The sequence below is a fragment of the Narcine bancroftii genome, chromosome 8 (assembly GCF_036971445.1).
Source record: "Narcine bancroftii isolate sNarBan1 chromosome 8, sNarBan1.hap1, whole genome shotgun sequence".
Lineage (NCBI taxonomy): Eukaryota > Metazoa > Chordata > Chondrichthyes > Torpediniformes > Narcinidae > Narcine > Narcine bancroftii.
This window is the reverse complement of record NC_091476.1, coordinates 65,952,904-66,097,082: the sequence shown is the minus strand read 5'-3', so window position 1 is coordinate 66,097,082 and position 144,179 is coordinate 65,952,904. Positions and strand designations below refer to the sequence as shown.

At 49.0% G+C, this 144,179-nt stretch overlaps 3 protein-coding genes across 5 annotated transcripts; 2 read left to right on the top strand and 1 right to left on the bottom strand.

Moving 5' to 3' along the window:
• Window positions 1-24,245: 24,245 nt before the first annotated feature.
• On the bottom strand, window positions 24,246-69,062 carry prdx5 (peroxiredoxin 5). 2 transcript variants are annotated; one of them, XM_069893900.1, is made up of 6 exons: window positions 69,039-69,062; window positions 31,086-31,220; window positions 27,574-27,705; window positions 26,177-26,215; window positions 25,260-25,324; window positions 24,246-24,440 (listed from the first exon to the last, which is right to left on the bottom strand). In XM_069893900.1, exons 1-6 carry the CDS (start codon window positions 69,045-69,047, stop codon window positions 24,335-24,337), a joined length of 486 nt encoding a protein of 161 aa, XP_069750001.1. In that variant the 5' UTR covers window positions 69,048-69,062; the 3' UTR covers window positions 24,246-24,334. The 2 variants fall into 2 exon arrangements, with proteins under 2 accessions (XP_069750001.1, XP_069750000.1); XM_069893899.1 differs by lacking the exon at window positions 69,039-69,062 and adding an exon at window positions 57,989-58,195.
• Window positions 69,063-70,289: 1,227 nt separating this feature from the next.
• trmt112 (tRNA methyltransferase activator subunit 11-2) lies at window positions 70,290-82,885 on the top strand. 2 transcript variants are annotated; one of them, XM_069893902.1, is made up of 4 exons: window positions 70,290-70,472; window positions 72,051-72,152; window positions 78,473-78,565; window positions 82,661-82,885. In XM_069893902.1, exons 1-4 carry the CDS (start codon window positions 70,398-70,400, stop codon window positions 82,706-82,708), a joined length of 318 nt encoding a protein of 105 aa, XP_069750003.1. In that variant the 5' UTR covers window positions 70,290-70,397; the 3' UTR covers window positions 82,709-82,885. The 2 variants fall into 2 exon arrangements, with proteins under 2 accessions (XP_069750003.1, XP_069750002.1); XM_069893901.1 differs by lacking the exon at window positions 82,661-82,885 and adding an exon at window positions 79,344-79,739 and having other exon boundaries at window positions 70,307-70,472.
• A 5,743-nt stretch (window positions 82,886-88,628) lies between these two features.
• Window positions 88,629-109,422, top strand: LOC138740796 (transforming growth factor beta-2 proprotein-like). Its single transcript, XM_069893898.1, has 7 exons — window positions 88,629-90,106; window positions 98,824-98,987; window positions 104,664-104,796; window positions 104,982-105,092; window positions 105,687-105,852; window positions 106,325-106,478; window positions 108,066-109,422. The coding sequence occupies exons 1-7, from the start codon at window positions 89,770-89,772 to the stop codon at window positions 108,222-108,224; spliced, it is 1,224 nt and encodes a 407-aa protein (XP_069749999.1). The 5' UTR covers window positions 88,629-89,769; the 3' UTR covers window positions 108,225-109,422.
• Window positions 109,423-144,179: the final 34,757 nt, after the last annotated feature.

Below are 144,179 nucleotides of genomic sequence, written 5' to 3'. Positions count from 1 at the left end.
AGCCAAGCCAAAGAGATATACTTTCCAAGTACTAGCTACACATTTTCGTGCTACAGATAATGCTAAACGTACAAATGCAATTTAAAATTTATCTAACCCCAATCCCTTCAATGAAACCATGTATCCCAACAAAAAAATCAATGGGTGTAGTGGTACTTTAATCTTAAATAATTTTTCCAAGACCAATCTAATTCCTTCCCAAAATGGTTGTAATTTAACACAAGACCAAACAGCATGTAAAAAAGTTCCAGTATATAGTCCACATCAAAAACAAAGTCCAAATTGCTAAACCCATATTTTTTCAATTTCTCTGGAGTCAAATATAACTGATGTAAAAAATTATAAATAACCATTCCATATCTTACATTCGTCAATTTAGTTACACTGTCGTGACACATAACCTCCCAATTGTCTTCAGGAAAAAAAGTTAAATCACTTTCCCATTTAAGCCTAGATTTCTCCCATTCCGATTTATCCATACTATCATGTGTACTGACAATAACCACACCAGCAGTGCGAGTATAAGACACCTTTAATAAACTAATATGTACACTAAGAGGTCTTCTCTCTCTACAAGACAAACCTGGAAGGCTAGACTGAAGCTCTGGACTGCTTTATATACAAGGTCACCAGGTTGACCTCTGGTGACCTAGTGGTGTAATTACATATCACATCTTGTAACAATTGATATATATATCCGAAATATAACTTTTCTTTGGTATAGAGGAAATCAAAGACTCAAATTTCATCAACACAGGTAAATTCATATCTTTACCATAATTATCTTTTATCAAAGCTCTGAATTGATAGTACACAAATAAAGAATTTATCAAATTTCTCCTTCAGTCGGTTGAAGGAGAGAAACTGGCCTTCTTCAAAACAGTCCTGACCTATCTTAATACCCTTAAAATTCCATCTCCTTAAATGATTATTAAACATTGAAAAGGGAATAAGCTGATTATGTTATAATGGAGTTTGAATTGATAAGTTTACCCTTCGATCCAAAAACCATATTTCTTTTAACCTATATCTTTAACAAGTGTTTTAATACCGGCATATTACATTTCTGCAAAAAATTCATATTCCATTTAAATATAGACAGATATACTTCAACTTCAGAAATACAAGCCATTTCCACCTTCGCCCAACTCGGGGGTTGGTCCATATCCATCAATCTACTCACAAATTTCAACTGAGCTGCTTCATAATAATTTTGAAAATGAGATAATTGAAGACCACCCAATGCATATTTCCATGTAAGTTTATGTAAAGCTACTCGTGCTAATTTCCCCTTCCATAAAAATTCCTGTATCGCTCTATTCAAATCCTGAAAGAAACTCTTTGAAAGTAAACAAGGTATCGACTGAAACAAATATTGGATTTGAGGAAAAATATTCATTTTACTCGATCAATTAATGTTAACAGAAGTTCTTTCCATTTAATCAAATCCATTTTAATCCTTTTTAATAAAGGAACATAATTTAATTTATATAAAGATTGGTCATCTCCATTTACTATTACTCTTAGAGATTTAATTCTATCTGACCATTTTAATTATATAATATTTTTATATTCTGAATAATCTCCTTCCCCGACTGGTAATATTTCACTCTTATCCCAATTTACCTTGTATCCAGATAACTCCCCAAATTTCAGCAAGCAATCTTGCAAATATTTCAAAGACTGCTCCGGTTCTGTCAAATAGACCAACACATCATCTGCAAATAAATTAATCTTATATTCATCATCTGCAATTCTCATCCCTTTAATCTTATCATTCTGTCGTATTGTCTGAGTTAACAGTTCAATAGCCAATGCAAACAAGGCTGGTGATAATGGACAACCTTGCCGAGTCAACCACGTTAATTTAAATGGTAAAGAAGTTTGACCATTTGTCACCCTAGCAATTGGGTTTTTATATAAAGCTTTAACTCAACCAATAAAATAAGGGTCAAAATTAAACTTCTCTAACACCTTAAATAAAAAATTCCATTCAACCCTATCAAAAGCTTTCCACATTCAGTGCAACCACCATTGAGTTGTTGGGTTGCTGTCTAGATGCATTGACCAATGTGATCAATCTAAGAATGTTATCAGACGGATTTGTATTCTTAATAAAACCTGTTTGATCTACATATATCAACTGAGGTAAATATTTAACAAGTCTATTCGTTAATACTTTCGCCATAATTTTATAATCTACATTTAGTAAAGAAATAGGCCTATATGAAGATACTTTCAATGGATCCCTATCTTTCTTTAAAATCACAGTAATTATTGCATTTGAACAAGATTCCGGTAACACCTAATCCTCAGTTATTTGCTGTAGAACATCTCCAAATTCAGAGGATAAATCTTTAGTGAATTCAGCTGAAAATCCATCATTCCTCTGTGACTTTCCATTCGGCATCTCTTGTATAGCTTCTTTAATCTCAAAATCTGTAAATGGAGCTTCTAATTCCCTAACCTCCTCCTCCCCTAAAACAGGTAAATTTAATTTAGATAAATAAGAATCAATAGAACCAGCTTCCTGCTTTCCCTCAGAATTGTTGATAAAATAAATAAAACTGGTCATTAGTTTTCTGAGGTTTATAGGTAACTCTTTTTTTCTTTGGCTTGGCTTCGTGGACGAAGATTTATGGAGGGGGTAAATGTCCATGTCAGCTGCAGGCTCGTTTGTGGCTGACAAGTCCGACACGGTGGCAGCGGTTGCAGGGTAAAATTGGTTGGTTGGGGTTGGGCTCTGTGGTCTTCTTCAAAGGAGATTGCTGCCCGCCGAACTGTGAGGCGCCAAGATGCACGGTTTGAGGCGATATCAGCCCACTGGCGGTGGTCAATGTGGCAGGCACCAAGAGATTTCTTTAGGCAGTCCTTGTACCTCTTCTTTGGTGCACCTCTGTCATGGTAACTATTGAATTCTTTTTAACACCATTAATAATTTGCAATGTCTATTCTGTAGTTTACTGAGGAGAAGTTTATTTTTTATTTTTTGCTTTTGTGGTATTTTTATGTAGGGGAGGGTTTAGAATATTTAGGGAATTAGAAAGGGGAGTAATATTTTATAGTAGAGTTTTTACTGAAATGTCTAATTTGAACTTTGCAACTTTTAATGTCTAGGGATTGAATAATTCTATTAAGCATAAACGGGTATTGGCTTTTATTAAAAAAATGAAAGTCGATATTGCTTTTTTGCAAGGGACACATTTGACTGAAAAAGAACAAATGAAATTGAAGAGAGATTGGGTTGGTCGTGTATTTTCTTATTCTTTTAATTCCAAGGTGAGAGGTGCAGCGATCTTAATTCATAAGAAATTACTGTTTGAATTAGAATCCTTTGAGGGTAATGCAGGGAGGGTTTTTGAGGTTGAATTATAAAATTATTGCTGAATCATGGACTTTGTTAAATATCTATGGATCTAATGTGGATGATGAAAGGTTTATGTCAGAGGCTTTTTTCTTGTTAAATCAGGGCAAGGAAAATATTTTGGTTGGGGAGATTTTAATTGTGTTTTAGATCCTTTGTTGGATAGGTCTCCGAAAAGTATAGGAAAATCAAAGACGGCAATACAAATAGGGGCCTTGATGAAAGATTTAAATTTAATTGATATTTGGAGGAGAGTAAATCCTACAAAGATTTCTCTTTTCATTCATTTAGGCATGGTTCATTTTCTAGAATAGATTTTTTTTGGTATTGGCACATTTACAAGGTAGAGTACACCAAGCCGAATATAAAAGCCAGTCATATCGGATCATTCTATGTTGTTTTTCTCTTGTGCAAGTCCGGAAGTGGTGCAATTGTCTTATAGATGGCAGCTTAATACAGAATTTGTTACTTTTGTTAAGGAACAGATTGCTTTATTATTGGCTGAGAATATTAATACAGTAAGTAGTACTTTTGTATTATGGGACGCTTTGAAAGCATATTTGCGTGGGCAAATTATTAGTTATACTACAAAAGTTTTAAAAAACCAATACATGGCGGAAAGCTTAACATTGGAGAAATAAATTACTGAGTTGGAAAAGGAATTTCAGAAAGGTGTCACAGAAGATAAAAAGGCAGTTTTAGTGAAGCTGAAACTACGTTATAAAACACGACAAACCTAACGTTATTATGAATTAGGTGAGAGGGCGCATAAGGTGTTAGATGGCAAACTGATCATTGTTAATGCCCATCCGATCGGCGTGTCCAGACAGAACAAGAGATGTTTTTCTGAAACGTTTATTTCATTTGACATAAGCATTGAAACCTGGACATCAATGTTCTTGTTCCGAACACTGAAGATTAATACATAGTGATTTTAAAAAGTTTTTGTCGCCAATAGAAAGAAAAGAGAACATCTGGATATTATTTAAGCAAAAACTTACTTGAAACCTAACCTATCTTCATTTTAGGAGTCGGACGATTCTGGTTGGGCAATTACAACCTAATTCCTGCAGTTTGAAAACACGGTTCCCAAATCTTTTGAAATATTGTACATTTATTCCGTAAGTTGTATGTCATCTTCTCAAGTGGTTTACAATGACCTATTTCCCAATGGCCCAGGTCTGGCTTCCACGTGACTGCCACACATTCTCCAGCTACCGCTAGGGCAATTTCAATTCTACGTCAAAAATACTTCCTGGTAAATAAATTCTTTTTGATTTTTATTAAATTTCAATTCTATGTCAAAAATACTTCCTGGTAAATAAATTCTTTTTGATTTTTATTAAATTTCAATTCTGCGTCAAAGAATATTTCCAGGTAAATAAATATTTGGGTCCTGGGGAAACGTAACTTTTGTAACTCTTTCCAAAAATAAACCCAGCTCCGTCCAAAAGGGGGTCTTAACTTTAAACGTCCCCATGTAAAAAAGGTGCCCATCCTTTTATCCCAAAATGGGATGTGTTCCCGAAACCCAGCAGCAGTAGAAATTCACCAAGACAAACAAAAGTTGTTTTCAGTGATCTTTGAATATGAAAGGCCCGAGGGATTGTGGTTTTGAGGGGCAACAGGTGGAAGAACTCGGACGATGAGGTGCAGAGCCGGGCCCGTTCGGCTTGAGCAGTATTTGAAATTAAATCTGCTTTGAAGTGTTTGTTTGTGACCTACACTAAAAAAAATCTGCCCAAAATCATATCTCTATACAATAAAAAAACATGACGTACTCTGTCACACATCTAAAACATTTATCTGAAAGATTAGAATTTAATCAAATCCAGTTAATTTCTGTGGAGTAAGATGGAGTTGATGTGAAATATTATATTGCATTAATTGTTAGTCACACTATCCTGACAAAGTTCTCCTCTGCACATAATTGAGGGACAGACCATCGGCCCCGCGACAGATTAGCCAACCGCCCCGTCCCCACCCCTCCTCCATACCCAAAGCCTTGAAACACCCTGAATTTGTTTTCGTCCACAGGGGCGGTCACCTCCCACCCCTACCACGACTGTAGGAAGGGCCCTTAAGAGGTCATCCAATGAAGGTGAAGAGGGGTGACTTTTCACCATTGACCACTTGAAATCTGGGCCTAAATTATCTCTTAAATACGCCTTTAATTGATAATGATAACAAGGTGCTGTTCCCCCCTAATGTGCGGGTGGTCTCAGGTTGGCCCATGCCAAACTTTGACGGGGGTTGTTGGGAACGAGTAAGGCAGGATATTCATCAGGGTCAACAGGAACTTTGTGGAATAGGAGGCTCGACAATGCCAGCAGGTGGCGCTGCAGGCCAACCAGTCGGCGAGGTCCAACCTGCGCTTGAACGAGCATTTTTAAAAATTTTTCACACTATAAACCACATTGATCAAGATACATACATTTTCCTTTTCAAATATATACAGTGTCGTTTTCTCCCCCCTCCCTCTTCCCATCCCACCCTCCCTACCTCCCCTCCCATTCATTTAAAGTTCAGAATCTAAGATACATTAAACCCGTCAAACAATGTTGTCACTCAATAAAAATAAACAAGAAATTCCACTGAGTCAGTTCTTTTCATTCCCTTCTCCTTCTCTCATTTTAGGTGGTAGATGTCTCCGGTAGGTTTTCTCCATTGTGTTTCATCTATGGCTCCCATATTTGTTCAAATATTTCAATATTATTTCTTAAATTATATGTTATTTTTTTCTAATGGAATACACTTATTCATTTCTATATACCATTGTTGTATTCTCAAGTTATCTTCTAATTTCCAGGCTGACATAATACATTTTTTTGCTACAGCTAGGGCTATCCTAACAAATCTTTTTTGTGCACCATCCAAATCAAGTCCAAATTCTTTGTTTTTTATGTTACTTAGGAGGAAGATCTCTGTGTTTTTTGGTATATTGCTTTTTGTGATTTTATTTAATATCTGGTTTAGATCTTCCCAAAATTTTTTCACTTTCTCACATGTCCAGATTGCATGAATTGTTGTTCCCATTTCCTTTTTACAGCGAAAACATCTGTCAGATACTGTTGGGTCCCATTTATTTAACTTTTGAGGTGTAATATATAGCCTATGTATCCAGTTATATTGTATCATACGTAACCTTGTATTTATTGTATTTCTCATAGTTCCTGAGCATAACTTCTCCCATGTTTCCTTCTTTATCGTTATGTTTAGATCTTGTCCCATTTTTGTTTAGTTTTACCATTTGTTTCCTCATTCTCATTTTCTTGCAGTTTAATATACATATTTGTTATAAATCTTTTGATTATCATTGTATCTGTAATCACATATTCAAGGTTACTTCCCTCTGGCAAACTCAAACTGCTTCCTAATTTATCCTTCAAGTAGGATCTCAATTGGTAATATGCCAGCGCTGCATTTTGAGTTATATTGTACTTATATTTCATTTGTTCAAAGGATAAGAATCTATTTCCTGAAAAACAATTTTCTATTCTTTTAATCCCTTTTTTTCCCCATTCTCTAAAGAAAAGATTATCTATTGTAAAAGGGAGTAACTTGTTTTGCATCAATATTAGTTTTGGTAATTGATAATTTGTTTTATTTCTTTCTACATGAATCTTCTTCCAAATATTGAGGAGATGATGTAATACTGGAGAACTTCTATGTTGTACCAATTTTTCATCCCATTTATATAATATGTGTTCAGGTATCTTTTCCCCTATTTTATCTAATTCTAATCTCATCCAATCTGGCTTTTCCCTTGTTTGATAAAAATCTGATAGGTATCTTAATTGTGCGGCTCTATAAAAATTTTTAAAGTTTGGCAGTTGTAAGCCTCCTTGTTTATACCATTCTGTTAATTTATCTAGTGCTATTCTCGGTTTCCACCCCTTTCCATAAAAATTTCCTTATTATTTTCTTTAAATCCTTGAAGAATTTCTCCGTCAAGTGTATTGGCAATGCCTGAAATAGGTATTGTATCATTGGGAAAATGTTCATTTTAATACAGTTTATCCTTCCTATTAGTGTTATTGGTAAGTCTTTCCAATGCTCTAAGTCGTCCTGTAATTTTTTACAGGATAATAATTGAGTTTATATAGATGGCCGAGGTTTTTATTTATTTGTATACCTAGGTATCTTATTGCTTGCATTTGCCATCTGAATGGTGATTCTTTCTTAAATTTTGAGAAATCCGCATTATTCATTGGCATTGCTTCACTTTTATTTGCGTTAATCTTGTATCCCGACACTTCTCCATATTCCTTCAATTTCTTATATAGTTCTTTTATTGATATTTCTGGTTCTGTTACGTATACTATAACGTCATCTGCAAATAAACTGATTTTATATTCCTTGTCTTTTATTTTTATCCCTTTTATTTTATTTTCTGTTCTTATCAGGTCTGCTAATGGTTCTATGGCTTATGCGAACAATAAGGGCGATAGTGGGCATCCCTGCCTTGTTAATTTGCTTAAGTTAAATTGTTTTGATATATATCCATTTACTGTCACTTTTGCCAATTGCCCCTTATATAATGCTTTAATCCAATTAATATATTTCTCTGGTAAACTGAATTTTTGTAGTACTTTGAATAAATAATTCCATTCTACTCTGTCAAAGGCCTTCTCTGTGTCTAAAGCAACTGCTACTATTGGAGCTTTATTTCCTTCTACTGCATGAATTAAGCTAATAAATTTATAAATATTGTCTGTTGTTCGTCTTTTTTTAATAAATCCATTTTGGTCTAGATTTACTATTTTTGGTACATAGTCGGCTAATCTGTTTGCTAATAGTTTAGCTATTATCTTATAATCTGTGTTAAGTAAATATATTGGTCTATATGACGCTGGTGCGAGTGGATCTTTCCCTGTCTTTGGTATTACTGTAATTATTGCTGTTTTGCATCAATCTGGTAAGCTTTGTGTTTTATCAATCTGGTTGATTACTTCCAGGAGGGGAGGAATTAATAAATCTTTAAATGTTTTATAGAATTCTATTGGGAATCCATCCTCTCCTGGTGTTTTATTATTCGGTAGTTTTTTTATTATCTCTTGTATTTCTACTATTTCAAATGGTTCTGTTAATTTATTTTGTTCCTCTATTTGTAATTTTGGTAGTTCAATTTTAGTTAAAAATTCATCTATTTTGTCTTCTTTCCCTTCGTTTTCATTTTGGTATAATTGTTTGTAGAATTCTCTGAAGTTTTCATTAATCTCCGTTGGATTATATGTGATTTGTTTGTCTTTTTTCCTTGATGCCAATACCATTTTCTTAGCTTGTTCTGTCTTAAGCTGCCATGCTAGAATTTTGTGCGCTTTTTCCCCTAGTTCATAATATTTCTGTTTTGTCTTCATTATATTCTTCTCCACCTTATATGTTTGTAGTGTTTCATATTTTATTTTTTTATCTGCCAATTCTCTTCTTTTAGTTGTGTCTTCCTTCATTGCCAATTATTTTTCTATATTTGCTATTTCCCTTTCCAACTGCTCTGTTTCCTGATTGTAGTCCTTCTTCATCTTGGTTACATAACTTATTATTTGCCCTCTGATGAACACTTTCATTGCGTCCCATAGTATAAACTTATCTTTCACTGATTCTGTATTTATTTCAAAGTACATTTTAATTTGTCTTTCAATGAATTCTCTAAAATCCTGCCTTTTAAGTAGCATGGAGTTTAATCTCCATCTATACATTCTTGGAGGGATGTCCTCTAACTCTACTGTCAATATCAGGGGTGAGTGGTCCGATAATATTCTAGCTTTATATTCTGTTTTTCTTACTCTGTCTTGCATGCGAGCTGATAACAGGAATAGGTGTATTCTTGAGTATGTTTTATGTCTACCCAAATAATATGAATATTCCTTTTCCTTTGGGTGTTGTTTCCTCCATATATCCAAAAGTTGCATTTCTTCCATCGATTTAATTATAAATTTGGTTACTTTGTTCTTTCTGTTAATTTTTTTTCCCAGTTTTATCTGTCAGAAGTACAAATTCTCACAAATGAGTCTCTTTATGATCGGTGACACGACAAGCTTTATTCTCAAGTCTGCAGAGTTGGACTCAACTGGCTTCTCGCCAAGTCAAGCCCCGATACATACAGTGCATTGATTTTTATACCTTTTTTACTTGTCCTTCCCCTCCTCTTTAACACTGTTTTAATTGGTTAGTTTTTGCAAAATCATTCTAAGTACACTTGCATTTGTAATTATCATGTTAGTTACGTACACTGCGAACTCTGCACACACTAAATTCTGTTTTTCACTCTTTTATCAATCTTTGGCACCTACATGTCTCTTTGTGACCATGAAAGATCTCTGTTTGTTATAACATTGTCCAGCTGAACTTTTATGGTAAGCTTCCTGTCTATTCTGGCTTCCCCTTTTATGATTAATCATCAGATTTTAACTTAAGCCCTTTTTAACCTAAATTCTCTATCTATAACATTATCCATGTTTGAATCCAAATTAAGGTTGTAATCCCCTCCTATTAGTATGTTCCCTTGTGTGTCTGCTATCTTCAAAAAAATATCTTGCATAAATTTTTGATCTTCTTCGTTAGGTGAATATACATTGAGTAAATTCCAAAACTCCGAATATATCTGACATTTTATCATTACATATCTCCCTGCTGGATCTATTATTTCCTCTTCTATTTTAATTGGTACATTTTTACTGATTAATATAGCTACTCCTCTAGCTTTTGAATTATATGACGCTGCTGTTACATGTCCTATCCAATCTCTCTTTAATTTCTTGTGCTCCATTTCAGTTAAGTGTGTTTCTTGCACAAATGCTATATCAATTTTTTCTTTTTTCAGTAAATTTAGCAGTTTCTTCCTTTTGATTTGGTTATGTATTCCATTAATATTTAAAGTCATATAGTTCAACATAGCCATTTCATACTTTGTTTATCTTTCCTTTCCATTTTCTCATCATCACCTTTCCTTCTTATCCATTTCTGCTTTCTTGTTTTGAACATTTTATAAGACAACATTTCTAAAACATCAAACATTTCCCTTATTCTCCTATCTAAAATTTCTTTAACCCCACTATCCCCTCCCCTTCCTGAGTTGCCCTTTATCCCTTGTCAGGCAACCATATCTCCCCTCTCCATTTGGATTTGCGAATTCACTCGCAAGCGTCAACTGATTTCGCAGTGACCGTAACTCCTCCCCACCCAGCCCCCCCAGAAAAGATTTTAATTTTCATATATAACAAAGGTCACTCTCTTAATTCCCTCCTTACTTCCTCTCTTCCCTTTCTTTCCCTCATTAATTCTTATCTATACTCTATATATTTTCTTTTAAATACGGATACACTCATGTACACACATATATACATACACACACACACACACACACACACACATATATATATATATATATATATATATATACCCATATACACACATACATATAGTTCATGGTCATTATATGTCTTCATCTCTATGTCTGTTTTGTAGTTGTTCTGCAAATTTTTGTGCTTCCTCCGGATCCGCGAATAGTCTGTTTTGCTGCCCTGGAATAACTATTTTAAGTACCGCTGGGTACTTTGGCATAAATTTATATCCTTTTTTCCATAGGATCACTTTTGCTGTATTAAACTCCTTTCTCTTCTTCAGGAGTTCAAAACTTATGTCTGGATAGAAAAGAATTTTTTGACCTTTGTATTCCAGTGGCTTTTTGTCTTCTCTTATTTTCTTCATTGCTTTGTCCAATATATTTTCTCTTGTTGTATATCTTAGGAATTTTACTAAAATGGATCTTGGTTTTTGTTGTGGTTGTGGTTTAGGGGCTAATGTTCTATGTGCCCTTTCTATTTCCATTTCTTCCTGTAATTCTGGTCTTCCTAGGACCCTGGGGATCCAATCTTTTATAAATTCTCTCATATTCTTGCCTTCTTCATCTTCCTTAAGGCCCACTATCTTTACATTATTTCTTCTATTTTAATTTTCCATTATATCTATCTTCTGAGCTAACAGCTCTTGTGTCTCTAACTTTTTTATTAGATTCTTCTAATTTCTTTTTTAAGTCCTCTACTTCCATTTCTACGGCTGTTTCTCGTTCTTCCACCTTGTCCACTCTTTTTCCTATATCTGACATGACCATCTCTAATCTATTCATTTTTTTCTTCTGTACTTTTAATTCTTCTTTTTATTTCACTAAATTCTTGTGATTGCCATTCTTTTACTGATTCCATATATTCTTTAAAAAAAAATATCCATGGGAGGAGTCGCGTGATGGAGTAGTGGCCGGACGGTGAACTCCAGCCCTCTCCAGAAAAGTCAGAAAAAACAAAGCAAAAGACAAAGGCACAGAAATAAAAATCAAAGTAAAGAGAATATAAAGGTGGAAAGAAGATGGCGACGAAAAAAGAAAAGTCGAAACCAACGGTAAGAAGAGAGGAAGAGAAGACAACGGAAGATGAAGGAAAAGGCCTTACCTGTTCGAAGAGGCCCACGGTGGAGAGAGAAACCCACTCCCTCAGGTCGGTAGACTATGGACTACAAAAATGGCTCGCTGAGCCGAGTAAAAGTGCGCGATGCGCATGAAAAAAAAACACCGACGGGAAGGGTGACCAGCTGGGGAGTCGATCTCCACAGCCGGCAACGACAGCTGCAGAACACCTGCAGCAAGAGGAGAACATAGAAGACAATGAAAACAAGAAAGAAGAGAAGAAAAGGGCAACAAAGAAACAACAGATGGCCAACCCAGAGGAAGAAGAAGAGGAAGAGGAAGAGTACAGTGAAATAGAAGAAGAAGGGAAAGGCAAGATAAAGGATATACTTTCTCTTATTAAAGAATACATGGAGTCATTTAAAGAATGGCAAGCGCAAGAATTTAATGATTTAAGAAGAAGAATAAACAATACAGAAGAGAAAATGAATAAAATAGATATGACCTTATCAGAAATGGGAAAAAGAATGGACAAGGTGCAAGAACGAGAAGCAGCAGTAGAAATGGAGGTAGAGGACTTAAAAAAGAAATTAGAGGAATCTAATAAAAAAGTTAAAGAGACACAAGAACTGTTAGCTCAGAAAATAGATATAATGGAAAATTATAACAGAAGAAATAACATAAAGATAGTGGGCCTTAAGGAAGATGAAGAAGGCAAAAATATGAGAGAGTTTATAAAAGATTGGATCCCTAGGATCCTTGGATGTCCAGAACAACAGCAAGAAATGGAAATAGAAAGGGCACATAGAGCATTGGCCTTTAAACCACAATCACAACAAAAGCCAAGATCTGTTTTAGTAAAATTCCTAAGATATACTACAAGAGAAAAGGTACTGGAGAAAACAATGGAAAAAGTAAGAGAGGACAATAAGCCACTGGAGTACAAAGGGCAAAAAATCTTCATTTATCCAGATATAAGTTTTGAACTCCTGAAGAAGAGAAAGGAGTTCAATACAGCAAAGGCAATTTTATGGAAGAAAGGGTATAAATTTATACTAAAGCATCCAGCGGTATTGAAAATATTTATTCCAGGACAACAAAACAGACTATTCTCGGATCCAGAGGAAGCACGAAAATTTGCAGAACAATTACAAAATAGACTGAGAGATGAAGACGTGTAACGAGAGTACAAAAGACTGCAAACTAAAAAGACATAAGTTTTGAACTCCTGAAGAGGAGGAGGTTCAAAACATCGAAAACGATCTTATGGGAAAAAAACTATTCTCGGATCCAGAGGAAGCAAGGAAATTTGCAGAACAACTACAACACAAACAGAGAGATGAAGACATGTCTTCTTTCTTTGGCTTGGCTTCGCGGACGAAGATTTATGGAGGGGGTAAAAAGTCCACGTCAGCTGCGGGCTCGTTTGTGGCTGACCAGTCCGATGCGGGACAGGCAGACACGATTGCAGCGGTTGCAAGGGAAAATTGGTTGGTTGGGGTTGGGTGTTGGGTTTTTCCTCCTTTGCCTTTTGTCAGTGAGGTGGGCTCTGCGGTCTTCTTCAAAGGAGGCTGCTGCCCGCCAAACTGTGAGGCGCCAAGATGCACGGTTTGAGGCGTTATCAGCCCACTGGCGGTGGTCAATGTGGCAGGCACCAAGAGATTTCTTTAGGCAGTCCTTGTACCTTTTCTTTGGTGCACCTCTGTCACGGTGGCCAGTGGAGAGCTCGCCATATAATACGATCTTGGGAAGGCGGTGGTCCTCCATTCTGGAGACGTGACCCATCCAGCGCAGCTGGATCTTCAGCAGCGTGGACTCGATGCTGTCGACCTCTGCCATCTCGAGTACCTCGACGTTAGGGGTGTGAGCGCTCCAATGGATGTTGAGGATGGAGCGGAGACAACGCTGGTGGAAGCGTTCTAGGAGCCGTAGGTGGTGCCGGTAGAGGACCCATGATTCGGAGCCGAACAGGAGTGTGGGTATGACAACGGCTCTGTATACGCTTATCTTTGTGAGGTTTTTCAGTTGGTTGTTTTTCCAGACTCTTTTGTGTAGTCTTCCAAAGGCGCTATTTGCCTTGGCGAGTCTGTTGTCTATCTCATTGTCGATCCTTGCATCTGATGAAATGGTGCAGCCGAGATAGGTAAACTGGTTGACCGTTTTGAGTTTTGTGTGTGGGTAAAGAGGTATATGTGTGTATATGTATAATGTGCATACATGAATGTATCCGTATTTAGAGGAAAATATAGATAGTATAGACAAGAATTAATAAGGGAAGGAAAAGGAATAGAGGGAATAAGGAGGGAATTAAAAGAGTGACATTTGTCACATATGAAAAGTGAAATCTTTTCTGGGGGGGGCTGGGTGGGGGGTGTTACGGTCACTGCAAAATCAGCTGATGCTTGCGAGTGAATTCGCAAATCCAAATGGAGAGAGGAGATGTGGCTGTCCGACAAGGGATAAAGGACAACTCAGGAGGGGAAGGGGGGATTTGGGCTCAAGAAGTTTTAAATAGGAGAATAAGGAAAATGTTTGATGTTTTAGGAATGTTGTCTTATAAAGGATTCAAAACAAGAAAACAGAAATGGATAAGAAAGAAAGGTAATGATGGAGAAACGGAAAGGGAAGATAAACAAAGTATAAAATGGCTACGTTGAACTATATGACTTTAAATATTAATGGAATACATAACCAAATTAAAAGGAAGAAACTGCTAAATTTACTGAAAAAAGAAAAAATTGATGTAGCATTTGTGCAAGAAACACATTTAACTGAATTGGAGCATAAGAAATTAAAGAGAGATTGGGTAGGACACGTAACAGCAGCATCGTATAATTCAAAAGCAAGAGGAGTAGCTATATTAATTAGTAAAAATGTGCCATTTAAAATAGAAGAGGAAATAATAGATCCAGCAGGGAGATATGTAATGATAAAATGTCAGATATATTCGGAGTTTTGGAATCTACTCAAAGTATATTCACCTAATGAAGAAGATCAAAAGTTTATGCAAGATATCTTTTTGAAGATAGCAGATACGCAAGGAAACATATTAATAGGAGTGGATTTCAACCTGAATTTGGATTCAAATATGGACAAAACTGGGAAAAAAATTAACAGAAAGAACAAAGTAACCAAATTTATAATTAAATCGATGCAAGAAATGCAACTTTTGGATATATGGAGGAAACAACACCCAAAGGAAAAGGAATATTCATATTACTTGGCTAGACATAAAACATACTCAAGAATAGACCTATTTTTGTTATCAGCTCATATGCAAGATAGAGTAAGAAAAACAGAATATAAAGCTAGAATACGATCGGACCATTCACCCTTAATATTGACAGTAAAGTTAGAGGACATCCCTCCAAGAATGTATAGATGGAGATTAAACCCCATGTTACTTAAAAGGTAGGATTTTAGAGAATTTATTGAAAAACAAATTAAAATGTATTTTGAAATTAATACGGAATCAGTGGAAGATAAGTTTATACTATGGGATGCAATGAAAGCATTCATTAGAGGGCAAATAATGAGTTATGTAACCAAGATGAAGAAGGACTATAATCAGGAAACAGAGCAGTTGGAAAGGGAAATAGTAAATATAGAAAAAGAATTAGTAATGAAGGAAGATATTACTAAAAGAAGAGAATTGGCAGATAAAAAAATAAAATATGAAACACTACAAATATATAAAGTGGAGAAAAATATAATGAAGACAAAACAGAAATATTATGAACTAGGGGAAAAAACGCACAAAATCCTAGCATGGCAGCTTAAGACAGAACAAGCTAAGAAAATGGTATTGGCATCAAGGAAAAAAGACAAACAAATTACATATAATCCAAAAGAAATTAAGGAAAACTTTAGAGAATTCTATGAACAATTATACCGAACTGAAAACGAAGGGAAAGAAGGGAAAATAGATGAATTTCTAACTAAAATTGAACTACCAAAACTACAAATAGAAGAACAAAATAAATTAACAGAGCCATTTGGAATAGTAGAAATACAAGAGATAATAAAAAAATTACCAACTAATAAGACACCAGGAGAGGATGGATTCCCAATAGAATTCTATAAAACATTTAAAGACTTATTAATTCCGCCCCACCTGGAAGTAATCAACCAGATTGATAAAACGCAAAGCTTACCAGATTCATGTAAAACAGCAATAATTACAGTAATACTAAAGCAAGGGAAAGATCCACTCACACCAGCGTCATATAGACCAATATCGTTACTTAACACAGATTATAAGATAATAGCTAAATTATTAGCAAACAGATTAGCAGAGTATGTACCGAAAATGGTAAATCTAGACCAAAATGGATTTATCAAAAAAAGACGCACAACAGACAATATTTGTAAATTTATTAACTTAATTCATGCAGTAGAAGGGAATAAAGCACCAACAGTATCAGTTGTGTTAGACGCAGAGAAGGCCTTTGACAGAGTAGAATGGAATTATTTGTTCAAAGTATTGCAAAAATTCAGTTTACCGGAGAAGTATATTAATTGGATTAAAGCATTATATAAGGGACCATTAGCGAAAGTGACAGTAAATGGACATGTATCAAAACAATTTAACTTAAGCAGGTCAACACGGCAGGGATGCCCACTATCACCTTTATTGTTTGCGTTAGCTATAGAACCACTAGCAGAATTGATAAGAACAGATAATAATATAAAAGGAATAAAAATAAAAGACAAGGAATATAAAATCAGTTTATTTGCGGATGATGTTATAGTGTACTTCACAGAACCAGAACTATCAATAAAAGAATTATATAAGAAATTGAAGGAATATGGAGAAGTGTCGGGTTACAAGATAAACGTAAATAAAAGTGAAGCAATGCCTATAAATAATGCGGATTTCTCAAAATTTAAGAGGGAATCTCCATTTAGATGGCAAATGCAAGCAATAAGATACCTAGGTGTACAAATAAACAAAAATCTCGGCCAACTATATAAACTCAATTATTATCCACTAATGAAAAAATTACAGGACGATTTAGAGCATTGGAAAGATTTACCACTAACACTAATAGGAAGGATAAACTGTATTAAAATGAACATTTTTTCAAGGATATTATACTTATTTCAGGCATTGCCAATACAACTGACAGAGAAATTCTTCAAGGAGTTAAAGAAAATAATAAGGAAATTTTTATGGAGAGGGGGGAAACCGAGGATAGCACTAGGTAAATTAACAGAATGGTATAAACAAGGAGGCTTACAACTTCCAAACTTTAAAAATTATTATAGAGCCGCACAATTAAGATACCTATCAGATTTTTATCAAACAAGGGAAAAGCCAGATTGGACGAGATTAGAATTAGATAAAATAGGGGAAAAGATACCTGAACACATATTATATAAATGGGATGAAAAATTGGTACAACATAGAAGTTCTCCAGTATTACATCATCTCCTCAATATTTGGAAGAAGATTCATGTAGAAAGAAATAAAACAAATTATCAATTACCAAAACTAATATTGACGCAAAACAAGTTACTCCCTTTTACAATAGATAACCTTTCCTTTAGAGAATGGGAAAAAAAGGGATTAAAAGAATAGAAAATTATTTTTCAGGAAATAGATTCTTATCCTTTGAACAAATGAAAGATAAGTACAATATAACTCAAGATCCTCTTTGGCTTGGCTTCGCGGACGAAGATTTATGGAGGGGGTAAAAAGTCCACGTCAGCTGCAGGCTCGTTTGTGGCTGACAAGTCCGATGCGGGACAGGCAGACACGATTGCAGCGGTTGCAAGGGAAAATTTGTTGGTTGGGGTTGGGTGTTGGGTTTTTCCTCCTTTGCCTTTTGTCAGTGAGGTGGTCTCTGCGGTCTTCTTCAAAGGAGGTTGCTGCCCGCCAAACTGTGAGGCGCCAAGATTCACGGTTTGAGGCGTTATCAGCCCACTGGCGGTGGTCAATGTGGCAGGCACCAAGAGATTTCTTTAGGCAGTCCTTGTACCTTTTCTTTGGTGCACCTCTGTCACGGTGGCCAGTGGAGAGCTCGCCATATAACACGATCTTGGGAAGGCGATGGTCCTCCATTCTGGAGACATGACCCATCCAGCGCAAGATACAGCGCTGGCATATTACCAATTGAGATCCTACTTGAAGGATAAATTAGGAAGCAGTTTGAGTTTGCCAGAGGGAAGTAACCTTGAATATGTGATTACAGATACAATGTTAATCAAAAGATTTATAACAAATATGTAAATTAAACTACAAGAAAAGGAGAATGAGGAAACAAATGGTAAAACTAAACAAAAATGGGAACAAGATTTAAATATAAAGATAAAAAAGGAAACATGGGAGAAGTTATGCTCCGGAACGATGAGAAATACAATAAATACGAGGTTACGTATGATACAATATAACTGGATACACAGGCTATACATTACACCTCAAAAGTTAAATAAATGGGACCCAACAGTATCTGATAGATGTTTTCGATGTAAAAAAGAAATGGGAACAACAATTCATGCATTCTGGACATGTGAGAAAGTAAATAAATTTTGGGAAGATCTAAATCAAATATTAAATAAAATAACAGAAAACAATATACCAAAGAATCCAGAGATCTTCCTCCTAAGTAACATAAAAAATAAAGAATTTGGAATTGATTTGGAGGATGCACAAAAAAGATTTGTTAAGATAGCTCTAGCCGTAGCAAAAAAATGTATTATGTCAACCTGGAAATTGGAAGATAATTTGAAAATACAACAATGGTATATAGAAATGAATAAATGTATTCCATTAGAAAAAATAACATATAGTTTAAGAAATAATATTGAAATATTTGAACAAATATGGGAGCCTTACATTAAATACAATAGCAAAAACCTACCAGGGACAATCATTACCTAAGTTAACGGAAGGAAAATGAAATGAAAAGAATGGACTCAGTAGAATTTCTGGTGTATTTTTATTGAATGACAACATTGTCTGACTGGTTTAATGTATCCTAGATTGTATACCTTAAATGGACAGGAGGGGGGAGGTAGGGAGGGTGGGATGGGAGGAGGGGGGGGGGGGGGGGAAGAAAATGTCACTGTATATGTGTGAAAAGGAAAAAGTGTGTACCATGGTTAATGTTATTTATGGTGTGAAAAATAAAAAAATTTAAAAAAGTATCCATTGTCTTGCCCTTCCCTTCTCCTTCCATTTCTCTATGTTCTTCTTCTTCTTCTTCCTCTGGGTTGGTCATCTGTTGTTTCCTTACTTTCTTTTTACTCTCTTCTTTCTTGTTCTCGTTGTTTTCTATGTTCTCTTGTTGTTGTGTTGTAGCTGTCATTCTCAGCTGTGGAGATCGACTCCTCAGTGTTTTTCTTGTCATGCACGGTTGCGCAGTTTTGCTTGGCTCCGCGAGCCATTTTTGTAGTCCCGAGCTCAGGACTTCGACTGACCTGAGGGATCGGGCTTCTCTCTCCACAGCGGGCCTCCTCGGACAGGTAAGGCCTTCACCTTCTTCTTCCGATGTCTTTTCTTCTTCTCTTCTTCCCGTTGATTTTGACTTTTCTTTCTTCGCTGCCATTTTTTTCCCACCTTTACTTTCACTTTATTTTAATTTTTGTGTTTGTGCCTTTGTGTTTTCTGTGTTTTTTAAAAACTTTTCCGGAGAGGTCTGTAGTTCCCCGACCGGCCACTACTCCATCACGTGACTCCTCCCCGCTTGAACGAGCTTGAGGCCGGTGAGTCAAGAGTGCTACCCAACCAAGTCGGCCTATTGGTGACCGGGGCATAGCTGGGCAGGGTGGTTGTGGTAAAAATGGAAGAGAACCATTTCAGCGTGGAAACGCGGGGTTCCCCTCAGCCCTTCTAGTCTGGGCCCGCTATTTTCCTGTCTCATCCTGCTGGCCTGTGCCCACACCCCTCCCTCCCGTCCCCACACCTGTCCAGATTTTTCTTAAATGTTAAAATCGAGCTCGCATTCAGCCCGGCTGTTTGTTCCCACATTCCCACCACTTTCAGTGTGAAGTTCCCCTTAAAACGTTCTCCTTTCACTGTTAACCCACATCCTCTGGTTTGTATCTTCACCTCCACTCAGTGGAAAAAGCTGACCTACGTTTACTCTCTGTCTCCCTCATAATTTTAAATACCCAACCCCATTCTTCCATGCTCCAGGGAATAAAGTCCAAACCTAACTCAGTCCCTGAAGTCTAGGCAACATCCTGGTAAATTGTCTCTGCACTCATTCCATCTCATTGATATCTTCCCTGTAGTTCGGTGCCTAAAACTGCACAGTGCTCGAAATATGGCCCGAAGATAGGTTCAGATGCAGCTCGTGAGGGTGCGGAAGAGACTCACCCAGGCATTAAATGTGGGCTCTGTTGGAGGAGCTTAGCAGACCAAGTGGTATCACTGGGAGATAAAGGATGATCGAAGATTTGGGTGGAGACCCTTCAAGCTGTTGAATGCGGTGGAAGAGTTGGGGTTCAGGGAGCGGAGGGGGGGGGTCCCATCTGGGATTGGCAAACCGGGTCCATGATGGACAGCCCCACCTCACGCCCCCTACCCCCCCAACTCTCTGTTTCCCCTCTCTACTGACTTCGAGAGAGAGTAGTGGAGAGCACCACGTTCCTTGGAGTTCACTGAACCAGTGTACTATCGTGACCATCTCCTCACTGGTCAGGAAGGCGCATCACGTCAACCTTCTACAGGAGCTCTATCCAGAGCGTCCTGGCCAGCTGCTTCAGTCACTGCAGAGAAAAGGGTCAGAGGTCCACCCACTGGACCATAAGAGTGGCAGAGAGGATCACTGGAGTCTCCCTCCCCCCTCCATTGACATGATCAACCACGATCATTGCCTGAAGAGGTCAACATTGAGGACCCCAGCTGCTCCCGTAGGTGGGTGGGGAGTCAGTCAGCAAGACCAGGCCAAGGAACAGCTCACACTGGCCCATCTGAGACTCTCGTGTACATGAAACCATATTTATTAGTGCGTACGAATACTTGTCCTGTGTATCGTTGGTCTGTACGTGTGTTGTGCATCTGCACTGAGGACTGGAGAATGCGGTTTCGTTGGGCTCTACTTGTACACCCAATTGACCCACAACTCTGGGATGCTTTGAAGGGGTTGGAGGCAATCCTCTTGGACAGCACTGATGCATACCCTGATACCGATCGCCGGCGCTCTGACAGCAACGCGTCAACCCTGACGCTGATTTGTGGCTTGCCTTCTTCAACCTCCCAGTTATGTCGGGCAAGGGGCGGCCCAGTTTGGCTTAAGGCATCACGCAATCGCGAAGCCACTGCGAGCAGCAGTTTGTCCGATTCCTGTCTCAGCCAACGTACCTCTGCGTGCCAACAAGCAGCACATGGCTCGTCAGGTGCGGTTTGGCCACACCCCCCCCACCCTGATGATAAAGGGAGGGTATTTACCTTATGCACTCCTGCAATTGTCAAATTTTTCAGGTCAAATTTAGAGGGGGGGGGTGGTTGGCTTTGACATGGGTCAACCTTTTGACCGCTCCAAGGACCCGTGCGTTCAAGGCAGTGGGAGCTCGGTATTCCATTAGAAAAAATAACATATAGTTTAAGAAATAATATTGAAATATTTGAACAAATATGGGAGCCTTATATGAAACACAATTGAGAAAACCTACCGGGGACATTCACTACCTAAATTAACGAAAGGAGAAGAAAATTAAAAGAATTGACTCAGTGGAATTTCTTGTTTATTTTTATTGAATGACAATTGTTTGACTGGTTTAATGTATTTAGATTTTGTATTTTAAATGGATGGGGGGAGGTAGGTAGGGTGGGATGGGAGGTGGGAGGGGGAGAAAATGGCACTGTATATATATCAGATACAGCAATGAGCTCTCTGAACCCTTCTCCATTAACAATGGCGTGAAGCAAGGCTGTGTTCTGGCACCAACCCTCTTTTCAATCTTCTTCAGCATGATGCTGAACCAAGCCATGAAAGACCCCAACAATGAAGATGCTGTTTACATCCGGTACCGCACGGATGGCAGTCTCTTCAATCTGAGGCGCCTGCAAGCTCACACCAAGACACAAGAGAAACTTGTCCGTGAACTACTCTTTGCAGATGATGCCGCTTTAGTTGCCCATTCAGAGCCAGCTCTTCAGCGCTTGACGTCCTGCTTTGCGGAAACTGCCAAAATGTTTGGCCTGGAAGTCAGCCTGAAGAAAACTGAGGTCCTCCATCAGCCAGCTCCCCACCATGACTACCAGCCCCCCCACATCTCCATCGGGCACACAAAACTCAAAACGGTCAACCAGTTTACCTATCTCGCCTGCACCATTTCATCAGATGCAAGGATCGACAATGAGATAGACAACAGACTCGCCAAGGCAAATAGCGCCTTTGGAAGACTACACAAAAGAGTCTGGAAAAACAACCAACTGAAAAACCTCACAAAGATAAGCGTATACAGAGCCGTTGTCATACCCACACTCCTGTTCGGCTCCGAATCATGGGTCCTCTACCGGCACCACCTACGGCTCCTAGAACGCTTCCACCAGCGTTGTCTCCGCTCCATCCTCAACATCCATTGGAGCGCTTACACCCCTAACGTCGAAGTACTCGAGATGGCAGAGGTCGACAGCATCGAGTCCACGCTTATGAAGATCCAGCTGCGCTGGATGGGTCACGTCTCCAGAATGGAGGACCATCGCCTTCCCAAGATCGTATTATATGGCGAGCTCTCCACTGGCCACCGTGACAGAGGTGCACCAAAGAAAAGGTACAAGGACTGCCTAAAGAAATCTCTTGGTGCCTGCCACATTGACCACCGCCAGTGGGCTGATAACGCCTCAAACCGTGCATCTTGGCGCCTCACAGTTTGGCGGGCAGCAACCTCCTTTGAAGAAGACCGCAGAGCCCACCTCACTGACAAAAAGGCAAAGGAGGAAAAACCCAACACCCAACCCCAACCAACCAATTTTCCCTTGCAACCGCTGCAATCGTGTCTGCCTGTCCCGCATCGGACTTGTCAGCCACAAACGAGCCTGCAGCTGACGTGGACTTTTTACCCCCTCCATAAATCTTCGTCCGCGAAGCCAAGCCAAAGATATATTTGAAAAGGAAAATGTATGTATCATGGTCAATGTGGTTTATGGTGTGAAAAATAAAAAATTTTTAAAAAAAGGCAGTGGGAGCTCGGATGACCGGTGAGCCTGGAGTTCGGGCGGGCGGGGAGAATCTGTATTTTGGGCTGCAGGGCTGGTCGAACGGCCAAGGCAAGGGTCCGTGGTCCGTGCGCCCATCCAGGCCAAAAAGAGGGTGGCTGAATTCACAAGTTTAGGGGATTGACTTCTATATTCACGTGCAGAATATGTGTGTTAATTTTAAAAACTAGTCTCCGAGACAGGCACATGGATAGTGGGTTGTAGTTTGAGGGGATGGATTGTTGGGTTTACCAAGGTCAGCACAACAATGTGGGCTGAAGAACTGTCCTGTGATATTCTATGAATACCATTTCAAACAAAAAGCCTGTGGGGCTGCAGCCAGCAAGGATTCGGCGGGAAGCATACGTCATACACTGGAGGTCGACTAATATTACAAACTCCCTTTAAGGGCTTGTACAGGCTGCAGTCAATCACAGCTGAGGAGAGACTGGGTGGCATCAACTGGTGCAGGACATTCCAAAGTCACCAGAGAGAGGAGAAAGGACAAATTGGGGTGTGGGGGGGAAAGGGAAAACACACAGGTAGCGAGAAGGAAACAGCCTTCGTTATTCATCTCATTGAACACTGAGCAGGTTGAGAACGGTCAATTCTCCCTCACAGGGAATTACTGAACCCCGCCGTGACTACTGTGACAGTCATTGCAATGGACCCACCCCTGGGTTTTTTGGAAGCATCGAGGAGGTCGTTCATTTAGTCTTCCCTGCCCAGGGAAAAGGAGACGACCGTTTGGACAAAAGGATACTTCTCTGGGAGCAACTTGGCAAGGATTCGTGAGTTTTCAGAACTCAGACTCTCCCCACCTCCTTCAATGATTTTACTCCCAGGCATCAGTTTAAATGACTGCCTTTCAACACCAGGTTTCTAACCCCGTACTTTGGAATGACTTTGCAGACCTAGAGTGTAACGCTTTGGGTATCTCGCTCTCTCTCTCTCACACACACACACACACACACACACACACACACACACACACACACACACAGTCTGTACGTTCGTCCTATGTCTGCGTGGGTTTCCTCCCACCCTTCAAAACATACCGGGATGGGGGTCGTAAGTTAATTGGGTGACACGGGCCTGTGGGGTCGAAAGGGCCCGTTAATGTGCTTTATGTCTAAATTTAAATAACCCCAGCAGTCCATCCCAACACGCATCCTTCCCTGTGCTCAATGAAAAGCTTGCCTCTCAGATCTCACTGCTCACCAAATTACTACTCAGTGCAGTGACAATGAACTTGGTCATCCCTCTGGAGGTACAGGGTGTGGGGTAGTTACCGGAGGGTGGGGGCACAGACAGGAAGCAGATTGACTTGGTCCAGTTAGAATAATTTTATTGAAGGTTCCTGCCCTGTGCAACGCCGACGTCAACCTCCTGGACTGGGAGGGGTGGGTCGATCGGCTCCTCAGATAATGTGCTTGGCGTGCTGGCCGAGGCTACAGCTCAAGCCAGTGCCGTCAGGCTCCACTTGGAGCTTCACCACCACTCCATCCTCCAACACCATCAGGAACCTGCCAGGGGGAAGAACAGAGACAGCTGCTCACCACAACCAGGATTACACCCCGACAATGCACACTTGTCAAGGGCTGTCCATCAAACTAGGGGGAGGGGTCCGACCCAGAGGGAAGCTCCCACCGCACTGTCCCATCACACACTCCCGGGGTCAGACACAGAGTGAAGCTCCCTCCACACTGTCCCCACACACACTCCTGGGGTCAGACACAGAGTGAAGCTCCCTCCGCACCGTCCCGTCACACACTCCTGGGGCATGGTTCGGAGCCTTTGGAATTTTATTTACAGCACAGTGGAAGCCGATTCAGGCCATTTAAACCCATGCCACCCAATTAATCTGCAACCCCACAGGTTTTGAAGAGTGCGAGAAAACCCATGGAGTTCTAGTCATGAGAACTAATCTTCAGCTGATAAAGACCCCAGGATCCCGTATCAGAAGCAGCTGACCCCATTGCCCAGTGGGAGTGGTGTGCCTCACTCGCAGGAGTACACAGTCAGAGGGAGTTGGAGGTTCCGTCCCAGTCCCGCGAGGCATTCAGGTCCAAGTACAGGGGGCTGAAAACCAGATTGTTCCCCACATTTGTTGCCACGGTGCCCATCTGCAAAGCCCCCCAAGGGGGCCCCAGGGTTCAGGGCAGAACGGGAGAACCAGAATGAGCAGGACGGGCTAGAGAGAGGGTGAGATGGTGGGGTCAGGCCAGAGCGGAGGGTCGGGTCGGGGGGAGAATCCGTTGAGAGTGGGAGTGCCGGTGGGGGGAGGTTGTAAGAGTGTGCAGTTGGACGACAGGCAGAGTTGGGGGGCGGGGGGCAAGACTCACCTCTTGCAACGTTTGTTCCCCAGGGCGGCGATCAGCTGCTCCTTGTCCAGCTCCAGATCTATGGCCTGCAGGGAGAGTAGAGGTCAGTGGGGGCTCAAGGGATGAGCGCATACCCAGGGTGGGGTGGGGAAGCTGAGAGATTGGATATAGATGGTGTCCGAGACAGGGAGAGGCCAGGAGGAGTGCACCACAGCCAGCACATGTTTGAAGTGCCAGGCAAATGTAAAAGTGGATTTTGCACAGATGGATGTTTTCGAGCCCACCCCCCCCCCCCCCGCGCCATCCTTCTTCCCATCTTTCCTTGTCCCCTACCGAAGTCATGGTGGGCTAGACAGAGAACAGGATGCACCCAGGAATGGAGGGGGTATAAATCAGCCGCTTTGAACTGCCCAACTGTGGGATGGCTGAGGGAGTGGGGGTCGGCAGGGTCTCAATGGGGCGGAAACCCCCCCCCTCCCCCGGTTTCCCTGCAGGATGAGCAACTGGTATGCTTGGTGGGGACTGGATGGGTAGGGGGCGGGGGGAGTGGAGGGGAAACACACACCCCCACCCCGGGGAGCAATGTGCCTGCGTCCCGGCAACTTACTTTCCCCTGGGAGCACCATCAAGGAGGTGTGGTGCAGGGGCAGGCAATCCAACCATCCACACACACACCGATCCCGTTCAAGGATCCCTGACTTCCCGTCGACACACCCCCTCCCCCCCCACGCCCCCCTCACTGAGATATAACCCTGTAACGACCTTGGGAAGTAGGAAAGGACTGGAGATGGAGGGCAAAAAAAACCACATGGGGTCACAGAGGTAACGTGCGAACTCTGCGCACAGGTGGGGACTGAACCCAGGGCTGGGGGGGGGATTGGAACTGATCGGGAAGGAGGAGCGCCTCCCCATCAGCTAGGACAGCATTCACTACTCACCCGTGTGAAGGATCCAGTGGGATCTGCCAGCATCCGGATCTGGAGACGACATTGGCAGTCATGAGCACTTAACATTAATTATCATACTAGCGAATACATTATTATATCGACTCATTTGCAAATCAAATTAGTAATCTGGGGAACAAGAGCATGGTGTGAAGTTGTGAGAGGAGGGAGGAAACCTCACCGCTCCGCGAGATGTTGACTTGTGGAGCTCCCGGCCAGAGGAAGTTGTGAGCGCAGTGATTAGTGCAATGCGGTGACAGTGCTGGTGCTGACTGTGAGGAGTTTGTTTGATCCCCCTGTGTCTGCCTGGGTTTTTTCCGGGGGCTCTGGTGTCCCCCCACCCTTCAAAATGTAGGGTGTAGGTTAACTGGGCAGCTCAGGCTCATGAGTCGACAGGCGGGAGGGGTGACGATAAAGACTTTTTGGGGGGGGGGGGTAGGTCAGCACAACATCATGGGCCAAAGGGCCTGTACAGTACTGTAATGTTCTATTTGTAAAATATGGGAGCTGGATGCAGTCCTGCTGTTTGGTGGGATGGAGGGGGCAGGAGAGAGAGTGGGAACAGGGCACTGAAATCGGACCATCTGATCGAGTGGTGGCGCAGGGTCAAAGGGCCAAATGGCCGTCTCCTGCTTTGACATCTTGATAGACATTTAGGGGGTCAAGGTGTGGAGCGGGTTGAGGAGGCATTCACTCCCTCCACATGGATGGCTTGCCCGCCTGTCGCAGATTCCCACCATTGCTGGGTTTTGTCTCAGGCGTCCGGTGGCTGCAGGTTTTTGTCACGCTTGTTCTCTGGGTGTAGGTCTGTTGGAAAGCAAAATCCTTCCCCCCAACCCCCCTCTCCCTAAGCCCCCCCCAAACCAAGAAACAGTCAGCTCAGAAAATACTTTCCCCCTTCTAACACCCTCAGCCTCATCCACTTCCTCCACCCCCACCTCTGAAATCATTTCCTCCTTTATCCTCCCCCACCTCCACTCACTGTCCTCTCTCTCCCCCTCCTCTACTTGTCTGCCTCCGCTTCCCCACTCCTTCTTCCCACCTCCCCATCACACTCCTCCTCCCCCACCCCAACCCCACCCCTCTCCACCACACCCCCTTCTCCCCACCATACTCCCTACTCCATTCCCTCTCCCCTCTACCCCTCCCCCACCCTACTACCCCCTCCCCTCCACTCCCCCTTTCCACCACTTCCCTCAAGCCCCCTTTCCACCACCCTTGCACTCCCTTCTCTCACCCCAACTCCCCACTCCTCCCTCCAACCCTCTCCTCTCATCACTTCCCCCACTTTGCTCTCTCCCACCTCTTCCCTCCACCACCAGCACCCCCCCCCCACTTCCCACCATTCCCCCATGACGCCTGCCCTTCCCCTTTGCCCCCCGCAACCTTACCTTGCCATCCACCTTGTGGTGATCTCCCCAGGCTTTCATGACAAAGGCGTCGTTCACGGCAATGAAGGCAATGATGTCGATCCCTTTCTTCTTCAGCTCCTCGTAGTTCTCCAGGTAACTGGGCAGGTGGTTCTGCCGGGGTGGGAGAAGGCAGGTCCCAATCAGCGGCTTTTGGCCCCTCCATCCACCCAACCAAAGGGTAACTGCTTCCCCCAACTCTCCGCCCCCCCCCCCCGCCCATAACAGCTCCTCCACACCCTCTCCCTTCTGAGGCCTCCTCGGAGCACAGGTAAATCCGTGGCCTGTAGAATCTCAGGCCTGTAGGTCATGTCATGCATGTACTCTGGCAATAAATCTGAACTTAAAAACATTAGAACATCAGAAATGGGAGCAGAGGTCGGCAATCCGGCTCTTCGAGCCTGCTCCGCCATTCAGTGAGATCACGGCTGATCTGATGATCGGCTCATCTCCACCCACCTGCCTTCTCCCCACATCCCTTCATTCTCCTCCAATGTAAAAAATCTATCCAACCTTGTCTTAAATCTATTTACTGAGGTCGCCTCCACAGCTTCAATGGGCAGCGAACTCCACAGATTCACCACCCTCTGGGAAAAGCAGTGAGGCTCTGTCCCCTAGTTCTGGTCCCCTCCCCTAATTCTGGTCTCCCCCACCAGTGAAAACAACCTAAGGGTAAAACACTGGTGGTTAAGTGAAAAAATACACCAATGCTAGAGAAACTCAGCAGGGTTAGGGTTAGGGTTTGTGAGCAAAGGTGAAGATACATCACCAACGTTTCGGGCTTGAGCCCTTCATCAAGGTCAATGGCAACAACCTACCGACCTCTATCTTATCAACGCCTTTCATAATTTTACACATTTCTATAAGATGCCCTCTCATTCTTCTAAATTTCAATGAGTACAGTCCCAGATGACTCGATCTCTTCTCATAGGCCAACCCCCTCATCCCAGGAATACACCTGGTGAACCCCCTCTGCACTGCCTCCAAAGCCACTCCATCTTTCCTCGAGTCAGAAGACCAGAACTGCCTGCAGTGCTCCAGATGCGGCCTCACCCAGGACCTTGTCCAGTTGCAGCAGAACCTCCTTGGTCCTAAAAATTCAGTCCTTCCAGCAATAACGGCCAACATTCCATTTCTCTTCTCAACAGCCCGCTGCCCTCGCAGACCAACCTTCTGCGGTTCATGCACAAGCCCTCCCAGGTCCTGCTGCAGTTGTTTGCTGTTTAAATAATCTTCTGATCTTCCAAAATTAGGAACAGGTTGGCCTGCATCAACTCCCTTCCACAATGGCCCTGAGCTCCATCTGGAGGGTGTAATCTAACGGGTGGCCCTTCCAGCCCACAAGCCCGCATCCCATGTGACCAATTAACCTGCTAAGTGGCGGCTGAATTTGGGACATGCGAGGAATCCAGAGTGCACGGAGGGGGCCTAGGCGTCTCCTGGGGCAGGGAATGGCAAATCCCCCCTCCTCACCAACAGTGCCACGCAACGACAGTGCCACACAACGACAGTGCCACACAACGACAGTGCCAGGCAACGACAGCGCCATGCAATGACAGCGCCACGCAACAACAGTGCCAGAAGCCCGGGTTCAAATGTACAAAGTGCCACGTGAGGCTGCCACACAAGATGGAATCACAGGAAGGATACTAGAATGGCTGATCTGGAGGGAATAGAGTGATCCTATTCTGTTTAGATACCAGTTACCAGTGGTTAAAAACACAATGCTGGAAAAACTCAGCAGGTTAGACTTTATGTAGCAAAGATGAAGATGCATCACTGACGTTTCGGGCTTGAGCCCTTCATTGAGATGTGGAAAAATGTCGGCAGGCGGTGGGGGGTGGGAGGGGAGCGCGGCCCATAGGCAAGAGGTAATGGGAGGAACGGATGGGTCCGTGAAGGGAGCGGAGAGCTTGAGGAAAGAAGGGTGGGGAAGGGAGGGAGTGGACCAGCAGAAACTGGAGAGGTCGATATCAATGCTGTCCGGCTGGAGAGCTCCCAGACGAAATATTCGGGTGTTGCCCTTCCGGATTACAGGTGTTCTCGGTGGGATAGTACATGAGGCCAAGGACAAATAGGTCAGTGCGGGAGCGGAAATGAAGGGGTCAGCTACGGGGAGATCCCTGCCACTGACAGACGTCTGGTCACCAGCGGTGTTCCACAGGGGTTGGTGTTGGGGGAATGCTCCTTCTTTCATTGTATATAAACAATTTGGATTATGGATTAGGCGGCTTTGTGGCTAGGTTTGATGATACCAAAAATAGGTGGTGGGGTGGGTGGTGCTGAAAACACAGAATAGCTGCAGAAAGACTTGAATAGATGAGGAGAACAGGCAAAGAGGTGGCAGATGGAAGACCATGTTGGAAAATGTCCAGCCACTCACTTTGGGAGAAGTAGTAGATGGGCAGGCTATTATTTAGATGGGGAGAAGATTCAAAATTCTGAGATGCAAAGGAATTTGGGAGTCCTCGTCCTCTGAAGGTTGAGTCGGTGGTGAAGAAGGGGAATTAATTTCCAGAGGAATAGCAGACGAGAGCATGGATGAGATGATGAACTCTATAAAGCACTGGTGAGTATTTGGAGTACAGTGTAAAGGTCTGGGTGCCTTACTTGAGAAAAGACTGGTGTTGGAGAGGGTTGAGCGATTTACCAGAATTATACCAGGAATGAAAGGGTTAGCATATGAGGAATGATTGTGGGCTCTAGGACTTAACTCATTGGAGTACAGAAGGATGAGGGGAGACTTCTGAGAAAGGCCTGGACAGAGTAGATGTGGCAACATTGGTAGCAGAGTCTAGGACAAGGGGCTCCAACTTCAGGATCATAGGGGGCTAATTCAAAGCAGAGACATTTCTTTAGTCAAAGGGTCGCGAGTCAGAGGAACGTTGCCACGGGCGGCTGTGGACATTAAGTCGTTGGGTTGTATACAAGGCAGAGACTGAAAGGTATGTGATTGGTCAGGACATCAAAGGTTACGGGGGAGAAAGCGGGGAGTGGGGCTGAGTGGGAGGATGGATCAGCTCATGATTAGAATTGGGGGAGGGGGCCGACTTCTGCTCCCATATCTTGTGATCTTGGTCTCTCCGTGTCTGCGTGGGTTTCCTCTGGACACTGCAGTGCCCTCCCACCCTTCAGAAACGTACGGGGTGCATTTTGGGGGGCACGGGCTGGTGGGCCAAAATGGCCTGTTACTGTACTGTACACCTGAAATTTAAATTAATTTCTTTTTTAAATTACATTTAAAGGACATGGGTGGCGTGAGGGTGGAGAATCTTCATGATGCACATTTTGTTGCAAGGCTGCAAGGGGAAGCAACAGTCACTGAACACAGTTGGACAGCCAGCTGGGACACTGGACCAGCTCAGAGAGGGAGAGGGAACCTCCACAGCTGAACTGCTGGGGTGGTTGGGGGGAAAGAGGGAAGCTCCACGTACAGACTGCATGGGGAAGAGGAAAACTCGGGGGTCAAACTGCGGGGGATAAAAGCAGCATACATTGTTACAGGCGGGCGTGAAGGCTCCTGGCACGCCAATCAGAATCCCCTTCTTCCCTTTGAAGAGCTCCACGATGTTGATGACACAATGTGGGTCCCCTTCGTGGACATCGACAGAGGGCAGCTTCTCACCGACCTGCAGTTAAGGAAGAGACAGGGTTGTTACTGGTGCGGCCCATTATCTCCGGGACCAGCATACCACAACTGGTCAGCGGGGGGACAGGGGGAGGGAAGGAAGGAAGAATGGGTTACTGCTGTCCCCTTGACCCTGAGGAGGGCGGGCGGGGGGGGGGGGGGGGTGGAGTCCAGAGATATCGAGAACAGACCAGGAAAGCTCCCAACAACCCTGGAGCCAGGGGTCATCATCTCTTCACTGTAGTGTCGTACATGGTACAGAGTGAAGAAGGTTCACACAGCGTGCAGTCTAGCAAGTCAGTTCCAACATGATCCACGCAGTAGAACCATAAACTCTACAGCACTGCACTAGTCGGACACACCAGCTGCCAATCAAGATTTGTTTCTGCCCCATTTAATTAGTGCAGATTGTAGATTACAGGCACTGGACTCTCCAGCCGACCTGTACTTGGCCTTGGACCATTGGCTGTCATAATTGGATTAACCCTTCTGAGGAAGTGGTCCCTCACTGCTAATGACCTGGGCTGCACCCTCCAGCATTATAAAAGTGCCATGTGGTCTCCGTTTCCCCCTCTTTTGCCATCTTTGAGGGACCAGCCTGCTTCACTCCAGGCTGAGGACTGGAACAGCACTGGAGAAACTTGGTGAGCGGTGAACTAAATAGGGTTGGGAGCATTGATCATTGTCTGTAAATAGCATAGAGCTGAGCCTACACAGAGTCAAGGGGTGGTAGGCATCCTATTGAGTGTGAGTATGTGTGTCTGTATTGTTTGTTCCCATGTTCGTTATTAGTTGATTACATGCGTTTAATCAATTACCACTTTTTCCCACATTCACTAATAAACTGTAGGCACCCGACTTTTCCCATGTCTCTAATAAACTTGTCCACGTTGTTCAGTCCCGACCTGACTTTCTCCACGTGGCTAATAAACTGTCCACGTTGTTCAGTCCCTACCCGACTTTTCCCAGTCGCTAATAAACTGTCCACGTTGTTTCTCTACCTTTCCCCCATGGCTGCTGTAAATTGCATGTGTGGGCGTGCACTACATTTGTTACCCTATCCCACACTTGCCTTCTGTCGGTAAAATCCTTCACAACAAAAACCTGTGTTCAGATTTATTGCCAAACAACATGGGCTGAAAGGGTCCATTACCATGTGGTATTGCGAAATTTAAAAAAATTAAACATTACGGCACAGTACAGGCCATTCAGCCCACAATGTTGTGCGGACCTTTAGAAACCTACTCAACAAACGGACGCTTGCGAACGTTACACCCATGACCCTCTATTTCATTTGAACATGTGTCTGTCTCAGGATGACAAGTGAAAAGGAGGTGCCTGGAGGCAGAGGAGGTTCGAAATGAATACTTTGCTTCAGTGTTCACCGTGCTCAATGGGAGGTCAGGTTAGAACAGGCTGATGTGCAAGAGGAATTTGAGGTTAAGAAAGAGGAAGTGCTGGATCTTCTTAAAATCATGAGACATACCCCAGGTTACCGCAGGAAGCAAAAGAAGAGATTGCTGGGGCTTTGGCAATGATCTTTGCATTCTCCCTGGCCACAAGGGAGTATTGCTGAGAAAGAATCGCAACCTTGCGTTCCCTGCCTCCACTTAAGCAATATGCAACGGACTCTTGTATGTTCTTGTAAGCAACTTATGAGTGAACCCTTAACCCTATGTGTTCAGATTTTCCTCCACAGGGAGGTACCAGAGGATTGGAGAATGGCAAATTATTCCCCTTGTTTTATAAAGGGGGAAGAATCCTGGGAATTGCGTCAGGGGTGGACAAACTAGTTGAGAGGTTCTTTGGGACAAGATTTTCGAGCATTTAGAGAAATAAAGGTTTCTCGGGAATAGACAGTGTGGCTCTGTGAGGGGCAGGTCGTGCCTCTCGAGCCTAACTGAGTTTTTTGGAAGTGAAAAAGCCCTCCAAAAGGTACCGGACACAGGCCAGGGCTCCACGGGCAAACCCACTCCGGCCAACCGGAACATCTACGGGGGGGAAAAAAACACTGCCGTCAGAGAGCAGCAGCTATCGTCGCGGATCCGCTCCACCCAGGAAAGACATCGAGGGGCCACACGACTCGCACCACCAGGGTTTAGGGACAGCGGCTACTCCTCCACCATCAGATTCCTCAATGGCAAACTCAATCAGGGTCTCATTTAAGGACTACTGATCCCCCCCTCACCCCCCCCCCATCTCTGTATTGCAGTTTGTTTACATGACTTTTTTTTTTATATACACTGCCCCATAAATGGTACACAAGAACCATCTGGCCTGTGGTAATTTTGCCATGCCCCACAAAGAAAGGGTTGTATGTGATGTCATGCATGTTCCCTGGCAATAAATCTGAAATGTCATGTATATGGATTTGAGTAAAGCTTTTGACAAGGTTTACCATAGTAGACATTCAGAAAGGCTTGATATGGGGCCCACAAAACATTGGCTGTGTGGATTCCAAATTGGCTTGTCCGAAGAAAGCAGGGGGTAGAACAGTAGTGGATGGAACACATTCTGCTTGGAAGTCAGTTATGGTTTTTAACCTGCAATGTCAAATTAACGTAATTACTGCCTGTGCAGTCGATCTCACTGGGCGCCTTTTTTTAAAAAAGATGGCATGAACCTGAGGGCAACGGGTTGGACGTCGATGACCGACATCGAATTTTTCCGGTACGATTTACACCACAGACTTCCTCCCAAAAGTTGTGGGGTAAATTGTGGGGCAGGAATTGACTCAATATTCCTGCACATTCCTTTTTAGACTGCCCGTGTGGCGGTAAAGCATGTCGTTACGTGCCTGAAGTCTAAAAACCATTAATGATGAGTGGAGATCCGTTCCAGGTCCCCTGTTCTTTGGGATTTTTATTAGTGACCTCGATTAGTGCCCCCCTAAACTCACATTCCACCTTAAATAATCCTATGCCATAAGTGCTCTGTGATTTGAAAGGGATTACTTGAGGTGGTGTGTGAGTGGGAAGGGAAGGTTGATACCACGGTTTCATTTGTCCCTCATTGACTCATTATGGGCACCATTTCAGAACTCCAAAGGAAATGGGCCAGTGACAATTTTTCTTAAGCCAAATATTTCAATTCCAGGGGATTGAGTTCAAGAGCTGTGAGGCCTATAAAACTGGTGAGAACCACAGCTGGAGTATTGTGTTCAGTCCTGGTTGCCTCCTGGATGTGGAGAGGGGGCAGAGGAGATTCACCAGGCTCTCACCTGGATCGGAGAATGTGTCTTATGAGGCAAGGTGGGCAGAGCTGGGGCTTCTCTCTTTTGAGCGAAGAAGAATGAGAGGTGACTTACTAGAAGTGTGCAAGATTGTGAGAGCCAGAGATAGGGTGAACTGGCCAGCTGTTTTTTTCTTCTTTCTTTGGCTTGGCTTCGCGGACGAAGATTTATGGAGGGGGTAAAAAGTCCACGTCAGCTGCAGGCTCGTTTGTGGCTGACCAGTCCGATGCGGGACAGGCAGACACGATTGCAGCGGTTGCAAGGGAAAATTGGTTGGTTGGGGTTGGGTGTTGGGTTTTTCCTCCTTTGCCTTTTGTCAGTGAGGTGGGCTCTGCGGTCTTCTTCAAAGGAGGCTGCTGCCCGCCAAACTGTGAGGCGCCAAGATGCACGGTTTGAGGCGTTATCAGCCCACTGGCGGTGGTCAATGTGGCAGGCACCAAGAGATTTCTTTAGGCAGTCCTTGTACCTTTTCTTTGGTGCACCTCTGTCACGGTGGCCAGTGGAGAGCTCGCCATATAATACGATCTTGGGAAGGCGATGGTCCTCCATTCTGGAGACGTGACCCATCCAGCGCAGCTGGATCTTCAGCAGCGTGGACTCGATGCTGTCGACCTCTGCCATCTCGAGTACCTCGACGTTAGGGGTGTGAGCGCTCCAATGGATGTTGAGGATGGAGCGGAGACAACGCTGGTGGAAGCGTTCTAGGAGCCGTAGGTGGTGCCGGTAGAGGACCCATGATTCGGAGCCGAACAGGAGTGTGGGTATGACAACGGCTCTGTATACGCTTATCTTTGTGAGGTTTTTCAGTTGGTTGTTTTTCCAGACTCTTTTGTGTAGTCTTCCAAAGGCGCTATTTGCCTTGGCGAGTCTGTTGTCTATCTCATTGTCGATCCTTGCATCTGATGAAATGGTGCAGCCGAGATAGGTAAACTGGTTGACCGTTTTGAGTTTTGTGTGCCCGATGGAGATGTGGGGGGGCTGGTAGTCATGGTGGGGAGCTGGCTGATGGAGGACCTCAGTTTTCTTCAGGCTGACTTCCAGGCCAAACATTTTGGCAGTTTCCGCAAAGCAGGACGTCAAGCGCTGAAGAGCTGGCTCTGAATGGGCAACTAAAGCGGCATCATCTGCAAAGAGTAGTTCACGGACAAGTTTCTCTTGTGTCTTGGTGTGAGCTTGCAGGCGCCTCAGATTGAAGAGACTGCCATCCGTGCGGTACCGGATGTAAACAGCGTCTTCATTGTTGGGGTCTTTCATGGCTTGGTTCAGCATCATGCTGAAGAAGATTGAAAAGAGGGTTGGTGCGAGAACACAGCCTTGCTTCACGCCATTGTTAATGGAGAAGGGTTCAGAGAGCTCATTGCTGTATCTGACCCGACCTTGTTGGTTTTCGTGCAGTTGGATAATCATGTTGAGGAACTTTGGGGGACATCCGATGCGCTCTAGTATTTGCCAAAGCCCTTTCCTGCTCACGGTGTCGAAGGCTTTGGTGAGGTCAACAAAGGTGATGTAGAGTCCTTTGTTTTGTTCTCTACACTTTTCTTGGAGCTGTCTGAGGGCAAAGACCATGTCAGTGGTTCCTCTGTTAGCGCGAAAGCCGCACTGTGATTCTGGGAGAATATTCTCAGCGACACTAGGTATTATTCTATTTAGTAGAATCCTAGCGAAGATTTTGCCTGCAATGGAGAGCAACGTAGACATCTGTATAAGGTGAGGGCCAGGAAAGTTTTTTTATATATATATAAAAATATTAATGGGAGAGGGAGAGGGAGATGTAACACCAGGGCATTCCAAAAGACTCTTGGACAAGTACATGGATATGGGTGTGAGGGAGCGAAGGTTTAGACCTCTGAGTAGGTCAGACCCACATCGTCGCTCATACTGTGCTGGAATGTTCTCTGCTCTAGTCCATGCTGATCTATTATCCTGTCAAGTCTAATTGACCTGCACCCAGAGTGTAGCCTTCCATCCCCCTCCCATCCAAGTACCAGTTGGGGCAGCACGATGCGTGTGGCCTTTACAGCACCAGTGATCGGAATTCAAATCCTGCATTGTCTGTAAGGGGTTTGTCCGTCCTCCCTGTAGCTGTGTGGGTTTCCTTCCACCGTTCGAAATGAGCCGGGGGTTGTAGGTTGATTTGGTGTAAATTGGGTAGCATGGACTTGTGGGCCTGTAACCGTGCTGTATGTCTACATTTTTAAAATTTACTTACCCAAATTCTTCTTAGATGTCAAAATTGAGCCCATTCACCAGCTCGTTCCACACTCCCACCACTCTGTGAAGAAGTGCCCTTCTGAATGTCCCCCTTAAACATCTCACCTTTCACCCTCAACTCACATCCTCTAGTCCTTGGAAGTAAAAGACGAAAAGTCTGCAGACCTCGTGGTTGAAGGAAATCTCAATAACAAATGGTGTACTTTGTAGAGCAAGGAGAAAGTACCAGCGATCGGGACCGGGGTCCGAATCTGGCACTGCTTGTTAAGGACTTTGTACGTTCTCGTGTCTGCGTGGGTTTTCCCCAGCGGGCTCCGGTTTCCTCCCACCGTTCGAAACGTACTGGGGGTTGTAAGTTAATTGGGCAGCATGGACCCATGGGCTGAAATGGCCTGCTACCGGGCTGTATAGAAACATAGAAAACTAAGTTGTGCCTAACAGGTCCCTGGCTTACCCATGCCCTTCTATTTTTCCATGTACCTATCCAAAAGTCTCTTAAAGGACCCTAACATATCTGCCTCCACCACTTTCTGCATTAAAAAAAAACACCCCTGATATCTCCCAGCACCTTCCCTTGGTGTCGGCAACAGCCACAGAGCCTGTTACACAACTCAGCAGATTGAGGGGAAATGAGAGTCCCAAGTACAAGGCAGAGAGGAGGAGGTTTGGTTCCAGTTAGTGCAAGCAGTGGGAATTCCTGCCGTGTTGACAGGAGCTCCCTTCTCCACCTGCTGCCGTGAAAGAACTGAGAGAAGGGATGTGGCTGATGTGACCTTGGGCAATTTCCATCGGTTGACCAACTTTTCTCACCCAGAAGCCGTGCCAGAATGTTTGCTCAGTGCAATCTCTCGACGGGCCTCCCATCTCGGCAACTTGGAAGGTCAGAATTAAACCCTTCCTTTCGCTGATTAAATATTGACTGGGAGTGAACCAGGAGAGCCAATTCATTATGCTATGGTTCAGAAATGCAATCTCCCTACCAACCCCTCAGGGAGTGCACAAACTAAAACAAAGTTTGGCCATGGTGCGCTGAGAGCATGAATTTACAGCGCCCTCCATAATATTTGGGACAAAGACACTTTTTCTCCCTTTATTTGCCCCTGCACTCCATTAAATTTGTAATCAAACAATTCACGTAATTAAAATGCGCTTTCCAGATTTCATTCAAAGGTATTTGTAAACATTTCGGTTTGACCATGTAGAAATTATGCACTTTTTATACAGCACCCCCTCTCCTCATTTCAGGGCCTCACAGAGGACCTGCACTGTCTGTAAGGAGTTTGTACATTCTCCCCATGTCTGCATGGGTTTTCTCCCACTGTTCAAAATGGTACCGGGTGGTGTAGGTTAATGGGCTGTAAATTGGGCGGCGCAGACTCACGGGCCAAAATGGCCTGTTACCGTGATGTATATCTGAACTAATAATTCGGTGAGGGTATCAAAGGTCACGGGGAGAAGGAAGGAGAATGGGATTGAGAGGAAAAATGCATTTGTCTTGATTGGATTGTTGGAGCAGACTAAATTCTGCTCCTCTAGCCTTGAGATCTTGCCTTTTCCTAGAAACACCACACCCTGAAATGTCTCCCCCTTCTCTGCGTACATAATCATGAGGGGTACAGACGGAGTAAATGCAAGCTGGCCTTTTACATGAGACATGAACCTTGGTGAAGGTTTCAAGTTCGAAACGTCGGTTATGTATCTTTTTTTCAAAAAATTAATTTAGACATATTGGGGGTTGATCTACACAAGGCATTGATGGTGTAGATGATCAGAGGCTTTTCCCCAGGGGCTGAAATGGTTGCCACAAGAGAACACTGGCTTAAGTGCTGGGAAATATCAGGGGTGTTTTTTTTAAATGCAGAAAGTGGTGGGTGCATGGAGGCGGATACGTTAGGGTCCTTTAAGACCCTATCTCACATTTGGATAGGCTCACAAGCAGAATTCTGGAAAGAAAATCATCCTGTGGGCAGATGAGACCAAAATTAATCTGCATCAGAGTGATGGTGAGAGCACAGTGCGGCGGTGTAAAGGAACTGCCCAAGATCCAAAGCATGCCACCTTTGCCAGGCAATGACGGCCAACATTCCATTTCCCTTCTCGACTGTCCTGCAAATCAACTTGCATGCACAAGCCCTCCCAGGTCCTTCCGCACGGCAGCTAGCTGCAATCGCTTGCCATTAAATAATATTCTGATCTTCCATTTTTCCTTCCAAGGTGGATAACCTCACATTTGCCAACATTGGACTCCATCTACCAGACCCTTGCCTACTCACTTAACCTATCCATATCTCTCCACAATTAGTTTTTCCACTCAATTTCAGCAAACTTAGATACGCCGTGCTCGGTTTCCCTCTGCCAGATCATTAATGCATGTCGAGAACAGTTGCAGACTTACCACCGACCCCTGAAACACCCCACTCACCAACCAGAAAAACACCCTTCCAAAGATGTGCTGGGTGTGTATTTTGGAGGCGCGGGCTAGTGGTCTGGAAGGGGTCAGTGTCTGTGCTGCATCTCAAAAATTAAATTGCCACTTTCTCTTTCAGATGCCAGAACTTGTAGCCCTCGACTCTTCTACTCACCCCCATCCACCCCTCATTCCAACACTCATCTGTCTGTATAAACACAACACTGGAGAAACTCAGCAGGTCAGACACCGTATACTTTATGTAGCAAAGATACACAACCAACGTTTCAGGCTTAAGCCCTGCATCAAGGTACGAGTAAGATGTCGGCAGCGCCCAAACCTTTAAAAAGTGTTCGGGGGTGGGGTGAGGTTGGAGTATGAGAGGGGGGTGGTGAACTTGAGATCATTGATGTCTCGGCGACAGATGGAAATAAAAAAGATCCAGAGCAGGCAGCTGGCCAGGACAAAGGCTAAAAGGGGGAGGGGGTGGAGAGTCAGTCATGGAAGTCGGCCCAGGGACAGAGATGACGGAAGAGTTTGGCATCACGGTGTGCACGGAGCTCATTGAGGTGTTACCTCCACTGAGGATGGAGTGCTGTCTTGGGGAGCGGGGGAAGGAGGTCAGAGGGGATGCTAAAGACCAAACACAGGGGTCAGAGCGTGACTTGGTATGGCGGAGGGTGCTGTGGGGGGAGATGGAGGATGGGTTAGGGAGGTCAGAGGCAAGGTGGAGGGTTGAGGTGGTTGGGGGCAGGGTTGTGGAGGTCAGAGGGGGAGGTATGGGGTATGAGAGGTCAGAGGGCAGAGATTGGGGAGGTCAGAGGGGCAAAATGGGAGGTTGGAGATGTCAGAGGTGGGGGGGGATATGGAGAGTAGGAGAGATTATATGGGGGGGGTAGAGGGGAGGCCCCAATTGGAAAGTTCCAGGCCTTCTCCACTGCCAGCGTGAGGCCCAACGTTAAACTAAAGGAACATCACCTTATATTCTACCTGGACCAGGCAATCAACAGCCCAATAGCATGCTGACCAATAATCCTTTCTCATGCCTGTCTCCCAGCCAATCACCTCTCCTGGGCTCACCCCTCCCCACCACCCTGTCCTGTCCTCTGCACTCAGCCCCTGATAATGAGCTCAGCCCCAAAACATCAAGCCATTCTTCCTTTCCTCTCTCCCCCCCCACCCCCAGATGCTACTTGGCCCACTGAGTTCCTCCAGTAGAGTATGTGTTGGCCATCAGCCTGACTTTAGAAGCCTTGGCAATGTCCGGAAAGGAAATCCAGAGGTGGACGATCCAGTGATCTTTGGGGGATATGAGGGGGAGAACATTTACGTTCTTGGGTGTCACTATAATCGGAGGATGTTTCCTGGACCCAACACACTAATGGCGTCGTGAAGAAAGCCCTTCAGCACCTCTGCTTCCTCAGGGGTTTACGGAGGTTTGGTACAACACCTGAGACCCCGGCAAATTTTTATGGTGGAAAGTATGCTGACCGGCTTCATCGCACCCCTGAGCGCAAAGCCCTGCAAAACGTAGTGTGCACAGCCCAGGACATCACTGGTAAAAACACTCCTCACTACTGAGTGCATCTAAAGAAAGCACTGCCGTCAGAGAACAGCACGAGTCTGCACCACCCAATTTACACCCCATTGACCTAGAACCTTCAGAATGTTTTAAACGGAGGGAGGAAACCCACAGGGACATGGGGAGAATGTACACAAACTCCTTGCGGATAGCACTGGTTTCAAACCCCTGTCCCAGTTGCTGCCACTGTAAAGGCGTTGCGCTAACCACAATGCCAACCGTGCCGCTCCTCCCAATCATGTTGCCCCCATGCTCTACGAATAAACGGTAACTCTGCTGCTCCCATGGGGAAAAAAAATCTGAGTTGTATGTGATGTCATGCATGTACTCATAAGAACACAAGAAATAGGAGCGGGAGTCGGTCATCCGGCCCGTCGAGTCTGCTCCGTCTTTCAATAAGACCACAGCTGATCTGATCATTGACTCAAACTCCACCGACCTGCCTTTCCCCCCATATCCTTTAATTCCTTTTTTATGTAAAAATCTATCCAACTGAACCTTAAATCTGTTTAATGAAGTTGCCTCATCTACTTCCCCGGACGGAGAATTCCACAGATTCACGACTCTCTGGGAATAAACAGTTTTTCCTCATCTCAGTCTTAAATCTGCTCCCCTAAATCTTGAGGACATGTACCCTAGTTCTGGTCTCACCTCCCAGTGAAAACAATTTTCTATCTCATCTCTTCCTTTTGTAATTTTATGTTTCTAGAAAATCTCCTCTCATTCTTCTGAATTCGAGTGACTATAATCCCGGACAATTTAGTCTCTCCTCGTAGGTCAATCCCCTCATCTCCGGGTCAACCTAGTGTACCTCCTCTGGGCGGCCAGTTCATCCTTCCTCAGGTATGGAGACCAGAACTGCACACACTGCTCCAGGAGCAGCCTTGGCAGGACCTTGTACAGTTGCAGCATGACCTCCCTGCTCTTGAATTCAATTCCTCTAGCGATGAAGGTCAACATTCCATTGGCCTTCTTAATAACCTGCAACCCAACTTTCTGCGATTCATGCACAAGCACTCCCAAGTCCTTCTGCATGATGGCTGAAACTTAAAGACCTAGTCTGTCCAACCTCTTCCTACAACTCAGTGGTTCTCAATCTTTTTCTTTCCACTCACATCCCACTTTAAGGAATCCCTATGCCATCGGTGCACTGTGATTAGTCAGGGATTCCTTCAGGTGGGATGTGAGTGGAAAGAAAAAGTGTGAAAATCATCCCTCGTGGACTTATGTGCAGGGTTTCAGAGCTCCCAAAGGAAATGGGCTGAGGATCATTTTTTTCAGGCAAAATTTTAAAAACTTTTATTTACAGTTTTGTATAGAATCATATCCAAACAATACTTCATCAAAACAGAATAAAAGTGTAAAAGAAAAAAAGGATACATGTGCAAAGCTACTGTGATAACGTACCCCACCCCCAACCTACCAAAAAAAAAGACATTAACAAACTAGTAGAATTAAACCAACATGATAAGGTTTAACCATTAAGATTAAATAAGTGGTGGTGGGCTATAGAAACGAAGACATTACATACCCAAACCCATAATATCTAAATATGGTTTCCATACTTTTGAATATGTATCATAACCATTTCTAATATTACAAGTCGCCTTTTTTTTGTGCACAATTTCTATTTATTTATTTATTTATTTATTTTTTATTTATTTTTCACACAATAAATCACATTAACCATGGTACACACTTTTTCCTTTTCACACATATACAGCGCCATTTTATCCCCCCCCTCCCTCCTCCCATCCCACCCTCCCTACCTCCCCCGTCCCATCCATTTAAGGTATAAAATCTTGGATACATTAAACCAGTCAGACAATATTGTCATTCAATAAAAATACACCAGAAATTCTACTGAGTCCATTCTTTTCATTTCCTTTTCCTTCCGTTAACTTAGGTAATGGTTGTCCCCGGTAGGTTTTCGCGATTGTATTTAATGTAAGGCTCCCATATTTGTTCAAATATTTCAATATTATTTCTTAAACTATATGTTATTTTTTCTAATGGAATACATTTATTCATTTCTATATACCATTGTTGTATTTTCAAATTATCTTCCAATTTCCAGGTTGACATAATATATTTTTTTGCTACGGCTAGAGCTATCTTAACAAATCTTTTTTGTGCATCCTCCAAATCAATTCCAAATTCTTTGTTTTTTATGTTACTTAGGAGGAAGATCTCTGGATTCTTTGGTATATTGTTTTCTGTTATTTTATTTAATATTTGATTTAGATCTTCCCAAAATTTATTTACTTTCTCACATGTCCAGAATGCATGAATTGTTGTTCCCATTTCTTTTTTTACATCGAAAACATCTATCAGATACTGTTGGGTCCCATTTATTTAACTTTTGAGGTGTAATATATAGTCTGTGTATCCAGTTATTTTGTATCATACGTAGCCTCGTATTTATTGTATTTCTCATCATTCCAGAACATAATTTCTCCCATGTTTCCTTTTTTATCTTTATATTTAAATCTTGTTCCCATTTTTGTTTAGTTTTACCATTTGTTTCCTCATTCTCCTTTTCTTGCAGTTTAATATACATATTTGTTATAAATCTTTTGATTATCATTGTATCTGTAATCACATATTCAAGGTTACTTCCCTCTGACAAACTCAAACTGCTTCCTAATTTATCCTTCAAGTAGGATCTCAATTGGTAATATGCCAGCGCTGTATCTTGAGTTATATTGTACTTATCTTTCATTTGTTCAAACGATAAGAATCTATTTCCTGAAAAACAATTTTCTATTCTTTTAATCCCTTTTTTTTCCCCCATTCTCTAAAGGAAAGGTTATCTATTGTAAAAGGGAGTAACTTGTTTTGCGTCAATATTAGTTTTGGTAATTGATAATTTGTTTTATTTCTTTCTACATGAATCTTCTTCCAAATATTGAGGAGATGATGTAATACTGGAGAACTTCTATGTTGTACCAATTTTTCATCCCATTTATATAATATGTGTTCAGGTATCTTTTCCCCTATTTTATCTAATTCTAATCTCATCCAATCTGGCTTTTCCCTTGTTTGATAAAAATCTGATAGGTATCTTAATTGTGCGGCTCTATAATAATTTTTAAAGTTTGGCAGTTGTAAGCCTCCTTGTTTATACCATTCTGTTAATTTACCTAGTGCTATCCTCGGTTTCCCCCCTATCCATAAAAATTTCCTTATTATTTTCTTTAACTCCTTGAAGAATTTCTCTGTCAGTTGTATTGGCAATGCCTGAAATAAGTATAATATCCTTGGAAAAATGTTCATTTTAATACAGTTTATCCTTCCTATTATTGTTAGTGGTAAATCTTTCCAATGCTCTAAATCGTCCTGTAATTTTTTGATTAGTGGATAATAATTGAGTTTATATAGTTGGCCGAGATTTTTGTTTATTTGTACACCTAGGTATCTTATTGCTTGCATTTGCCATCTAAATGGTGATTCCTTCTTAAATTTTGAGAAATCCGCATTATTCATAGGCATTGCTTCACTTTTATTTACGTTTATCTTGTAACCCGACACTTCTCCATATTCCTTCAATTTCTTATATAATTCTTTTATTGATAGTTCTGGTTCTGTTAAGTACACTATAACATCATCCGCAAATAAACTGATTTTATATTCCTTGTCTTTTATATTTATTCTTTTCATATTATTTTCTGTTCTTATCAATTCTGCTAGTGGTTCTATAGCTAACGCAAACAATAAAGGTGACCTGCTTAAGTTAAATTGCTTTGTTACATGTCCATTTACTGTCACTTTCGCTAACGGTCCCTTATATAATGCTTAATCCAATTAATATACTTCCCCGGTAAACTGAATTTTTGCAATACTTTGAACAAATAATTCCATTCTACTCTGTCAAAGGCCTTCTCTGCGTCTAAAGCAACTGCTACTTTTATAAACTCTCTCATATTCTTGCCTTCTTCATCTTCCTTAAGGCCCACTATCTTTATGTTATTTCTTCTGTTATAATTTTCCATTATATCTATTTTCTGAGCTAACAGTTCTTGTGTCTCTATAACTTTTTTTATTAGATTCCTCTAATTTCTTTTTTTAAGTCCTCTACCTCCATTTCTACTGCTGCTTCCCGCTCTTCCATCTTGTCCATTCTCTTTCCCATTTCTGTTAAGGTCATATCTATTTTATTCATTTTCTCTTCAGTATTGTTTATTCTTCTTCTTAAATCATTAAATTCTTGCGCTTGCCATTCTTTAAATGACTCCATGTATTCTTTAATAAGAGAAAGTATATCCTTTATCTTGCCTTTCCCTTCTTCTTCTATTTCACTGTACTCTTCCTCTTCTTCTTCCTCTGGGTTGGCCATCTGTTGTTTCTTTGTTACCCTTTTCTTCTCTTCTTTCTTGTTTTCGTTGTCTTCTCTTCCTCCGTTGTCTTCTCTTCCTCCGTTGTCTTCTCTTCCTCCGTTGTCTTCTCTTCCTCCGTTGTCTTCTCTTCCTCCGTTGTCTTCTCTTCCTCCGTTGTCTTCTCTTCCTCCGTTGTCTTCTCTTCCTCCGTTGTCTTCTCTTCCTCCGTTGTCTTCTCTTCCTCCGTTGTCTTCTCTTCCTCCGTTGTCTTCTCTTCCTCCGTTGTCTTCTCTTCCTCCGTTGTCTTCTCTTCCTCCGTTGTCTTCTCTTCCTCCGTTGTCTTCTCTTCCTCCGTTGTCTTCTCTTCCTCCGTTGTCTTCTCTTCCTCCGTTGTCTTCTCTTCCTCCGTTGTCTTCTCTTCCTCCGTTGTCTTCTCTTCCTCCGTTGTCTTCTCTTCCTCCGTTGTCTTCTCTTCCTCCGTTGTCTTCTCTTCCTCCGTTGTCTTCTCTTCCTCCGTTGTCTTCTCTTCCTCCGTTGTCTTCTCTTCCTCCGTTGTCTTCTCTTCCTCCGTTGTCTTCTCTTCCTCCGTTGTCTTCTCTTCCTCCGTTGTCTTCTCTTCCTCCGTTGTCTTCTCTTCCTCCGTTGTCTTCTCTTCCTCCGTTGTCTTCTCTTCCTCCGTTGTCTTCTCTTCCTCCGTTGTCTTCTCTTCCTCCGTTGTCTTCTCTTCCTCCGTTGTCTTCTCTTCCTCCGTTGTCTTCTCTTCCTCCGTTGTCTTCTCTTCCTCCGTTGTCTTCTCTTCCTCCGTTGTCTTCTCTTCCTCCGTTGTCTTCTCTTCCTCCGTTGTCTTCTCTTCCTCCGTTGTCTTCTCTTCCTCCGTTGTCTTCTCTTCCTCCGTTGTCTTCTCTTCCTCCGTTGTCTTCTCTTCCTCCGTTGTCTTCTCTTCCTCCGTTGTCTTCTCTTCCTCCGTTGTCTTCTCTTCCTCCGTTGTCTTCTCTTCCTCCGTTGTCTTCTCTTCCTCCGTTGTCTTCTCTTCCTCCGTTGTCTTCTCTTCCTCCGTTGTCTTCTCTTCCTCCGTTGTCTTCTCTTCCTCCGTTGTCTTCTCTTCCTCCGTTGTCTTCTCTTCCTCCGTTGTCTTCTCTTCCTCCGTTGTCTTCTCTTCCTCCGTTGTCTTCTCTTCCTCCGTTGTCTTCTCTTCCTCCGTTGTCTTCTCTTCCTCCGTTGTCTTCTCTTCCTCCGTTGTCTTCTCTTCCTCCGTTGTCTTCTCTTCCTCCGTTGTCTTCTCTTCCTCCGTTGTCTTCTCTTCCTCCGTTGTCTTCTCTTCCTCCGTTGTCTTCTCTTCCTCCGTTGTCTTCTCTTCCTCCGTTGTCTTCTCTTCCTCCGTTGTCTTCTCTTCCTCCGTTGTCTTCTCTTCCTCCGTTGTCTTCTCTTCCTCCGTTGTCTTCTCTTCCTCCGTTGTCTTCTCTTCCTCCGTTGTCTTCTCTTCCTCCGTTGTCTTCTCTTCCTCCGTTGTCTTCTCTTCCTCCGTTGTCTTCTCTTCCTCCGTTGTCTTCTCTTCCTCCGTTGTCTTCTCTTCCTCCGTTGTCTTCTCTTCCTCCGTTGTCTTCTCTTCCTCCGTTGTCTTCTCTTCCTCCGTTGTCTTCTCTTCCTCCGTTGTCTTCTCTTCCTCCGTTGTCTTCTCTTCCTCCGTTGTCTTCTCTTCCTCCGTTGTCTTCTCTTCCTCCGTTGTCTTCTCTTCCTCCGTTGTCTTCTCTTCCTCCGTTGTCTTCTCTTCCTCCGTTGTCTTCTCTTCCTCCGTTGTCTTCTCTTCCTCCGTTGTCTTCTCTTCCTCCGTTGTCTTCTCTTCCTCCGTTGTCTTCTCTTCCTCTCTTCTTACCGTCGATTTCGATTTTTCTTTTTTCGTCGCCATCTTCTTTCCACCTTTATACTCACTTTTCTTTAATTTTTATTTTTGTGCCTTTGTGTTTTCCTTTGTTTTTTCCGACTTTTCTGGAGAGGGCTGGAGTTCACCGTCCGGCCACTACTCCATCATGTGACTCCCCCTCCAAGTCGCCTTTTCTAAGGGAATACAGTTTTGCATCTCCCTCTTCCAGCAATCAGTTTTAAGACAGGATTCAGATTTCCATGTAATCGCTATACATTTCCTGGCCACCGCGACTTTAAAAAGATTTTAATTGATATTTTGACAACTTCAATTAGGATTCCCAATCATATACATTTCCCAAAATGAAAAGGCTCAGGTAAACGTATTTTTAGGATTTGTTCCAAAAACTTGTCCTCTTCTTTCCAGATTTTAAATATTATTGGACAGCCCAATTGAAATTTGTCACTTTTTTTTTTAAATAGTGGAAATATTAATGGAGAAATATAGAGCTGCATAAAGTTAGAGAAAAGGCAGCAGAAGACATGATATATAAATGGAATTCAAAAATGTTTGTTGGGAATAATAAGGCATCGTTAGTATGATTAGTATTTGGGAATTAATGGTTACAAAGGAAATTAATTATGAGTCTCGTTGAAAATGCCTCTTGCTCAGAGCAGACTTTTACCAATCCTGTATGATGATAAACATTTAGAAAATTGTTTCAATGTGGGATTAAATGTTTGCAAGCAAGGGGTATTTATGTCGTTTAATCAAATTAAAAATAAATTTGGGATTTCACAATATACGTTCTTCTACTCTCTTCCACGGAGATCATTTTTAGAGGCATGCTGGGCCCAGATTAAATTTTGCCACAGATTACTGGATTGGAGATTGCGATTCATGAGGGGATTACAAAGAAACCTCTTCTACTTCAGGAGGAATCTTTGAAACTAGATTTTAATAAATCAAAAGATGGGAACCATATTTGGGAACTGGAATTGATCCTTTTTATTGGTCTGACATTTGTTGGGACAGAAAGAGTGATGTAATTAATAGATTAGTTAATAATAAATTTATTCATTTATATTTATCAACATGCTTCGGCTGCAACCCCTTCATCAACCAGCAGATGGACCAGCCCCGGACGTAGTGAAGCAGCCTCAGTGGCCACTCAGCCCCCAACCACAATCCCAAGCAGACGGAGCTGGAGGTGGTGGGCCGTGACTCCACCACGGGCGCCTAGAAGATCACGCTCTCGCTGCTGCAGGGCTCCCTGCTCTCCACCCCCACGCCACATTGTGCTGCGCCGCCCGGACCACCTGCCCTCACCCCATGACCCATGTTTTAGATGGGGCACAGAAATTGGTATGTTTATGCATTCTACCTGGTCATACACCAAGATGACATCATTTTGGAAAGCAAAATATTTTAATAACAATTGGGTCTAGAGCAGTGATTCTCAACCTTCCCTTCCCACCCAAATCCCACCTTAAGCAATCCTTTACTAATCACAGACCCCTGATGGCAGAAGGATTACTTAAAGTGGGATGTGGGTGGAAAGAAAAGGTTGAGAACCACTATTTTAATCATCCCTCATTGACTCATTATGTGCACCGTTTCAGAACTCCCAAAGGAATTGGGCCAATGACAATTTATCACATGCAAAATATTTCAGTCACAATAGAGTCCAGAGCAGTGATTCTCAACCCTCCCTTCCCGTTCACATCCCTCCTTCAGCAACCCCTCACTAATCACAGAGCACCGATGGCAGAGGGAACACTTATGTAATGTGAGCAGAAAGAAAAAGATTGAGAACCACTGCAAGCCCTCCAGTCTCTGCAACATCCTGGTGAATCAGCAACTTAAACAGGAACGTGCTTCTTTTTTTTTTAAAAAAGCGCACAAGCAAAGGGGTTCCAATTCCAGGAACTCGGAAAGAACTTGTTACGGGAGGTTTTTTTTTTTTAATTCCTGCTTCTCCAATCACATCCCAGAGACAGTGCTCAAGAAACACCATCCCCAGGCCCATTCCCACAGCGAGAAAGTTCCTTTTGCGCGCAGCCCAGTCAGTCAAGCAGTATAGCAATCCAAAAGACAGCAGGCGCAAATTTAAAAAAAAAACCACATGCTCATTATATTCGGAGACGCAAGGGGCTGCAATTCGAAAGGGCTGGAGGAACTTGGCAGGGTGGAGCAGCATCTGTGGGGGGGGGGGGGGGGAGGGGGGGGGGAGTTGTCGAGAGACTGCCTCAGAAAGGTTGATGCTTCTTTTTGTGAGAGACCAGTAACACTGAGATCAGTAACACTGATCATTGTGTGAGATCAGTAATACTGATCTAAAAGAAAAGTGAGGATTGTGAGAGATGAGAAAAACTGACATTGCAATATGAACATGAAGAAATGAAGAAAAAGATCCGGTCACATGATGGAGTAGTGACCGGACGGTGAACTCCAGCCCTCTCCAGAAAAGTCGGGAAAAACAAGAGAAAACACAAAGGCACAGAAATAAAAGTTACAGAAAAGTGAGTATAAAGGTGGAAAGAAGATGGCGACAAAAAAAGAAAAGTCGAAAGCAACGGTAAGAAGAGAGGAAGAGAAGACAAAGGAGGAAAAAGGTGAAGGCCTTACCTGTCCGAAGAGGCCCGCTGCGGAGAGAGAAACCCGCTCCCTCAGGTCGGTAAATAATGGACTACAAAAATGGCTCGCAGAGCCGAGCAAAAGTGCGCAACCGCGCATGCGCGAAACTTCGCGCATGCGCGATGCGAATGAAAAAAAACACACCGACGGGAGGGGGGACCAGCTGGGGAGTCGATCTCCACAGCCGGCAACGACAGCTGCAGAACACCTGCAGCAAGAAGAGACCACAGAAGACAATAGAAACAAGAAAGAAGAGGAGGAAAGGGCAACAAAGAAACAACAGATGGTCAACCCAGAGGAAGAAGAAGAGGAAGAGTATGGTGAAATAGAAGAAGAAAAGATAGGCAAGGTAAAGGATATACTTGCTCTTATTAAAGGATACATGGAGTCATTTAAAGAATGGCAAACACAGGAATTTAAGGATTTAAGAAAAAGAATAAACAACACAGAAGAGAAAATAATTAAAATGGAGATGACCTTAACAGAAATGGGAAAAAAAATGGACAAGATGGAAGAGCGGGCAGTAGCAGCAGAAATGGAGGTAGAAGACTTAAAAAAGAAATTGGAGAAATCTAATAAAAAAACTAAAGAGACACAAGAACTACTAGCTCAAAAAATAGATACAATGGAAAACCATAACAGAAGAAATAACATAAAGATAGTGGGCCTTAAGGAAGATGAAGAAGGCAAGAATATGAGGGAGTTTATAAAAGAGTGGGTCCCTAAGACCCTAGGATGTCCAGAACTACAGCATGAAATGGAAATAGAACGGGCACATAGAGTATTGGCCTCTAAACCACAACCACAACAAAAACCAAGATCTATTGTAGTAAAATTCCTAAGATATACTACAAGAGAAAAGGTACTGGAGAAGACAATGGAAAAAGTAAGAGAGGGCAACAAACCACTGGAGTATAAAGGGCAAAAAATCTTCATTTATCCAGATATAAGTTTTGAACTCCTAAAGAAGAGAAAAGAGTTCAATACAGCAAAGGCGATTTTATGGAAGAAAGGGTATAAATTTATACTAAAGCATCCAGCGGTATTGAAAATATTTATTCCAGGACAACAAAACAGACTATTCTCGGATCCAGAAGAAGCACGAAAATTTGCAGAACAATTACAAAAATAGACTGAGGGAGGAAGACGGGTAATGAGAGTTAAAATGATCACGACTGATATGTATGTGGGTAAAGACAAAAATAGACTGAGGGATGAAGACGGGTAATGAGAGTAAAAATGATCACGATTGATATGTATGCAGGTAAAGAGGTATAAGAGTGAATAGAGACAATGTGCATACGTGAATGTATCTGTACTTAGAGGAAAATATAGATAGTATAGACAAGAATTAATAAGGGAAGGTAATGGAATAGAGAGAATAAGGAGGGAATTAAAAGAGGGACCTTTGTGACATATGAAAAGTGAAATCTTTTCTGGGGGAGGCGGGGTGGGGGGAAATAGCGGTCACTGCAAAATCAGTTGACGCTTGCGAGTGGATTCGCAAATCCAAATGGAGAGGGGAGATGTGGTTGTCCGACAAGGGATAAAGGACAACTCAGGAGGTGAAGGGGAGATTGGGGATAAATAAGATAGAAATAGGAGAATAAGGAAAATGTTAGATGTTGTAGGAATGTTGTCTTATAAAGAGTTGAAAATAAGAAAACAGAAATGGAAAAGGAGGAAAGGTAATGATGGAAAAACGGAAAGAGAAGATAAACAAAATATAAAAGGGCTACGCTGAACTATATGTCTTTAAATATTAATGGAATACATAACCAAATTAAAAGGAAGAAACTACCAAATTTAAATGAATAAATGTATTCCATTAGAAAAAATAACATATTGGTTAAGAAATAATATTGAAATATTCGAACAAGTATAGGAGCCTTACATTAAATACAATAGCGAAAACCTACCGGGGACAAACATTACCTAAGTTGATGGAAGGAGAAGGAAAGAAAAGAATGGACTCAGTAGAATTTCTGGTGTAATTTTGTTGAATGACAACATTGTCTGACTGGCTTAATGCAACCTAGATTGTATACCTAAAATGGATGAGAGGGGGGGGTGGGGGGGTGGTTTGGGAGGAAAGGGGGGGGGGGGGAGAAAAAGTCACTGTATATGTGTGAAAAAGAAATAGTGTATATCATGGCTAATGTGATTTATGGTGTGAAAAATAAAAAAATTTAAAAAAAAAGAAATGAAGAAAATAAAATTGATACATAAGTAAATGAATGAAGCCAGTACAAACAACATGAGACATGGATATTAGAAGGCAGGAAGCTGACACTGTCTGAGATAAGAATCTCCAACAGCAGCAAGTTCACTGAATGAAGGAGAGAAGGACAGACAATTGAGAATAGAAGTAGAGTTAGTCTGAATGAGATAAGGGTGGCCAAGCCCCAGATAGAATTAGCAAGGCTTGCATAAATAATTAGAAGACCTTAGGCAGTATTAGCAAGTTATACATATATAATTAGTAAGCCATACACAGATTTTTCAAGTATGCATATTTAACTAGTAAACCCTAGACAAGATTAACGAACCCTGCAGATGAAGGGACTGTAGCCTGAGAGTCGGGAAGGTGTGAATGGGGACAAGGGCTAGCTTGTGAATAAGGACAATGGGAATAATGGCATAAGAAGACACCGACAGGATACCCCCTGGTCCTCCAAGTATACTGAAACTGCATGTAGGCAGGAAGGATTGCCTCTGCCAAACCCATCCAGGGGGCAGAAGAATGTAAGGGGGAGGGTATTCTGATACTGAAATTTACTGTATAAAAGTTGGGTGAGCCCCAGTGTATGTGTGTATTCCCAGGGTAAGGGGAAAGCACCCAACTTTGCATTGTTGCTGTTATAAATGTTCTTTGTTCTCAATATTTGTCTCGAGCAATTTCTTTAAAGGTACTTCTGTTTCTAACATTTTCCTACCCAAAATGCTGCTTAATCCGTTGGGTTTCCCCAGCGTGCGTTTCTCCCCCCCACCCCAGAATATTACAAGTACTCAGTTCTGCCTGTCCTTGGTGTTGGAATCTAGGGGTTAAAACATTATGAAAGAAATGATTAATTAATAAGTTTATATGTACTGCATGGGTCAGGAAAAAAGAGGAATGTGATTAAGTGGCAATCACAGCATGGAGCAAAGTTGGCTGAGCAAAATTGTCTGCTCTCAAAATACAGGGAGAGGAAATGCATAAAACGATTTAGGAGGAATGCTCAAACTGAAGGAGGTGGTGAGTAGCACAGGAGACACAGGCCAGACCAGAACAAAGAATGGCCTGCAAGAAACAAAGGGAATGGAAAACCAGTCTAGGAGGAAGATTAAGGCATGAGGAGGTGTTAAAGAGAACAGCAGAAATTGGCCAGACAGGAACAGAATGGTGATTAGAAATATCTGGGGATGAATTAATTTCTGATCAAAACAACAGGATGGTCTGGCCTGGAGGATTAAGATGGGAGTGCTACACCCCAGATATCTGCAAAACAGGAGATGACTTGTGATAACCCTTATGAAAAAAGATCTAGCAAAGGAAGCCAACTTTTGTTCTGTATGATGTTGATCTATATAAACTGAGCCAACTGGACAATAGGGGTCAGTCTTGGGGAATAGCTCACTGTGCAGGTGACCTATGAACTAACGACTGAACTAGAGCTCTGTTAAGTTTTATTCTTGAGCTGTGTAATAAATTGACTGTTGAACCGAATACCTTCTCCTATCACTTCATTCAAAGAACACGCTGGACTCAGACCACATAGACTAAATTAAGAGTAAGGTAAAGCCAGAGTCCGACATTGGCCACAACTGGACACTACCAGAACATGCATCACAAAAGAGAACAAACATTCCACTATTTCATGTTTTGGCAGGGAGTGGAGAGGCACGATCATTCCAAAACATCAACAAATACACTGCATTTGGTTTTTATTTCATATTTCTGGATTTTTTAAAAATCATCATATTTAAGGAGAGGGATTATGGGGGAAGGAAGGGAGGGAGAGACAGTGTGAGGAAGGGTGGAAGGAGAGAGGGAGGGAGAGCAGGGAGGGAAGGAGAGATCGACAGAAGAGGGGGAGAGCAGAGGGAGAGGAGGGGGGCCGAGGGACAGGCGGCGGGGGGGTGGTGGTGGTGGGAACAGAGGGAGAAGCCAGCGCGGGGAGGGGAGGGTGGTGGGGACCGAGGAAGAGGCAGTGGGGGAGGAGAAGATGAACATGCAGGAGTAGGTAGAAAGATGGAAACAATGGAAGCAGTTGGGGGGTCTTCTAAAATTAGAAAAATCATCATTCATGCTGTTGGTTTGAGGCTGTCCTGGGTATACGATAAGTTGTTCCTCACGTTTACACTTGGTCGCACCTTGATGGATTAATGAGGCCAAGAGCAGACTTGTTATTGTAGGTAACATGTTATTGTAGGAATAGTCGGGATATTTGAAACAGTTTGCTGCAGGGAGATTTCTTTAAATTTCGACATACAGCACGCTAACAGGACCTGCTGGCCTCCAGTATTATCCTCGTTATCAGAATTCAAGCATTCAGTAGCTTCACATTCAACACAAGAGTGAAAAATTTCATCTGAATACAATATTCCTGCTCACCTGCCAGATCACATGTGTAATCGTTGATACGGTGTAATAGTTGACTTTTTTTGGGCCTCATCCACCCACCCATCTGAGCTCCCAATCCCACGATCACTTGCTCCGCCCCCCCCTCCAATTCGAGCTCCTGACACCCCGGACTCATGACGTCCCAACACCTTAAACAACAGTTGGACCTGTGGAAAGTCAATCTCTCCCCCCCCACCCCCCAAATCTGTCCCCAAAAAATTGGACCCCAAAACACGTATTTTTGTGTCCAGAAACCCATCTCAAATTTTTTTTTATATAAAGCAGCAAAAAAATGATGTAAAACACAGCATTAAATCCATCTAACAGTGGGGGTGCACCAGGTTTCCATCTTTGAAGGACATTGGTGAACCAGTTGGCTTTGCAGAACAATTAGGATAACTCACAGAAGTCAGCCCACTGGCTCATCGAGTCCGCTCCGGCACTCTAACCATGAGCTGATCCATCCACCCACTGCCCTGTGGGATTGGTTGACAACGTCATGACATGAATGTGCTGAGTATAAATATAATTAGTTGAAACAATATAGAGTAGACTTTTAAATGATTGCTGTGACTTACTGAAAAATGGGTTTTGGAACCCCCACCCAGACAGGTCAGCTGCAACTAACAACATTCCAGACAACTATCCACAAAGCCATCTCCTGGTCCTCTGCGCACTACAAGCTTGTCCAGCTGAATGTGGAAACATCAAAAGCCTGCAGAAGTATGGGTCTACAAAGGCTTTGATTCAGTATGTGGAATTCAGCTAACCCTGTTGAAGATGATGAATACGGAGATCGCTGAGGAAGCAACCATTTACATGTGCCAAGAGCTAGGCTAATGGTTCTGCACTGTCTTAAAGGACCCTTTTGAACTACTGTCATCATGTCTGCCACAAATCCATATCTTTTAATTATTTCATGCCATGAATCCAGATCTTTTAATTATGTCATGTACATATAGAAAGCCAATCAATTATAACTTTTTTCTTGCCTTTAGAAATGAACCAACACTGACTGTAACACCTCAGCTTGTAAGAATACCCTGTAACCTTGTACTTTGAATGAGGTTCAACAGTATTAGGGAGGTGACCTCATCTATCCAACCCTAACTACTGCTCATTCCAGCTAGTGTGACTCTTAATAAATTCTCTGTGTGTTGTACTTTGTGGTTTGGTTGTATTTCTTGTACCTTTACAGGGCTAAACTATTACATCCTGACCTTCTCTCCTGTAACCCTTGCTGTCCTGACTAATCAAATACCTGCCAATCTCTGCCTTAAATATATCCAACGACCCCGTTTCCATGGCAACAAGTTCCACGGTATCGCGACCCTCCGGCTGAAGAAACTTTTCCGTGTCTCTGTTTTAAATTGACACCTTCTTTTGGATGAGAGGGCGCAACCAGTGGCGCGGTTTCTGTAACGACGTCCTCCCCAAGTCTGCAGGAGTTTTCCCCCGGGGGGGGGGGGCACTCTAGTTTCCACCCTCACCTCCCCAAAACGTACCAGGGGTTGTAGGTCAATTGGGTGGCATGGGCTCCTGGCCTGAAAGGGCTTGTTACCATTAAAAAATTTAAATTAATTTACTCTCATACTATGGGAAACATTCTTGCCACATCTACTCTTGTCAGCATTCAAAATGCCTCAGTGAGGTTTCCCCCCCCCCCCCCCACCACTCATCATTCTACTCCAACAGTACAGTCCAAGAGTTGTCAAACTTTCCTCATATGCTAACCCTTTCATTCCTGGTATCGTTCTAGTAAATCTTCTCTGAACCCTTCTTGCCACTCCAGCAGATCCCTTCTCAAATAAAGGGGCCAAAACCATACACAGTCGTCCAAGTGAGGTATCACCAATGCTTTGTAGAGTCTCAACATTGGAGGAACAACTCCTGATTTTCCGACTGGCCGCTTCCAGCTGGGTGACATCAGCATCGACTTTTCCAGTTTCTGGTGACCTGCTCTCCTCTCCTTGATTGCCGTTGTCCCCTTCTCCACCTCCTTCGCCCCACCTCTTTTTGTTCGGACATTTTTCCATCCCTTGAAGAAAGGGCTGAAGCCCAAAACCTCAGTGATGTATGGCTACCTTTCCTAACCTTGAGATTCTTTTTCCTGCGGGCACGGCAGAATGACCACTTATTGGTCGTGCAAAAGAAAAAAACTGTACTGAACGTGCACACGCGAACAAATATAAACTACGGACTGTGCAATAAGGAGAGAAAAAGGGGCCCCATGAAGGGTAGAATGGTGAGCACGATGATGTGAGAGCACCAGTAGCCCGGATTCGAATCCAGCGTTCTCTCTCATTCACCCCCCCCCCCCCCTTACTGGGGGCTCCGGTTTCCGCCCACCCCTTCAATCTTCCCCACTCTCCCATTTATCCTGAAGCCACCCGAGGCGAGAGGGCGTAACGACCGTGGCGAAGTTGGCCGCCACGCAGCTGCAGCGCCAGTGATCGGGGCCTGGGGGAAAGAGGTTCGAATCCCACGCTGTGGGGAGTTTGTGCGTTCTCCGCGAGAGCTTCTGGGCCCGTTACAAACCCCCACGAAACATACCGGGGGGGGGGGGGGCGCCTGTTACCGCGCTGTAAATTTAAAGGAAATTAAACGAATTTTTCTTAAAACGCTAAAAAAAAATATTCAGATGCAGTTCATGAAAGAAACGACGTTTCAGATCTGAGGCACTGGCCCCGGCTCAGCTATTCACGTGCTGTGCGCCTAGATCCAAAGCGTCAGTGGCCAGAGGGGAACGATCAGTGAAGAGACAGGAACAGTCAGTCAGAGCACTCAAAAGGCAAAACAGCAGTGAAGTGATGGAGGGGATTCAGACAGTAGCCCCGCTTGTTTCCACAAGCTCGAGGCAACCCAGAAAATACTTCCAACACCCTTTAACCCCAAAGTCCCCACACACCAAACATCTCTCAGTCTGTTTTCTTTTGCACCACAACAAACTGTGAAGGTGTCATTTCCCCACCTTCCCCCGTTACTTTTAAATTCATCTTCTGCATGTTTTATGCACCGAAGCAACGCTATTGTCCCTGTGCACATGGCAACAAAGTGAAAGCAATCGAGTGCAGTTGCGGGGAGGTGGTTCCTGGCTACGAATTCCCACATTAAAAAACATTTCCACCACCCCCTCCCCCACCAAAAACACAAGGCTAGAGAAACAGTGCACTTTATAGAGCAAAGATAAACATTTCGGGCCTGAGCTCTTCATCAAATTACGAGCAAAATGTCGGCAGGTGCCCGGACAAATTGAATGGGGGGGGGGGGGGGGAGGAGGGGCAAGGGGAGGAGCACGGTCCCACAGGGCAGGGGAGAACACCATACATACTTGTGTAATAGTCGAGTTTTGGGGATTCAAATTTTTCAGCTCAAATTTGGGGCGATCGACTTTGACACGTTCACTGCTTTTGACCGCGCCAAGTGCCGGCATCATTCAAGGCGTCAGGAGCTCGGAGCCGGCCGGTAAAGTCCACGTTCGGGGCATCGGGAGCTCCAGTGAGCGGGCAGCCGAGGCAAGGGTATGAGGTCGGGGCGTCGGAAGCTTGGACAGGCAGGTAGTCGAGGAGAGCATCCCGCAATCAGGACGTCTGGAGTTTGGATGGGTGGGTGGTTGGGGCCAAATATTTGAGAGGGGGGTCGTCTTTTGCACAGAATATATGGAAAATACGAGGCTCAATGCATGGGTCCGGGAGTTCTGTTCTGCACTGATTGACAGCCTCCTGAGATTTTCACCCTCCACTAAGATTGACAGCCCCTCCCGTGACACACAACACCCCTGAGTGATCCCAAGCGCCCCCCCGTGACCGAGCCCCCCCAGTTGTCCGAGCCGCCACCCCCCCCCCCCTCCCCGTGGCCCACAGCCCCCTGCGGCCGGGGGTTGCCAGGGGTGGCCTGATCCACCCGCCGGGCCTCACCTTGACGGGCATCGCGGCGGTTGCAGTCCGGAGAACGTATCTGCAGCTGTAACGAGCCGTCGCCCAGAGCTTCTGGCAACCCAGCTGGATCATCCTCGCCCTCTTATCGCGTCAACCGGGCCGAGCCCGCCTCGCTCCGCCCCTCCCTGGCCACCGGCCCCGCCTCGCCGTGACCCTCCGGCCCCTGTGGGACCGGTACGGGGCATGCGCATTGCACAAACGGCGGCACCCTCCCCTCTCCGCAGCCGGTGCATGCGCAGTGCTCGCCGCCGCCGTGACTGGCACAGAGCATGCGCAGGGCTCCACAAACAATGACTGACTCAGAATGGTGCTAATCTATTAAATATTGTCTGCTGTATCCCTCCCAAACTGTACACACAAGGGAGGAAGGGGGACTTATGCAATGTTTGCACCAAGTAGGTAGGGTTGAAAAGAGAGCTTTTGGCATTTGGCCTTGATCAAATTTTTGAGTGTAGGATGTTAGGGTAAAGTTGTGTAAGACATTACGCCCTTTCAAACCGCCATGTAAAATGGGGTTAACCGGGCAAATCACCCCCCTGTTACATGGCTGTTAGAAAGGTCAGCCCCGGCAGAACCCAACCTACCTCAGAGGTTGTCGGGGAGCCCAGTTCCACTTATCTGGGTGGCAGCCACCAGTGATCGGAGCAGGCCCGCTTCTTCCAGTGACATCGGCGCTTGTGTGCACGTGTCGCCGCCGGGCAAGCTCGGGGGGGAGGGGGTGTGGGGATTTTCCAGCGCCTTTGCCCCGGTGATTGCACCTGGGTCCCAGGAGGGTGACCCAGGGGCTACAGTTTAACAAAGGCCAAATCTGGAGTACCGCGTGCAGTTTTGTTCACCTAACCACAGAAAACGGGGGGGGGGGGGGGGGAAGGGAATGCTGCCATCAGAGGGCAGCGGCGGTTGTGGAGCATCCACACCCACCCTGGTCTTGCTGCTGCCGTCAGGAAAGAGGTCTCAGGGCTACAAGGCTCGCACCCATTAGGTTCAGGGACAGCTGCTCCCCTTCCACCATCGGGCTCCTCAACGACAAACTCAATCAGGGGCTCATTTAAGGACTTGCACTTGTGCACTTTATTGATTTTTGTTCTCTCTGTAGTGCACAGTTGATTTGTTTACATTCGCTATCTGTTTGCATGTCCACGTTGAATACAGTTTTTTTTGCACTACGAGTGGTAATTCTGCCTGGCCCACAGGAAAAAGAGTCTTGGGTTGTATGTGATGTCATGTATGTACTCTGACAATAAATCTGAATTACATCTATTTCATTATCTATCCTGTCTTGGACCTCTCCTGGACCCAGAACACCTCCTCATTCATCAGGAAGGCGCAGCAGCGCCTACACGTCCTCAGGAGGTTGAGGAGGGCAAAGCTACCAGCCTGATGATTAAAGTGGGTGAGAGGATCACTGGGGATCTCCCTTTCCTCTGTAGATGACATTTAAATTTAAACACACAGCAACAGTAAAAGACCCTTATGGCCCACAAGATCCCCGATTACACTCAATTGTCACAAGCCACTTTCAGGTGCTCGGACGCAGATAATGCACCGGCAGATGCGCCTGGGGGAGTTCAACTGGGACATTCAGGTGGCCGTGGAGACTTTCTGTCACCTGAACATGCCTGCTGAAGGAGAGCCGTGTCCGAGCGAACACTGGGCACCACGCGGACTGTGGCCGGAGTCACTGCTGCGTTCCCTTCCCTTCTCCAAGCCCTGCATCTCTTCTGAGATATCTTCAGATGTTTAATTTTGACCTCTTATTTATGACAGCATTTAATTGTGCCAACTTTGGCAGCCCTGCCTTCAGCTGTCAAGGTTCTGAGTTTTGAAAGAAATGCACTATTTTTTACCAAGTTTTTGTTATGTAATCTAATGCCCCAAAGTAGGGTTTTTTAAAAACCGAATATACACTTTGCAACGTTAAAGCCACTAACTAAGCATAAGATGCTGTTGGTAAATTGTTACCTACCTGATGATGAGAGAAACAATATTTAATAGGATATTAAATCTTATATTAAATATCTTAGAAGGATTGTGTCTTGGGCTGCATTCACGATGCTGCTTTCAGGTGCAACGGGGGGATTCTTGGAGCCGGAGATTATACCTACAGGAGGATTAGATAAGTGCTCCTCCTGGCCGGGTTCTCCACCTTCAGGTGGCCACCCAACAGCTGCATTGGGGTAGAATATGCGCTTTACAGTCGGGGTATTCTGGCCACATGAAAGTGGCTATTGACAAATAAACCCTGTTATCTCGTCAGGATAATGTGAATTATTTTGCAACCATTTAAGAATACACTTTTCTCACTGTAGTAACTGTAGTGCCCCACTGTGGGGTGTGTGTGTGTGTGTGTGTGTGTGTGTGTGTGTGTGAACAGTTTCCTGAGATTGTGGAAGGCATCAGTAAGTAAAGTCTCTTCTGTAATTTGAATCTTGCATCTCTAAGTTATTTAATAAGTCTCCCAAGTAACACAGAGACATGACACACAGTTTTGAAGGGCGGGAGGAAACCGGAGCACCCAGTGGAAACCCATGCAGACACAGGGAGAATATGCAAACTCCTTACAGGCAGCACCAGATTTGAACCCCGGTCATGCTGACCCCCGACTCTAACCATGGCTGTGCTGTCTAGAAAGGGCTCAAGGAATGATAGAAGATCCTTGACATCCAGCGTGCAGTATCTTCGACCCACTACCCTCAGGAAGGAGGGGCAGGGGTGTCAAAATCAGGCTTCTTCCCACCAACTGTGAGACTGATGAACATTAAGAAACACACCAAAACACACCAAGAACTCAGCCGGTCTTTCCTGCACCCATAGAAAACAAAGAGATATCACCGATGTTTCAGGTCTGAACCCTTCCTCACAGAAAACTCAGAAAAGGCAGGATGCCTCCAAATTCAGACCATGGGGGAGGGATCCAGGCCAACAAAAGGTGTTAATCGGGGAATGAGGTGAGAATTTATCACATCTGTGTGAAAGGAGACAGTGAAATGGAGAGATGGCGGGTGGGGGGGGGGGGGGGGGGAGGAAGAAGGTGGTTTTAATGAAAGCCCAGAGAGGTTGATATGAATGCCGCGCCGGTTGGAGGGACTAACCAAGTAAATCGTTCCATAATATTTACTCTGATTATTTCTTCTTTGGCTTGGCTTTGCGGATGAAGATTTATGGAGGGGTAATTATTAATTTATTTTGTTCCTCTATTTGTAAGTTTGGTAGTTCAATTTTAGTTAGAAATTCATCTATTTTCCCTTCTTTCCCTTCATTTTCAGTTTGGTATAATTGTTCATAGAATTCTCTAAAGTTTTCCTTGATCTCCTTTGGATTATATGTGATTTGTTTGTCTTTTTTTCTTGATGCCAATACCACTTTCTTAGCTTGTTCTGTCTTAAGCTGCCATGCTAGAATTTTGTGCGTTTTTTCCCCTAGTTCATAATATTTCTGTTTTGACTTCATTATATTCTTCTCCACCTTATATGTTTGTAGTGTTTCATTTTTATTTTTTTATCTGCCAATTCTCTTCTTTTAGTTGTATCTTCCTTCATTGCTAATTCTTTTTCTATATTTACTATTTCCCTTTCCAACTGCTCTGTTTCCTGATTATAGTCCTTCTTCATCTTAGTTACATAACTTATTATTTGCCCTCTAATGAACGCTTTCATTGCATCCCATAGTATAAACTTATCTTTCACTGATTCCGTATTTATTTCAAAATACATTTTAATTTGTCTTTCAATGAATTCTCTAAAATCCTGCCTTTTGAGTAGCATGGAGTTTAATCTCCATCTATACATTCTTGGAGGGATGTCCTCTAACTTTATTGTCAATATTAAGGGTGAATGGTCCGATAATATTCTAGCTTTATATTCTGTTTTTCTTACTCTATCTTGCATACGAGCTGATAACAAAAATAGGTCTATTCTTGAGTATGTTTTATGTCTAGCCGAGTAATATGAATATTCCTTTTCCTTTGGGTGTTGTTTCCTCCATATATCCAAAAGTTTCATTTCTTCCATCGATTTAATTATAAATTTGGTTACTTTGTTCTTTCTGTTAATTTTTTTTCCCAGTTTTGTCCATTTTTGAATCCAAATTCAGGTTGAAATTGGAGGGGGTAATTATTTATGTAAGAAGTAAATCACAAAATTCTGCAGACCCTGTGGTTGAAGTAAAGATGCTGGAGAAACACAGCAGGTCAAACAGGATCCTGTTGAGCCCCTTCGTCAAGCTATGGACAAATGTCGGCAGACGTCCAAACTAAAGAGTGGGGGGAGAGGGAAGGGGTGGCAAAGGCAGGAGGTGGAGAAAGGAGCAATGGAGGGGCAGGAGGGAAATGGTAGGGATGGGTGGGTGGAGGGACAGGGGAGGGGGAGGGGAAAGACATAGCGAGTGAGTTTAGGGCTCGCACCCTGCCCAGCCGGTAAATAAGATGCTGATCCTCCTATCTGTGGATGTTCAGGGTGGGATAGTGCAGGGGCAGACGCAGGAGTGTGGCCCGGAATTGAAAATCGATTATTTTATGTGAGGATTATCCACTGGGTATTGGGTGTTTTTGTTAGTTTGCATGGGTACAATTGTGACAGGATATAGATATGTTTTTGGGAGATAAATTGGGAAAGATTTTTTAGAGTAGGTCACATACAAACACTTTAAAACAGATCTTATTTGAAATACTGGAGCTCTGCCCCATGCTAGACATATCGGGGGCCAACAGTCTTTGCAAGAGCTTTGGAGAGTGCCCAAGAAACTTCACTAATGGATTGTTGTTTACAAAAAGACAACAGATGAAAGAGCTTGTCGGAGCCACCTGTCTGGAGGGGAACTTGCTGTTCTAGGAGGGTCATGTGGTTTTGCAAGCAGAGAGAGTCAAACAGGCTTCTCTCTGAGAGAGAGATCAGTTCTACAGTTCTACAGTCAGCAGCAGAAGCTGGGACTGGAACAGGACAAGCTGGGAAGCTTGCAGAAACCCCATTTTGGAAGACGGGTTGTGAGTGCTTTGTTCAGCTTGGTCAAAGCCCTTGTGGTTCATGCAAGAGGAGTGGACTGGCTGACTAATGTTTCACTTGGAATAAGAAAATCAAAAAGGAACTCTGTAGTGACCTGAAAGAAAGAGGTTATCATCTGGAGAGCCCTGAAGGGGCAAGTTTCGTCAGCAAGACACAGGAGTGGTTGATGGAAATACATCAGTTGTGGATGTCCTGGAACAACAAATCTCTCTCTGAAAACCGACAGGAACCTTCCTGAGTGGTAACTATTTACCTTTCAAGCACCAAAGCCTGGTGAACTTTATACATGTTAAATTCTGTGTACAGTATAAGAATTGCCTGCAACCAGTGAACTTTTGTTAAAGTAACCATTTGTCTTCATGAATATCTATTGCTGCTGGGTTTTGGGGTCCTCTGGCTCACAACAGGTTATATTTTGGACAAGCAGTTGGGCGATAAGAGATCGGGCAGAGATGTGGCAAATGGATTGAAATGTGAAAGTGTTCAGTTTGGCAGGAAGCCCTAAAGTTATAATTATCTGGAAAGTGAGAGCTTGGGGCACAGCTGCAAGAGGGTGGCATGCAGATACAGCGAGCGATTTAAGAAAGGCAGAATTTTTTTTATTTGTAATGAAATGAGGAAGTCTACCAATGCTACGATCATGGTGGATACACAAAATTTTAAAAGTACAGCTTGGTAACAGGCCATTTCAGCCCACAAGTCCATGCCACCCAATTAACACCCTGTTAAGCTACGACCCCCCCCCCCCCCCCAACCCCAGTATGTTCCAAACATGGGATTCGAACCCCCGGTCCCAATTGCTATAAAGGCACGCGAGCTTGCCGCAAGCGAAAAGTCAACAGGTTCTGCAGCGTCTGTGGGAGGCAAAGATGCCTCACTGACATTTTCGGGCTTGAGCTCTTCGTCGAGGCAGGCCTGGATAAAAAGGGCAGGGGTAAAAAGGAGGGTAAGATGGGGCTAGGGAACGTGAGGAGGAGCAGAGTCCAACAGCCCAATGGTTGGACGTGGGTGGGAAGGGGGAGGCAAGCCAATGAATTGATTGGTGCGGGCAGGTGGCTTTGAGGACAGAGAGAGACATGAACAGGGATGGGGAAAGGTGGGGTCGAGTTGGAAACTGGAGAAGCCCAGCCAGTTGGAGGGAGCCCAGATGGAAGGTGAGGTGTTGCTCCCTCCAATTTGCGGGTGGTCTCAGTCTGGCCATATGTGAACAAGGAAATGGGGGTGGGGAATTGAACTGGCTGCTGGGAGATCCAGGCCAATGAGGCGGACAGAGCCGAGGTGCTGAAAACGAATACAGAAGTAGGATAAATGTTGCTGGTATCTCTACTGGACTCTTAATGTGATGGAGGGTATCTGACTGTGTAACAAGCCCAGAGGACCCCAAAACCCAGCAGCAATAGATATTCACCAAGACAAATGGTTACTTCAACAAAAGTTGCTTTTAATTATCTTTAAACATGTAAACAGTATCACACTTTAACTTATCTAACCTAACTTAACCCCCTTCTAATTCTAAGTGCACATTTGTGTAATGTGTTTGTAAGTTCAGAAAAGTTATTTGGTTCACAGTTCAATCTCACTTCTCATTCCTCCAAGTTCACTGGTTGCAGGCAATTCTTATACTGTGCACAGAATTGAACATTTATAAAGTTCACCAGGCTTTGGTGCTTGAAAGGCATATGGTTACCACTCAGGAAGGCTCTTGTCAGTTTTCAGAGAGAGATCTGTTGTTCGCTGGATGCCCACAACTGATTCCTTTTTTTTAAAAATCAGTCATTCCAGTATCTTGCTGACGAAACTTGCCCCTTCAGGGTTCTCCAGATGATAACCTCTTTCTTTCAGGTCACTACAAAGTGTCTTTTTGTTTTTCTTATTCCAAGTGAAGCATTAGGCAGTCAGTCCTCTCCTCTTGTGTGAACCACAAGGGCTTTGACCAAGCTGAACAAAGCACTTATAAACCCGTCTTCCAAATGGAGCTTTCCAGCTTGTCCTATTCCAGTCCCAGCTGCTGCTGCTGACTCTAACATTGTATAAATGATCTCTCTCTCTCCCTCTGTTTGCAAAATCACAAGACCCTCCTAGAATGGCAAGTTCCCTTCCAGACAGAATGCGGTTCTGACAAGCTCCTTCATCTGTTGTCTTTTTGTAAACAACAATCCATTAGTGAAGTCTCTTGGGCACTCTCCAAAGCTTTTGCAAAGGCTCTGAGGCCCCAACATGTCTAGCAAGGGGCAGATCTCCAGTATTCTAAATAAGATATGTTTTAAAGTTTTTGTATGTGACCTACACTAACAAACCTGCCCCAATTTATCTCCCAAAAAATATATCTATATACTCTGTCACAGACCAAATACAGAAAGGCTTTAATCCACTTCACCTCTGTTCTCCAGTTGTAGTGACTCAATGACTCCAGGTGTGACTGGCCTGGAGGGCGCCGGCTCAAGTCTATATACAGATGGGTGATTGACAGCCGGCCAGGTGGGGTCAGTCTACCTGGAGGTACAGAGGTCCCCCCCCTGCAGGTGGCTGGTGGCCGCGCGGCCCAGTGCTGTTGTAGCACCTCACAACCACAAACTTATCCTGCAGGGCTTGAACCTCTCCATACAGTTGGCCCATCAATTTATTTTATGATTCAAGATTCCTCTGTCATGTAATAAAAGATAGTGTAATATTACACGGAACATTTACGTCTGGTGGACAGATTCGCCATCAGCAGATATTGCCCGAAGCATCTCTTCTTCTTCTTTCTTCTTTGGCTTGGCTTCGCAGACGAAGATTTATGGAGGGGGTAAAAAGTCCACGTCAGCTGCAGGCTCGTTTGTGGCTGACAAGTCCGATGCGGGACAGGCAGACACGATTGCAGCGGTTGCAAGGGAAAATTGGTTGGTTGGGGTTGGGTGTTGGGTTTTTCCTCCTTTGCCTTTTGTCAGTGAGGTGGGCTCTGCGGTCTTCTTCAAAGGAGGTTGCTGCCCGCCAAACTGTGAGGCGCCAAGATGCACGGTTTGAGGCGTTATCAGCCCACTGGCGGTGGTCAATGTGGCAGGCACCAAGAGATTTCTTTAGGCAGTCCTTGTACCTTTTCTTTGGTGCACCTCTGTCACGGTGGCCAGTGGAGAGCTCGCCATATAATACGATCTTGGGAAGGCGATGGTCCTCCATTCTGGAGACGTGACCCATCCAGCGCAGCTGGATCTTCATAAAGGGAGTCACCCCCCCCCAGGATTGCCGAGCGTCCGTATATTCGGCTTCTGCAGAGTCCAGACCAAGCCATCAGCTGCCCGAGAGCTCCAGGTCCAACTCTCCGACATGGTCAGGAAGCCTTCGGCGCTTTCTCGCATCCCCGGTACGCCTGCAGCTAGGTCCGAGCTCGTCTCCAGTAGAACACAGCCTGCCACGAGTCCCTGGGCCACGGACTCCAGTGGCCCGTGCCGCTCTCTCAATTCAAGTCGCCCGTTGCTGCCTGCATGACCTCCAGCCGTGGAGCCCGCCCCCTCCCCTCGCTGGTCCGCCGCCATGGTCACTTTCCCCGGCTTCTTCTTCTCGCTGGGGGGGAGGGGGGGTGTTTGGGAGGTGGGAGAGGGTGGGGGTGGTCTCCCCATTTTCCGGTGCCCTACGTCAGTCCTCCGCTTCCCCCCCCCACCGAAGTCTGCAACCCCTTGTGGCCGATGCCGATCAGAGGCGCAGACAGGTCATGGGATTTTAAATCAAGCTGCAGTCAGCTCCATTAATGCCAGTCAGACCTGGGCAGTTGGACCCTGATGTGGGGTGGGGGGTAGTGCAGCGTCCCCATACCTTGCTCCCCCTGGGTCCAGTGCCGCCAGTACAGCAGCTTCACAACCCCCACTTCCCATTAAAACATCGTCTCTCATAGACATTATCAGACAAACACAAGGTAAAGACTGAACAACAGACTTTAATCCACAAAAACCTCCACAGAGCCAAGCAGACTGAGACTGCAGCAACTCAGTGTGAGGCCTCGGGAGGTAGGCACAGGCTAATAGCCCGGAGGGTGATTGACACCTGACCCGGTGGGGCTTGATCTATTCAGTCCGACTGACTGGCAGTCAGCCAGGTGTTGTCGTGTCCCCTTACACTTCTGCAGGTCCAGAGGTTGCCCCCTGCAGTAGGTTGGTGCTGTACCACCACAGTCCCCACTCCCTGCTCCCCTGGGTCACAGCCCCAATTCCCATTAAAACATCCTCTCTCATTCTTTGACCCACAAATCTAATGGCAGATAGGTTGAGGAATCGTTATTCCCAGGATCTCCCAGAACCCCATTCCACGTTCTCATCACTTTGCTCCCATCGTTCCCAGCCCCGGTTACGTCTCACGACCACCGCGCTATTGAATCTGTTCCTTATCACCTGACTCCACCTCCCCGTCACAACCTCTGAATGAAACCTTATCAGAGGTTGGACAGATTTTTCCCTACCCATGTTGACTCTGTTGTTGCTTCAGAAAATTCAGAGACCCTTTCGAAATCCTTGTTTTCATATTGCTCACCTTCGATCAACATCAGGAATTTGGAAATTGCAAAATCCCCTGCCAATTAACCATGACTAAGCGAATAAATCACTTATTTCCTCTTTATCAGGCCACATGTGCAACATGGACCACACTTGGAGAGAGCAGAAAGAGGCCATTCAGTACTTTGAAATGCTGCTGGATCAAACCATGCTGTGCTGCCTTGAGACCACCCCTCCCTCAGTGTGGGGCTCCCTCACCTTGTCTTCCCACAGGGTGAAGATCCCTCACTGCCCCTTCCCTCAGCAAGGAGCTCCCTCACCACCTCTCCCCCACTAAGGAGCTCCTTCACTACCCTCCTCAGTAAGGAATTCCCTCCTCACTACCCCTCCCTCAGCATGGAACCGTCACTGCCCCCCCACAGCATGGAGCTCCCTCACTCTCTCCCATAGTGAAGAACTCCCTCACCCATCCCTCCCACAGGGCAGATCTACCTCACCATCCCTGCCACATTGAAGAGCTCCCTCACCCATCCCTCCAAAAGCACGGAGGTCCCTCACCCATCCCTCCCACAGGGCAGATCTCCCTCCCACAGAGAAGCGCTCTCTCTTCAGGGGCGGTTTAAAGCCAATGGCAGTCAGACCCAGGCATTTGGACGCTGCGGGGGATGGGTTTGGTAGCACTGCTCTCCCCGGGTCCAGAGCTGCCCTGATTTCCATTAAAATGTCCTTTGACCCACAAACCTAGCTGCAGGTAGGTTGAGGAATCATTATTCCCAGGTCTCCCAGAACCCCATTCCCTGTTCCCATCGCTCTGCTCCCATTGTTCCCTGCACCGATTCTGTCTCACGGCCACTACACTATTGAATCTGTTCCTTATCGCCCGACTCCACCTCCCCTGTCACAACCTCTGAATGAAACCTTATCAGAGGCTGGACAGATTTACAACTACCCATGTTGACTCTCTGTTGTCGCTTCAGAAAATTCAGAGATCCTTTTGAAATCCCAGTATTCATATTGCTCACCTTCGATCAACATCAGGAATTTGGAAATTGCAAAATCCCCTGCCAATTAACCATGACTAAGCGAATAAATCACTTATTTCCTCTTTGAGGCCACGTGTGCGACATGGACCACACTTAGAGAGAGCAGAAAGAGGCCGTTCAGCACTTTGAAATGCTGCTGGATCAAACTGTGCTGTACTGCCTTGAGACCACCCCTCCCTCAGTGTGGGGCTCCCTCACCATCCCTCCCACAGCGTGGGGCTCCCTCACCACCCCTCCCACAGCATGGGGCTCCTTAACTGCCCCTCCCTCAGTGTGGAGCTCCCTCACTCTCTGCCACGGTGAGGAACACCCTCATCACCTCACCACACAGTGCAGACCTCCCTCACTGCCCCTCCCACAAAAACCAAGCTCCCTTAGTACCCCTCCCATGATACAGGCCTGTTCACCACTCCTCCCACCGATGCAGACAGAGCCAAGGTGCCCTGGAACTTCAGAATGGAAGCATTTGCAATGGAACCTCGAACCCGGACAGAAGCGAAATCCATCTCCCACAGCAAACCTGCGTCATATCTCGCTGGGAGGCCATTAAAAGTTTTGTTCTCATCCTGGAATTGTTGGGCAATAGTTGGCAACGATTCCCTTGCTGGGAAATCTGAACTGCAGCAATCACCAGGCATTGTCTGAGAAATGAAAACTGAGAAACACAATTGATCAGATTTCTTGCCCATGATGCCTTGGAGGCTTTACTGAGAGTATTTTCTTCCTTGTGGGTGTGGCAGAATTACCACTTCTCAGCAGTGCAAAGAAATAAACTATGCAAAGTGTCCTCATGCAAAGTTCAACCTGCGGGCCCCAGACTCCACTTCATCAAGGACATCCACATGAGGCAGGGTCTTAATGTACAAACTCCTTAAGGACAGTGCGGGATTGGAACACCCTGTAATGGTGTGGCGCTAACCACTACGCTAAATATTAATAATGTGCAAACTAAGAGCCCTTAATGGAGTTTGTCATTGAGGAGTCTGATTGTGGAGGAGGAGCCGCTGTTCCTGAACCTGGTGGTGCAAGTCTTGTGGCACCGTGACCTCTTTCCTGATGGCGGTAGTGAGAACAGAGCGTGTGTTGGTCCATGATGATCGCTGCTGCTCTCCGACAGCAGCGTTCCCCGTAGCCGTTCTCGACAGTGGAGAAGGTTTTGACCGTGTTTATCCTGGGCTGGGTCCACTACCTTTTGCAGGACTCGACATTCAGGGATACTGGTGTCCCCATACCATGCCATGACGCAGCTGGCCAGCGCACATTCCACTGCACCTCTGTAGAAATTTGCCCGGGTTTCTGGTGTCATACCGAACCTCCTGATGAAGTAGGGGCACTGATGGGCTTTCTTCATGATGCCACTGGTGTGTCAGGTCTAGGAAAGATCCTCCGAGATAGTGACTCCCAAGAACGTAAATGTGCGCCCCCTCTCTACCTCTGATCCCCCAAAGATCAATGAATCGTCCACCTCTGGTTTTGGTGACCAAACCTTAAACTACTCCGGGACCAGCACAAGATCTGAAACGTCTTTTCTTTCACGAACTGCATCTGAGACTGACATGAATTCTCCCCGCCACAGGGGGCGTATTGAGCACTACACTCCAATATTGATATGGGTCCTCCACACCATAGGAGGCGCTGTTGGCATGTTCAGTGCTGCCCTCCGAGATGACGCGAGTCCTCCCCACCACCACAGGGAGCGCTGTTGATCATGTCGGTACTGCACTCCGAAACTGACATGTCCTCCACACCACATGGGGCGCCAAAGGCCGCGCACACGCGAGGATCCCCGTGAACGAGTGTTCCGGATTGCTGTGTTCCGGGGGGAAGAAGGAACAGGTCGCACCAGCCGCCATTTCCTGCCCGCTCCGTAGGAGCAGCCATGAAGCTGTTGACGCACAACTTGCTGAGTTCTCATGTCCGCGGGGTGACCCGGGGCTTCCCGCTGCTGCTGCAGGTGAGGAGATGCGCCGAGGCGGGCAGTCGCCGCGGGACAGACCGGGGCTGCGGCCTTGAGGGTCTGGTCGGGCCCGTCGGTCCAAGGGAGCCCGCCAATCCGGCCCGCAGCCCCCCCTGTGTCTGGGAGGGGTAACGTCATACTGTGGGTCAGCCTGCCAAATCGGCCTGTAGCGCCCCCTGTATCTGGGAGGGGTGACGTCAGCCTCTGGTTCAGCCCACCAGACAGACCCGCACCGTCCCCTGTGCCGGGGAGGGGTAACGCAGCCTGTGGTTCAGCCCACCAGACAGACCCGCACCGCCCCCTGTGCCGGGGAGGGGTAACGCAGCCTGTGATTCAGCCCGCAGTGCTCCCTGACCTCTCCCCTGAACTTCCCTCCCTTCACTTTGTACAGACATCCTCTGGTGTTTGCTGATCCCGGGAAACAGGTACTGGCCATCCACCCTGATTCTACGTCTCAGAATCAAGTCTCCTTTCATCCTTCTTCGCTCCAAAGAAATAAGTCCCAGCTCCACAAACCTTGCCTCATGAGACTTATTGTCCAATCCAGGCAACATGTTGGTCCTCTGCCCCCTCTCTGTAGCTTCCACAGCCTTCCTGTCACGAGGTGACCAGAGCTGAACACAATATTCAAGTAAAGTTTATTGTCACCCAATTGTACAAGTACAACCCGATGAAACAGCGTTCTCTGGTCCTCGGTGGTAAACACCCAGACACAGACCCACACGTAACACACATACAGACCAACAATACACAGGCAGGACAAGTATTTCATCGATACAAGCAAATAAACATCGTTTGGTGAATACAAGGGTTTCGGAAGGCCTTTGAGTTCAGCATTCTCACTGCCCTGGTGGTGCTGGCTCTGATACCTCTGGATCTTGTCCCCCTGATGAGAGCAGCTGAAAGATGCCATGTGTTGGGGCGGAAGGGGGTCCTCGATTGCACTCCCTCTTCAGACAGCGATCCTGGTCGATCACGTCGATGGGAAGGAGGGAGACCCCAGTGATCCTCTCCGCCGCTCTCATGGCCCCATGGATTGACCTCCAATCCATTTCTCTTCAGCGAATGCATGCAGCCGACCTGGACGCTCTAGGAAGTGTTGAGCCTTACTGACAAGTGAGAAGATGTCAAGCGTCCACAATAGGTCACTGGTGAAGTGGACTCCGAGGAACTGTAGCCCAACAAGAGACTTATAGAGGTGCTGGTTATTTGACCACAAGGGGTGATATTCCACCCAATTTGCCATCCATCATCTTATAACACCCCCCTGTGGCTGGGAGGGTTCACTTCAGCTTGGCCTGGCATGAGACAGGAGACTGATGAGGGCCAACTGTGTCTGGGAGGGTCCACCAGCCTGGCCTGGGTGTGAGTAAGGGTACTGATAACGCCCCCCCCCCCACCCCTTGTGGATTGGAAGGTTCTCCAGCCTGTCCTGGGCTTGTCAGGAAACTAATTCTGCCCCCCCCCCCCCCCCCCCCTCCGTGGCTGGGAGGGTCCACTTCATCCTGGCCTGGCTGTGAATCAGGAGAGCGATAATGCTCATGCACTCATTTCTCTTTCCCCATCCCGTCAAAGGCCTCAGAAGTAAAAATTAACAACGTGGACTACAACCAGGAGTTTATCACACGGATGATCCCGAAAATGGAGTGGAACGCGCTGGTGGAGGCAGCAGAGAGCGTGAGTGTCCCTCCTTTAACCATCAGCTGCCCGAAACATCCAGGTGCCCAGCGTTAACGTGGGCAATGATCGCCGGTGGGAGCCCCACCTGCCATTACCCGTCGCCATCAGCATTTGGCGTTATCCCCAAGGTATCGCAGCGTTCCAGCTTGTGACTGGTGCAAGGCAGAGGGTGTGTGCGTTCGGGAATCACTGTCATGGGAAGTGCAGGCAGAGATCAAGTTAGGGCGGTGAATCTGTGGAATTTGTTGCCACGGGCGATGGTGGAGGCCAGGTCATTGGGTGCATTTAAGGTAGAGCAGCACAGGTTATGGGGAGAAGGCTGGGGAGGGGTGCTGAGTGGGGAAATGGATCAGCTCGCGATCAACTGGCAGGGCAGACTCGATGGGCTGAATGGCTTATTTCTGCTCATCCGTTGTGATCTTAATTAGATTCTGCTCTTAAATCATTGGAAGCAAATTAAAAAAGGAAACAAAGGACATTAAACAACTAATTGAAACATTTCGCACATTGAAAGGCGCGGACAGAGTAGATGTAGAGAGGTTGTTTCCCCACGGTGGGAGAGTCCAGGACACGAGGCCACCACTTCAGGATTGAAGGGTGTCTGCTTAGAACAGAGACACAGAGGAATTTCTTCAGCCAGAGGGTGGTGAATCTGTGGAATTTGTTGTCACGGGCGGGTGTGGAGGCCGGGACATTGGGTGCATTTCAGGGAGAGATTGATCAATTCATGATTAACCAGGGTGTCAAAAGATAATGGGGAGAACGCCGGGCAGTGGGGCTGAGTGGGAAAATGGATCAGTTCATGGTGGGATGGAGGGGCAGACTCGATGGGCAAAATGGCCTATTTCTACTCCTATGTCTTACGGCCATATACAACCAGACAAATCAGCGTTTCTCTGGACCATGATGGACGCGCACACACACATATACACACAAACACACACAGCACACACACACTCACATACACACAAACACACACAACACAAACACACACATACACACACAAACACACAACACAAACACTCACACACACACAACACACATACACAAACACACACAACACAAACACACACACACAAACAACACACATACACAAACACAAAACACACACACAAACCCACACTCACATACACAAACACAAAACACACACACAAACGCACACTCACATACACACACACAAACAACAAACACACACAATAAAAACACTCACACAACACAAACACACACAACACACACACTCACATACACACACAACACACACAATCACATACACACACAACACACATACACTCACATACACACACAACACACACAATCACATACACACACAACACACACAATCACATACACACACAAACAAAACACAACACACTCACATACACACACACAGCACACACACACTAACATACACACACAACACAAACACATACACACAAACATTCACACAACACAAACACTTACACAAACACACACATACACAGACTCACACAACACACACTCACACAACACAAACACACAAAACACACACACAAACAACACATACATACACACACAACACAAACACACACACACAAACACACTCACATACACAAACAACACACAAACACTCACAAACAAAACAACACAACACACTCAAATACACACACACAGTCACACACAACATACACACAAACACTCACACACAAACTCACATAAACAAACAACACTCACACAAACAACACATAATGCACACACACTCACATACACAACACACACACTCACATACACACACAAACATCACACACAACACATACATATACACTCACATACACACAAACACTCACGCATACATACACACACAAACAATACACAAACACACATACACACACTCACATACACAAACAAAACACACACACACTCACATACACACACAAACAAAACACACACAAACACTCACACACAAACAACACACAAACACACACACTCACACACAAACACTCACCACACACACAAACACGCACATACACACACACACAAACAACACACAAACGCTCACATACACACACACAAACAAACCACACACACAAACAACATTCACACAACACAAACTCACATGCACAAACACACATGCACACACACAAACAACACAGAAACACACACACACACTCGCATACACACACAAACAAAACACAAACACACATAAACACTCACACGCACAAACACACACACACACGCACAAACACTCACACACACAAACACCACACACACACAAACACTCACCACACACACACAAACACTCACCACATACACACAAACAACACACAAACAACACACAAACACTCACCACATACACACAAACAACACTAACACACTCACATACACACACATAAACAAAACACAAACTCACACAACACAAACACACATAAACACTCACATACATAAACACTCACACGCACACACACTCACACACACACACAAACAGACACAACACACACAAATGTCACACAACACACACACTCATACACACAAACACACACAACACAAACACTCAGACAACACAAACACACACAAACACTCACATAAACACACACAACACAAACACTCACATACACACACACTCAAACACTCACATACATTCACATACACACACAAACAAAACACAAATACACACAACACACTCACACAACACAAACACATATAAACACTCACACGCACACACACACTCACATACACACACACAAACACTCACACACACAACACAAACATTCACAAAACACATACACACACACAAACACTCACCACACACACATAAACAACACAAACACACACACTCACATACACACACAAACAAAACACAAACACACACAACATACTCACACAACACAAACACACACAATGCACACACACTCTCACATACACACACTCGCATACACACACAAACAACACACAACACAAACAAATGCTCACACACACGCAAACAACACACACAAACACTCACACAACACACACAGCACACACACTCACACAACACAAACACATGCAAACACTCACACACAAACACTCACATACACACACAAACCAACACAATGCACACACACATACACACACAATGCACACACACTCAAATACACGCACTAACACACAACACAAATACTCTCACAACATAAACACACAAACACACACAATGCACACACACTCAAATACACGCACTAACAACACACAACACAAATACTCTCACAACATAAACACACAAACACTTATACACACACAAACAACACAGAAACACTCAACACACACACAACACACACACAAACACTCACGCACAAACACTCACATGCAACACACAAACACTCACAAACACACACTCACATACACACACAAACAAAACACAAATACACACAACACACTCACTACACAAATACTCAAAAACACTCACACAACACACAACACAAACACTCAGAACACCAACACACACACAACACAAACACTCACAGAACACAAACACTCACACACACAAACATACAACACACAAACACACAAACCCACACAACACACACACACACAATGCACACACACTCACATACAAACACACATACACACACAAACAACACACAACACAAATACTCTCACAACACAAACACACACAAACACTCATACACACACAAACAACACAAACACTCACACAACACACACACACTCACATACACACACACAAACACTCACACACACAAACACTCACGCACACAAACACTCACGCACACAAACACTCACGCACAAACACACACAAACACTCACATATACACACACACAAACAACACACAAACACACTCACATACACACTCACACACTCTTATATACACACACAAACACTCACATACACACACAAACGTCACACAACACAAACACACACACACACCACACATTCACACAACACAAACACATGCAAACACTCACACACAAACACTCATACACACACACACACAAACCCACACAATGCACACACATACACACTCAAACTCCCACACTCAAACACACACACACAAACATACACAATGCACACACACTCACATACACACACTAACAACACACAACACAAATACTCTCACAACACAAACACACACAAACACTTATACACACACAAACAACACAGAAACACTCAACACACACACAACACACACTCACATACACACACACAAACACTCACACAACACAAACACTCACACAACACAAACACACACAACACAAACACACACAAACACTCACAAACACACACACTCACATACACACAAACAAAACACAAATACACACAACACACACACTACACAAATACACATAAACACACACACACAACACAAACACTCACAGAACACAAACACATACACACACAAACAACACACAAACACACACACAAACACACACACTCACATACACACACAAACACACACAATTCACACACTCACATACACACACACAAACACACACAACACAAACACTCACACACAACACAAACACACACACAACACACACAAACACTCACAACACACACAAACAACACAGACACACAACGCACACACACTCACAGAACACAAACACACACACAACATACACACAAACACTCACACACAACACACACACAAACATTCACACACAACACACAACACAAACAACACACAACACAAACACTCACACACACAAACACTCACACACAACACACACACAAACACTCACACAACACAAACACACACACACAACACACACAAACACTCACACAAAACACGCACTACACAAACAATCACACATACTCACGTACACACGACACACGCACAAGACAGGACATAATAATTGCATATGTACATAAAAATATTATTTAAAATAAGCATTACTGTATATAAATACCTTGGGATGATTTTCTCAGTTACATATAGTGTTTGTCAGTATCGCAGCCCATGGGAAGAAGCCATTCCCCAGCCTGGCTGCCCTGATTTTGATTCTTCTGTACCTCCTTCCTGATGGTGGTGAGTTGCAGATACTGTGCACTGGATGGAAAGGGTCCTCAAGTTCTTTATTTAGGCAACATTCGTGGTGAATGTGGGCAATAGAGGAAAGGGAGCCCCCAGCGATCCTCTTGGCTGTTTTAACGATCGTCTTCATTGATTTCTGGTCCAATGCTTATCAGCAAAAGGAGAAATTCTCCCTGGCCCACAGGGAAAAGACTCTCAGGCATATGTAATTTCCCCAGCAGGATTCTGGGGAAACTCAGCTGGTTCAAAAGTGTCCTTTATGTAGCAAAGGTGACCAACAGTTCGGGCTTGAGCCCTTCATCAAGGTACGAGCTGAATGTCAGCAGGCACTCCAACAAAATGGTGGGGGAAGAGGGAGGAGGGGTGCGGTCCCACAGGCAGGGGTGGGGGGGGTCATAGGTGGAGAAGGAAGGGAGGACACAGCAGCAAACGGGGTGGGGGAGGTGTTGGCTCTGTGACGGAAGGGGGCAGAGAGCTGGAAGGAAAGACGGAGGGAGGGGGAATGGGGAGTGGGCCGGCAGGTTGTCGCCATCCGGCCGGAGAGGGCCCGGACGGTAAAATCAAGTGTTGCTCCTCCAAGTTTACGAGTGGTCTTCGAGGGATAGTAGATGAGGCCATGGACCATTTTTCTGCCCAGTCCCGCTGACGTGCACCCAGTCCGTGGCCCTCCATTCCCCTCCCATCTTTGTGCCTGTCCAAATTTTTCTTGTGTTAAAAATTGAGCCCACTGCAGCTCGTTCCACACCCCCACCACTCTCTCTCTCTCTGTGTGAAGAAATTCCCCCTTCTACTCACCCGAAACTGCGCCCAAGACCCCAAATTTAACCTTAGCAACTTTCGCCGGGCCCCCTCTGGCCGGACGGCATTAACGTCAACTTCTCCAGGGCCCACTCCCCACTCCCCCTTCCCCCCCCCCCGTCCCTCCGTCCTCTTTCCTCCAGCTCTCCACCCCTTCCCCTCTCCATTGACACAGCCTTCCCCCCCCATGTTTGCTGTTGCACCTTCCCTCCCTTATCCACCTGTTACCTCCCACTTGTGGGACCCCGCTCCTGCCCTTTAGTTCGGGTGCCTGCCGACATTTTTCGGTATCTTGACGAAAGGCTCAAGCCCAAAACGTGTATGCCTCTTTACCTTTGCGACATAAAGGGCACTGAGTATCCCCAGCGTTACATTTTCAACCACAGCATCTCAGCTTCTGGGGAACAGACAGTCCGTCAACGGCAAGATCAGCCGCCGTCTCATTGAATGGGGGAAGCAGGCTCGACAGGCCAAACTGCCTCCTCTTGTTTCCTGACCTTCTCGTGTTGTCCTGAACAGATCGGACATGGGAACGACCTCCCTCAGGAGCTGTCACCAGAGTTGCAGACCAACGAGGACTTTCTCCAGAAAGTGCATCACGTGTTGCTAGAGGTAGGGCTTACAACTGCCAGGATACTTTCCACCCATCTCCCACACCCCCACACCGAGGCTCTGAGGAACTTCCCCCCCCCACAACCCCCCAATACTGACAGCCTTGCCTGGTACACCCATCCCTTTCCCGAGGGGTCTTGGCCAATCAAACTCTTCCTTTCTGCTTCCTTGTATCCCCGTTCCCCACTGGGACATTCTGAGTGTTCACCGGCTATATCCCAGAGTCATGGATCTCCAGGGAGCTTATGGAGGTGGACAGCCCTGAGGGAGCTTCCCTCTGTGTCTGACCCCAGGAGTGTGTGATGGGACGGTGCAGAGGGAGCTTCACTCTGTGTCTGACCCCGGAAGTGTGTGATGGGACGGTGCGGAGGGAGCTTCACTCAGTGTCTGATTCCCCGCGACTGTGTGATAGGACGGTGCAGAGGGAACTTCACTGTGTCCTACCCCGGGAGTGCATGATGGGACAGAGCGGAGGGAGCTTCCTACTGTGTCTGACCCTGGGAGTGTGTGTGATGGGACGGTGTTGAGGGAACTTCACTCTGTGTCTGACCCCAGGAGTGTGTGATGCGACGATATGGAGGGAGCTTCACTCTCTGTCTGACCCCGGGAGTGTGTGATGGGACAGTGCGGAGGGAGCTTCACTCTTGGTTCCTAATTGGACTGGGGTTGGGGGCAGAGAGGGGAGGGGAGGGGCCCAGGACCCAGAGGAAAATAAAAAAACCTTGTCATTGATGCCAAAGGAACTGGACAAACGGACATGGTCAATTTTGTGTTGCAGGTGGAGGTCGTGGAAGGAGTTTTGAAATGCCCAGAATCCGGCCGAGAATTCCCCATCTCCAAAGGAATTCCAAACATGCTGCTTAAAGAGGATGAGGTTTAATCTGCTCCGGGACTTCCCCAGGCTTCCTCTCCCTTTGGTGACGACACCAGTGGGAAGTGTGCTGCTCTTTGTACGGGGGGCGGGGGGGGGGAGTGTTCGCCTGGAGCAGCACTGTTTCCCTCACTGCCTCGTCCCAGAGGGGTAGAGATAGGCCTCGCACCCCCACCCCACCCGCCTCCCCTAGGAGGATGGGCCTCCCTGGACTGGATGGCCATGTGGTCAGGGATGATGGCGTGGGCAGGGGTTTGTGGGATGGGCGTGTTATTGAAAATAAATTATCACTTTGTTTTAAAACTGCTTGTTTTGAGAGGACCAGGCATGCCAGGTGAAGGAGAGATCTTCCCCTCACCTCACAGGGCTGTTCAAACCATGAAGGCATCACAGTCAAGACTGTTCCTGTTCGTGACGACATTTCCCCTTCCACCCCCGTCACACACTCCCGGGGTCAGACACTGTGAAGCTCCCTCCGCACCATCCCATCACACACTCCCAGGGTCAAGCACAGAGTGAAGTTCTCTCCGCATCGTCCCATCACACACTCCTGGGGTCGGACACAGAGTGAATCTCCCATCGCACACTCCCATCGTCAGACACAGAGTGAAGCTCCCTCCACCATATAACCATATAACCACTTACAGCACAGAACAGGCCAGTTCGGCTCTACTAGTCCATGCCGTAACAAATCCCCACCCTCCTAGTCCCACTGACCAGCACCCGGTCCATACCCCTCCAGTCCTCTCCTCTCCATGTAACTATCCAGTCTTTCCTTAAATGTAACCAATGATCCCGCCTCAACCACGTCTGCCGGAAGCTCATTCCACATCCCTACCACCCTTTGCGTAAAGAAATTTCCCCTCATGTTCCCCTTATAATTTTCCCCCTTCAATCTTAAACCTTGCCCTCTAGTTTGAATCTCCCCCACTCTTAATTGAAAAAGCCTATCCACATTTACTCTGTCTGTCCCTTTTAAAATCTTAAACACCTCTATCAAGTCCCCCCTCAATCTTCTACGCTCCAGAGAAAAAAGCCCTAGTCTGCACAACCTTTCCCTGTAACTCAAACCTTGAAATCCTGTCAACATTCTCGTGAACCTTCTCTGCACTCTCTCTATTTTGTTTATATCTTTCCTATAATTTGGTGACCAAAACGGTACACAGTACTCCAAATTTGGCCTCACCAATGCCTTGTACAATTTCATCATAACCTCCCTACTCTTGAATTCAATACTCCGATTTATGAAGGCCAACATTCCAAATGCCTTCTTCACCATTCTATCTACCTGAGTATCAGCCTTGAGGGTACTATTTACCATAACTCCTAAATCCCTTTGTTGCTCTGCACTCCTCAATTGTCTACTATTCAATGTATATGACCTATTTAGATTTGTCTTTCCAAAATGTAACACCTCACACCGTATTAAATTCCATCAGCCATTTCTCAGCCCACACCTCCAGCCTTCCTAAATCACCTTTTAATCTGCGGTAATCTTCCTCACTGTCCACAACACCACCAATCTTTGTATCATCTGCAAACTTGCTTATCCAATTCTCCACCCTTACTTCCAGATTGTTAATATATATAACAAACAATAGTGGACCCAGGACCGATCCCTGAGGAACTCCACTAGTCACCGGCCTCCAATTGGACAAACAATTTTCTACCACTACTCTCTGACACTTCCCATCCAACCATTGCTGAATCCATTTCACTACCTCCTTATTTATACCTAATGCCTCCACCTTTTTTCCTAACCTCCTGTGGGGAACTTTGTCAAAAGCTTTACTAATGTCTAAATAGACAACATCCACAGCTTTCCCTTCATCAACCTTTTTTGTAACCCCCTCGAAAAACTCAATCAGGTTTGTCAAGCATGATCTACCCCTGACAAAACCATGCTGATTACTCCCTATCAATCCCTGTACCTCCAAATATTTGTAAATACCATCCCTCAGAACACTTTCCATCAACTTACCCACCACAGACGTCAGACTCATGGGCCTATAAGTCCCAGGTTTACATTTGGACCCCTTCTTAAACAGCGGAACCACATGCACCACCCTCCAATCCTTTGGCACTACTCCCGTGGCCAGTGACATCCTAAATATCTCTGTTAATGGCCCCACTATCTGTCCACAAGCCTCCCTGAGTGTCCTTGAGAATATTTTGTCCGGTCCCAGAGATTTATCCACCTTTATCTTTTTCAACACAGCCATCACTACCTCCTCGGTTATCCTTATATGCTTCATGACCTCCCCACTATTTTTCTTTACTTCAACTGGTTCAATATTTTTTTTCCCTAGTGAATACCAAGGCAAAGAAATCATTCAAAATTTCCCCCATTTCCTCTGACTTCTCACTCAGCCTACCCCCGCTATCGACAAGGGATCCAATTTTATCCCTCACTAATCTTTTACTTTTAATGTACCTATAGAAACCCTTTGGATTTATTTTTACTCTGTCTGCCAAAGCCTCTTCATGCTTTTTTTTGGCCTTTCTAATTTCTTTCTTAAGATTCCTTCTACACTCCTGTAGTCCTTCAAATTCTCAGCTCCCTGCTCTTTATACCTCTTGTACACCTCCCTTTTTCTCCTAACCAAATTTCCAATATTCTTCGAAAACCAAGCCTCCCTTTGACTTCCAGCCTTTCCTTTGATCCTCACTGGGACATATCTACTCTGTACCCTCAAAATTTCTTTTTTGAATATCCTCCATTTTTTATTTACATCCTTACCTGAAAATATCCTGTCCCACTCAATACTCCCCAAATCCCTTCTTATTCCTTTGAAATTTGCTCTTCTCCAATCCAGAACCTCAACTTTAGGCCCCTCCTTGCTCTTCCCTAAAACTACCCTAAAACTAACAAGAGTTATGATCACTAGACCCAATTTGTTCTCCAACATTAATGTCCGATACCTGACCTAGCTCGGTCCCATCACACACTCCCAGGGTCAGACACAGAGTGAAACTCCATCCGCTCCGTCCCATCTCTTACTCCCAGGGTCGGACACAGAGTGAAGCTCCCTTTACCCAATTACCCCTGAGCCCCCTCCCCCACCCCCTTTTTAAGAAGTAAAACCGTGGTTTTACCACTACTCTCAACAATGTTGGAGAAAGTGAAAGGGTCCTTTATGTAGCAAAGATCCTCGACCTTTCGGGCTGGAGCCTTCCATCAACCCCTTTTACCTTGGCCTTACCCATCTCTTCTTAACTTGCAGATCCCACATGCAGATCACCGATGGCTCCGAATTAAATACAGTAAATAGGACAATCTGTGTATCGATGAAATGCTGGGGTTTTAAGTGAACCATTTATATAAGACGACCCCAAATCTGTCACTTACCTCTGACCAGTGAACACTGTTGAAAGCAAACCAGAGTGTTTTACTGTGCAATGGTTTCAATTTTATTTGGATATTTTAAAATAAACCACAGTTTAGAGTCGTTGGACCGGGCGCTTGGACCCCGCGGAGGAGCGCCAAGACTTCACTGGCGTGCGAAATGGCGTCAGAGCCAACGCCGTCGAGGCTTGGAGTTTGGGCCCAGCACACGGGTCAACCCTGATTTTATGGGGGTTGTCCTGCCCAGCAGCATATACGGCACGTTTGGAGTTGCAGAGGGTGGGCAGGACAGGCGCGGAGAAAATGCCCCCGAGGGGGACAGAGGTCAAGAGGGGTCACAGCGAGGGCTTTCAATCTGCCAATGAGGGACTGCTGCCAAAGATGTGAAAGCCACAGCCGCCGCTGAACCTGAAATAAAATCCAGCAGTCAATACTTCCCCATCCACCCCTCCAACCTTTTCAGGATCAATCGAAGGGGGAGAGGGATGGGCAGTTGGGGGGAGGGGGAGAGGGATGGGCAGTTGGGGGGAGGGGGAGAGGGAGGTGGAGAAGGGTGGGGAGATGGAAGTGGGGGGGAATGATCAGGGGGAAGTGGTGGGGGAGAGGGAGGAGGTAGAGAAAGATGGGAAAGAGGTTGGAGGAGGGAGTTGAGAGGGTGGGGAGAGATGTCAGAGGAGAAAAGGGTGGGGAGGGATTAGGGTTGGAGAGAGGGTGGGGAGGGAGATAGGGTGGGAAAGGGTGGAGAGGGAGATAGGATCAGAGAGAAGGTGGGGAGGGATATAGGGTGGGGAGGGAGATAGGGTCAGAGAGGGTGGGGAGGGATATAGGGTGGGGAGGGAGATAGGGTCAGAGAGGGTGGGGAGGGAGAGGGTCAGAGAGGGTGGGGAGGGAGATAAGGTCGGAAAGAGGGTGGGGAGGGAGATTGGGTCAGAGAGAGAGGGTGGGGAGGGTAATAGGGTCAGAGAGAAGGTGGGGAGAGAGATAGGGTCGGAGAGAGGGTGGGAGGGATATAGGGTCAGAGAGAGGGTGGGGAGGGATGTCAGAGGAGAGAGGGTTTGGGAGGGAGATAGGGTCAGAGAGCAGGTGGGGAGGGAGATAGGATCGGAAAGAGGGTGGGGAGGGAGATAGGGTCAGAGAGAGGGTGGGGAGGGAGATAGGGTCGGAGAGAGGGTGGGGAGGGAGATAGGGATGGAGAGGGAGGGAGATAGGGTCAGAGAGAGGGTGGGGAGGGAGATAGGGTCGGAGAGAGGTGGGAGGGAGATAGGGTCGGAGAGAGGGTGGGAGGGATATAGGGTCAGAGAGAGGGTGGGGAGGGATGTCAGAGGAGAGAGGGTTTGGGAGGGAGATAGGGTCAGAGAGCAGGTGGGGAGGGAGATAGGATCGGAAAGAGGGTGGGGAGGGAGATAGGGTCAGAGAGAGGGTGGGGAGGGAGATAGGGTCAGAGTGAGAGGGTGGGAGGGGATGTCAGAGGAGAGAGAGGGTTTGGGAGGGAGATAGGGTCAGAGAGCAGGTGGGGAGGGAGATAGGATCGGAAAGAGGGTGGGGAGGGAGATAGGGTCAGAGAGCAGGTGGGGAGGGAGATAGGATCAGAAAGAGGGTGGGGAGGGAGATAGGGTCAGAGAGGGTGGGGAGGGAGATAGGGTCGGAGAGAGAGAGGGTGGGGAGGGAGATAAGGTCGGGGATAGAGGGTGGGGAGGGAGATAGGGTCGGAGAGAGAGGGTGGGAGGGGATGTCAGAGGAGAGAGGGTTTGGGAGGGAGATAGGGTCAGAGAGCAGGTGGGGAGGGAGATAGGATCGGAAAGAGGGCGGGGAGGGAGATAGGGTCAGAGAGAGGGTGGGGAGGGAGATAGGGTCGGAGAGAGAGAGGGTGGGGAGGGAGATAAGGTCGGGGATAGAGGGTGGGGAGGGAGATAGGGTCAGAGAGAGAGGGTGGGGAAGGAAATAGGGTCAGAGAGAGGGTGGGGAGTGAGATAGGGTCAGAGAAAGAAGCTGGGGAGGGAGATAGGGTCAGAGAGATAGGGTGAGAAGGTAGATAGGGTCGGCCACTTCCCCACACCCTTCGTAACTCTGTGCCTTGCACCTTTCTGTCCTCACCCTTCACCACACTGGGGACAACACACAGTGTGCAATCAGGCCCTTCGGCCCGTCTAGAGGGTGCTGAACTATTCTGTCATGTCCCAGAACATACCTGGGGCGTATCCAATTCACCTTTGGGGTGTTGGGTGGGTGGTCAGGATCGAACCCAAGTGACCTGACTGAAAGAGGGTGGGGGGGTGGGGGGGGGGAGAGGCAGCGGCTGGCTTTTGTTTCGGGTTTTTGGCCTCTGCGGCGTTTTGCTCTGGCCACTGTGGTGTGCTGGCAGCAGGTGGCGCTCTTGCCGCACGTCAACCACCAGGGCTGAAGAGATGCCCCTCAATGAGGACCCAGGAATGAGGGGCAAAGGGGTGGATTGGAAGGGTGGGAGCAGAACTAGGCCATTCAGCCCACTGAGTCTGCTTTAAATATACCCGCTGACCCGGCCTCCACCACCTGCCTGCGGCAACAAATCCCACGGGTTTACCACTCGTCGGCTCAAGAAATTTCTCCGTGTCTCTGTTGGGCAGGAGGAGAGACACAGCCCTCCTCCCCCACCCCTATGGGGTTCAACCGCCCATTCCAACGGCCGTCAGCTCCGTCCAGGCTTTAAACAGCCCACTATGGGAGCCGACAGCCCATTTATTTAACATCCCACGACCACGGGGGTCTGGGCCCAAAGTGGTAGCGCCCATGACTGGCAACGCTCACGGGTGTGGGGGGTGTGGGGGAGGACTGGCGTGGGACACCAGAAAATGGGGAGACCACCCCTCATCTTGAGAAGGAGAAACAGAGAAGACCGTGACAGTGGTTCGGCGAGGGGTCTGAGGCTGGAGGACACGGGGAGTGTGAGGGGAATTGTTGACTGCATGAGGCGAGGAACATGTTGGGGGCTGCTGGAGACTCCAGTTGAAGGTCTCACACCGGGCGGCTGGCAGCCGACTGAAGGTGTACCAGGTACCAGAACCGGGAGGTGAGAGGGCTGCCTGATTGTGTCAGAGGTTTGGATCTGGTCTGGACTCCGTGTGGCTGCAAGGGGGAGGAGGGGGCGATTCCATGGACCCTCTGAGGGTGGGGGGGGGGGGGAGGAGACTATCTTTTGCTTCTCCAGCTGTGAGGGGCACCAGGAATTTTTTGCCGATGGCAAGTCCTTTTCCACTCAAGGAAGAAGTTGCGCCCGCCAATGCACTGGCAGCCTCGTGAAGGAAGCCTGTCAGTGGCTCCACCTCTGTGACACCCTGGCAGATTTCTATAGGAGTGCAGTGGGAAAGTGGGCTGCATTTATTGTTCATCCCCTGTTCGCATGGTAAAGGCGAGATCCTCTTCCTCCAGGACCACGGAGCAGATTTACATAAGTTAAGAAGTTCAACACATTGAAATATTAAACTATTAAGACATATACAGTAAACGTCCACGGAACACGATCTCCAAATGTTCTGGGAGTTCAGGAGCCTGATGGCCTGGGGGGAGAAACTGTTGCCCAATCTGGACGTAAGGGCCTCGAGCGCTGCAGTACTCCTACCAGATGGCAGAAGGGGGAACACTTTACGTGAGGGGCGTGTGTCACCTTTCGTCTGCATCGAGTGTAGTGGTAGGAAGAGATCCCCCCCCCCCCCCATGATGGTCTTCTCCCCTGACTTCGCTCTCCTCTGCAGGGCCTTGTGGTCCCAGGGGGCGCGGCTTCCAAACCGGGCAGTGACGCTCTCGATACATCCTCTGCGGAACATGGTGAGGATGGAGGTGAGGTGGGGGAGATGGACTTTCCTCAGCCATCACGGTCTGGTGTAGGGCCAAGCGTGAACCCAGCCCGGGGCGTCGCGGGCAAAACCTTCTCCCCCACCATCGAGAATGTTGATGTGGTGGGATGGGGGGGTACTGCCCATCGGAGGATCATCGAGGACTCCCACACCGCCCGGCGCACGCCACTGCTGTCAGGAAAGCGGTGTCGGTGCCACAAGACTCGCCCCACTGGGGTTCAGGAACAGCGGCCGCTCCCTCCGCTATCAGGCTCCTCAATGACAAACTCATTCAGGGTCTCCGACGTGCACTTTTTTCTTTTTTCTTTTTTTAAAATTCTCTCTATTGCTCAGTTTCTTTACATTCGTTCTTTATTTGTTTACGTGTTTATTTTTTGCACTCCCAATTTGTAGTAATTCTGCCGCCTGCAGGAAAAAGGAATCTCGGGGCTGTATGTGACATTAGGTATGTTCTCGGAAAATCTTGTCTCGGACTCTTCCATCCTGGGGCAAATGACCTTTCTACGTCTATTCTGTCCACACCTTTCAACCTTCAAAACATTTCAATGAGTTCCCCCCCACCCTGTCTCAATGGGTCCAGGCCAAGAGCCTTGTGCGATAACCCTTTCACTCCCGGAATCATCCTTATGAACCTCCTCTGAAGCTCGACTGCTGGAATCAGTGGGGGGGGGGGAATGTGTGCGGGGCAGGGGTTTACAATCCTGAGGGAGGGAGGGAGAAAGGGTTCCCACTGGTGGGGGGAGGGGGAACAGAGAATAAAAGGGATTGGGGCAACAATCCCAGTGAAAAGGTGAAGGTAATGGATTGCTCTGCAGGCCGGCACAGACTCAACATTCTGAATGGCCTCTGTGAGTGCTGTAGGAGCTTTGCACATTTCCCCCACAGCCTGGTGGTTGGGGTGTGGCGTGGAATGGGCACCCCGGGTCAGTATTTGGGCCAAGGACAACTCCGTGGATTGCTCATAGAGAGGGGCAGCTCAGATTTGATGGGCACACTTGTAATTGTTAAGTCTCTCCCTCCTATCTCCTTCACCCCGTTCTCTCTTCCTGTTCTGTAGTTCCCCAACTCTGCCATCTCTCTCTCCCACCTTCTCTCTTTTTCACACGTTCTCCCCCACATTCTGTCCATTTCTCCTAAAGACTCATTCTCCTTTCCTTTGCCCCCTCTATTTTCACTCGTGACCCCCCCTTCTTCCTGTTCCCTCTCACCCCATCTGTCCTCTCACTCTCTCTCTTCCCCTTCCCTCTCTCCTTTCTCTCCTCACTTTCTCTCTCCTTCTCTCACACACTCTCTCTCTCTGCCTGTCCTCTCTCTTTCTTTCCTTTCTCCTCCTCCCGCCCCCTCTTCTTTCTGTTCCTCACCCTTTTTCTTTTCTCTCCACTCCCTCTCTCCTCTTTCTCCTCCTCTCTTTCCCTCTCTCCCTTGCTCTCTCTTCTTTCTCTCTCTCTCCCTCCCTCACTCAGTTTCTCCATCTCTCCCTCCATCTCCCTATTCCCTCTTTCTTTCTCCTTCCCTCCCTCAGTCTCTCTCCCCTCCCCTCTCTCTCTCAGTTTCTCCTTCTCCCCTCTCTCTATCTCCCTCTCCCCTTCTCCCCTCTCTATTCCCTCCCTCTTTCTCTCCTCCTCCCTCACCCCCTTCCCCTCTCTCTCTCCTCCTCCCCTCTTTCTCCTCCTCCTCCTATCCTCCCTCACTCCCTTCCCCTCTTTTTCCTCCTTCATCACTCCCTCTATCTCCATCTCCCCCTCTCTTTCTCCTTCTCCCTCTTCTCCCTATGCCCCCTCTCTTCCTCTCTCTCTCCTCCTCCTCTCCTTCTTTCTCCGTCTCTCCTCCTCCTTTCCTCCTCCTATGCCCCTCTCCTTCCTTCTCTCTCCCCCTCGCTCTCTCCCCTTTTCTCCCTCTCCCCCTCTCTCCTTCGCTCTTGCTCTCTCTCCTCCCCCCTCTCCCCCTCCCCATCCCCCTCACTCCTCTCCCTCCCTCTCTCTTCTTCCCTCTCGCTCTCTCTCCTCCCCTCCCTCTCTCTTCCCCTCTCTCTTGCTCTCCCCCTCCTCCCCCTTTCTCTCCTTCCCTCTCTCTCTCTCTCTCCTCTCCTTCCCCTCCTCTCTCTCCTTCCTCTCTCTCTCTCCTCCTCCCCCCACCCCTCTCTCCTTCCCACCCTCCCACCGCCACTGCGCGGATGGTATCCGAAAGGGCCGCCTTCAAACCGCGGAGTTCTCTCTCTCCCTCTCTCTCTGAGCCCAGCCCCGCGGGCCGGGGAATCCCAGGGATGCGGACACCGGTGACTCCACAATAAAGTGCGTGGGGTCGGCGACGGGCTGCGGAGAGTCGGGCAGCGAGCGAGCGGGGGACGTGAAGGGAAGGAGGCAAAGGTGAGAGAGAGAGAAGGGGACAGGAGGGGAGAGAGAGAGAAAAGTAAGCTGACGTGGGGTAGAGAGAGGGGGAGATAGTGAAAAGGAGAGAGAGGAGGAAGGTGGAGAGGAAGGAGAAAGTGGAAAGAGAGATAGAAGGAGACAGGAGAAAGAAAGGTAAAGTGGAGAGATAGAAGGAGACAGGGGAGAGAAAGTGAACAGGGAGAGATAGAAGGAGAGTGAGAAAGGTGTGAACAGGGAGAGAGAAGGAGAGAGAGGTGTGAACAGGGAAGATAGGTGTTAACAGGGGAGAGAGAGAAGGAGAGAGAAGGTGTGAACAGGGAGAGATAGAAGGAGAAAGGTGTGAACGGAGAAGATAGGAGAGAGAAAGGTGTGAACAGGGAGAGAAAGAAGGAGAGGGAAAGGTGTGAATGGAGAAGATAGGAGAAAGAAAGGTGTGAACAGGGAGAGAAAGAAGGAGAAAGAAAGGTGTGAACAGGGAGAGAGCTAGAAGGAGAGAGAAAAGTGAATAGGAAGAGAGAGAAGAGAGAAAGGTGTGAATAGGGCAGGGCAGAGAAAAAGGTGTGAACGGTAAGAGAGAGAAGGAGGAGGTCGGGGAGGAGAGAGGAGACCGGGGGGAACAGAGGGAGAGGAACAGGCTGAGGATACAGGAGGGTGGGCGAGTGGTGACCGATCGCCGCAAGCTCATCGCTTCCTTGTTGAGTGACCTTCTCCCGGGCACTTCTGACCGGGTCCTGTCCGGAACCCACCACACCCCACTCTCTCCACCCCTCCCCTCTCACCAGGAGCTGATGTCGCTCCCCCTGCTGCTGATCGTCCTGGGCTGCGCCCGGCGGGCTGAGGCTCTCTCCACATGCCAGGCACTGGAGCCCGACCTGTACCGGTACCGGCGGATCGAAGCCATCCGGGGGCAGATCCTCAGCAAGCTGCATCTCTCTGAGGCCCCCGACCCTGATGACCTGCCGGATGAGGTGCCACTGGAGGTACTGCTTCTCTACAACAGCACCCGGGATCAGCTGAAGGAGAATGCCCGGCGCCGGGACGCTCTGTGCCAGCACAGCGCCAGCCTCCAGTACTATGCCCAGCAGATGTATCGACTCGACATGGTCCCTGCGAGCTTCCGAGAAAGTAAGTACCGACTTTGCCTAGAGCAAAGCAGCACAGTACAGGCCCTTTGGCTCTCGACATTGGGCTGGCCTGAATATTCCTTCCAAAAAAACCCTCCCTATTTTCCTAAATGCCCTTAAAGTTTCATCCTCCACCACCATTCCTGGAAAGGGGCTCCAGGCCCCCGCAACTCCCTTATTAAAAATAATTACCCCTGAACTTCCCTCCCTTCCATCCTCTGGGTGCTTGCCCATCCCACCCAGGGAAACAGGCGCTGGCTGTCCACCCTGTCTATGCCTCCCATCCTTCTATGCTCCAAAGTGGTAGGTCCCAGCTCTGTGCAACATTTCCCAACCCAGGCCTCACGTCCGCTCCATAGCTCCCAGTAATGGGGTGACCAGGACATTGAACACTGAGTGCGGACTCGCCTGAGTTTCATAGAGCAGAGAGTGTTACCTCGCTCAGAGGGCGAGAGGGATCCAGGCCCATAGATTTCCCAGTGGGGGAGGGGGGTCCCTCCCCAAAGATTTGTAGAGATGCAACGTGACCTCTCTACCCCTGAACTCAATCCTCCGACTAATGACCCATAGGCCTTCGTAACGATGTTTTAATATAATACATGTAGGATCGCATTCTACGAAGTGACGTATTAAGATTTTATTCAAATCTTTGATCAGTTTGTTGTTCCATTAAACAAAACATTCTTATTTTCATGAGATGCAATAAGTTAATTACAAATAACAGCCATCAATTTACATATGATGATCACTGAAGGGGCTGGAAATGGTTAAATTGAACCTCATTCAATTCCGATTTCTGATTTATTGTCAGCACTTGCACGACCTCTTGTATAGCCCTGAGGTTCCTCTCTCCTGTGGGCATGGCAGAATTTACCACTAATTGGCAGTGCAAAAAACTACACAGCATTTGAATGTGTAAATAATCAACTGTAAAATGAATGTGAACGAACTGACTGTACGATACAGGAAAATCAGTAAAGTGCACGTCAGGGCCCTTAAATGAGTCCCTGATTGAGTTTGTCATTGAGGAGTCTGATGGTGGAGGGGGAGTGGCCATTCCTGAACCTGGTGGGGTGGGTCTTGTGGCACTGAGAACTCTTTCCTAACGACAGCAGTTAGAACAGAGTGTGTGCTGGGTGGTGGGGATCCTTGATGATTGCTGCTGCTCTCTGACGGCAATGTCCCCTCTAGATGTTGGGGAGTGTTTTGCCTGTGATATCCTGGGGTCCACTACCTTATGGAGGGCTTTACGCTCGGGGGTATCAGTGTCCCCCATCCCAGACGGTGATGCAGCCGGTCAGCACATTTTCCACCGCACCTCTGTAGAAATTTGCCAGGGTTTCCGGCGTTGTACCGAACCTCCGCAAACTCCCGAGGAAGTTGAGGCACTGACGGGCTTTCTTCACAATGCCATTGTGTGTTGGGTCCAAGATAGTAACTTCCGAGAACGTAAATGTGCTCACCCTCTTCACCTCTGATCCCCCAATGATCATTGGGTCGTCCACTTCTGGTTTTCCCTTCTTGAAGCCAACACCTTGGTTTTGGTGACATTGAGTGTGAGGTTGTTGTTGGTGGACTGTTCGGCCAAGTTTTCAATCTCCTTCCTGTACTCTGACCCATCCCCTTCCTTTATACAACCCCCAACTGTGGTACCGTCGGCAAATTTGTAGATGGGTGTTGTTGTCAAACCAAGCTGCGCAGTTGTGGGTGCGAAGTGAGTAGGGCAGGGAGTGGTGGTCTGATGGGGACTGTGGAGGAGATGTTCTCACCGATCCCCACTGACTGTGGTCTGGAGGTGAGGAAATTCAGGATCGAGCTACACAGCGGGGTGTCAAGTCCTAGGTCTGGGAGTCTGCTGATCAGTTTTGACAGGACGCTGGTGTTAAATGCCGGACTGTAGTCGGGGACGAGCATCCTGCTGTCCAAGTGCTCCAAGGCTTTGTGTAGAGCCAGTGAGATGGCATCCGCCACAGGCCTGTTGCAGTAACGGGCGGACTGGAACAGATCCACGTTGCCGCTCAGACCAGCCTTTACAAAGCTCGTTGACAAACTCTCCAGATGCTTTAATGTGAAGATCCACACACAGAGCAGAGTTTATTACAGAATAATGTACATATTTAGTGAATAAATTTAGTTTATTACAGAATAATGTACATATTTAATGATGTGCAAATGTGGCATTTGGAAAAAAAACGACTAACCCAGTGGTTCTCAACCTTTCTCTTTCCACTCACATCCCACCTTAAGTATTCCCTCTACCATCGGGGCTCTGTGGTTAGTAAGGGGTTGATTAAGGTGGGAAGGTTGAGAATCACTGCTCTAGACTAGATTGTTACTGAAATAAATGGCTTGAGAAAAATTGTTGTTGGCCCATTTCCTTTGGTAGTTCTGAAACCCTGCACATAACAAGTCCATGAGGGACAGTTAAAACAGTGGGTTTCAAACTTACCCGTATCCCACCTTAAGCAATCCCTTACTAATCACAGCGCACTGATGGCAAAGGGATTACTTAAAGCGGGATGTGAGTGGAAAGAAAAAAGGTTGAGAACCACAGTTTAATAAATAAAAATAGTGCAAGAAAAAGTCAAAGTCAGGCAGGGTCTTTGGTTCATTGATTGTTCAGGAAACTGATGGCAGCGGGGAAGAAGCTGCTATTGTGCTCGTCTTCAGGCTCCTGGATCTTTTCCCCAATGGTAGCAGAGTGAAGAGGGCCTGGCCTGGGTGCTGGGGGTCTTTGAGGATGGAGGCTGATTTTTAAGACACTGCCTCATATCAACGTCTTCGGAGTGGAGTCTGGTGCCTATGATGTTGCAGGCTGAGATAACAACCCTCTGGGGTTTATTCCTGCCCTGAGAGTTGGCGCCTCCGTCCCAGGCAGTAATGCGACCGGCCAGAATGCTCCCCGCGGTACCACCTGTAGAAGTTTATGAGTCTCAAGCTGAACACAAAATATAATTTCAGATTTTCTGCCTCACATAGGAAGTTGGAGAAACATTAACTGCTGTTGAATTTAGCATGTTTAATCGCATAATGACGCTGACGCATTCGCCCAACTGACCTAAAAAATGTTCTGCCGCTGATTTTCATTTGTACTCAGCATCTGATGCCTCTCATGTCAGAGTCCAGCAACAGTCGACCGGCACCAATGGGTTCCAGTCGCCCCGATTCCAGGGCCGCAACATCTTGGTGAAACCCTTTACCATGTTCATCGCTGACTACACCAAGATCAGCAGGGAAGATGTGCGAATGCAGAAAATGAATTTTCAATGAGGTGCTGCATTTCGTGGCTTCGTGCACTTGAAGTAGGCTTAAAATATGGCAGGAAATCACAAAAATGGGTTATATCTAAAAAAAATAGGTACGTGACAGGAAACTTTTAAGGTGATTTTCGTGACCAGCAGCCCCAAATCCATAAAATAGATGTAACAGTGTTCAGGAAGAAAAATCCTCATTGTCCAGCATTATTATACAAAAGTGGGCCTCCATTAACTGTGGGATCAAGCTCGAGAGCCGTAAGGTAATGCTGGAGCGACACATGACCTCAATTAGACCCCCACTTGGAATATCATGTTCAGTTCTGGTCACCCCACTCCTGCAAGGATGGGGAGGCCATAGAGAGGGTGCGGAGGAGATTCACAAGGATGCTGCCTGGATTGGAAGGCACACCTCCTGAGGAGAAGTGGAGAGGACTTGGTCTTTTCTCCGATGGGGTATGAGGGGAGACCTGAAAGGGGTGTACAAAATGATATCATGTGGATGGCCAGAGGCTTTTATTTCCCCACACGAGGGGACATCGATTTAAGGTGCTTGGGAGCAAGTGCAGGGGGAGGGGGCATAAGAGGTAAGTTCTTCACACAGAGAGGGTGGTGGGTGCATGCCGGAAACAGTGGGAGAGGCGGGGACAACAGGATCATTGAAGAGACCATTAGATACGGTGGTAAGAGCACACACAAAGTTGGAGAAACTCAGCAGGCCAAACAGGGCCCTTTTATGTAGCAACGGTCAAGACGTTTCAGGCTTGAGCCCTTCTTCAAGGTATGACCATTATATGTTGTAGGTACATGGAAAAACGGAGGGTTGTGCAGTTGGGAATCGTTTTAGAGACTTGTTCGAGAAGGTTATTGGGTCAGCACAACACTGTGGGCTGAAGGGCCTGGACCACACTGTAGATTTTCATGTGCTAAATATGTCTGCTGTGCTGAAAGGGCAAACCAGGTACGAATTAAAAGAATAAATCATGAAATAAGCATATTTTGCATGATATTTCAACGATTATCCGAAATGGTCAGGACCAGTTAAAAACAGCCTGGTTGCAACAGCAACTCGTATGTATCAGTGTTTAAACACCAACAAATGACAAGCAAAGGCCTTTAGAGCATTAAAATAATGTTAGATTCTCACCCAAACAATGCTGGCCTCTGCCGATTGCCAAAACCTCCCCATCGAGGCTCCAGTTCCTGCTGCCGGGAGCCCAAGGTCCCCAGTCAGTTCAGCTCCAAAGATGACATTCCGGATAAATGAGGATTTCAGATAATCAGAGTTGTACTGTAAATGCAAGTAATTTTTAGAATATAAGTATACCATGAGATTATAATATCTAACTTAAATTATGAAAATAAGTACATTTTGCACAAGATATTAAAATAAATGCATATATTTAAAAATATCCATATGATTATAATATATTTTGAATAAATTATGAAAATAATTATATTTTGCATTAGATATTAAAATAATGCAAATATTATTTTGAAGTATACCATTATTTATATCATAAATAAATAATAAACATTATATTGTGCATGGAATTATAACATGAGCAAAATAAGATATAAAAATGATCAGGGCATGAATAAGATTATTAAATATTTGATGAACATTGTTATGGGCCCAGAGGTCCCCAAAACCCAGCAGCAATAGAAATTCACTAAGGCAAATGGTTACTTAAATAAAAGTTGCTTTTAATTATCTTTAAACTTAAAAACAAGATCAAACTCTAACTTATTACTATTAACTTAATGCTCTTCTAATTCTAAGCGCATGTGTGTGTAATGTGTGTGTAAGTTCAGAAAAGTTATTTGATTCACAGTCCAATCTCACTTCTCACTCCTCCATCTTCACCGGTATCAGGCAATTATTATACTGTGCACAGAATTTACCATTTATGAATTTTCACCAGGCTCTGGTGCTTAAATGGTTACCACTCAGGAAGGTTCTTGTCGGTTCTCAGAGAGAGATTTGTTGCTCATTGGACACAAACTGATTCCCTCCGATCAGCCACTTCAGAGTTTTGCCGAAGAAACTTGCCCCATCAGGGTTTTCCAAATGATAACCTCTTCTTCTGCAGGTCACCTCTTGTTTCCCTTATTTCAGGTGAAATACTCTAGCCAACCAATTCCTTTTGTAAGGACCACAAGGGTTTTCAACAGGCTGAACTCACAACTCATAACCCATCTTCGAAAATGGGGTTTAAACAAGCCAGCAGGTTGCCATGACTGCAGAAACCAGTTCTTTCTCTCCCTTAGAGAAAGCCTGTTTGATCTCTCCTCTCTCTCTCTCTCTCCCTCCTGTTTGCAAAACCACATGACCTTCTGAGAATAGCAAACTGCAACCAGACGGATAGCAGAACCGGGCCCAAACTTCTGAGCCCGTTCATCTGTTGCTTTCAAAACCTGCTTTTGAAATTCTTTAGCGAAGCAGTCTCCTTGTTTTATTGTCTTTGCAAAGGCTCTCAGTGCCTGCATAACTGGCTTCAGCCAAGCTCTGGCATTTTAAATGAGATCTGTTCGTGTTTGTTTGTGACCTACTCCAAAAAAAACCCATAATCTATCTCCTTCAAAAACATATAAAATATGATATAATCTGTCACTACATACACAATATTCAAAGAATATTCTGAACAAAACACTGTGAAATTAATTTAAAGACATCAATGTGTAAGTCTATATTGTTCATTGGTAAATTCTGAAAGATTGGAGACGTTGTGGACAGTGAAGAAGGTTTTCAAAGCTTGTGGAGGGATCTGGACCAGCTAGAAAAATGGGCTGAAAAATGGCAGATGGAGTTTAATGCAGACAAGTCTGAGGTGTTGCATTTTGGAAGGACAAACCAAGAAAGGACGTATACGGTGAATGGTTGGGCACTGAGGAGTGTGGTAAAACAGAGGGATCTGGGAATTCAGATACACAATTCCCTGAAAGTGGCATCACAGGTGGACAGGGTTGTAAAGAGAGCTTTTGGCACATTGGCCTTCATAAATCAAAGTCTTGAGTACAGCAGTTGGGATATTAAGTTAAAGTTGTATGATTAAATTTGGAATATTGTGTGCATTTTTGGTTACCTAACTAGGAAAGATATCAATAAGATTGAAAGAGTGCAGAGAAGGATGTTATCTGGACTTCAGGAACTGAGTTACAGGGAAAGGTTAAACAGGTTAGGACTTTATTCCCTGGAGTGTAGAAGAACGAGGGGAGATTTGATCGGGGTGTTTAAAAATTATGAGGGGTCAGACAAAGTAAATGTAGACAGGCTTTTTCCCACTGAGGGTGGGTGAGGTACAAACCAGAGGACATGGGTTAAAAGAGTGAAAGGGGAAAGGTTTAGGGGAACTTCTTCACTCAGAGAGCAGTGGTGGGGGTGTGGAATGAGCTGAAATGGTGAATGTGGGCTCAATTTGAACATCTAAGAGAGATTTAGATGAGTACGTGGATGGGAGGGGGTTACGGAGGGCGATGGACTGGGTGCAGGTCAGTGGGATGAGGCAGAAAATTAGTTTGGCAGAGACTGGGGGAGCCGTTTCTGCGCTGTAATGTTCTGTGGGAAAATAAGTACACTGGGCATGTATAATATGCAACACTTCTGAAAATCGCACATTGCACGCGGTTTTACAAAACAAAGAATACATTTTGAACAGTCACTGTGCAAATAGTTTACACGTTAAACACAGTTCGGAATAATTGCACAAAAAGTTGCAAAATATATTTGTACAGTTTGAAAAATGGGCAAAATAATATATAATAAATGAAAATGTGTAAAAGAAAGATAATTAGGTGGCAGAAGTTATGGATAATAATGATATAAAAGCAGGAAGTTTGCAGAGGTTGGGTTAAACCCTGGCAAATTCCAACAGAGGGGCAGTGGAAAGTGTGCTGAGCAGCTGCGTCATGGCCTGGTACGGGGGATACCAGTTCCCCTGTGAGCGTAAAGCCCTCCAAAAGGTAGTGGGCAACATAACGGAAAAAACCCTCCCCACCGTTGACAGCATCTATGGAGAATGCTGCTGTCAGAGAGGAGCAGCGATCATCGAGGACCCACACCACCCAGCACTCGCTCTGTTCTCGCTGCTCCCATTAGGAAAGCGGTCTTAGTGCCACAAGACTCACACCACTAGGTTCAGGAACAGCCGCTACCCCTCCACCATCAGACTCCTCAATGACAAACTAAATCAGGAACTCATTTAAGGACTCTTACTTGTGCACTTTATTTTGTTCTCTCTATATTGCACAGTCAGTTTGTTTACATTCATTACCTGTTTCCTGTTCTTTATTTGTTTACACATTTACACTCTGTACAGTTTAATTTTTGCCCTACCAATTAGTGAGAATTCAGCCACGCCCGCAGGGTAAAAGGAATCTCAGGGCTGTATGTGATGTTGCATACGTATTCTGACAATAAATCGGAAATCTGAAGATTTTTCCACTATCCTGCCCCCGCAACACCCTGCACTGCCTTGATAGAAGGCCTTCGCTGCTGCAAAGGATTCTGGGATGGTTATTCCTCTGTGGTGGTGTTCGTGGTGGGTGATGAGAGCCACTGTCCCTCATTCCCCAGATCAAATGCTCTCGGCGAGCTCTACTTAGAGGAAGGGTGTTGTGGTGGGGGGGGGGGGAGGGGGGAGGGGAGAGATGATCTTCACTCTCAAATCCCAGCAACATGTACACCCTCCATAATGTTGGGGACAAAGACACTTTTCCCCCCTTTATTTGCCCCTGTGCTCCACAGTTTTTAAATTTGTAATCAAACCATTCACATGCGATTAAGGTGCAAATTCCAGATTTTATTCAAGGGTATCTATGCACATTTTGGTTTGACCATGTAGGAATTACAGCCCTTTTTATACATAGTTCCCCTCATTTTCAGCCACCATCATGTTAGCAATGGTCTATTTTTCATACTTTGTTGGATATCCCTTGCAGAGAACTGGTTGAAGACATCACCAGGTGCTGAGAATCTTCCCTCTGCCAGACCTCTACTGCAGCCATCCTCCAGCTCCTGCTGGTTTCTTTAATATACTTGACTGTTGCTCTCTCCCAAACATTATGGTGCCCTGAAATGGAGGAACTGAGGAGCGCAGGGGCAAATGTCAATGAGGGTTCTGTATGGGTCTGGATTGATCTACCGAGAGTAACAGAACTCACTCAAAACATTTCTAAGGAGGGACATTATTCTCTCTCTCTCCCCTTTCTCTCAAATCTCCCTTCCCCCCTCTCCATCCCTTTTCACTCATTCCCCCTCCCTGCCCCTTATCTCTGTCCCACTCCTTTAATCTCTCCATCTCTTCCCTCACTCTTTTCCCCTCTCCCTCTCACCCACTATCTCCCTTCTCTCACCCCATTCCCTCTCCCCTTCCCCTCCCTCTCTCCCCTTTCCTTCTTCCCTCCCTCTCTCTCTCTCCCACGCTCTCACACACTCTTTCCCCCTCTCGCATCCCTTCGCCAGATATGATCTCCACCAGCCTCTACAACCCGTACTTTCGGCTGGTCAACTTTGACCTGGTGACCCTGGAGAGGAATGTGTCCCAGCTGGTGAAGGCGCAGTTCCGCCTCTTCCGAATTCGACACCAAAAGGCAAAAGTGGCCGAGCAGAGAATTGAAGTGTACCAGGTAATCCAGGGGTGAGGGGCTCATTGTCTGGGTAACTGAAGGGTGAAAGGTAATTGACCAGAAAACCGAGGGGTGAGGGAGTTCATCGCCTGGGTAACCAAAGGGTCATCGATCGGGTAACCAAGGGATGGGGATAATCGACAGGGTAACCGAGGGGTTAAAGGTCATTGACCAGGTAACTGAGGGGGTGAAAGGTAATTGACTGGGTAATCAAGGGGTGAAGGATGATCATCCAGGTAACCGAGGGGGTGAAAGGTCATTGACTGGGTAACCAAGGGGTGAGGGGTCATTGACTGAGTAATCAAGGGGAAGGGAGGTCTGGTTGATTAGGGGAGGAAAGGGATGGATGGAAAGATGAGGGAGTGAGGAAGAACATGCACAGTGAGAGGGGAGGAAGAGATTGATAGCATAGTTAAGAAGGCCGATGGGATAATCTATGGGACTGGGTGGGCCCGGACCTGCTGACAGGACAGTTAAGAAGGCCTGTGGGACGCTGGGCTTCATTAGTCGAGTTCAGGAGTAGAGGGGCCAAGTTACAACTCTATAAATCTCTGCTGAGACCTCTCTTAGTGTTCAGTTCTGGTCACCTTGCACCTTGTTACAGGAAGGATGTGGAAGCTGTGGAGAGTGGGCAGAGTAGATTCACCAGGACGTGGCCTGGATTGGGGAAACAAGTCTTGTGAGGCAAGGTTAGCAGAGCTGTGGCTTTTTGGAGTGTAGAAGGATGAGAGGAGACTTGATCGAGGCCAACAAGATTATGAGAGGCTTAGACAGGGTGGATGGCCAGCGCCCGTTTCCCAGGGCAGGGTCAGCAAACACCAGAGGACATCTGTACAAAGTGAAGGGAGGGAAGTTTGGGGGTAAGTTTATTTTACACAGAGTTGTGAGGGCCTGGAATGCCTTACCGGGGGATGGTGGTGGAGGCTGAAACATTGAGGGCATTTAATTGACTCAAGGATGGAAGAAAAATCGAGGTTTATGGAGTAGGGAGGGTTTAGTACTTTTTTAAAGGAATATATGGGTCAGCATAATATCAAGGGCCGAAGGGCCTGCACTGTCATATTCTATGAAACCGGAGCACTCATGTGAATCCCACGCAGACATGGGGTGAACATGCAAACTCCTTACACACAGCGCCAGATTTGAACTCCGGTCACTGGCACTGTGATGGCATCACGGTGACCCCCTATGATGGCAGCATCGCCCATTCGGATGTTATTTTTCCCAGCGATTTCACTCTTTGTTCCAACGGATGGAGAGAAGGGGGAGGGATCGATGCAGAAAGGAGGGTGTGATGAACAGGAGAGAGGGGGGAAGGGAAGAATGGCTGATGGTCAGAGGGACGGAGGGATGAACAGGGAGGGACAGAGGGAGGGAAGGATGAACAGGGAGAGATGGATAGAGGGAGGGAGGGATGGATAGAGGGAGAGAGTGAGGAAGGACAGAGGGACGAACAGGGAGGGACAGAGGGAGGGAAGGATTAACAGGGAGAGATGGATAGAGGGAGGGAGGGATTGTTAGAGGGAGAGAGTGAGGAAGGACAGAGGGAGAGAGGGATGAACAGAGAGAGGACAGAGGGAGGGAGGGATGGACAGAGGGAAAAAGTGAGGAGGGATGGAAGGACAGAGGGATGAACAGGAAGGGAGAGAGAGAAAGTGGGATGAACAGGGAGAGACAGATAGAGGGAGGGAGAGAGTGAGGAGGGAGAGAGGGAGGAAAGGATGGAGGGATGAACAGGGAGAGATGGATGGAGGGATGAACAGGGAGGGAGAAAGGGAGGGAGGGATGAACAGGGAAAGATGGACAGAGGGAGAGATTGGGGAGGGATGGAGGGATGAACAGGAAGGGAGGGAGGGATGAACAGGGAGAGATGGACAGAGGGAGGGAAGGTCAGAAGGAGAGAGGGAAGGAAGGATGAAAAGGGTGGGACAGGGGGAGAGAGGGATGAACAGGGAGAGACAGACATGGGAGGGAAGGAGGGAGGAACAGGAAAAGGAATGGAGGGACAGACAGAGGGAGGAGGGGCAGAGGAATGAGGGAGGGAGGAGGAAGATGGAGGGAGGGGAGGGAGGCAAGACATGAAGGAGGAAGAGAATCAGAGAGTGAGGAGGGTTGGAGGGAGAGAGGGAGGGAAGGAGGGATGAACAGGAAGGGAGGGAGGGATGAACAGGGAGAGATGGATGGACAGAGGGAGAGAGTGAGGAGGGATGGAGGGAAAGACAGAGGGATGAACAGGAAGGGAGGGACAGAGGGAGTGAGAGAGGGATGAACAGGGAGGGAGGGACAGAGGGAGTGAGAGAGGGATGAACAGGGAGGGCCAGAGGGAGAGGGAGGGATGAATAGGAGAGACAGACAGAGGGAGGGAGGGAAGGATGGAGGGAGAGAGGGAAGGAGGGATGAAAATGCTGGGACAGGGAGAGTGGGATGAACAGGGAGAGACAGACATGGGAGAGGAGGAGGCGGGAGGAACAGGAAAAGATGAACGGAAGGAGGGACAGACGGAGAGAGGAGGGGCAAAAGAATGAAGGAGGGAGGGGAGATGGAGAAATGAGGGACAGAGGGAGTCAAAGGGAGTGAGGAGGGATGGACAGAGGTAGGGAAAGAGAAGGGAGGGAGGATCGGAGGGAGAGAAGACAGCAGAAGAGGGAAGAGAATCAGAGAGTGAGGAGGGTTGGAGGGAGAGGGAGGGATGAACAGGGAGAGATGGACAGAGGGAGAGGAGGAGGGACAGAGGGAGGGAGGGAAGGATGGAGGGATGAACAGGAAGGGAGATAGGGAAGGAAGGATGAACAGGGAAGGATAGAGGGAGGAAGGGATGAACAGGGAGAGACAGACAGAGGGAAGGAGGGATGAACAGGGAGAGACAGACAGAGGGAGGGAGGGATGAACAGGGAGAGACAGACAGAGGGAGGGAGGGATGAACAGGGAGATGGACAGAGGGAGGGAGGGATGAACAGGGAGATGGACAGAGGGAGGGAGGGAGGGATGAACAGGAAGGGAGAGAGGGAGGGATGAACAGAGAGGGAGGGAGGGACAGAATGAGAGACAGACAGAGGGAAGGATGGAGGGAGAGAAGGAAGGAGAAATGAAAAGGGTGGGACAGAGGGGTGAATGGAAAGACAGACATGGGAGAGGGGGAGGAGGAATGGGAAAAGATAAATGGAGGGAGGGAGGGACAGGGATGGACAAACAGAGGGAGGAGAGAGGGACAGACAGACGGAGGGAAGAAGGGAGGGAGAAGGAGCAGAATCCAAGGACCTGCTAGTGTTGGCTGCATTAAAACAATGGTGAGGGTCCAAAGTTGGATGGGGGGAGGAGAGGAAGGAACCCCATGGGAACGATCAGTAAGTAGATGAACCGATCCCTCTGAAAACAGGAAGGAAATATTGAGACTCAGGAAGATATAAGTGGGAGAAGCCAGGGAGTGGTGGTGGATGATTACTTCTCAGACTGGAGGCCTGTGACCAGTGGTGTTGCCTCAGGGATCAGTGCTGGGACCATTGTTGTTTGCCATCTATATCTTTGATCTGGATGATAATGGGGTAAATTGGATCAGCGTTGGCAGATCAGGCGTTGTGGACAGCGAGGAAGGTTTTCAAAACTTGCAGAGGGATGTGGACCAGCTGGAAAAATGGACTGAAAAATGACATGGAATTTAATGCAGACAAGTGTGAGGTGTTGCATTTTGGAAGGACAAACCAAGGTAGGACATACACGGTGAATGGTCAGGCACTGAGGAGTGTGGTAGAGCAGAGGGATCTGGGAATACAGGTACACAATTCCCTGAAAGTGGCGTCACAGGTGGACAGGGTTGTACAGAGAGCTTTTGACATATTGTCATTCATAAATCAAAGTCTTGAGTACAGGAGTTGGGATGTTATGGTAAAGTTGTATAAGACATTGGAGAGGACAAATTTGGAATATTGTGTGCAGTTTTGGTCACCAAACTACAGGAAAGAGATCAATAAAATGGAAAGAGGGCAGTGAAGATTTACTAGGATGTTCCCTGGACTTCAGGAACTGAGTTACAGGGAAAAGTTAAACAGGTTAGGACTTTATTCCCTGGAGCATTTAAAAATGAGGGGAGATTTGATCGAGGTATTTAAAATTATGAGAGGGGCGGACAGAGTAAATGTAGATAGGCTTTTTCCCACTGAGGATGGGTGAGATACAAACCAGAGGACATGGGTTAAGGGTGAACGAGGGAACTTCTTCACATAGAAAGTGGAACAAGCTTTTGTGGGCTCCGTTTTAATGTTTAAGAAGAATTTGGAAAGGAGGAGTATGGAGGTTGCAGGTCAGTGGGACTGGGCAGAGTAATAGTTTGGCACAGACCAGAAGGGCCAAAGGGGCTTGCTTCAGTCCTGTAACTTTCTCGGGTTTGCATGAGTGGCCAACACAGTTTAATCCTGAGATGTGGCCCAGTTCCACGTCTTGGCCGGCAGAATCACAGTGGGAAGATGTTGAGTGATGAAGGGGGAATTCCGATTTCTGGCAGGAAGGCATTGAAAAGCCACGGGGTGGGGGGGAGGGGGATCTTGGGCTTGCAAGCGAGACCGAGACCAGGAGGGCATGGAGGTTGGTACACAACTCTCGTCAGACCACAGTTCGGGCGCCAGGTCCACATCTGGTCACCGCCTTACTGCAGAGATGTGGTTGCATTGGGGAGAGTGTAAACCAGCTTTCACAGGGAGAGACCCTTTGAAGGGGAGGGGAGGGAAGGGGAATGGGTGGGGGAAAGTGGGACAGACAGGGAACCAGACTGGGTGACCCCCTCCGAAGGAAAGTGGATGTGGGGAAGGTGGGGCAGACAGGAAACCAGACAGAGAGAGCCCCCTCCAGGAGGTGGGTGTGGGGAAGGTGGGACAGATAGGGAACCAGACAGGTCAAGCGTTTGATCAAATTCGGAGAGAATCCTCTATGGCAGAGGGAGGAGAGGGGTTGTTTACCCTAGAGGCTGGAGGGGGTATTGGGCGAGAGGGTGGAGGGGATATTGGGTGAGAGGGCAGGAGAAGCACAGTCAGCCTTGACCCCTGACCAACTCCGGGTTCGGGCATCGCTTCCTGCCCCTCCCTGCCTTCTGAAGCAGGCCGCCTCCTAGCCCAGGCCTCTCATCCTGGATGCAGGCCCTGCATCTGCAGTCAACCACCTCCTGGGGCCTGGGTCCCGCTCTCTGGTTTCAGGCCCAGCACCTCGAGAAAGCCGCCTCCTTGAACAGGCCTTGCATCCATCCTTCCTCTCCTGTAGTCCACCTCCTTGCCCACGCCCCTGACTCTCTAGTAGACTGATTCTTTGCCAGGCCTTGCATCCTTGCCTGGGCCTTGCTTCTCTAGTAGGCCACCTCCTGGTCCAGGCCTCACATCCTGGACACAGGTCCTGCCTCTCCAGGTGTGGGCCTCACCCACTAGATCCAGGCCCCGACCCTGATGGCAGACTCCAGCCCTGGACCCTGGCAGTTAATGGCAGCGTCAGAGGCCACGGGGCATCTCCATGAAAGTGAAGGTGATCCTTTCCCCCCCCCCCACAAGGGAAGGGCCTGAAGCTGGGGTTTGAAGCTGAAGCTGCCAGGGTTTGTCCCAAGGTGGCATCCGCTGGGTGGTTGGAGGGGTGGGAGGGAGGGTGGGAGCCAGGAGCTGTCCATCTCGCTGCTCACTGGCCTCCCATTGCCTGCCCCAGGTTCTGAAGGGCCGGGACCCTGCCTCGCCCGCCCAGCGCTACGTGGAGAGCCGGGTGGTGAGGCCCCGGGCAGCTGGCGAGTGGCTGTCCTTCGACGTCACCCAGACGGTCAGCGAGTGGCTGCTGCACCGAGGTAGGTGCTGGGGCGGCACCCGAGGGTGTCAGGGGCACTGGATGGGTGGTGGTGGGAGGGGGCAGGAGGGTTAAGAGGGGGGAGGGCAGACCTTGTTCGGGAGTGGAGTGGGGTGGGGGTGGGGGTGGGGGAACAGTCCTGCGACACCCCCACTGACGAAGTCACATCTCCCTCCACCCCCACAGACAAGAACCAGGGGTTGAAGATCAGCGTGCATTGTCCATGCTGCACCTTCATCACCAGCTCCAACAACATTGTGCCCAACCGCACCGAGGAGCTGGAGGCTCGCTTCGCCGGTGGGTGGAACCCCCCTCCTCTGGCCCCCTCCCCATCCCTGCAGATTCCTCCCACCACTTTCCCCTCTCCCTCCGTCCCTTCACCCACTCTGTCCACTCTCACTCCATCCCCTCCCGTTGCCTCTCCCACTCCGTCCCTTCCCACTCTGTACTCTCTCTCATCCCCTCCCCATCCGTCCACTCTCCCCCTCCCAGTCCATCCCACCCCCTCCCCTCCCCCTCCGGTCCCCTCACACCCCTCCTTCAAAATCCCCCTTCTGACTCCTCACCCTATGATCCTCCTCCCTGTTTATTGGCCCAACCTCGCCCCCACACTCAACTCCACCGTCCTCCTGGAGAGCCAACCCTCACCCCCTCTGGATCCCCTACCCCTCACCAAACCCTCCCCCCTCCCCCCACCGGAACATACCCCATCCTACTGTGCAGCTTGGGATACCCCATATTACACAGGAGGGGTTGCAGATCACTCTCTGTGGGTGTCTGGTGCACAGGAGGAACCCACAGGGAAAACTCCGCCCCGGGACAGGCCGGCGCTGCTTCTCACTGCCCACCAGTTGACCCGCCGCCCCCCCCCCCACCCCCATTCTGCCACAGGGATTGACGACGACCCCTACAAGGAGTTCCGGCAGGAGAGGCTGCAGCAACTGGCTGCTCATCGCACCCCCCACCTCCTCTTCACCCTCCTGCAGCCCCTCCAGGCTGAGGCCAGGAGCAACCAGCTGAGGCACAAGCGGGCGACCGACGGGGACGTCTGCTCCAAGTGAGGGGGTGGGAAACGGGGGGGGATGGTGGAAGGGCATAGGGTAGGGAGGGGGAAAGAGAGGGGAGGGGCGTAGGGTAAAGAGGGGGAGGGATGGTTAGAGGGAAAGAAGGGGAAAGAGTGGAGAGAGGAGGGGGTAAGGAGGTTGGGGGGAGGGTTGAGGGTGGGAAATGGGGAGGGGAGGGGAGAGGGGATGAGGAGAGAGTGGGAGGGGGTGGAGGGGCAGGGGAGAGAGAAGGCAGAGGGGAGATAGGGTGGGGGGTGAGGAGAGGGATAATGTGGGGTGGGAGATGTCGGGTGGGAGAGGGGAGAGTGGAGGACAGAGGGGAGGGAGGTGGGGAGAGGGCGTTTGAGAGAGGGGTGAAATGGGAGGAGAGGAGGCAGAGGGGTAATGGAGGGGGTGGTGAGCAGGCCGTGGGGTGTAGGGGTCCGGCCCGTGAGTAATGAACCCCTCCTCCCCCCTCTGTCTCAGGTCCCTGGAGGAGGAATGTTGTCTGCACAACCTCTATGTGGATTTCCGGCGGGACCTTGACTGGAAGTGGATTCGGGAACCCAAAGGCTACAAGGCCAATTTCTGCGGTGGACCCTGCCTGTATCTGTGGAGCTCGGACACTCTGCGCGGCAAAGTGAGTCCGGCGCTGCAGCCGGGAGATTCCTCACACACGGCAGCTGGTCGGGGGGGAGAAACATCGAAGCCCGGAGACCATCCTACTTCCTGGCTTCTAATCCCATCATTCCCGTTACACACGCGCGCGCACACACATTATCTCGATACACACAGGCACGCGCGCACACGCATAACACGATAAAGGACCAGAAGCAGGCCATTCGGCCCATCAAGTCCGCTCTGCCTCTCCACCCTGAGCAAAACCGTCCACTTCGAGTTCCAAACCAGCCTTTTCCCCATATCCCGATCCCCTGACTAATTAGATCCCTGTTAATCCGACCTCCGCCACTGTAGGTGGCAACGCCCTCTGGCCACAGAAATTCCTCCTCCTCTCCGTTTTAAATGGGCACCTTCTCATTCTAAGACCGTGCCCTCATATCCTGGATTCACATTTTATTCATATCGACTCTGTCCAGTCCTTTCAGCGTTCGAAAAGTTTCTGTGAGATCCCGCTCATTCTTCTCTACTCCAATGAATAGAGTCGAAGACCTGATAAACACCCCTTGTACGTTGGCCCCCTCATTCCCGGGACCATCCTGGTCAATCTCTTCTGTACCATCTCCTCCATCAGTACATCCCAAAACTGCCCACATGTACTCCGAACGAGGCCTCATCAGTGCCCCATGGAGCCTCGTCAACACCTCCCTACTCTCATACACGATTCCCCTCGAAATGAAGGCCAACATAGCGTTCGCTTCCTTTACTGTCGATCCAACCTGGTGGTTAACCTTTAGGGTATCCTGCACAAGGACCTCCATCCCCGAGTCCCTTTGCACTTCCCAATTGTCCCCCCGCCCAAATAATAATCTGCCTGTTTATTTCCTCGTCCACAATGTCCAACCGTATGTTTCTCAACCTGCCATTTCTTTGCCCCTCCCCTAAACTGTCCAAGTCTCTGCGACTGTTCGGTTTCTTCAACACTTCCTGCCCCCCAAGCTTCTGACACCTCCTGCAAAAAAACCCACAGAATCGGGGGCCCAAAGTGTCCCCCAGCGCACGTCCAGGATTGTAGGTCGATTGGGTGCAATTGACTGGAACCCCGGTCCCAGTTGCTGGCACTGTCGAGGGGTTGGACTAACCGCCACGCCAACAACTGGAGGGAAAGAGACCAGATGGGTCGAAGTCAGGCATCGGACCGTCAGATTCAAGGGCAGTTCCCTTGCCACTGTCATCGGGCTCCTGAATGACCCTCACCCGAGCGTAATGTTGCTGCCTTTTCTCCGTTACAACTGATCGCTCACTCTGCGGAATGTCTTGCCTTTTCCGCTCATTGGTTGAGCCCCCGGCCCGCAAATGGGGCAGCACGGTTGGCACAACCCAGCGACCGGGGCTCGAATCCCATGCCGTCTGTAAGGAGTTTGCACTTTCTCCCGTCTGCTTGGGTCTCATCCCACCGTTCGGAATGTACCGGGGGGGTGTAGGTCAATGGGTGCAATTGGGCTGCATGGATTCGTGGGTTGGAAGGATCTGATACCGTACTGCATGGCCAAATTTAAAAACGCCACGGGCTCGCTCTCATGCCCCCATTGTTCTCTGCTGTTGACAGATCCTGAACCTCTACAGCTCGAGGAATCCCAAGGCCTCTGCTTCCCCCTGCTGCGTGGCCAATGACCTGGACTCGCTGGCCGTCATGTACTACGTTGGTCGACGGCCCAAGGTCGCGCAGTTGTCTGACATGGTGGTGCAGTCCTGTAAGTGTAGTTAGGCCAGGGGGAGGGGGGAGAGGAGAGGAGGCAGGCTGTGACAGTGGGAAGGGTGGTGGGGGGGAGTGCGCGCAACATTGGCAGACCAAAGCGCTTGTCCATCTCCCCACTCACTCCACCACCACTGCTCCCTCCGCCATTGGACACTCATGTTTGTCCCTTCCCCTGCCACTGGAGGTCTGGCGTGTCAGTCACGTGCCCCACCTCCTCTCCAATTGGAGAGCCAACAAGGTGTCCAGGCAGGCAATTGGCCAAGCCTCACCCAATGGGACAAACTGTCCTGGTTCCAGGTCCCACCCCATAGTTAACGCTGATAGAGGCCATTCAGCCCATCGTCTGGGTACTGATCAAAGGAAAAATTTGCTTTCAAAGATAAATTATTTTTGTTAAAGCGCTTTGGAGCTCCGATATCCAGAATAGGTCATAGGCATGGGGAGGGGGAGGGTAGAACCATAGAACTCCACAGCACAGAGACAGGCCCTTCGACCCATCTATTCTGTGCTGAACTATTATTTTGCCTAATCCCAATGAACTGCACATAGTCCATATCCCACAATACCTCCCCCGTCCAAATTCTTAAATGTTAAAATTGAGCCCACTTTCACCTCTACAGCTCGTTTCACACCCCCACCGCTCTCTGTGTGAAGACGCTCCCCCTAAACTTTTCCCCTTTCCCCGTGGCCTCTGGTTTGAATGTCACCCTCCCTCAGTGGGAAAAAGCCAGCCTACATTTACTCTGTCTGTCCCCCTCATAATCTCCCCTCTTTCTTCTACACTCCAGGGAATAAAGTCCCCACCTGTTTAACCTTTCCCTGTAACTCAGTCCCTGAAGTCCGGGCAACATACTAGTAAATCTTCTTTGTCCCTTCCTGTAGTTCGGTGACCAAAACTGCACACCATGCCTCAAATTTGGCCATGCCAACGTCTTGCTCAACCTCACCATAACGTCCCGCCAGTATGGGGGAGGGGGGGTGGGGGGGGGGGTCAGGTCTGAAAAGGGAGTGCGTGCCCTCTTGATCTCTCTCCCCACCATTCCGGCAGGCTAGAAGGGTGCGACCCCCCCACCCACGTTCCCAGAAATCACTGACACGTCAGAGAGAGCATTTCCCACCCACATCCCCCTCTCTGGGGCCCTTGGAATATGAAGGCTCTCTGTACATCGAGAGCCCAGGTCCTGGGGAGGGTGAGGAGATGGAGGAAAGGGGTGGGGTCTGGAAGGGGGGGGGTGAGGGGTTCATCCATCACCTCAGCCACAGGGAAGCTGCTGACAGCCCAAATACCGAGGCCTCAAATGACCCATCTCTCTCACTGATCTGCAGTTTTAGTATTCCCTGTTATTTGCGCGGGAATCATTATGTGTGTGTGTCTTTTACATGGTTTTGTTATGTTTTACACTCGTGACATTGCCTGTAACCCTCTGTTTAGTACAGACAATTAAACCTGTATGTTTCGAGTTGGGAAGTTGGTTGTTGTTCTCTCGCTACTGGCTCCAGGTTCAGAGACCGCGCGTAGGCCAGGGGGGTCCGGGGCGCAGAGCGTCACTGGGCATGCTGTCCACAGCAAGAGTGGACATGCTCACTCGTTCATCCCCGCACACTCGCTGTTAATAGTTCAAACACACAGGCACACACACACCCCTCCCCACACACACACACACACACACACACACACACACACACACACACACACACACACACCCACACACAGACATATACACACACACATGCCCGCACAGACATACACACACACCTCCCCATACACACCCTTCCCCACACACACCCCTCCTCACACACACAAAACGCAGACACGACACGCCCCTCCCCACACACACCCACACGCACAGAAACACACACATAGAAACACAGACACACACACCCTCACAGAAACATACACATCCACCCTCACACCCAGAAAGACACACCCTCATACACAGAAACAGACACACACACCCTCACAGAAACATGTACACATACTCTCACACACACAGAAATACACACATAGAAACACAGACACACACCCCCTCACACACACAGAAACATACACACCTACCCTCAAACACACACAGAAACAGACACACACCTCCTCACACACACGCCCTTACCCAGTTTTGTACACACATGGAATGACACTGCTGCTGATGGCCTCCTCCCACCATCGGTGTGAACTGCCCCCTCCCCTCCCCCCCCACTGACCAAGCCCTCACCCAGCACCCGCCCCCTCCGTGCCTGCGGTGAGAGCCACACAGAAGGCCCAGTGTGGAGCTCGGCCCCCGGCAGGCCTGACACAAAGCCCTATTGATTGGCACCCGAGGGCTGGGAGCCGCAAGTCTCCTCGGAAGTTTCCAGTCATCGGGCCAAGAGTGTGACCCAGATGTGAGGATTAACCCCTAGGCTGCCAGCCTGGGCACCCTGTGCTGGACAATGTCTTGGCTGGCCCTCCTCCTCTCCCCGTACCCCAGGGAGCTGTGTGGACACGCATGGTTCTTCAAAGGGGATAAACAGCGGCCACACGATTTGGGTCCGAGCCCCTTAATCAACAAGCAAAATTAAATGTACATAAAAGAAGAAAGAAAGAAAGTTGTACAAGACATTGGTGAGGCCGAATTTGGAGCATTGTGTTCAGTTTTCAAGTGACGTTTATTGTCACCTGATCATTCAAGTCCAACCAACGAAACTGCGTTCTCCAGTCCTCGGTGTAAAATATGCAGACACACAACTAGACATATATTCATATATGTGGATATATATATATGGACAAATATTCATACACACAAATATTGTTTCTTGAATATGAATGTCTTGGCTGGTTCGTGAGAGTGGTTCCTTTGGTCGTTCAGCGTTCTCTCCGCCCCAGGGAAGAAGCTGTTCCTCGGCCTGGTGGTGCTGGCTCTGATCCCCCGGTATCTCTTCCCCCCGAAGGGAGCAGTTGGAAGATCCCGCGTGCACAGTTGGGGGGGGGTGGATCCTCGATGATTCTGCGCACCCTCGTCAGACAATGATCCCGGTTGATCACGCCAATGTGGAGGAGGGGGACCCCACTGATCATCTCTCCTGTTCTGTGGATGGACCTCTGACCCATTTCTATGCAGCGACCGCAATGCAGTCGGCCAGGAACGCCTCCGTGGAGCTCCTGCGGAAGGCTGATGAGCCAGTGGCCTTGCCCACTCTGGTCTTCTCCAGATGTTGCACCTTCCTGACCAGTGAGGAGATGCTGTGCATCTACAATAGGTCACCAGTTAAGTGAACTCTGAGGTACCTGGTGCTCTCTCTACCACAGAGTGGTCGATGTGCAGTTTTGGTCACCAAACTACCGGAAAGAAATCGATCAGGTTGGAAGGGTGCAGAGAAGATGTTTCTGGAACTTGAGGAATGGAATTCCAGTGAAAGGACGTAGAACAGGACAAGCCCTTTGGCCCTCAATGTGGTGCCGACCCACGTGAGCCAGCTCCACAAGAATCTCACCCTTCCCTCCCCCACACCCGTGATACTCTATTTCCATGTGCCTGTCGAAGAGTTCCAGCCTCCACCATTTCCCCGGCAGTGCACCCACTACTCTTTGTGTAAAAACACCTCCCCCCAAAAAAAACTTTCCTCCACTTGCCTTAAACAGATGTCCTCTAGTGTTGGCTATTGTGGTCCAGGGGAAAAGGTGGTGATCATCTAAGCCCCTCTGCATGTTGACCATCTCTAATGAGTCACCTTTCCATCACAGCAAGAAGGTGGAAAAAGGGGGTGGGAACTGTGGGGTGGAAACAGAGGGGCAGGAACAGAGGGAAAGCAAATGAAATGTTGGCTGTTATTGCTGGAGCGATTGGATTTAAGATCAGGGAGATTCTGCTGCGACTGGACAAGGTCCTGGTGAGGCCGCATCTGGAGAACTGCGGGCACTTCTGGTCCCCTGACTCGAGGAAGGATGGACTGGCTTTGGAGGCGGTGTAGAGGGGTTCATCAGGTTGATTCCAGGGATGAGGGGGTTGGCCCATTGAGTCGTTTGGGACTGGACTCACTGGAATTTAGAAGAATGAGAGGGGATCTTATAGAAACGTAAAAAATTATGAAAAGCATCGATAAGATAGAGGTCGGTAAGTTGTCCCCATTGCTGGGGGAGACCAGAACTAGGGGACAGAGCCACAAGATTGAGGACGGAGATGAAGAGGAAGTGCTTTTCCCAGAGGGTGGGGAATCTGTGGAATTCGCTGCCCATCAAAGCAGTGGAAGTGACCTCAGTAAATAGATTTAAGACAAGGTTGGATAGATTTTTACATCATCAGGGAATTAAGGGATACGGGAGAGAAGGCAGGTTGGTGGAGATGAGCTGATAATCAGATCAGCCATGAATGGGGGAATAGGCGCGATTGACCGAATGGCCGGCTCCTGCTTTGTACAACCTCTTTCCCGTCGTTGCTCCAAAGGGAAAAGCCCCAGCTCTGTCAACCTGATACATCTCCTCTGCACCCTGTCCAAAGTCTAACTTTCCTTCCCATAATGGGCAACCAGAACTGAGAGCAATAAGGCTGGATAGGGTTAAATTTTATTCCCAGGAGTGTCAGAGAATGAGGGGAGATTTGAGGGGTCCAGAAAGAGGAACTGCAAGCTGGCTTTTTCCACTGAGGTGAGACAACAACCAGAGGGCATGGGTTAAGGGTGAAAGATGTTTAAAGGGAAATGTTGGGGAGGGAATCTCTTCACGTGGAGAGTGGAGGGAGCGAGGAACGACCTACCAGCTTAAGTGGGGAAAGAGAGCTCGATTCTAACATTGAGGGGGAATTTAGACAGGTACATAGATGGAAGATGGTCAATGGGACTCGGCAGAATCATAGTTATCGTGGAATAGATGGGGTGAATGGCCTATTTCCGTCCTGTATTTCTACGGCCCAGTTATGGGGTCAAACTGCAAACTCCCAGTTGGAGACCACGGAGGGGGGGGGGATATAAAAACTAGGCCAGGGGAAACAGAATGTGGGCCAGATTTGCTTAGGTACACAGCGGGTAAACAGACCCTTCAGCCCGACGTGCCCTACTGACCAGAATGTCCCACCTGCTTGTGTGTTGCCCTCTAAACCCTTCCTATCCCTCCAAATATTTCCTGACCGTGCTTGGAATACTGCGTTAGAGTTCTGATCACCCCATTACAGGAAGGATGTGGAAGCCACGGAGAGGGGGCAGAGGAGATTCACCAGGATGTCACCTGGATTGGGGAAATAAGTCTTTATGAGGCAAGGTTGGCAGAGCCGGGACTTTTCGGAGCATAGAAGGACGAGAGGAGACTTGATAGAGGTTGACAAGATTATGAAAGGCAGAGACAGGGTGGTCAGCCAACGACTGCTTCCCAGGACAGGGTCAGCAAACACCAGAGGATGTCTGAACAAAGTGAAGGGAGGGGAGAAGTCAGGAGTAAGTTTTTTTTACACAGAGAGTTGTTGGGGCCTGGAACGCCTTGCTGGGGATGGTGGTGGAGGCTGGAACATTAGGGACATTTAAGAGACTCTTAGACAGCCACGTGGATGGAAGAAAAATCAAGGGTTACGGAGTAGGGAGGATTTAGTACCTTTTTAATATGGGCCAGCACAAACATCGAGGGCTGAAGGTCCTGCACTGTTGTGTTTTATGAAACCTGCCTCTGCCACCTCATGCATTCAATACACCCACTCGTTAAATCTTTCTCCCCTCTGGTTACTGGTTCCCCGACCCTCTGCGTTCACCTGACCTGTTCCCCTCGAGATATTGTACACCGCACCACAATGAGATCGCCTCTTCTGCACTTTGAGGGATGAAGCCCCAGCCTGCTCGACCTCCTTGTCAACCTTCTCTGCGCCCTCTCCATCCTGACGACTGTCTGTCATGTTACGTACAACTTGAAGAAGCAAGGGATTTAATTGCAGCGACAGCCCTTTCCGGAAGGACTTTTGCGTTCTGACGGGTATCGTCGAGTAATCTTTACTCGCAAGCAGTTTGCAGTTGAAACAGAGCGTCCTACCGCTGCTTGGAGAATGTCCCCTGGTCTTCTCGCCATTTGTAAGAGAACAGTAAAACATGGACTTACTGAAGACTCTGTTTACCGAAATGGTTTATAGATTTCACAATATCCGTGTTCCAACAGGTTGCGCTCCCTATCTTTAACCAGTGGGTGCGCGCGTTAGCGCCAGCTCGTGATGCCATAATGGTAAACACAATCCCACGGCTGCAGTACGAAGCCCTAAAAGCCTTTTCTTTCCAAATGTTTGGAGCCTCATTTAGGAAACAAAATCGTCCAGATATGAAATAAAAATCTGCAAAACATCATCCAAAATCGTCACAATTTTGTTTCTGCTCTCAGGGCCCCCCCTTCCCTTCAGGGCCACTGTTCTGGACACAGCGGGGCCTCACCAACTGCAACATGACCTCCCAACCTGGATATTCTGACCGATGAAGGCCAGTCGGCTGGAAAGCTTCTGTTGACTGCCCCTTCTCTAGCGGGGGGTGGTCAAAAGGGGTGGGGGTGGGGGGAAAGGGAGGGGCCTTCTCTGCACCGGGTACCTTTGCTCCGTCTGCACCAGCGGCAGGGACTCTCCCAGCGGCCGGTGCCTCCGAATGTGCACCCCCCCCACTCCCAGGCCAACAAGTCTGCCCACGGCCACATGCACCATCCCACCTGTCAATTGGAGGAGCAGTGCTTGATTCCCCACCCCCCAACCCGGACAATGTTAACACCAGCCTCTCTGGTTTCCACTGGCCCACTCCCCATTCTCCCTCCCTTCTCCCCCAGCTCTCTGCCCCCTTCATTCACCCACCCTCAGTGGAAAAAGGCTACCTACATTTACTCTGTCTGTGCCCCTCATGATTTTAACTACCTCGATCAAATCTCCCCTCCATTCCTCAACACTCCAGGGAATAAAGTCTTGACCTGTTTAACCTTCCTCTGTTACTCAATTCTTGAAGTCATCCTCCCCTGTCTCTCTGTCTTTGACTCCCTCTCCTTCCTTCCTCCCCTCGACTTGCTGCTGCGGTCTCCCTCCGTCCTCCACCTGCCTGTGGGACCATGCTCCTCCCCTTCACCATTCCGTTCTGGCACCAACCCACATTTTGTCTGCAACCTGATAAAGGGCTCAAGCCCGAAACATCAGTGACGTATCTTTACCTTTTCCATATTGAGGTCTCTGTTTGGCCTATGGAGTTTCTCCAGCATTCCGGCCATCCCTATCTACCTGTGGCGGTCCTATGAAGGATTTCCCCTCAAAGGGTCCTGCCCCTAACCCACCAACCCCCCTCTGCGCTGATCGACCAACTGTAGAGGGACGGTGAGGGGGTGTTCATGCACCAGACTGCATCTTTCAAAGTACATGAATACCCCGCTGTGGGATGGTCGGTGGGGGGGAGGTGAGATAGGTTGGGCTGGTGGGGAAGAGTTAGGTCAGCAGAATAGGGGAGGGGGAAGGAGAGAGAGAAGGATGAGTGGAAGGGGGGGAGAGAGACGGAGGGAGGAGGGTGAGAGAGGGAGAGGGGGAAGAGAGAGGGAGGGTGAGGGAGAGAGAGGAGGAGAAAGAGATAAAGGGTGAGAGGAGGAGAGGGGAAGAGAAAAATGGAGAGGGAGAGGGGAAAGAGAGAGGGAGGAGAGAGGTAGGGCAAGATGGGTAGGGCGAGAGGGGAGGGAGTGAAAGAGGGTAGGGAGGGGAGAAGGGAGATGGGAAGAGAGTAAGAGAGGGTGTGAGTGAAGATGGTGGAGAGGGAGAGATGGAGAGGAGGAGAGAGAGGAAGGGGAAAAGGGAGAGGGGAGGGAGAGATGAAGAGAGAAGGTGAGAGATGGAGATAAGTGGGGAGAGAGGGTATGGCAGGAGAGAGCATAAAGGAGGGAAGAGAGAGATGGGGAGGGAGAGGATGAAGTTGGAGAGAGGGAAGGAAGGAAGGAGAGGGAGTCAGAGAGACAGGGGAGGATGACTTCAGGAATTGAGTAACAGAGGAAGGTTAAACAGGTCAGGACTTTATTCCCTGGAGTGTTGAGGAATGGAGGGGAGATTTGATCGAGGTAGTTAAAATCATGAGGGGCACAGACAGAGTAAATGTAGGTAGCCTTTTTCCACTGAGGGTGGGTGAGATTCAAACCAGAGGTCGTGGGTTAAGGGGAAAGGTTTAGGGGGAGCTTCTTCACACAGAGAGTGGTGGGAGTGTGGAACGAGCTGTAGTGGTGAATGTGGGCTCAATTTTAACATTTAATAAGTATTTGGACAGGTACATGGATGGAAGAGACATGGAGGCCCTGGGCTGGATGCAGGTCAGTGGGACTGGGCAGAATAATGATTCAGCACAGACTAGAGGGACCGAGGGGCCTGCTTCTGTGTTGTAATGTTTGAAGCGAGGGAGAGAGGTGGGGAAGGAGATAGATAGAGAGAAATGGAGTGGAGGACGGAAGGAGGGAGAAGGGAGAAGGAGAGGTGGAGGGGTGAGGGAAATTGAGAGGGATGGAGGGAGGAGAGAATGGAGAGGGGGATGGAGGAAGAGAGAGAGAGAGAGAGAGAGAGTGGACTGAATAGATGCATTGCCTGCTCTGTTTATTGACCTAGTCAGGGATCACGAGGGAACACTCAATGGCTCTTTTGAGAGAAAATGTTTGTTCAGGAAATAGCAACCTGCCCACAGAGCACCACACTGATTCACACCACTGGGCACACAGCTCTGTTTTCCACTGGCTGGAGGTTACTGTTGCCTTCCTGACCACACTGGCACCCCTGCCTCTCCGTCACACATTCCCGGGGTCAGATACAGAGTGAAGCTCCCTCTGCACCGTCTCGTCACACACTCCTGGGGTCAGACCCAGAATGAAACTCCCTCTACACCGTCCCATCACTCACTCTCAGGACAGGTCCGACAGGAGTTAACATAATCCCAATAAATTTTGAGCCCTTCACTGACCTGAATCTCAGGTTTGTTGACAAGTTTGTCATCAACCCTCAGAATGTTGTAGAAAAACACGATACTCGTGGTGACCCAGTGCACATGATGTCCGCGGGTGCTGGGATCCCAATTTGGACATGACGTAGAATTCACCCATTCATAGTCCTGAAAGGTGCCAATGTTCTGTGGATCTGGCCTCATTCAGCTAAACAATGGCCAAGCCAATCTAAACACCCCTTGGAATCCAGATGTTTACTCAGCTTCCTGGGAGTGTGTGTTGGGATGGTGCGGAGGGAGCTCCGCTCTGTGTGTGACGGGACGGTTTGGAGGGAGCTTCACTCCGTGTCTGACCCCGGGAGAGTGTGATGGGACGGTGTGAAGGGAGCTTCACTCTGTGTCTGACCCTGGGAGTGTGTGATGGGATGGTGCGGAGGGAGCTTCACTCTGTATCTGACCCTGGGAGTGTGTGACGGGACGGTGTGGAGGGAGCTTCATCTATGTCCAACCCCGGGATTGTGTGATGGAACAGTGCAGAGGGAGCTTCACTCTGTGTCTGACCCCAGGAGTGTGTGATGGAACGGTGCGGAGGGAACTTCACTCTGTGTCTGACCCCGGGAGTATGTGATGGTACAGTGTGGAGGGAGCTTCACTCTGTGTCTGACCCTGGTGTGGTGAGATGAAGATGGAGGGGGAGAGGGAGCGAGATGAAGATGGAGGGGGAGAGGGAGAGAGAGAGAGACTGTGAATGCATGTGGAGAAGGAGAGCGGAAATCGTGGGGGGGGGTTGTCATGAGAGAGATGGGAGTGGAAGAAGTGGGGGGAAGAGCAGGAGGGGTGGGGGATGGGGGGAAGTTGCTGGGAGAGGAGAGTTCAGAGGGGAGTCATTCCATAATTCCCTATGGCTGGGGAGAGGGCTGACCTCTGGCCTTCTCCCTTCTCTTTGCCACCTTGGAAAGGAAAACAGAACATTGCCCAGGCAGTGGGCGCCTGGCACTGCAGGCTCTGTCCTCGGGCCCGAACACACTGCCACTTATGTGGGCAGACAGATGATCCTTTGTGCCAGGCCTCGTGCCGCACAGTCATTGGGCAAGGCGCCAGGATCTGTCCACACTCCCCGCACAACACCCCCTCCCACAGAGAAGGGGGAAATCCACCCCAAGTGAGCAGCCAAATTTCCTTCTCTTTCTCCTCTCTCCCCTCTTCCCTACCTCCCCTCCCCTTTTCTCCAGACTCTCCCCTCGATCTCCCTTCTCCCCTCCCTCTATTTTCATCAAACTCAAGAGAGATAGGGAGGGATTCTCCTCCGTCTCCCCTTTTCCTCCCTCCCTCCCCTCTTCTTTATCCAAACTCCCCTCTGCTCCCTCCCCTATTTGCTTCAAACTCCCCTCTATTCCCTCGCCCTCTCCCCTCCCTCCCACCCATCTCTCCCACACCCCACTCTCCCTCTCTCTCCTCCCCTCCCTTCACATTCTTCCCCACTCCCTCCCTCCATAAGGGTGGGCCGGTTGGCATGGCGGTCAGCGCAATGCCTTTACAGTGCCAATGATCGGGACCGCGGTTTGAATCCCGCGCTGTCTGTAAGGAGTTTGTATGCTCTCCCCGTGTTCCAGGGTTTTCCCCAGGGGCTCCTGTTTCATCCCAGCATTCGAAACGCACTGGGGGGGGTTATGGGTCAATTGGGCGGCACGGATTCGTAGGCCAGTACTGACTTCTGTTGTGTTGTAGGAGCCCTAGTCAGGGGTGAGAGCTTGGGGGGGGGGAGGGAGAGGGGGCAGTGGGAGGGATGGAGGGGCAGGAGGGGGCAAGGGGAGGGAGGGAGGGGTGATGGAAGGAGGTGAAAGAATGGGAATTGGGAAAGTGGTGAGAGAAGGATTCAGGGAAGGGGCTGGTGGGGGAAGGCAGGATGGTGGAGGGGAAAGGGAGGAGGTGGATGGATGAGAGGGAGGGAGGGAGGGGGAGAGTAGCGTTCAGGCTGGGGGAAGAAAGGGTGATGGAGGAAGAGAGGTGGAGGAGAGGATGGATGGGAAAGGGGAAGGGAGGAGAGGAGATGGATGGGAGGGAAGGATTGAGGGAGATGTGGGGACAGATTTAGGTCGGGGAGAGGGAGGGGGCAGGTATCAGAGTCGGGGGAACAAGTTCTGGGGAAGGAGTCGGGGACAGGGATTGGGAATGTAAGTTGATTGGTTCAAACTGTGGCCTGGTGCCCCCTGGTGGATGGTTAAGGTAGTGCATGGTCCCAGGCAGTCTGATTGAAGGGGAAGGGGAGGGTGGGGAAAGGGGAGAGGTAGAGAGTCAGAGAGTGAGAGGGAGAGGGGCGAGGAGAACAGAGGATGGAGGGAAAAGAGATGGTGGGGTGAGCGGGGAAGGTGGGGCTAGGAGAGAGGGGAGAAGAGGGGAGGGAGGATGGGGTAGGAAAGGAGGGATGTGGGGAGGAGGGAGATGAAAGAACGGGAAGAGTGTAAGGGAGGAGAGTGGAGGAGGAGGGATAAGCGGAAGGAGGGGAAAAAGGGAGTGGTGGGGAAGAGGGGAGGGGTAAGGGTAGAGGTGGGGGGAGAAAGGAGGGGCAGTGGAGGGGAGAAAGGAGGGGCAGTGGGGGGGAGGGAATGTGGAGGGCAGGAGAGGAGGGGCAGGTGATGGGAAGGAAGAAGGTGGGTGAAGGCAGAGCAGTGATTACAGGAGGGAGGGAGAGGGTGGAGGAGAGGTGGGCTGGGGAGGGTGGGAAGATCAACCAGGAGGAGCAGGGAGAATGACACATCTGTCACACAGTAAACATCTGGGTTTAATACTGCCCGAGAAACAGGGTCCCTGAACGAGACGCGAGGGGTCAGGGTTCAGGAGTGGAAGGGCAGAGGTCGGGTGTGCAGGGGAGTTGGGGGGGATTTACGTGGTCCCGAAGAACTGGCGAAAGAACTCGAGGAATTGCTGACATCGACCCTGGTTCTCCACGTCCAGCACCTCCTTCCTGTCAATAATGAGCCGCAGGTTGTTGATTCGCTGTCTCAGCTGCTGTGTCATGTTGTGCTGACCACCAAGGTACCGCTGGTAGTCTGGGTCCAGGCAGAGAGGGGGAGGGCTCAGACCTTCAGCAGAGGAGAGACCGACACTCCCGGGTTCAGACACAGAGTGAAGCTCCCTCCGCACTGTCCCATCACACACTCGCGGGGTCAGACACAGAGTGAAGCTCCCTCCGCACTGTCCCGTCACGCACTCCCGGGTTCAGAGCCAGAGTGAAGCTTCCTCTGGACCGTCCCATTACACATTCCCAGTCGGACACAGAGTAAAGCTCCCTTCACACTGTCTCTGAACACACTCGCGGGGTCAGACACAGAGTGAACATCCTTCCGCACTGTCCTGTCACACACTCCCGGGGTCAGATAAAGAGTGAAGCTCCCTCAGGCTCATCCTATCACACACCCACGGGGTCAAACCCAGAGTGAAGCTCCCTCCGCACCGTCACATGACACACGACCGGGGTCAGACACAGAGTGAAGCTACCTCTGCACCGACACATCACACATTCCCGACGTCAGACCCAGAGTGAAGCTCCATCCACACTGACCCGTTAAACACTCAAGGGGTCAGACCCAGATTGAAGATCCCTCCGCACCTTACCATCACACACTCCCGGCGTCAGAACTAGAGTGAAGCTCCCTTCGTTCCGTCCCGTCACACACTCCTGGGGTCAGACACAGATTGTAGCTCCCTCCACACTGATCCGTCACACACTCCTGGGTCAGACCCAGAGTGAAGCTCCCTTCGTACTGTCACGTCACACACTCCCGGGGTCAGAAACAGAGTGAAGCTCCCTCTGCACTATCCCGTCACTCACTCCCGGGGTCAGAAACAGAGTGAAGCTTCCTCAGCCTCGTCCCATTACACACTCACAGTCGGACACAGGGTGAAGCTCGCTTCAGACCGTCCAATAACACACTCCCGGCGTAAGACACAGTGTGAACCTCCTTCTGCACCGTCCCATCACACACACCAGGGGTCATACACAGAGTGAAGCTCCCTCAGCTTCGACATATCACACACTCCCAGGGTCAAACCCAATGAAGCTCCCTCCACACCGTCCCGTCACACACTCCCGAAGTCAGAACCAGAGTGAAGCTCCCTCTGCACCGACACGTCACATACTCCCGGGGTCAGACCTAGAAGTGAAGCTCCCTCCGCTCCATCCCGTCAGACACTCCCGGGTTTGGACACAGAGTGAAGCTCACTCTGCACCGACTCATCACACACTCCAGGTGTCAGATCCAGAGTGAAGCTCCCTCCATTCCGTCCCGTAACACACTCCCGGGGTCAGACCCCGATTGAAGCTCCCTCCGCACTGATCCGTCACACACTCCTGGGGTCAGACCCAGAGTGAAGCTCCCTTCGCACTGTCACGTCACACACTCCCGGGGTCAGACCCAGAGTGAAGCTCCCTCTGCACTGTCCCGTCACTCACTCCCGGAGTCAGACACAGAGTGAAGCTCCCTCAGCCTCGTCCCATGACACACTCCCAGTCGGACACAGAGTGAACCTCATTCCGCACCGTCCCATTACACACTCCAGGGGTCAACACAGGGTGAAGCTCCCTTCACACCGTGCAATAAAACACTCCCGGCGTCAGACACAGAGTGAACCTCCTTCCACACCGTCCCATCACACACACCCGGGGTCAGACCCAGAGTGAAGCTCCATCTGCAACGACCTGTCACACACTCTTGGGGTCAGACACAGTGTGAAGCTCCCTCTGCTCCCTCCTGTCACACACTCCCGGTGTGAGAACAAGAGTGAAGCTGCCTCTGCTCCGTCCCGTCACACACTCCCGGGGTCAGACCCAGAGTGAAGCTCCCTCCAAACTGACACATCACACACTCCCGGGGTCAGACCTAGACTGAAGCACCCTCTGCACCGTCCCCTCACTCACTCATGGGGTCAGACCCAGAGTGAAGCTCCACCGCACTGTCCTATCGCACACTGCTCGGGTCAAAGCCAGAATGAAGCTCCCTCCGCATCGACCCACCACAAACTCCCGGCGATAGATCCAGTGTTAGCTCCCTCCGTTCCGTCCCGTGACACATTCCCGGGGTCAGGCACAGATTGAAGCTCCCTCCACACTGATCCTTCACAAATTCCTGGGGTAAGACCCAGAGTGAAGCTTCCTTCGCACTGTCACGTCACACACTGCCGGGGTCAGACACAGAGTGAAGCTCCCTCCGCACTGTCCCGTCACACACTCCCGGGGTCAGACCCAAAGTGAAGCTCCCTCTGCAACGACCTGTCACAAACTCCTGGGGTCAGACACAGAGTGAAGCTCCCTCTGCTCCCACCCGTCACACACTCCCAATGTGAGAACCAGTGTGAAGCTGCCTCCGCTCCGTCCCGTCACACACTCCCGGGGTCAGACCTAGAAGTGAAGCTCCCTCCGCTCCATCCCGTCAGACACTCTCGGGTTTGGACACAGAGTGAAGCTCACTCTGCACCGACTCATCACACACTCCAGGTGTCAGATCCAGAGAGAAGCTCCCTCCATTCCGTCCCGTCACACACTCCCGGGGACAGACCCAGATTGAAGCTCCCTCCGCACTGATCCGTCACACATTCATGTGGTCAGACCCAGAGTGAAGCTCCCTTCGCACTGTCACGTCACACACTCCCGGGGACAAACCCAGAGTGAAGCTCCCTCTGCACTGTCCCGTCACTCACTCCCGGAGTCAGACACAGAGTGAAGCTCCCTCAGCCTCGTCCCATGACACACTCCCAGACGGACACAGAGTGAACATCATTCCGCACCGTCCCATCACACACTCCAGGGGTCAACACAGGGTGAAGCTCCCTTCACACCGTGCAATAAAACACTCCCGGCGTCAGATACAGAGTGAACCTTCTTCCGCACCGTCCCATCACACACACACGGGGTCAGACCCAGAGTGAAGCTCCATCTGCAACGACCCGTCACACAATCCTGCGGTCAGACACAGAGTGAAGCTCACTCTGCACTGACTCATCACATATTCCCAGCGTCAGATCCAGAGTGAAGCTCCCTCCGCTCCGTCCCTTCACACACTCCCGGGGTCAGACACAGAGTGAAGCTCACTCTGCACCGACTCATCACATACTCCCGTTGTCAGATCCAGAGTGAAGCTCCCTCCGTTCTGTCCCGTCACACACTCGCGGGGTCACACCCAGATTGAAGCTCCCTCCAGTCTGATCCATCACACACTCCCGGGGTAAGAACCAGTGTCAAGATCCCTCCGCAATGTCCTGTCACACATTCGTGGAGTCAGACACAGAGTGAACCTCCCTCTGCACCGTCCCATTACACATCCCCAGTTGGACACAGGGTGAAGCTGCCTTCACACTGTCCAATAACACACTCCCAGAGTCAGACCCAGAGTGAAGCTCCCTCAACACGGTCCCGTCACACACTCCCAGGGTCAGACCCAGAGTGAAGTCCCTCTGCAACGATCTGTCACACAATCCCGGGGTCAGACACAGAGTGAAGCACCCTCCGCGCCCTCCCATCACACACTCCCAGTGTGAGACCCAGAGTGAATCTCCCTCCTCTCCGTCACGTCACACACACCCGGGATCAGAGCCAGAGTAAAGCTCCCATCGCACACTCGGGGGATCATACACAGAGTGAAGCTCCCTCAGCCTCGTCCTGTTAAACACTGTCGGGGTCAAACCCGGAGTGAAACTCCCTCTGCCTCGTTCCGTCACACACTCCCGGGGGTGAGACACAGAGTGAAGCACCTTCCGCTCCCTCCACTCACTCACACCCGAGGTCAGACCAAAAGTGAAGCTCCCTCAGCATCATCCTATTAAACACTACCGGGGTTAACCCCAGAGTGAAGCTCCCTCTGTTCTGTCCCGTCACAACTGCCGGGGTCACACCCAGATTGAAACTCCCACCACACTGATCTGTCACACACTCCCGGGGTCAAATCCAGAGTGAAGTTTCCTCCGATCCGGCCCGTCACACGCTCCCGTGGTCAGACCCAGATTGAAGCTCCCTCAGCCTCGTCCGATCACACACTACCAGGGTCAAACCTAGAGTGAATCTCCCTCCGCACCGTCCCGTCACAAACTTCCAGTGTAAGACCCAGAGTGAAGCTCCCACCGCTCCGTCCCGTCAGACACACCCGGGGTCAGACACAGAGTAAAGCTCACTCTGCACTAACTCATCACATATTCCCGGCGTCAGATCTAGAGTGAAGCTCCCTCCGTTTCGTCCCGTCACACACTTCCAGTGTAAGACCCAGAGTGAACCTGCCTCCGTTCCGTCCCGTCACACAATCCTGGGGTCAGACACAGAGTGAAGCTCACTCTGCACCGACTCATCACATACTCGCGGCGTCAGATCCAGAGTGAAGCTCCCTCCATTCCGTCCCGTCACACACTCGCAGGGTCAGTCCCAGATTGAAGCTCCCTCCAGTCTGATCCGTCACACACTCCCGGGGTAAGATCCAGTGTGAAGTACCCTCCGCACTCTCCTGTCACACACTCGTGGAGTCAGACACAGAGTGAACTTCCCTCTGCACTGTCCCATTACACATTCCCAGTTGGACACAGGGTGAAGCTGCCTTCACACTGTCCAATAACACAATCCCTGAGTCAGACCCAGAGTGAAGCTCACTCCACACCGTCCCGTCACACACTCCCAGGGTCAGACCCAGTGTGATGCTCCCTCCGCACCATCCCGTCACAAATTCCCGGGGTCAAACCCAGAGTGAAGCTACATCCGGACTGTCCCATCACACACTCCCGGGGTCAGATCCAGAGTGAAGCTCCCTATGCACCGTCCCATCAAACACTACTGACATCAGATCCAGAGTGAAGCACCTTCCGCTCCCTCCCGTCACACACACCCAATGTGAGACCAAGAGTGAAGCTCCCTCTGCTCCGTCCCGTCACACATTCCTGGGGTCAGACCGAGAGTGAAGCTCCCTTCGCACTGTCACGTCACACACTCCCGGGGTCAGACACAGAGTGAAGCTTCCTCCGCACTGACCTGTCACTCATTCCCGGGCTCAGACACAGAGTGAACCTAACTCTACACTGACTCATCACATATTCCCGGCGTCAGACACAGAGTGAACCTCCCTCTGCACCGTCCCATTACACATTCCCAGTTGGACACAGGGTGAAGCTGCCTTCACACGGTCCAATTACACACCCCGGAGTCAGACCCAGAGTGAAGCTCCCTCCTCACCGTCCCGTCACACACTCCCAGGGTCAGACCCAGAGTGAAGCTCCCTCTGCAACGACATGTCACAAACTCCCGGGGTGAAGCACCCTCCGCGCGCTCCTGTCACACATTCCCGGTGTGAGACTCAGAGTGAATCTCTCTCCGCTCCGTCACGTCACACACACCCAGGATCAGAGCCAGAGTAAAGCTCCCTCTGTACTGTCCCACCACACACTCGCGGGATCATACACAGAGTGAAGCTCCCTCAGCCTCGTACTGTTAAACACTGCCGGGGTCAAACCTAGAGTGAAGCTCCCTCTGCAACGACCTGTCACACACTCCCGGGGTGAGACACAGAGTGAAGCACCTTCCGCTCCCTCCCCTCACTCACACCCGAGGTCAGACCAAGAGTGAAGTTCCCTCAGCATCGTCCTATTAAACACTGCCGGCGTTAACCCCAGAGTGAAGCTCCCTCTGCCTCGTCCCGTCACACACTCCCGGGGTCAGACCCAGAGTGAAGCTCCCTCTGTTATGTCCCGTCACAACTGCCGGGGTCACACCCAGATTGAAGCTCCCTCCACACTGATCCGTCACACACTCCTGGGGTCAGACCTAGCGTGAAGCTCCCTCCATGCTGAACCATCACACACTACCTGGGTAAGACACAGTGTGAAGTTCCCTCCACACTGTCCTGTCACACACTCCCCGAGTCAGACACAGAGTGAACCTCCGTCTGCACCGTCCCATTACACATTGCCAGTCGGACAAAGGGTGAAGCTGCCTTCACACTGTCCAATAACACACTCCCAGCGTCACGCACAGAGAAAAACCTCTTTACGCTCAGACCCATCACACACTCCCGGAGTCAAACCCAGAGTGAAGTTCCCTCCGCTCCGGCCCGTCACACACTCCCGTGGTCAGACCCAGATTGAGGCTCCCTCAGCCTCGTCCGATCACACACGACCAGGATCAAAACCAGAGTGAAGCTCCCTCCGCACCGTCCCGTCACAAACTTCCAGAGTAAGACCCAGAGTGAAGCTCCCACCGCTCCGTCCCGTCACACACTCCCGGGGTCAGACACAGAGTGAAGGTCCCTCCGTTCATTCCGGTCACACACTCGCGGGGTCAGACCCAGATTGAAGCTCCCTCCAGTCTGATCCGACACACACTTCCGGGGTAAGATCCAGTGTGAAGTTCCCTCCGCACTGTCCTGTCACACACTCGCGGAGTCAGACACAGAGTGAACTTCCCTCTGCACCGTCCCGTCACACACTCCCAGAGTCAGACCCAGTGTGAATCTCCCTCCGCACCATCCCGTCACACTTCCCGGGGTCAAACCCAGAGTGAAGGTCCATCCGGGCAGTCCCATCACACACTCCCGGGGTCAGATCCAGAGTGAAGCTCCCTCTGCACCGTCCCATCGAACACTACTGGCGTCAGATCCAGAGTGAAGCACCTTCCGCTCCCTCCCGTCACACACACCCAATGTGAGACCAAGAGTGAAGCTCCCTCTGCTCCGTCCCGTCACACATTCCTGGGGTCAGACCGAGAGTGAAGCTCCCTTCGCACTGTCACGTCACACACTCCCGGGGTCAGACACAGAGTGAAGCTTCCTCCGCACTGACCTGTCACTCATTCCCGGGCTCAGACACAGAGTGAACCTAACTCTACACTGACTCATCACATATTCCCGGCGTCAGACACAGAGTGAACCTCCCTCTGCACCGTCCCATTACACATTCCCAGTTGGACACAGGGTGAAGCTGCCTTCACACGGTCCAATTACACACCCCGGAGTCAGACCCAGAGTGAAGCTCCCTCCTCACCGTCCCGTCACACACTCCCAGGGTCAGACCCAGAGTGAAGCTCCCTCTGCAACGACATGTCACAAACTCCCGGGGTGAAGCACCCTCCGCGCGCTCCTGTCACACATTCCCGGTGTGAGACTCAGAGTGAATCTCTCTCCGCTCCGTCACGTCACACACACCCAGGATCAGAGCCAGAGTAAAGCACCCTCTGTACTGTCCCACCACACACTCGCGGGATCATACACAGAGTGAAGCTCCCTCAGCCTCGTACTGTTAAACACTGCCGGGGTCAAACCTAGAGTGAAGCTCCCTCTGCAACGACCTGTCACACACTCCCGGGGTGAGACACAGAGTGAAGCACCTTCCGCTCCCTCCCCTCACTCACACCCGAGGTCAGACCAAGAGTGAAGTTCCCTCAGCATCGTCCTATTAAACACTGCCGGCGTTAACCCCAGAGTGAAGCTCCCTCTGCCTCGTCCCGTCACACACTCCCGGGGTCAGACCCAGAGTGAAGCTCCCTCTGTTATGTCCCGTCACAACTGCCGGGGTCACACCCAGATTGAAGCTCCCTCCACACTGATCCGTCACACACTCCTGGGGTCAGACCTAGCGTGAAGCTCCCTCCATGCTGAACCATCACACACTACCTGGGTAAGACACAGTGTGAAGTTCCCTCCACACTGTCCTGTCACACACTCCCCGAGTCAGACACAGAGTGAACCTCCGTCTGCACCGTCCCATTACACATTGCCAGTCGGACAAAGGGTGAAGCTGCCTTCACACTGTCCAATAACACACTCCCAGCGTCACGCACAGAGAAAAACCTCTTTACGCTCAGACCCATCACACACTCCCGGAGTCAAACCCAGAGTGAAGTTCCCTCCGCTCCGGCCCGTCACACACTCCCGTGGTCAGACCCAGATTGAGGCTCCCTCAGCCTCGTCCGATCACACACGACCAGGATCAAAACCAGAGTGAAGCTCCCTCCGCACCGTCCCGTCACAAACTTCCAGAGTAAGACCCAGAGTGAAGCTCCCACCGCTCCGTCCCGTCACACACTCCCGGGGTCAGACACAGAGTGAAGGTCCCTCCGTTCATTCCGGTCACACACTCGCGGGGTCAGACCCAGATTGAAGCTCCCTCCAGTCTGATCCGACACACACTTCCGGGGTAAGATCCAGTGTGAAGTTCCCTCCGCACTGTCCTGTCACACACTCGCGGAGTCAGACACAGAGTGAACTTCCCTCTGCACCGTCCCGTCACACACTCCCAGAGTCAGACCCAGTGTGAATCTCCCTCCGCACCATCCCGTCACACTTCCCGGGGTCAAACCCAGAGTGAAGGTCCATCCGGGCAGTCCCATCACACACTCCCGGGGTCAGATCCAGAGTGAAGCTCCCTCTGCACCGTCCCATCGAACACTACTGGCGTCAGATCCAGAGTGAAGCACCTTCCGCTCCCTCCCGTCACACACACCCGGTGTGAGACCAAGAGTGAAGCTCCCTCTGCTCCGTCCCGTCACACACTCCTGGGGTCAGACATAGAGTGAAGCTCCCTTCGCTCTGTCACGTCACACACTCCCGGGGTCAGGCACAAAGTGAAGCTTCCTCCGCACTGACCTGTCACTCATTCCTGGGCTAAGACACAGAGTGAACCTAACTCTGCACTGACTCATCACATATTCCCGGCGTCAGATCCAGAGTGAAGCACCCTCCGTTCCGTCCTGTCACACACTTCCAGTGTAAGACCCAGATTGAAGCTCCCTCCGCTCCGTCCCTTCACACACCCCGGCGTCAGATCCAGAGTGAAGCTTCCTCCGTTTCGTCCCGTCCCACACTTCCAATGTAAGACCCAGAGTGAAGCTCCCTCCGTTCTGTCCCGTCACACACTCGCGGAGTCACACCCAGATTGAAGCTCCCTCCAGTCTGATCCGTCACACACTCCCGAGGTAAGAACCAGTGACAAGTTCCCTCCGCACTGTCCTGTCACACACTCGCGGAGTCAGACACAGAGTGAACCTCCCTCTGCACAATCCCATTACACATTCCCAGTTGGACACAGGGTGAAGCTGCCTTCACACGGTCCAATTACACACCCCGGAGTCAGACCCAGAGTGAAGCCCCCTCCACACCGTCCCGTCACACATTCCCAGGGTCAGACCCAGAGTGAAGCTCCCTCTGCAACGACCTGTCACACACTCCCGTGGTCTGACACAGATTGAAGCACCCTCTGCGCCCTCCCGTCACACACTCCCGGTGTGAGACCCAGAGTGAATCTCCCTCCGCTCCGTCACGTCACACACACCCGGGGTCAGAGCCAGAGTAAAGCTCCCTCCGTACTGTCCCATCACACTCGCGGGATCATACACAGAGTGAAGCTCCCTCAGCCTCGTCCTGTTAAACACTGCCGGGGTCAAATCCAGAGTGAAGCTCACTCTGCCTCATTCCTTCACACACTCCCGGGATCAGACCCAGAGTGAAGCTCCCTCTGCAACGACCTGTCACACACTCCCGGGGTGAGACACAGAGTGAAGCACCTACCGCTCCCACCCCTCACTCACACCCGAGGTCAGACCAAGAGTGAAGCTCCCTCAGCATCGTCCTATTAAACACTGCCGGGGTTAACCCCAGAGTGAAGCTCCCTCTGCCTCGTCCCGTCACACATTATCGGGGTCAGACCCAGAGTGAAGCTCTCTCTGTTCTGTCCCGTCACAACTGCCGGGGTCACACCCATATTGAAACTCCCTCCACACTGATCCGTCACACACTCCTGGGGTCAGACCTAGCGTGAAGCTCCCTCCACGCTGACCCAACACACACTGCCTGAGTAAGACACAGTGTGCAGTTCCCTCCACAATGTCCTGTCACACACTCCCCGAGTCAGACACAGAGTGAACCTCCGTCTGCACTGTCCCATTACACATTCCCAGTCGGACAAAGGGTGAAGCTGCCTTCCCACTGTCCAATAACACACTCCCAGCGTCAGGCACAGAGCAAACCTCTTTATGCAACGACCCATCACACACTCCCGGGGTCAAATCCAGAGTGAAGTTCCCTCCGCTCCGGCCCGTCACACGCTCCCGTGGTCAGACCCAGATTGAAGCTCCCTCAGCCTCGTCCGATCACACACTACCAGGGTCAAACCCAGAGTGAATCTCCCTCCGCACCGTCCCATTACACATTCCCAGTTTGACACAGGGTGAAGCTGCCTTCACACTGTCCAATAACACACTCCCGGAGTCAGACCCAGAGTGAAGCTCCCTCCACACTGTCCCGTCACACACTCCCAGGGTCAGACCCAGTGTGAAGCTGCCTCCGCACCATCCCGGCACACATTCCCGGGGTTAAACCCAGAGTGAAGCTCCCTCCGGAGTGTCCCATCACACACTCCTGAGGTCAGATCCAGAGTGAAGCTCCCTCTGCTCCGACCAAGCACACACTCCCGAGATCAGACCCAGAGTGAAGCTCCCTCCGTTTCGTCCTGTCCCACACTTCCAGCTTAAGACCCAGAGTGAAGCTCTCTCCGCTCCGTCCCGTCACACACTCCCGGGGTCAGACAAAGAGTGAAGCTCACTCTGCACCGACTCATCACATACTCCCGGCGTCAGATCCAGACTGAAGCTCCCTCCGTTCATTCCCGTCACACACTCGCGGGGTCAGACCCAGATTGAAGCTCCCTCCAGTCTGATCCGTCACACACTTCCGGGGTAAGATCCTGTGTGAAGTTCCCTCCGCACTGTCCTGTCACACACTCGCGGAGTCAGACACAGAGTGAAGTTCCCTCTGCACCGTCCTGTCACACACTCCCAGAGTCAGACCCAGTGTGAAGCACCCTACACACCATCCCGTCACACTTCCCGGGGTCAAACCCAGAGTGAAGGTCCATCCGGGCAGTCCCATCACACACTCCCGGGGTCAGATCCAGAGTGAAGCTCCCTCTGCACCGTCCCATCGAACACTACTGGCGTCAGATCCAGAGTGAAGCACCTTCCGCTCCCTCCCGTCACACACACCCGGTGTGAGAGCAAGAGTGAAGCTCCCTCTGCTCCGTCCCGTCACACACTCCTGGGGTCAGACCGGGAGTGAAGCTCCCTTCGCTCTGTCACGTCACACACTCTCGGGGTCAGGCACAAAGTGAAGCTTCCTCCGCACTGACCTGTCACTCATTCCCGGGCTCAGACACAGAGTGAACCTAACTCTGCACTGACTCATCACATATTCCCGGGCTCAGACACAGAGTGAACCTAACTCTGCACTGACTCATCACATATTCCCGGCGTCAGATCCAGAGTGAAGCTCCCTCCGTTCTGTCACGTCACACACTCACGGGGTCACACCCAGATTGAAGCTACCTCCAGTCTGATCGGTCACACACTCGCGGAGTCAGACACAGAGTGAACCTCCCTCTGCACCGTCCCATTACACATTCCCGGTTGGACACAGGGTGAAGCTGCCTTCACACGGTCCAATTACACACCCCGGAGTCAGACCCAGAGTGAAGCTCCCTCCACACCGTCCCGTCACACACTCCCAGGGTCAGACCCAGAGTGAAACTCCTTCTGCAACGACCTGTCACAAACTCCCGGGGTGAAGCACCCTCCGCGCGCTCCTGTCACACATTCCTGGTGTGAGACTCAGAGTGAATCTCCCTCCGCTCCGTCACGTCACACACACCCGGGATCAGAGCCAGAGTAAAGCTCCCTCTGTACTGTCCCATCACACACTCGCGGGATCATACACAGAGTGAAACTCCCTCAGCCTCGTACTGTTAAACACTGCTGGGGTCAAACCCAGAGTGAAGCTCCCTCTGCAACGACCTGTCACACACTCCCGGGGTTAGACACAGAGTGAAGCACTTTCCGCTCCCTCCCCTCACTCACACCCGAGGTCAGACCAAGAGTGAAGTTCCCTCAGCATCGTCCTATTAAACACTGCCGGCGTTAACCCCAGAGTGAAGCTCCATCTGCCTCGTCCCGTCACACACTCCCGGGGTCAGACCCAGAGTGAAGCTCCCTCTGTTATGTCCCGTCACAACTGCCGGGGTCACACCCAGATTGAAGCTCCCTCCACACTGATCCGTCACACACTCCTGTGGTCAGACCCAGCGAGAAGCTACCTCCATGCTGAACCATCACACACTACCTGGGTAAGACACAGTGTGAAGTTCCCTCCACACTGTCTTGTCACACACTCCCCGAGTCAGACACAGAGTGAACCTCCGTCTGCACCGTCCCATTACACATTGCCAGTCGGACAAAGGGTGAAGCTGCCTTCACACTGTCCAATAACACACTCCCAGTGTCAGGTACAGAGCAAACCTCTTTACGCTCCGACCCATCACACACTCCCGGAGTCAAACCCAGAGTGAAGTTCCCTCCGCTCCGGCCCGTCACACACTCCCGTGGTCAGACCCAGATTGAGGCTCCCTCAGCCTCGTCCGATCACACACTACCAGGGTCAAAACCAGAGTGAAGCACCCTCCGCACCGTCCCGTCACAAACTTCCAGAGTAAGACCCAGAGTGAAGCTCCCTCCGTTTCGTCACGTCCCACATTTCCAGCTTAAGACCCAGAGTGAAGCTCTCTCCGCTCTGTCCCGTCACACACTCCCGGGGTCAGACCCAGATTGAAGCTCCCTCCAGTCTGATCCGTCACACACTTCCGGGGTAAGATCCAGTGTGAAGTTCCCTCCGCACTGTCCTGTCACACACTCGCGGAGTCAGACACAGAGTGAACTTCCCTCTGCACCGTCCCGTCACACACTCCCAGAGTCAGACCCAGTGTGAAGCTCCCTCCGCACCATCCCGTCACACTTCCCGGGGTCAAACCCAGAGTGAAGGTCCATCCGGACAGTCCCATCACACACTCCCGGGGTCAGATCCAGAGTGAAGCTCCCTCTGCACCGTCCCATCGAACACTACTGGCGTCAGATCCAGAGTGAAGCACCTTCCGCTCCCTCCCGTCACACACACCCGGTGTGAGAGCAAGAGTGAAGCTCCCTCTGCTCCGTCCCGTCACACACTCCTGGGGTCAGACCGAGAGTGAAGCTCCCTTCGCTCTGTCACGTCACACACTCCCGGGGTCAGACACAGAGTGAAGCTTCCTCCGCACTGACCTGTCACTCATTCCCGGGCTCAGACACAGAGTGAACCTAACTCTGCACCGACTCATCACATACTCCCGGCGTCAGATCCAGAGTGAAGCTCCCTCCGTTCCGTCCCGTCACACACTCGCGAGGTCAGTCCCAGATTGAAGCTCCCTCCATTCTGTTCCGTCACACACTCCCGGGGAAAGAACCAGTGTCAAGATCCCTCCGCAATGTCCTGTCGCACATTCGTGGAGTCAGACACAGAGTGAACCTCCCTCTGCACCGTCCCATTACACATCCCCAGTTGGACACAGGGTGAAGCTGCCTTCACACTGTCCAATAACACACTCCCAGAGTCAGACCCAGAGTGAAGCTCCATCTGCAACGACCTGTCACACACTCCCGGGGGTGAGACACGGAGTGAAGCACCTTCCGCTCCCTCCCCTCACTCACACCCGAGGTCAGACCAAGAGTGAAGCTCCCTCAGCATCGTCCTATTAAACACCGCCGGGGTTAACCCCAGAGTGAAGCTCCCTCTGCCTCGTCCCGTCACACACTCCCAGGGTCAGACCCAGAGTGAAGCTCCCTCTGTTCTGTCCCGTCACAACTGCCGGGGTCACACCCATATTGAAACTCCCTCCACACTGATCCGTCACACACTCCCGGGGTAAGAACCAGTGTCAAGATCCCTCCGCACTGTCCTGTCACACACTCGCGGAGTCAGACACAGAGTGAACCTCCCTCTGCACCGTCCCATTACACATTCCCAGTTGGACACAGGGTGAAGCTGCCTTCACACGGTCCAATTACACACCCCGGAGTCAGACCCAGAGTGAAGCTCCCTCCACACCGTCCCGTCACACACTCCCAGGGTCAGACCCAGAGTGAAGCTCCCTCTGCAACGACCTGTCACAAACTCCCGGGGTGAAGCAACCTCCGCGCGCTCCAGTCACACATTCCTGGTGTGAGACTCAGTGTGAATCTCCCTCCGCTCCGTCACGTCACACACACCCGGGATCAGAGCCAGAGTAAAGCTCCCTCTGTACTGTCCCATCACACACTCGCGGGATCATACACAGAGTGAAACTCCCTCAGCCTCGTACTGTTAAACACTGCTGGGGTCAAACCCAGAGTGAAGCTCCCTCTGCAACGACCTGTCACACACTCCCGGGGTTAGACACAGAGTGAAGCACCTTCCGCTCCCTCCCCTCACTCACACCCGAGGTCAGACCAAGAGTGAAGTTCCCTCAGCATCGTCCTATTAAACACTGCCGGCGTTAACCCCAGAGTGAAGGTCCCTCTGCCTCGTCTCGTCACACACTCCCGGGGTCAGACCCAGAGTGAAGCTCCCTCTGTTATGTCCCGTCACAACTGCCGGGGTCACACCCAGATTGAAGCTCCCTCCACACTGATCCGTCACACACTCCTGTGGTCAGACCCAGCGAGAAGCTCCCTCCATGCTGAACCATCACACACTACCTGGGTAAGACACAGTGTGAATTTCCCTCCACACTGTCCTGTCACACACTCCCCGAGTCAGACACAGAGTGAACCTCCGTCTGCACCGTCCCATTACACATTGCCAGTCGGACAAAGGGTGAAGCTGCCTTCACACTGTCCAATAACACACTCCCAGTGTCAGGTACAGAGCAAACCTCTTTACGCTCCGACCCATCACACACTCCGGGAGTCAAACCCAGAGTGAAGTTCCCTCCGCTCCGGCCCGTCACACACTCTCGTGGTCAGACCCAGATTGAGGCTCCCTCAGCCTCGTCCGATCACACACTACCAGGGTCAAAACCAGAGTGAAGCACCCTCCGCACCGTCCCGTCACAAACTTCCAGAGTAAGACCCAGAGTGAAGCTCCCTCCGTTTCGTCCCGTCCCACACTTCCAGCTTAAGACCCAGAGTGAAGCTGTCTCCGCTCTGTCCCGTCACACACTCCCGGGGTCAGACCCAGATTGAAGCTCCCTCCAGTCTGATCCGTCACACACTTCCGGGGTAAGATCCAGTGTGAAGTTCCCTCCGCACTGTCCTGTCACACACTCGCGGAGTCAGACACAGAGTGAACTTCCCTCTGCACCGTCCCGTCACACACTCCCAGAGTCAGACCCAGTGTGAAGCTCCCTCCGCACCATCCCGTCACACTTCCCGGGGTCAAACCCAGAGTGAAGGTCCATCCGGACAGTCCCATCACACACTCCCGGGGTCAGATCCAGAGTGAAGCTCCCTCTGCACCGTCCCATCGAACACTACTGGCGTCAGATCCAGAGTGAAGCACCTTCCGCTCCCTCCCGTCACACACACCCGGTGTGAGAGCAAGAGTGAAGCTCCCTCTGCTCCGTCCCGTCACACACTCCTGGGGTCAGACCGAGAGTGAAGCTCCCTTCGCTCTGTCACGTCACACACTCCCGGGGTCAGACACAGAGTGAAGCTTCCTCCGCACTGACCTGTCACTCATTCCCGGGCTCAGACACAGAGTGAACCTAACTCTGCACCGACTCATCACATACTCCCGGCGTCAGATCCAGAGTGAAGCTCCCTCCGTTCCGTCCCGTCACACACTCGCGAGGTCAGTCCCAGATTGAAGCTCCCTCCATTCTGTCCCGTCACACACTCGCGGGGTCACACCCAGATTGAATCTCCCTCCAGTCTGATCCGTCACACACTCCCGAGGTAAGAACCAGTGTCAAGTTCCCTCCGCACTGTCCTGTCACACACTCGCGGAGTCAGACACAGAGTGAATCTCCCTCTGCACAGTCCCATTACACATTCCCAGTTGGACACAGGGTGAAGCTGCCTTCACACGGTCCAATTACACACCCCGGAGTCAGACCCAGAGTGAAGCCCCCTCTACACCGTCCCGTCACACATTCCCAGGGTCAGACCCAGTGTGAAGCTGCCTCCGCACCATCCCGGCACACATTCCCGGGGTCAAACCCAGAGTGAAGCACCCTCCGGAGTCTCCCATCACACACTCCTGAGGTAAGATCCAGAGTGAAGCTCCCACTGCTCCGACCAAGCACACACTCCCGAGATCAGACCCAGAGTGAAGCACCTTCCGCTCCCTCCCATCACACACACGCGGTGTGAGACCAAGAGTGAAGCTCCCTTTGCTCCATCCCGTCACACACTCCTGGGATCAGACCGAGAGTGAAGCTCCCTTCGCACTGTCACGTCACACACTCCGGGGTCAGACACAGAGTCAAGCTTCCTCCACACTGTCCCGTCACTCACTCCCAGGGTCAGACACAGAGTCAAGCTCCCTCAGCCTCGTCAAATTACACACTCCCGACGTCAGATCCAGAGTGAAGCACATTCTGCTCCCTCCCGTCACACACACCAGGTGTGAGACCAAGAGTGAAGCTCCCTCAGCCTCGTCCCTTTACACACTCCCGGCGTCAGACACAGGGTGAAACTCCTTCCGCACCGTCACATCACACACTCCAGGGGTCATACACAGAGTGAAGCTCCCTCAGCCTCGTCCTATCAAACACTGCCGGGATCAGACCCAGAGTGAAGCTCCCTCTGCCTTGTCCCGTCAGACATCACCGGGGTCAGAGCCAGAGTGAAGCTCCCTCTGTTCTGTCCCGTCACAACTCCCGGGGTCACACCAAGATTGAAGCTCACTCCACACTGATCTGTCACACATTCCTGGGGTCAGACCCCGAGTGAAGCTCCCTCCACGCTGACCTATCACACACTGCCTGGGTAAGACACAGTGTGAAGTTCCCTCCACACTGTCCAGTCACACACTGCCCGAGTCAGACACAGAGTGAACCTCCGTCTGCACCGTCCCATTACACATTGCCAGTCGGACAAAGGGTGAAGCTGCCTTCACACTGTCCAATAACACACTCCCAGCGTCACGCACAGAGCAAACCTCTTTACACTCCGACCCGTCACACACTCCCGGAGTCAAACCCAGAGTGAAGTTCCCTCCGCTCCAGCCCGTCACACACTCCGTGGTCAGACCCAGACTGAAGCTCCCTCAGCCTCGTCCGATCACACACTACCAGGGTCAAACCCAGAGTGAAGCTCCCTCCGCTCCGTCCCGTTACACACTCCCAGGGTCAGACACAGAGTGAAGCTCACTCTGCACTGACTCATCACATACTCCCGGGGTCAGATCCAGAGTGAAGCTCCCTCCGTTTCGTCCCGTCCCACACTTCCAGTGTAAGACCCAGAGTGAAGCTCCCTCCGTTCTGTCCCGTCACACACTCGCGGGGTCACACCCAGATTGAAGCTCCCTCCAGTCTGATCCGTCACACACTCCCGGGGTAAGAACCAGTGTCAAGATCCCTCTGCACTGTCCTGTCACACACTCGCGGAGTCAGACACAGAGTGAAGCTCCCTCTGCACAGTCCCATTACACATTCCCAGTTGGACACAGGGTGAAGCTACCTTCACACGGTCCAATTATACACCCCGGAGTCAGACCCAGAGTGAACCACCTCCACACCGTCCCGTCACACATTCCCAGGGTCAGACCAGAGTTAAGCTCCCTCTGCAACGACCTGTCACACACTCCCGGGGTCTGACACAGAGTGAAGCACCCTTCGCGCCCTCCCGTCACACACTCCCGGTGTGAGACCCAGAGTGAATCTCCCTCCGCTCCGTCACGTCACACACACCCGGGATCAGAGCCAAAGTAAAGCTCCCTCCGTACTGTCCCATCACACACTCGCGGGATCATACACAGAGTGAAGCTCCCTCAGCCTCGTCCTGTTAAACACTGCCGGGGTCAAACCCAGAGTGAAGCTCACTCTGCCTCGTTCCTTCACACACTCCCGGGATCAGACCCAGAGTGAAGCTCCCTCTGCAACGACCTGTCACACACTCCCGGGATGAGACACAGAGTGAAGCACCTACCGCTCTCTCCCCTCACTCACACCCGAGGTCAGACCAAGTGTGAAGCTCCCTCAGCATCGTCCTATTAAACAATGCCGGGGTTAACCCCAGAGTGAAGCTCCCTCTGCCTCGTCCCGTCACACATTATCGGGGTCAGACCCAGAGTGAAGCTCTCTCAGTTCTGTCCCGTCACAACTGCCGGGGTCACACCCAGATTGAAACTCCCTCCACACTGATCCGTCACACACTCCTGGGGTCAGACCCACAGTGAAGCTCCCTCCACGCTGACCCTACACACACTGCCTGAGTAAGACACATTGTGCAGTTCCCTCCACAATGTCCTGTCACACACTCTCCGAGTCAGACACAGAGTGAACCTCCGTCTGCACTGTCCAATTACACATTCCCAGTCGGACCAAGGGGGAAGCTGCCTTCCCACTGTCCAATAACACACTCCCAGCGTCAGGTACAGAGCAAACCTCTTTATGCACCGACCCATCACACACACCCGGGGTCAAATGCAGAGTGAAGTTCCCTCCGCTCCGGCCCGTCACACGCTCCCGTGGTCAGACCCAGATTGAATCTCCCTCAGCCTCGTCCGATCACACACTACCAGGGTCAAACCCAGAGTGAATCTCCCTCCGCACCGTCCCATTACACATTCCCAGTTTGACACAGGGTGAAGCTGCCTTCACACTGTCCCGTCACACACTCCCAGGGTCAGACCCAGTGTGAAGCTGCCTCCGCACCATCCCGGCACACATTCCCGGGGTCAAACCCAGAGTGAAGCTCCCTCCGGAGTGTCCCATCACACACTCCTGAGGTCAGATCCAGAGTGAAGCTCCCTCTGCTCCGACCAAGCACACACTCCCGAGATCAGACCCAGAGTGAAGCACCTTCCGCTCCCTCCCGTGACACACACGCGGTGTGAGACCAAGAGTGAAGCTCCCTTTGCTCCGTCCCGTCACACACTCCTGGGATCAGACCGAGAGTGAAGCTCCCTCTGTTCTGTCCCGTCACAACTCCAGGGGTCACACCAAGATTGAAGCTCACTCCACACTGATCTGTCACACATTCATGGGGTCAGACCCCGAGTGAAGGTCCCTCCACGCTGACCTATCACACACTGCCTGGGTAAGACACAGTGTGAAGTTCCCTCCAAACTGTCCAGTCACACACTGCCCGAGTCAGACACAGAGTGAACCTCCGTCTGCACCGTCCCATTACACATTGCCAGTCGGACAAAGGGTGAAACTGCCTTCACACTGTCCAATAACACACTCCCAGCGTCACGCACAGAGCAAACCTCTTTACACTCTGACCCATCACACACTCCCGGGGTCAAACCCAGAGTGAAGTTCCCTCCGCTCCAGCCCGTCACACACTCCGTGGTCAGACCCAGACTGAAGCTCCCTCAGCCTCGTCCGATCACACACTACCAGGGTCAAACCCAGAGTGAAGCTCCCTCCGCTCCGTCTCGTTACACACTCCCAGAGTCAGACACAGAGTGAACCTCCGTCTGCACTGTCTCATTAAACGTTCCCAGTCGGACACAGGGTGAAGCTGCCTTCACACTGTCCAATAGCACACTCCCAGCGTCAGGCACAGAGCGAACCTCTTTCCGCACCGACCCATCACACACTCCCGTGGTCAAACCCAGAGTGAAGTTCCCTCCGCTCCGTCCCGTCACACACTCCCGTGGTCAGACACGGAGTTAAGCTCACTCTGCACTGACTCATCACATACTCCCACCTCAGATCCAGAGTGAACCTCCCTCCGTTCCGTCCCGTCACACACTTCCAGTGTAAGACCCAGAGTGAAGCTCCCTCCGCTCCGTCCCGTCACACACTCCCGTGGTCAGACACGGAGTTAAGCTCACTCTGCACTGACTCATCACATACTCCCGGCGTCAGATCTAGAGTGAAGCTCCCTCCGTTCTGTCCCGTCACACACTCGCGGGGTCACACCCAGATTGAAGCTCTCTCCAGTCTGATCCGTCACACACTCCCGGGGAAAGAACCAGTGTCAAGATCCCTCCGCAATGTCCTGTCACACATTCGTGGAGTCAGACACAGAGTGAACCTCACTCTGCACCGTCCCATTACACATCCCCAGTTGGACACAGGGTGAAGCTGCCTTCACACTGTCCAATAACACACTCCCAGAGTCAGACCCAGAGTGAAGCTCCCTCCACACCGTCCCGTCACACACTCCCAGGGTCAGACCCAGAGTGAGGCTCCCTCTGCAATGACCTGTCACAACTCCCGGGTGTGAGACACAGAGTGAAGCACCTTCCGCTCCCTCCCCTCACTCACACCCGAGGTCAGACCAAGAGTGAAGGTCCCTCAGCATCGTCCTATTAAACACTGCCGGGGTTAACCCCAGAGTGAAGCTCCCTCTGCCTTGTCCCGTCACACATTATCGGGGTCAGACCCAGAGTGAAGCTCTCTCTGTTCTGTCCCATCACAACTACCGGGGTCACACCCAGATTGAAACTCCCTCCACACTGATCCGTCACACACTCCTGGGGTCAGACCCACAGTGAAGCTCCCTCCACGCTGACCCAACACACACTGCCTGAGTAAGACACAGTGCGCAGTTCCCTCCACAATGTCCTGTCACACACTCCCCGAGTCAGACACAGAGTGAATCTCCGTCTGCACTGTCCCATTACACATTCCCAGTCGGACAAAGGGTGAAGCTGCCTTCCCACTGTCCAATAACACACTCCCAGCGTTAGGTACAGAGCAAACCTCTTTATGCACCGACCCATCACACGCTCCCGTGGTCAGACCCAGATTGAAGCTCCCTCAGCCTCGTCCGATCACACACTACCAGGGTCAAACCCAGAGTGAATCTCCCTCCGCACCGTCCCATTACACATTCCCAGTTTGACACAGGGTGAAGCTGCCTTCACACTGTCCAATAACACACTCCCGGAGTCAGACCCAGAGTGAAGCTCCCTCCACACTGTCCCGTCACACACTCCCAGGGTCAGACCCAGTGTGAAGCTGCCTCCGCACCATCCCGGCACACATTCCCGGGGTCAAACCCAGAGTGAAGCTCCCTCTGTTCTGTCCCGTCACAACTGCCGGGGTCACACCCAGATTGAAACTCCCTCCACACTGATCCGTCACACACTCCCGGGGTCAAATCCAGAGTGAAGTTCCCTCGGCTCCGGCCCGTCACACGATCCCGTGGTCAGACCCAGATTGAAGCTCCCTCAGCCTCGTCCGATCACACACTACCAGGGTCAAACCTAATGTGAATCTCCCTCCGCACCGTCCCGTCACAAACTTCCAGTGTAAGACCCAGAGTGAAGCTCCCACCGCTCCGTCCCGTCAGACACTCCCGGGGTCAGACACAGAGTAAAGCTCACTCTGCACTGACTCATCACATACTCCCGCCGTCAGATCTAGACTGAAGCTCCCTCCGTTTCTTCCCGTCACACACTTCCAGTGTAAGACCCAGAGTGAACCTGCCTCCGTTCCGTCCCGTCACACAATCCTGTGGTCAGACACAGAGTGAAGCTCACTCTGCACCGACTCATCACACACTCCCGGGGTCAAATCCAGAGTGAAGTTCCCTCCGCTCCGGCCCGTCACACGCTCCCGTGGTCAGACCCAGATTGAAGCTCCCTCAGCCTCATCTGAACACACACTACCAGGGTCAAACCCAGAGTGAATCTCCCTCCGCACCGTCCCATTACACATTCCCAGTTTGACACAGGGTGAAGCTGCCTTCACACTGTCCAATAACACAGTCCCGGAGTCAGACCCACAGTGAAGCTCCCTCTGTTCCGACCAAGCACACACTCCCGAGATCAGACCCAGAGTGAAGCACCCTCCGCACCATCCCATCAAACACTACAGGCGTCAGATCCAGAGTGAAGCACCTTCCACTCCCTCCCGTCACACACACGCGGTGTGAGACCAAGAGTGAAGCTCCCTTTGCTCCGTCCCGTAACACACTTCTGGGATCAGACCGAGAGTGAAGCTCCCTTCGCACTGTAACGTCACACACTCCGGGTTCAGACACAGAGTCAAGCTTCGTCAACACTGTCCCGTCACTCACTCCCAGGGTCAGATACAGAGTGAAGCTCCCTCAGCCTCGTCACATTACACACTCCCGGCGTCAGATCCAGAGTGAAGCACCTTCCGCTCCCTCCCGTCACACACACCAGGTGTGAGACCAAGAGTGAAGCTCCCTCAGCCTCGTCCCATTGCACCCTCCCGGCGTCAGACACAGAGTGAAACTCCTTCCGCACCGTCCCATCACACACTCCAGGGGTCATACACAGAGTGAAGGTTCCTCAGCATTGTCCCGTCAGACATCACCGGGGTCAGACCCAGAGTGAAGCTCCCTCTGTTCTGTCCCGTCACAACTCCCGGGGTCACACCAAGATTGAAGCTCACTCCACACTGATCCGTCACACATTCTTGGGGTCAGACCCCGAGTGAAGCTCCCTCCACGCTGACCTATCACACACTGCCTGGGTAAGACACAGTGTGAAGTTCCCTCCACACTGTCCAGTCACACACTGCCCGAGTCAGACACAGAGTGAACCTCCATCTGCACTGTCTCATTAAACGTTCCCAGTCGGACACAGGGTGAAGCTGCCTTCACACTGTCCGATAGCACACTCCCAGCGTCAGGCACAGAGCGAACCTCTTTCCGCACCGACCCATCACACACTCCCGGGGTCAAACCCAGAGTGAAGTTCCCTCCGCTCCGGCCCGTCACACACTCCCATGGTCAGACACGGAGTTAAGCTAACTCTGCACTGACTCATCACATACTCCCACCTCAGATCCAGAGTGAACCTCCCTCCGTACCGTCACGTCACACACTTCCAGTGTAAGACCCAGAGTGAAGCTCCCTCCGCTCCGTCCCGTCACACACTCGCGGGTTCAGACACAGAGTAAACCTCACTCTGTACTGACTCATCACATACTCCCGGCGTCAGATCTAGAGTGAAGCTCCATCCGTTTCGTCCCGTCACACAATTCCAGTGTAAGACCCAGAGTGAACCTGCCTCCGCTCCGCCCCTTCACTCACTACCAGGGTCAGACACAGAGTGAAGCTCACTCTGCACCGACTCATCACATACTCCCGTTGTCAGATCCAGAGTGAAGCTCCCTCCGTTCTGTCCCGTCACACACTGGCAGGGGTCACACCCAGATTGAAGCTCCCTCCAGTCTGATCCGTCACACACTCCCGGGGAAAGAACCAGATTCAAGATCCCTCTGCAATGTCCTGTCGCACATTCGTGGAGTCAGACACAGAGTGAACCTCCCTCTGCACCGTCCCATTACACATCCCCAGTTGGACACAGGGTGAAGCTGCCTTCACACTGTCCAATAACACACTCCCAGAGTCAGACCCAGAGTGAAGCTCCCTCCACACCGTCCCGTCACACACTCCCAGGGTCAGACCCAGAGTGAAGCTCCCTCTGCAACGACCTGTCACAACTCCCGGGGGTGAGACACAGAGTGAAGCACCTTCCGCTCCCTCCCCTCACTCACACCCAAGGTCAGACCAAGAGTGAAGCTCCCTCAGCATCGTCCTATTAAACACCGCCGGGGTTAACCCCAGAGTGAAGCTCCCTCTGCCTCGTCCTGTCACACACTCCCAGGGTCAGACCCAGAGTGAAGCTCCCTCTGTTCTGTCCCGTCACAACTGCCGGGGTCACACCCATATTGAAACTCCCTCCACACTGATCCGTCACACACTCTCGGGGTCAAATCCAGAGCGAAGTTCCCTCCGCTCCGGCCCGTCACACGCTCCCGTGGTCAGACCCAGATTGAAGCTCCCTCAGCCTCGTCCGATGACACACTACCAGGGTCAAACCTAGAGTGAATCTCCCTCCGCACCGTCCCGTCACAATCTTCCAGTGTAAGACCCAGAGTGAAGCTCCCACCGCTCCGTCCCGTCAGACACTCCCGGGGTCAGACACAGAGTTAAGCTCACTCTGCACCGACTCATCACATACTCCCGTTGTCAGATCCAGAGTGAAGCTCCCTCTGTTCTGTCCCGTCACACACTCGCGGGGTCACACCCAGATTGAAGCTCCCTCCATTCTGATCCACCACACACTCCCGGGGAAAGAACCAGTGTCAAGATCCCTCCGCAATGTCCTGTCGCACATTCGTGGAGTCAGACACAGA

Coding starts and splice junctions, on each gene's coding strand:
- LOC138740796 (XM_069893898.1), top strand. CDS start 89,770: ATGTCGCTCCCCCTGCTGCTGATCGTCCTGGGCTGCGCCCGGCGGGCT. Junction 90,107..98,823: donor CCCTGCGAGCTTCCGAGAAA/GTAAGTACCGAC, acceptor TCCCTTCGCCAG/ATATGATCTCCACCAGCCTC. Junction 98,988..104,663: donor AGAGAATTGAAGTGTACCAG/GTAATCCAGGGG, acceptor TGCCTGCCCCAG/GTTCTGAAGGGCCGGGACCC.
- prdx5 (XM_069893899.1), bottom strand. CDS start 58,081: ATGATCCAGCTGGGTTGCCAGAAGCTCTGGGCGACGGCTCGTTACAGC. Junction 31,221..57,988: donor CCGCCGCGATGCCCGTCAAG/GTGAGGCCCGGC, acceptor CCTTAACTGCAG/GTCGGTGAGAAGCTGCCCTC. Junction 25,325..26,176: donor CCACTGGATCCTTCACACGG/GTGAGTAGTGAA, acceptor CTCTCCCTGCAG/GCCATAGATCTGGAGCTGGA.
- trmt112 (XM_069893901.1), top strand. CDS start 70,398: ATGAAGCTGTTGACGCACAACTTGCTGAGTTCTCATGTCCGCGGGGTG. Junction 72,153..78,472: donor TGGTGGAGGCAGCAGAGAGC/GTGAGTGTCCCT, acceptor TGTCCTGAACAG/ATCGGACATGGGAACGACCT. Junction 78,566..79,343: donor TGCATCACGTGTTGCTAGAG/GTAGGGCTTACA, acceptor TTTGTGTTGCAG/GTGGAGGTCGTGGAAGGAGT.